The 144179-nt window shown below is 37.2% G+C and overlaps 9 protein-coding genes, 1 long non-coding RNA gene and 1 other non-coding gene across 26 annotated transcripts; 6 read left to right on the forward strand and 5 right to left on the reverse strand.

The window, feature by feature from the left end:
• Nucleotides 1-347: 347 nt before the first annotated feature.
• On the forward strand, nt 348-15068 carry LOC109061862 (tyrosine-protein kinase SRK3-like). The gene is made up of 8 exons (XM_042712923.1): nt 348-1417; nt 2965-3086; nt 4049-4215; nt 6017-6164; nt 12319-12477; nt 13240-13421; nt 13563-13719; nt 14266-15068. The coding sequence occupies exons 1-8, from the start codon at nt 1071-1073 to the stop codon at nt 14463-14465; spliced, it is 1482 nt and encodes a 493-aa protein (XP_042568857.1). The 5' UTR covers nt 348-1070; the 3' UTR covers nt 14466-15068.
• Nucleotides 15069-15205: 137 nt separating this feature from the next.
• Nucleotides 15206-22866, forward strand: LOC109049237 (protein-tyrosine kinase 6-like). Its single transcript, XM_019066955.2, has 8 exons — nt 15206-15729; nt 19746-19870; nt 19973-20133; nt 20450-20618; nt 21055-21213; nt 21365-21546; nt 21998-22151; nt 22288-22866. Exons 1-8 carry the CDS (start codon nt 15341-15343, stop codon nt 22464-22466), a joined length of 1518 nt encoding a protein of 505 aa, XP_018922500.1. The 5' UTR covers nt 15206-15340; the 3' UTR covers nt 22467-22866.
• Nucleotides 22867-30571: 7705 nt separating this feature from the next.
• Nucleotides 30572-31788, forward strand: LOC109049245. The gene is made up of 3 exons (XR_002011072.2): nt 30572-30689; nt 31137-31244; nt 31338-31788. It is a non-coding gene; the product is annotated as an uncharacterized LOC109049245 (long non-coding RNA).
• A 2125-nt stretch (nt 31789-33913) lies between these two features.
• Nucleotides 33914-35781, reverse strand: LOC109049241 (pancreatic progenitor cell differentiation and proliferation factor B-like). Its single transcript, XM_019066969.2, has 5 exons — nt 35563-35781; nt 35084-35176; nt 34906-34983; nt 34492-34591; nt 33914-34312 (listed from the first exon to the last, which is right to left on the reverse strand). The coding sequence occupies exons 2-5, from the start codon at nt 35136-35138 to the stop codon at nt 34189-34191; spliced, it is 357 nt and encodes a 118-aa protein (XP_018922514.1). The 5' UTR covers nt 35139-35176; nt 35563-35781; the 3' UTR covers nt 33914-34188.
• A 438-nt stretch (nt 35782-36219) lies between these two features.
• Nucleotides 36220-36291, forward strand: trnae-cuc. Its single transcript has one exon. It is a non-coding gene; the product is annotated as a tRNA-Glu (tRNA).
• Nucleotides 36292-36974: 683 nt separating this feature from the next.
• tpd52l2b (tpd52 like 2b) lies at nt 36975-48854 on the reverse strand. Of its 11 annotated transcripts, none has more exons than XM_042712924.1 (10): nt 48628-48854; nt 46474-46625; nt 46143-46291; nt 44335-44394; nt 42328-42375; nt 40622-40723; nt 39733-39759; nt 39325-39369; nt 38957-39005; nt 36975-38565 (listed from the first exon to the last, which is right to left on the reverse strand). In XM_042712924.1, the coding sequence occupies exons 1-10, from the start codon at nt 48644-48646 to the stop codon at nt 38479-38481; spliced, it is 738 nt and encodes a 245-aa protein (XP_042568858.1). In that variant the 5' UTR covers nt 48647-48854; the 3' UTR covers nt 36975-38478. The 11 variants fall into 11 exon arrangements, with proteins under 11 accessions (XP_042568858.1, XP_042568859.1, XP_042568860.1 ...); XM_042712925.1 differs by having other exon boundaries at nt 39325-39366; nt 48628-48853; XM_042712926.1 differs by lacking the exon at nt 39733-39759 and having other exon boundaries at nt 39325-39366; nt 48628-48853.
• A 2808-nt stretch (nt 48855-51662) lies between these two features.
• LOC109049238 (tripartite motif-containing protein 54-like) lies at nt 51663-59438 on the reverse strand. Of its 3 annotated transcripts, XM_042712937.1 has the most exons (9): nt 56121-59438; nt 54329-54477; nt 53701-53875; nt 53527-53622; nt 53165-53398; nt 53046-53068; nt 52818-52942; nt 52505-52740; nt 51663-52339 (listed from the first exon to the last, which is right to left on the reverse strand). In XM_042712937.1, exons 1-9 carry the CDS (start codon nt 56283-56285, stop codon nt 52283-52285), a joined length of 1260 nt encoding a protein of 419 aa, XP_042568871.1. In that variant the 5' UTR covers nt 56286-59438; the 3' UTR covers nt 51663-52282. The 3 variants fall into 3 exon arrangements, with proteins under 3 accessions (XP_042568871.1, XP_042568870.1, XP_042568872.1); XM_042712936.1 differs by having other exon boundaries at nt 51663-52740; XM_042712938.1 differs by lacking the exon at nt 51663-52339 and having other exon boundaries at nt 52511-52740; nt 52818-52911.
• A 117-nt stretch (nt 59439-59555) lies between these two features.
• Nucleotides 59556-71182, reverse strand: LOC122135076 (dnaJ homolog subfamily C member 5-like). 2 transcript variants are annotated; one of them, XM_042712942.1, is made up of 6 exons: nt 71043-71182; nt 65004-65155; nt 62524-62737; nt 61924-62095; nt 60668-60676; nt 59556-60407 (listed from the first exon to the last, which is right to left on the reverse strand). In XM_042712942.1, exons 2-6 carry the CDS (start codon nt 65111-65113, stop codon nt 60304-60306), a joined length of 609 nt encoding a protein of 202 aa, XP_042568876.1. In that variant the 5' UTR covers nt 65114-65155; nt 71043-71182; the 3' UTR covers nt 59556-60303. The 2 variants fall into 2 exon arrangements, with proteins under 2 accessions (XP_042568876.1, XP_042568877.1); XM_042712943.1 differs by lacking the exon at nt 60668-60676 and having other exon boundaries at nt 59566-60407.
• A 7-nt stretch (nt 71183-71189) lies between these two features.
• On the forward strand, nt 71190-75322 carry LOC109048707 (glucose-induced degradation protein 8-B homolog). 3 transcript variants are annotated; one of them, XM_042712939.1, is made up of 6 exons: nt 71523-71615; nt 71772-71839; nt 72120-72248; nt 72352-72548; nt 72961-73158; nt 74108-75322. In XM_042712939.1, the coding sequence occupies exons 3-6, from the start codon at nt 72128-72130 to the stop codon at nt 74279-74281; spliced, it is 690 nt and encodes a 229-aa protein (XP_042568873.1). In that variant the 5' UTR covers nt 71523-71615; nt 71772-71839; nt 72120-72127; the 3' UTR covers nt 74282-75322. The 3 variants fall into 3 exon arrangements, with proteins under 3 accessions (XP_042568875.1, XP_018921910.1, XP_042568873.1); XM_042712941.1 differs by lacking the exons at nt 71523-71615; nt 71772-71839 and adding an exon at nt 71190-71326; XM_019066365.2 differs by lacking the exon at nt 71772-71839 and having other exon boundaries at nt 71514-71615.
• A 581-nt stretch (nt 75323-75903) lies between these two features.
• Nucleotides 75904-86316, forward strand: LOC109073397 (solute carrier family 17 member 9-like). Its single transcript, XM_042712944.1, is given in 13 exon segments — nt 75904-76548; nt 77247-77444; nt 78369-78508; nt 79520-79618; nt 79709-79840; nt 80743-80839; nt 82014-82110; nt 82431-82518; nt 82799-82833; nt 83325-83440; nt 83581-83636; nt 84121-84150; nt 84294-86316. Coding segments are annotated over 13 exon segments (1398 nt in total). The 5' UTR covers nt 75904-76417; the 3' UTR covers nt 84473-86316.
• Nucleotides 86317-124926: 38610 nt separating this feature from the next.
• On the reverse strand, nt 124927-126707 carry LOC122135077 (class E basic helix-loop-helix protein 23-like). The gene has a single exon (XM_042712945.1). It carries the CDS (start codon nt 126274-126276, stop codon nt 125593-125595), a length of 684 nt encoding a protein of 227 aa, XP_042568879.1. The 5' UTR covers nt 126277-126707; the 3' UTR covers nt 124927-125592.
• Nucleotides 126708-144179: the final 17472 nt, after the last annotated feature.

A 144179-nucleotide genomic window follows, 5' to 3' on the forward strand; every position in this document is an offset into this window, starting at 1 on the left:
CAGCTAAGGGGGGCTGTTAGGCACGACGCGAAGCAGTTTAATTCACTGTAAAGGCTTCACAGGGTTTATTGCTTTTATAAAACTTTTATTCCATATAAGCAGTTAGGTTTCACAGAATAAAACAGAGCAAATAAAGTGTAATGATATAGATTAAAACAGTATTCTTCCACCAAACAATAGTTCCTCAGAAACAGTTGTGCTTCCAACAAAGTGGTTGCCGAGCAACACACAGCAGTAAACAAAGGTGTGTGTTTATAGTGTAATTTACAACAGCTTCGAACGCGGCTCAACCAATCAGAATCAAGGACCGGAACTATCCGCTTTATAAAACTGGTTTAGTAACTATAATTAGCACAATAATTTAAAATAATAGGGCTACATGAAAACTGGAAGTCTACTTCGTGTTAATAATAATTAACGTGGGCATACATGTGTGCGGCTAGAATAGAGTTTATTATTTTCCAACTACTTCACGTGATATGCACGTAAATTAGCGACCTTAAATTTGAATAGAAGCAAATATTTGCGGAGATGTCAGAATTATACGAGTAGGCGAATCTAAAAATAAACGGATACTGGTTTCCAGCTCCAAGTGTGCGCTCGGTTAGTGAGCAGATGTTCTCGCTACAGGAGAAACGTCTCGGTTCACGTACTGCGAAGCGTCTTGCTCCGGAGCGGAGAGAGGCACCGAATGCTGCGGCGCACCGGTCATTACGAGAGAAGCGGGGCGTCATGGACGAGTAGAGCCTAGATTTAGATGAAAAGAGGATGTTTTTCAAAGTATTTCAACCTCAACATACTCTCCTCGTCTTTATGTTTTATTACTGATCTATAAAAACATGTCTTTTCCGCATACCTTTGTGAGCCATCCCGAGACAGAACCGGTTTCACCTGATCCTCCGCTATGATCGCGGCCAGCGCGTTTGCTCAACAAAGGGGATCCCGGTATAGAATCGCTACGGACGGTCGGTCACCATCGGACCCACGCGCCTCTTTAATTTTCAATTTCAACCGTGGACAGCTTCCAGATATTCTGGCTACCCTGGAGTCCGTAGAAAGCGAGTGCTGGGATGGAGACGTGTTGTCGCAGCTGTATGCCCTGTCTGAAGACGCTGTGGGACTGCATATGGCCCGAGTTTTACTATCCGAGAGTAGCTCGGACGGCAGAGATCCGCACGGTTTCAGGTGATATCCGGGTCCCGGCTCCGAAGAGGAAACCGGTGCAGCTGTACGCGGCGCTCTTCGACTTCGAAGCCCGCAGTGAGGAAGAGCTGACGGTGAAAGAAGGGGACAAACTGTCTGTCATAGAAAAGAGGGGCGATTATGTTCTTGCCAAGAAGCTGACGGGGACCCTGGAGTCCGGACTGGTCCCTGCTAATTATTTGGCCCTAGTACAGGATGAATTCGCTAACTACAGGTAAGTCCCGAGTCGGACAATCTGTAGACTTACTTTGATTCTAGTGATATTTGTATTTGTAATATTCATTATATTTTATGGAAAATGATCACTTTGTAATAGCCAGCCATAAATTGTAGGTACTGCCATTATATATTTAGTCAACTGACTAGTGCCCCCAAAGGTTGCATGAGACGGACTATATCTTGAAAATTACCTTTGCATTTAAATTCAATCATTTTGCAGATGTTGAAAATGTATTAAAAATCTCAATTTTCACAATAAGGTCAATAGGTCGAAACCTGACCTTACTGCTTTGAATTTACAGTAGCAGTGTGCTTAGTTTTGGTTATACATGAGCTCAACCAAGCGGTTCATATATCTGCAGTGTCTCATTTAATTCACAGTGGGATTCATCATTATCCATGTGGACAGTGGGCTGTGCGCTGTTTTCTTTAATTTATGCTATCGTTTACTTCTGTTTGGTTGCTGTAACAACAGCTATAAAGACCTAAATAGTGTTGACAGGTAACGGGTTGTTATGTCAGAGTTGTGTGTGTGTTCGGCCTCTGGTGCACCTGTCACCTGCCGGAGTTTCACTGAAACCGAAGCATCATGGGATTGTGCTAAACCAGCATATGCACCTGCCACACCCATATTTAACATGGCAACCTTTTGCATGACGCCACAGTGTTCACTGTGAGAAGCTGAATGTGGTTAATGAATGCAAATAAAGGAAATAAGAGTATCAATTCACCCAGTATATTAGACAAATTAGTTTAATATTTTCATGGTGTATGGCTAATTTGCATTCCTACACAACTCGTAACATATTAACCATTTATAGATTGTATATTTTGGAGGTGTTTTTTTTTTTAATTATTATTATTATATCACAGTTCATGTGAAATATCTCCGTATATTTGTCATTAAAAACTATTACTGGTAAAATGTGAAGAAAGGAAATGAGAGATATATATTTTTATACAGCAACTTCAAGCATTTTGCAATACAGTACTCATATTACTCACATTGTTAGCTGACAATAGCAACAGGACTAATAAGAATGTGTCAGTTAATAATTACAATGAAACATATGTTGCTTATTCCACACTACTTAGTTATGCAATCCAATTTCTCTAATCCAATTTAATGTAAAAAAAAAAAAAAGACTAATTATGGTATTAAACATGCATTATTAATATTTTTGTTGATAGTTCAAACTTATTAGTTCAGAATTGTACATGCAGTAGACAGTAAATGTGCTGTGTTTGCTTTTATTAATCAACATCAAAATATTCATATTTCAGAATAATATAATAAAGATTAATGGCATTTATGCAAATTTCTACTGGTTTTATTTATATAATATATGCTGATATATTATTAGCATTAATTAAAGCCACAACATTAAATATGTATGTGTGTGTGTGTATATATTATTATGAAATTGTATGATAATAAAATATAATAATGAAAAAAAAAAACATTTTCTTTAGATTTTGCAAGTAAAATATGACCTGGTAGTATTCATTCATTCAGCTGTGCTATGTGCATCTGTTTTACAGATGGTACTATGGGAATATAAACAGACAAAAGGCTGAGAAGCTGCTTCTGAGTCCACAGAACAAAACGGGTTCCTTCCTGGTGAGGATCAGTGAGAGCCACAGCGATGAATATACTATCTCCGGTTCGTTCCCTTATGTCTTCACTCTCAGACACAGTCTCACACTCTCTTTCATTTGAATGCCTGGAAACCTCCAGTACTTCTTGCCTGTATTCTCTTGTCTTTCTCTCATACATCATCTCATTTTTTATCTTTCTTTCTCATCTCCCATTTTTAGTCTGATCTGCATGACAACATATCCTCCATATCTCTTCAATCTCATTACTTTCTGCCCAAGATATCCACTCTCGGCCTAAGATATCTCTCTTTCTCTCTGTCTGTCTCTCTCTCTCTCTCTCTCTCTCTCTCTCACACACACACACACACACACATACACACACAGCTTGTAACACCATATTGGCCTTCCATGTGCAACTGACTAAGCATTTTCTGTCTCCACAGGAGAGTAGCAGGCATTTTTTAAACGCATAATATTCTGTTTAAGGTCTCAAAACCCCCAAGGCCACTCAATAATTTTTGTTAATCTTGTCAAAATTGATTATACAAAGCATTTCCAATTTGATAACATTCTTCTCAAGTCCTCCACTAAAAATGTTTTATTTCTTATATTTAAGGGTCTCAGACATAAACTATTAATATATGTAATGATGATGATTGACTGTTTATTTATTTATTGAATTATTTAAAAAAATAAATTTTCAGTCACATTTCTGAAAAGAGTTTTATGACTGTTTGTCATTAAACAGGATTCAGATTCAGCATCTGAATATCTGCCTACTTGGTTTGATTCGGTCAGAGACACATTTTAAAATCATTTAAAGATAAAATAAGAGATTTATTTATATTATATCACATTTATAAATTATTATCTTTATATGTACATCACTGGCGCTCCTAGGACCAAATAAGTCAATCTCAAAAAAAAAAATAAAAATAAAAATAAAATAAAAAATCATGGTTAAAAAGTCCTAAAAATAAATTTCCAAAAATATTAATGTTGGAAAATGTATTTCTCTCCCTCACAGCCAGAAGTGAAAATAATGTCTTCCATTTCCGTATTCATCGCTCAGTGATTGGTGCTTACTTTGTATCTGACAAGATCTCTTTTGGCACTCTGGATGAGCTCATCAGATACTACCAGCACAACTCCAGAAGTCTGGGATGCCCCTTAGACCAGCCATGTGTACAGCAAGTATGACACTCTTAATATTTACTACACTCCCAAGAGTGATATTTTAGACATTGTTCATTTTAAAAATCACTCTTTGTCTTCATGAAACTAATGCTCGTAAATAGGCGTTTATTTCATGGGTATCAGTTCTGCATTAGAGATTCAATTAGTGATATAGAGAAGAGGCCTGTTTCTGGAGAAGTGGCCCTGGGTGATGGCACCAGTCGGCCTGCAGCGGTTACTTTGCTTTTCTAATCTCCTTCATCTTAATAAGCAGCCCTGCACAGAAATGTCATTTTTGTCTTGCGCTCTGTCTGGTTTGGCCTCATGGTGATTGTCCGCTCTTCTCCGAGGCTGAAAAAACAGAGCAGCGCCACTGAGAGACACTAACACAAGCCCATTCACTCACTTGCTTCCTAAAAAGATAGCACAGTGACCTTTTTCACCTTTAACTTTATGCATTTCATGTTTTCCCTTAGGCAACTTTATCATCTTTGAGATTTTTATTTTGTGGCTAAGAACACTTGATATGAATAATACTTGATGTTTTATTGTTATTTCAGTGAACAGCTGTTAAGGTCTTTGGATCATTTCATGCTGAATATTCCTGGATCAACATGCTTTATTGTATTTGTTTTATTGTATTATATTAGATATTTCTATAGGCATCCCTTAATCAAATCAGGAAAAAACAAGGAAATAGAATAGGTAGGGTAAAGATCTGCCTCCCCCTCACAATTGTGATAGAAAGCCCCAGTGGTACATTGATGCTGGCATTTTTATGATTAAATTTATTAATTATTACTATTTATTAATTAAGTTACTATTTGCACATTTCAATCATCTTCATTTTTCATCATATATAAAGTTCAAGACCAGTTGAATGGAATCATTTAATCTGAATTCCAAGTCTATTTTAAAAAATGTAGGCCTGTTATAGGCGTATAATTTATTGAAATATATTGTGTAGTTCATATCCATCGATTTCATTGTAATTCTATTATTGGATTTGTCATCATTATTCAATTATATAAACTAGATGCCAACCTAAACTGTGAAGACTTTTTAATATTTATATTATTTATTTTTATAAATAAATTCATATTTATAACTAGTATTTGTTCACTACTGACAACTTTTTCAAAAATAATGAAATTTGTGCTATAAGAACTAAATTATCAAATGCTTCCATTTATTTCCTTTAATAATGTATGTACATGCTAAACTATTTTCTAAAAATGTTGAGCAGTAAATGCACTTTGTTACCCTAAATAAGAATGTTCATAAAGTCCTAATCCTAAAATCTGGTTGGTTGGTTGGTTGGTTGAATGTTGTTCCAGAACCAGCAAGGATGTAGATCTAGAAACAGGTCATATTTGTCCAAATCACTGTCACTATCATTTCATACTGTTTCATTGTGTAAATAAAATGAAGAAATCTTTGATTGACAATTACTGGTCCTGGATTTCAAGCTCTACAAGCTGACATGTTTAATGTAGCAACATGTCAATGTAATGTAGTGCATTTTATTTCAACAATAAATTGTCATAATATTCAAAACTTTTCCATTCTAAACACACCAAAACCAAGCCCATCTTCTGATGATTTGTTTTCCCAGTAGACTTTCTTAGAAATGCAAATTGCCTTTCTTTTCTTCTTTTCTACTTAATGTTTATGCTGTTAACAAAAAATAACCACTCTCTAGCCTCTCTGGTTTTATGGTCAATATTGGCACGCTGTGCTTAGAGCAACATGTGATACAGGGGAGAGATTCGTGGAAGAGCTCTCTTGTAACCTTTGTTGCGTGTGTGTCCACGTTCAGAGGGAGTTGTTTGACATGGAGCCATGGGAGCAGCCGAGGGAGGAGTTTCAGCTACTCAAGAAGCTGGGGGAAGGCCATTTTGGGGAAGTCTGGGAAGCTGTCTGGATCACGAAGAAACAGAAAGTAGCCATCAAGATGCTCAAACAAGGTACGACATCAAACAAGATTTAAAGGGGTGGTTGACTGTTTTTTTTTCTAGGCTTGACTGTGTTTATCGGGTGCAGTCTAACATGTGTTCAAGTTTTGTTTTTTTTTAAAAACATTATTTTTAACATAATTTACCTTTATTCCACACCTTCTCTGACAGACGCCACGATTATTTCCTGTTTTTATGAAGCCCCTCCCTCAGAAATACGCGATGGGCTGAGATTGGTCAGCTGGCTCAGTGTGTTGTGATTCGCTAAACCACCTCTAGAGCGCGTCTGAACATCCCGCCCCTCAAGCTCAGAATGTGCTCCGGTTGTATTGTAAACAATGACGTCCTCTTTATTGCTTATCAATTTTAGCCCGATTGAGACATAGAGAATATTAATAAAGAGGATCGCACAGAACCTGTGCAAGCACGGCTCTTAATGGTATGTTTGTTTGTTGTTGTCTCATACTTTTAGGTAAGCTGTTGTTTGTAAATACTACTGCTTCTGTTAGCTTTTAATATACGGTTTTATTCTGATTAAAGCTTTAATACAGCACAGCAACCGAACACGCGTCCATGTATAACGCTTCTCATTGCTATGTGAAAATAAGTGTTTAAATGGAACAGTTTGTTGGAGCTGATCTGACGATCTGAATGAGAGAGAGAGAGAGAGAGAGAGAGAGAGAGAGAGAGATGCAGAGCAGGGCCACATGAGGAACAGTATTAAGAGCCGCTGCTTTAGAACATTGGTTTTGAAGCTTGTGAATCCATTAGATTTGTTAGAAGAACAAAGAAAATATAGAGACTAGGTGTGCTACAGAAGCAAATAGCTTATTGGGAATATAGGTAACTTTTGAATGAAAAAAAAAATAAATAAATACATTGGTTAAGAGTACCAGGACCGAAATACATTGCAGATATGCTCACTGAATATAACCCTAACAGAGCACTCTGATCATTAGGATCGAGTCAGTTAGAAATACCAAGGGTTCACACAAAACAAGGGGAGTCTGCTTTTAGTTGTTGGAATCAGCTTCCAGAAGAGATCAGATGTGCTAAAACATTAGCTGCTTTTAAATCTAGATTCAAAACTTATCTGTTTAGCTGTGCATTTATTGAATGAGCACTGTGCTGTCTGAACTGATTGCACTGTATTTTATCTTAAATTCATTTTAAATAAATTTTTAAATAATATTCAAAGTTTTTAAATTGCTTGTTTTATTTTTGTGATTATTCTTTTATGATTATTTGACTTTCTTTTATGTAAAGCACTTTGAAATACCATTGTGTATGAAATGTGCTATATAAATAAACTTGCCTAAGGAAGGCTTGGTTCCCTATCTGTCGGTCACTACGAGTTATGTCGAACGACATATGGGGTCTCACTTGGGAGGCCAATCATCTCTGAGTTTAAGAGAAAATGCCAATGAAAATTGGCTAGTGGATTTTACATACCTGAGCCATTCCCCGTGCCTACGGGTATAAATAGGCGACAGGTGCATCCACTCATTCAGATTTTTGCTTCGGAGGTGAGTAGTTGATGAGATATCACTACAAAGCCAGTTTATCTTTGTGTTCGGAGAGACTGTTCCTGGTCGGCGTGACGGTGCACTACAGCGGTGTCCCTGCAGCGGTGATTCCCCTGGGAGCTTCGGCTAAAAGAGCAGTTTATAAAAGAGCAAATCACGGACGATTCGCGTCTTTTTCAAGATGCCGTTTCGTCCGTGTCCTTCTGGATGCAGTCGTTCCCTGTCCTCGGTTGACGGTCACGAGCGTTGTCTGCAGTGCCTGGGCGTCCAACACGCTGAGGCAGCACTCGTGGATGACTCATGCGTCTATTGTGGGTGTATGAGCATGGCATCGCTGCGATCGCGTCTCTTACTCCTCAAGGGGAGTGCAGCAGACCCCTCTGTCGCCACCCGTCCCGGTTTCTCTGGCTCGAGCAGGGGACCGCCGGCTGGTGCTCTGGGAGATCTGATGGTGACAGTGAGAGTTTCTCCGCCGGGCCACGCCCCACGGACCTCTCACTCGCTCGTGACCGTCAACCGAGGAGTGAGAGGTCCCGTGCGGCTACCGTTTGAGTCTGCTGGGCTGTCTCACGGCGGCCCCAGCGTGTCTTTTCGGTGGGCTGCCTGAGGATCAGATGTTGATTGCTGCATCGGGGGATGGGCTATCGGCCTCTGAGGATGAGGATTCAGTGGAGCTGCCCCCCACGGGTGTTGCAGCCGCTACCAAATCTCACCAAGAGATCTCTGCCATGCTTGCCCGGGCAGCCGTGAGCATCGGGCTGGAGGTGACTACATCGCCCAGCCCTGAGCGCTCGTGGCTGGATGATTGGTTTCTCGGCGCGGAGCGCGGCTCACAACCACGTTCTGCTCCGGTTCCTTTCTCGATGCTCCCATCTCCCAGGCGGGCCTGTTCAGCGATACTGTCGAGGACTTTGCCCAGCAGTTCTCAGCAGTGCAAAAGCAGACTGAGGCCATTCAACACATCTTGCCCCGACGTGATCCTCCGGTTGCCACCATTCCGTCGCGGGCAGTGCCTCAGCCTGCTCATCGCCGTGGGCCCCCCCCTGCGTCCTCCACACCAGCTCTGCCCCGTGCTGAGAGTTCTTCGAGGCCGGCGCGGTTGTGGCTCCCCCCGTGAGAGCGGCGCCCCCCATGTCACAGCCGGCTGCTAAATCCTCTAAGACGACGAAGTGGCCCTGACATGGGCAACTCAGAGATGTGGGAGACTGCTCTTCAGGAGCTGGCGGAGACAGCGCCACTCCTTCCCCCGGAGGAGGGCCGGGTGGAGAATCCTCAGTTTTCTTTTCTTTCTGTTCCGCCGCTGGTCCAACGGCCGGCGGCACCCACATTTTCAATAAAAGAGCAATTTCCCTTTCCTCCAAGTTGCAAGGCTCATGGGTTGACAATGAGCGACGCACTGCCTCCTCATTCTCACCCACGACGCCCCCTTTCGCCAGTGGTCAAGAGGTCGCGGGTTGGAGACGCAACGCCTCTCCACGCATCTCTGGCCAGTTCCTCCGGGAACACGGGGAGTTTTGCTGTGATGACTCAGAACGCGATGCTTTCTGGGCCATCCAACACAACTCCCCATCGCTGCACCACTGCTGGTATGTCAACTGTCCCTTTGGTGCCACTTGTACGGAGTTTGGGGGCGTGGCTTGCGCTGCCCAATCCGTCGCGCTGGCTCATTCGGACGGTTCGACTCGGTTACGCGATTCAGTTCGCCCGGCGACCTCCCAAGTTCAATGGCGTTCTTGAGACTTCGGTGGCAGCCCAGGATGCCTCTGTCTTGCACGAGGACATTGCTGTCCTGCTGGCGAAGGATGCAATCGAGCCGGTCCCTCCAGCCGAGATGAGGAGCGGGTTTTACAGCCCCTACTTCATCATACCCAAGAAAAACGGTGGCCTTCGACCTATCCTGGATCTGCGAGTCTTGAATCGTGCCCTGCACAAGCTCCCGTTCAAGATGTTGACGCAGAAACGTATTATCAAATGCGTCCAAGCCGAGGATTGGTTTGCAGCGATCGACCTGAAGGACGCATACTTTCATGTCTCGATCCTCCCTCGTCACAGACCGTTTCTGCGGTTTGCATTCGAGGGTCAGGCATGGCAGTACAAGGTCCTCCCCTTCAGGCTCTCCCTGTCCCCCCCCGGGCATCAGGATCCTCAACTATCTCGACGACTGGCTAATTATGGCCCGGTCCCAAGAGGAGTTGTACGATCACAGGGACTTCGTGCTCCGGCACCTCAGTCAATTGGGGCTTCAGGTCAACCGAGAGAAGAGCAAGCTCTCCCCTGCGCAGAGAATCTCTTATCTCGGTATGGAGCTTCTGGACGGGACGCGGCAGACCTAAGTGATCTGCCACCGGCGGTGGTAGACACTATCACTCAGGCTAGAGCCCCCTCTACAAGGCAGGCCTATGCTCTGAAGTGGAGTCTGTTCACGAATTGGTGTTCTTCTCACCAAGAAGACCCCCGGAGATGCTCGGTCAGAGTCGTGCTTTATTTCCTGCAAGAAAGGTTGGAGCGTAGGCTGTCACCCTCCACCTTGAAAGTGTATGTGGCTGCCATTGCAGCCCATCACGATGCAGTGGACGGCCGGGTCCCTGGGGAGGCATGACCTGATCGTTAGGTTCCTGAGGGGTGCCAGAAGGTTAAATCCTCCTAGGACACCCCTGTTTCCCTCCTGGGACCTCTCTATTGTTCTGGCTGGACTTCAGGGGGGTCCCTTTGAGCCGCTAGATTCAGTCGAGCTTAAGTTCCTGTCTCTCAAGACAGCGCTCCTGGTCGCGCTCACTTCCATCAAGAGGGTTGGGGACCTCCAAGCATTTTCGGTAAGTGAAGAGTGCCTTGTGTTCGGGCCGGCCTACTCTCACGTTGTCCTGAGACCCCGGCCTGGATACGTGCTCAAGGTTCCTACCACTCCCTTCCGACCAGGTGGTGAACCTGCAAGCACTGCCCCTGGAGGAGGCAGATCCAGCCTTGGCGTTGCTGTGTCCCGTAAGAGCGCTTTGCATATACGTGGACCACACCCAGAACTTCAGAAGCTCTGAGCAGCTCCTTGTCTGCTTAGGAGGTCAGCAGAAAGGGAAGGCTGACTCCAAGCAGGGGTTAGCCTACTGGATAATGGATGCCATTCGCCTTGGCATACCAATCCCAAGGCAAGCCGTGCCCCCTGGGGGTGAGAGCCCACTCCACTCTGAGTGTTGCCTACTCCTATGCACTGGCGCACGGCGCCTCTCTGGCAGACATCTGTCGAGCTGCGGGCTGGGCGACACCTAACACCTTTGCGAGGTTTTACAACCTTCGTGTAGAGCCAGTTTCTTCCCGTGTGTTGAGTAACAGGTAATTGGCGGGAAGGACTGGCTCGGTGTCACGCTTGCTGCGCCATTCCCCCTAACACGGGGATGCGAGCGTCTTTCTTCTCCCAGTAGAGTTCCCCAGTTGGCGTGCCCTGGTCGAGCATCCTCCAGTACCCTCAGCGGTCAGACTTGGCGGAGCAGTCTGGCGCCAGGCCCAGTACTGGTGTTAGCATGCCCGGAGTTCCGGTCAGCCCCTGTACTGGGCTAGGTGTCCATATGGCTTGATTCCCTACGGGTAATCCCATATGTGTATTCTTCCACGGTAAGGTTTCCCTCTTGGTAAACCCGTGTCTTCCCTTGACAGACCCGCTCTGTCAGTCTCTTCTGGCAGCTGTTCCATCCCTACTCCAAGGTAGGAACTGCCTCAGAGACCCATTCCATATGTAGTACTGCCCCCTGGGCCAGTCCATATCAGTATCTCCACATGTCACCTCCCTACGTGTAGGATGTGGTCTCTGTAGCGACCTTTTTCCCTAAGGCCCGCTTCCCCATCGTTCTGCCAAGCTGAAAGAACAAATAGGAAAGATTTGAAGCAATCTTTCACTGAAGGTTGAAATCCCTTCCAAAAACTTTTGTGGGTCGGAACAGCAGCATGGCCTTCTCCAGCAGCGATGTACTCACCCTTTTGGTCCCCCTTCGGACATAACTACCACAGGTCAGTGAATTTGCGCTGGGGCTTTGGGAAGGTCACGACCTTAAACGTAGCTTTTGTCGGTGACCTTGTCGCGGAGAAGTATGTCCCAATGCCACAACCTAAATTCGCTGTTGCCGGGACCCCACGTTCCGGCTCCTCAGCGTAAACACCTGACGGAGTGGATGCACCTGTCGCCTATTTATTACCCGTAGGCTGGGGGAGTGGCTCAGGTATGTAAAATCCACTAGCCAATTTTCATTGGCGTTTTCTCTTAAACTCAGAGATGATTGGCCTCCCACATGAGACCCCATATGTCGTTCGACATAACGTCTCCGTTCCCTCCATCAGGGAACAAGGGTTACGTATGTAACTGAGACGTTATTTTTAATGACCTAAGCCCAATTTATTAAAATCAATTGGAATATTTCTTAATAAATTTAATTTAATTACAAAATAAATCATAGAACATAAACAAAACAAAAATGAAAACCAAAAATAAATTAAGAACACACAACCACCAAAAAACTACAACATCAAAAAAAAAAAAAAAAAAAAAATAAAAATCAAAAAAATCTAACCTTGATGTGTTTTTAACTTTAAACTGTTATTCTCCCACTCTGCTCTTTAGAGGACTTAAACTGTTATTCTCCCACTCTGCTCTTTAGAGGACACAAAATTGGATGAGTTTGTGAAGGAGGTACATGCACTGAAGAACCTGCACCATCCTAAACTGATTGAGCTGTTGGCTCTCTGCACACGAGGGGAGCCTGTCTACATTATCACTGAGCTCATGACTAAAGGAAGTCTCAAATCATATCTTTCTAGTAAGTGTCACTGTTCACTAATTGCTTGTACACTGCACCTGCATGTTTGAATAGTGTATTATTATAGCGTATATTGCACAATATCACTGTATATATCACTGGTCTGGGTATTTCACACATTGCATTTTTTTCTCTTATCAGACAATCATGTTCACACTGACAAAAATGTATGGCTTTATGTGGTTACAGTTCAAAGGTTCATGAAGTAATCAAACACAAAAGTGTTCATTTCTTTGACACCCACAAGTTATTTCCTCCAGTCTGAAAAGCAATTTCTTAAAATAGATATGGCTTTCATTATGATGTTTCCCACTCAAATATTACCTTCCCCTTTTGCTTTACCGTGAAATCCACAATCCTGATCACCGTGTTCTCCAGTAGGATTTGATCCAAAGATCTTGAGCATCAATGGAAGCAAGAACATCTGACCATCTCTACAAAGAGTCTCATGATCAGTGTCATCCATTTCTTAGTGATACTTATTTGCTTACTGACCTAGAAATAATCCAAAATCCGAATTTGTGAAATCATTTTTAAACTAACTTTTCCTTTACTTTTTTTTTTTTTAAATCACAAAACTTTTTTTCCAGTTTAATTCCAGATTTCAATGAAGATTTGTTTATTTTCAGATTAAAATTATATTTTGAAGCCCACATTTTCAGTGTGCTTTCAAAAATTTGGAGCCATTTGTTTCACTGATGTTCCCAATGAGCAACTCTTCACCTTTCAATCTAACCTCTTTTTTCTCATCACTTCCTGTAGCACCGGAGGGTCAGGTGTTGACCTCTGCTCATCTGATCTACATGGCTGGTCAGATAGCAGAAGGAATGGCATATCTGGAAGATCGACACATTGTCCACAGAGACCTTGCAGCGCGAAACATCCTGGTTGGTGAAGACCTGGTGTGTAAAGTGGCTGACTTTGGTCTGGCTCGCATCATCAAGGTAATAATGGATATATGTCAAAGATGCCCCAGGAAATCTGCAAATAAAATTGATGCTTAGTATGTAATTTTGTGTGTGTGTGTGTGTGTGTGTGTGTGTGTGTGTGTGTGTGTGTGTGTGTGTGTGTGTGTGTGTGTTTAGGATAGTGTGTATACCGCTAGTAAAAGCACCAAGATTCCTGTACGGTGGACGGCTCCAGAAGCTGCTCTCTACCAGCGTTTCTCAGTCAAATCTGACGTCTGGTCCTTTGGAGTGCTGCTGTATGAGATAATGTCACGTGGAAAGATGCCATATGATGGTATGAGTCTCTGTTCATTTTTTCTTTCTTACATACACTACCATTCAAAAGTTTGGGGTCAGTAAGATTTGTAAAAAAAAAAAAAATTGAAGGAAGTCTGTTATGCTCCTTAAGGCTGCATTTAATAATAATTAAAAAAAAAAAGTAAAATAGTATTACTATGAAATATTATTGCAATTTAAAATAACTGTTTTCTATTTTAATATATTTTAAAATGTAATTTATTCCTGTGATGCAAAGTTGAATTTTCAGCATCATTACGCCAGTCTTCAGTGTCACATGATCCTTCAGAAATCACTCTAATATGCTGATTTGCTGATGTGCAAGAAACGTTTCTTATTAATATGAATGTTGAAAACAGTTGTGCTGCTTAAAATTTTTGTGGAACGAACAGCATTTATTTGAAAAAGAAATATTTTGTAATATAAATGTCTTTACTTTATCAATTTAATTGTTGAATAAAAGTATTTCTCAAAATCAGACCCCAAACTTTTGAGCAGTAGAGTATATATTTCATATGCATGTGCCACACTCTATGTCCCACAGGGAAGAATAATAAGGAGGTTTTGGAGATCCTGTCAACGGGGTACAGGTTACCGTGTCCACATCGCTGCCCCCCAAACATCTACCGCATTATGTTGGAATGCTGGCACGCGGAGGCTTCCAAACGGCCCTCGTTCCATGCCCTTCACAGTCAGCTGGATAATATCTACTCCAGAATCTACTTCAAAACCATTGAGGTGTAGAAGAGGTGGACTGAAAAAGAAGGACTACAAAGAGGATAAAAGATTTGATTAGAGAAACAGAAGCTGTTAAAGAGCAAACATGCATCTCCTTAATCTGAAAGGGCCAGATTAGCTTGTCACAGCGAATCTTGATCATGAGTGGATCAAGATGTCAAGCACTGTACTGTCATAATATACGTCTTTTACACTGCACTTATTGTATTTTGTGCTAGTGTTGATCTGGCCCATTCAGTTTCTGTAGTAATAGGAACAGGAGATTATTTGGTGTGATGTTTTCAGGTCAGAGTTTATGTTTACAAAAGATTCACCTGCCAAAGTATGCACAGGTGTCGAAATGGTGAAAACTATGGACATTTTAAATTATAACTGAGAGTGTTTAGCCTATGTGAAGGCGGGCTGCACAAATAACTGTTTTCTAGCAGGTATACGATCTTGAAATGTGTGTTTAACACAGGAGCCTTATGACAAAACTACCTGGGTAGGTGTCCTCATGATCGGTTTCGTAGAAATCACATCCATGTCAGAAGCCAGTTGTCTTCCAATGAATTATACAAGATGAATTCTTGAATGAATAACTCTTGAAAATAAAATATTTTTTCAGTATATATGTTTCTGCAGTTTCTTTTTCATGTGTTTGCTTCTTTATCATAATGTAACTTTAAGTTTGATCAGAAATTTGCAAGCATGCTTCTAGTCTGTAAAGCAATTAACCTCCAATAATAAAGTATGCCTGTTTAGCCTACTGTACTTGTGTCATAATGTCGTCCACAGGCGTGGTTCAAATGCGGAAGGTTTCACTGTAATGTCAGTTCCCTAAAACAGTAGTCTCATATGGGAATCCGCTAGCAGGTGTCTCTCGGGGACAGTTTAATCTCATGGGGGAATGTTTGAGGAAAACTTGCCCATGTCTTAAGACATTATGGGACAGAATATACGGATCCTCAACGACCGATGGGGAAAACAGCGTGAAAGCTGACGGAGACAGCACGGGCGCTGGGCTCGGTAACACGAAATCTGACCCTTACGGACAGCCGGCAAAAGCGCCGCAGCCCCCTCGCAAGACAGCCGCTCTTCACATGGCTCTGTGGGACTTTGAGGCACGCGACGGCCGGGAGCTGTCGTTCAAAGCTGGTGATATGTTAGAGATAGTCACAAGTTCCGGCGACTGGTGGAGTGCGAGGAAAATCGACTCGTACGGCAGCGTGGCCACCGGTTTTGTACCGTTCAATTACCTGGCGCGTGCGGAGTCCGTGGAGTCTCAACCGTGAGTGTCCAAGCTATTTCTGAACAGTAGTCTATTAGTTGCTAAACTCTTTCCTAGTGTGAGCAGGGCTGTTCCACAAACATATGCAAGGTTCAGTCTCTAAATCAGCTTCCCATCAGTGATCTGAGCAATCGTAATTTACATTTCAGAGTTCATATAGCCTAACGTTACGTTTCAGAATCACTATTAGGAGAAGCATTTCCATAATTTATTTATAACAACAATTTGTTTACTTAAGACTGTGGTTTTAATCCTGTTGGATATCCATCACATCATCTAGGATGGAATTAAAAGTCTAACGCACCTTGACATGTGACTTTGTACTGACAAGGGATAGTACACTTTTTTATTGTATTTTATTTATTTATTTATTTATTTATTTATTTATTTATTGCTTTGTGGAACACGAATAGAAAAATGTTTTAAAGTAGTATTTCTAAGCGGACCAAGTTAAAAAATAATGCCATAGCAGGCCCACTAAAAACACAATAACACTGGTTTATCTACACTATACCAGGTCTTCTGAAACTTTGGATAAAGAATAGACCAATATTTTTGTTATTCTCTTATAATGTCCCATTCCAGTGAGCTGATAACAGCTGCGAACATGTTAAGGCCAGTTCACAGTAACACCAATGTGACTATAATAGACAATAGGTAAGAGATAATGTAGATCCAGCTGGTTGTTATCACAAATGTAACACTTACAGGATGATCAGGAACCTGACATGAAGAGGAGGCATAATGTACAGTCGTATCACTAACTACACAGCTTTTCATCACTTAAATAAAGGACATAATATGTTATTTGAGAGACAAGTGTTTTAATATCTTACCTGTTTATTATCTTAAATTCATGACAGTGTACTAAAAACAATATTATCCAGGAACATGTTGTACTTGGTGAAATCACACTCACCTCCCACTAATAGTCCTTTGCTTTTATTTTACAGTAAATACAGTCGACAGCTGAGGTGCAAGTTGATACTAGTTGTATTTGAACGAAACAAGAGAGTGCGGTGGTGTGATATGAGAGACATTAAAGGGATACTCCACCCCAAAATGAAAATTTTGTCATTAATCACTTACCCCCATGTCGTTCCAAACACGTAAAAGCTTTGTTCGTCTTCAGAACACAATTTAAGATATTTTGGATCAAAACCGGGAGGCTTGTGATTGTCCCATTAACTGCCAAGTAAAATACACTGTCAAGGTCCATAAAAGTATGAAAGACATCGTCAGAATAGTCCATCTGCCATCAGTGATTCAACCGTAATGTTATGAAGCGACGGGAACACTTTTTGTAAGTGAAGAAAACAAAAATAACGACTTTATTCAACAATTCGTCTCTTCTGTGTCTCTCCGCATCAACACAAACTGTGTACGCTATTCTGTGTCAGCCACGACACAAGGATACGCTTTCTACGTGTATTTATGCTTTGATTTGAACAAAAATAGTGCATCCGTGCAGCACGGCTGACACAGAAGAGCGTACACAGTTTGTGTTCAGTGGATGTTCACCAAAATGGCACTACGGTGATGTGGGGAGACACAGAGGAGACAACTTGTTGAATAAAGTCATTATTTTTGTTTTCTTTGCATACAGAAGTTATTCTCGTCACTTAATAACATTACAGTTGAACCACTGATGGCAGATGGACTATTCTGATTATGTCTTTCTTACTTTTCTGGACCTTGACAGTGTAACTTACTCGGCAGTCTATGGGACAGTCACAAACCTCCTGGTTTTCATCCAAAATATCTTAAATTGTGCTCTGAAGAGAAAAAAAAAGCACTGGCCTCAAATACCCGGATGAACGGTGTGTTATTCAGCATTGCTAATGGCAGCGGTTGTTATAACACACCTCAGAATGTTGTGACTGACCAATCAGAATCAGGTATTCCAGAAAGCCATTAAATAAAGCTCATTATAATCAGTGATGCTGTCTACTGTGCACTGCTATAGTGTGACACGATGTGGCATGACAAACCCCAGACAGAAAACCGCATACTCTAAGCGCTTGCAATACTTCTGACAGGAAGTACAAATGAATTTGCTGTGGTTACTGTTGCGTCCAGTGTAGGGAGCTTCTAGCTTTAATATTGCAATGCAACCAGTCGTATCCAGTGTGTACACTATAAAAATAGTTATAGTGTAGACACAATAACTATATTAGCATTCACACTAACGGACAGTAACGTTCTGTTTGTAATAAGTGTGTGCTGTTTTGTCATCTACCCATTTAAAAGGATATTTTTCCCAAAAAATATTTTTTTTTAGGGATGCACCGATACCACTTTTTCTAGTACTCGCCCGATACCGATACCTTTATTTTTGGTACTTGCCGATACCGAGTACCGATACCAATATTTTTATTGCATTTCTACATTTTTAAAATATTGGGTACAGAAACCAAAATAATATGTATAATGTTAGCTGGTTAACTTAATTTATTAAATAGAAACAGTCAAAACAAAATTTATTCAGACACGTTCAACATTTCTCACATTATCAGAGTTTATTCTCTATAGTTTAGAAGATGGTAATAAAATATGATAAGTCAGAGTTAAACTGTGTCATAACAAATTCAGCTTGATAATGTTAGCTAACTTTGGTAGAAAGGTATGTAATGGATTACAGTCAACCAAAAATTATTCATACAGCTGTTAGTATGACAGTATTTACACAACAATCAATACTTAGTCGGGCCACCCTTAGCCTCAATGACAGCCTGTAGTCTCCTGGGCATGCTGTCATCCAGGTTCATGCAAACCTTCAATTGAAATGAACTTCATTTTTTTCAGACTCGATTTGAATAATTTTTGGTCCCAAATTTGTGTCAGTTTTACTGGTAGTCCACTGTATTAAGAATTTTTGGACATAATTTGTCACAGTTTACTTTATTTTGGTATCCTCACTTACTCATTAGCATTGTTAGCTCACCCTATATAAGCCTGGTTCTCATTGTCATTCATTGCTAAGTCTTGTATGTGTCTACACTGCAAGTCTTGGTTCCTGGTTCGCCTGTGTCTTGGTTCCTGGTTCGCCTGTGTCTTGGTTCCTGGTTTTGATCACCCTTTGCCTGTGTTTTTGCACTGCTGTTGTTGTTTTGACCGATTGCCCCTGTTATGACCTTTGCCTGTTTTTGGACCTTGATTGTGGAAAAATAAAAACTTTAACAAATACTGTGTCTGGATCCTCAACCTTTGTGTACTTGTGCAGTGTAATGATACTATGTCAATGAGCTGCCAGCAACAGTCTAGCCTTTCAACAATAATGGGCCACAGGCATATTATCCACCACATCCAGCAGTTATTTTGTTTAGCGAACAACAATTTTTTCCCTGTTTAAACGATTAAAATGATTGAAAGATTCATTCACAAATCTGGCATTGCTGGTTCTGATTTGAAACTGCTGACGGAAATCACAAATGACTATTGATGAAATATTATCAGAGAAAATTCTCTGGTCGATGTACATCAGTACCGCTGACACATAAAGATTTAGCAATAATATTTTACTGAGACCCTAGTAAAAAGTTCTAGTGACACCCTTAATCATTCCTCTGAGCTGTTATCATTATAGCTGTGGTGTGGCCTTCCCTATTCTCTCAAATTTACAACCATTTATAGTTCTCATCCTTGGTGTGAACGGCTGTTTAAGTGAACTGAAACAGAGTTGAGCGGAAGAAACAGATTAGTCTGATTCATCAACAAATCATTTTGTGAGTCAATTTGGTGAATGTTTTTTTTTTAACAAATCTGATTTAGCTAAAGGGATGATCTGTTCAAATCAAACAACACTACCGTAAAGCTTAAAAAGTGGTACCTTTCAGAATTTTATCTGTGGTGTATTTACAGTATTTTTGAAGCTTGATTTGTGTCCTTATCTTCACTGCATTGAATAAATGTGTATTAAGTAGTGGAGGATCACCAATTAATGATTCATTATTAAATACCTGTGCTGTTACCCCAAAGGAAATTATACGACCCAGGTGTTTTTTCTGTTCTTTTAGGTGGTTTTTTGGAAAGATGAGCCGTGTTGAAGCATTGAGTCACCTCAAGTCAGCAGAAAATGATAATGGATCCTTTCTTGTGCGAATCAGTGAGACCAGTGATATCATGGGCTTCGTACTCTCAGGTGTGTGTTATTTTCTGACAGCCATTAGGGAGTTTGTTACAGCACAAATTGAAACCCCTAAAGGTACAATTTCAGACTGAAGTTCTGAATCTTGTCTCTTAGTGAAATCACAGGCCAAAGCCAAGCACTTCAAGATCTACCATACTAGTGGTCAGTTCTATGTGGATCCTTCTCCTCAGTTTGCCAGTATATTAGAGGTGGTTGAATATTATCAAACTCACCCACTCTCCACTTCAGACCTACTTAGGCAACCCTGCATTCGGGTAAGACTCTCTTTCTGTTTTCCATTTTGGTTTATTCTCCTCTCCTCTGCTTGTTTTTAAAGTATATCTCCCTTATTCTCCTGTTCTCTTTGAGTTTTGTCAAATTAGGAAGTGCGTGAAAGAGTTTCTTCATTGTTATGATAATGTCAACTTAATTATGTCAACTTAATCAACATGAAGAAACTAATTTTTCACTATCCTTCAGCATATGCTGATATCTGATCGAAAAGCATCTATCCCAGTAAATATGTGAGGATAGTTCTTATTAAATGAGATGTGTCTGTAAACTTCCTTCTACTGACTCATGTTTCTGTAGAAAAGGCCTCAGCTGCAGGATCTGTCGCCCTCCACAGTCGATGAATGGGAGCTGCCTAAAGATCAATTTACCCTTGAGAAGATGCTTGGCGGTGGCCACTTTGCAGATGTTTACAGCGGCAAGTGGAAAAATCAAACTAAAGTGGCCATCAAAATCCTCAAGAACAATGGTGAGCTCACAGCTAATGGTGCCACAGAGAAGAGATTTTTTTTTTTTTTTTTAGAAACTTTGAAACAGCAGTGTTTGCTGGAAAAAGCTTGGATATAACCTTCTGATAACTGTAAATGAGTAATGTGACATTGGGCAAAAAATAAAAAGAAAAAGAAAAAATGTAATACAACATTGTTTTGTTTGTCAATAAAAATCTAAAAGTGTATTATATAATGACTTCCTTCTTACTCCATTTGTAGATTGTTTTTCTTGTTTTAATCTAACAAAATTAAATGAAGTTTGTTTAAAACAAGAAATTTAATTTTGCTGTGTAACTGTAAGAGCTTTCTCTAATAAATACTAAAATATTTTTATATAGAAATAATAAATTAACTACACATATTTTTAATAAATCCATATAATAATATTTTTTTGTCTGTCTCTTTATAACGTAGATGCTGTTGTGCAGAAGGACTTTCAGTTGGAGGTGCAGATCATGAAGCGTTTGCGTCACAGACACCTGATTTCTCTTTTTGCCGTCTGCACTTCCTCCGCCCCATTTTACATCATCACTGAACTAATAGAGAAGGGAGACCTGCTCAATTTCCTCAAAAGTCAGTCACTGTCCCTTGGATGTGTATGATTGAAGTCTTACATTTTAGGGGATTTGCCACTCTATATTAATATTATGTAATTCTGCTGTCCCACTTTCTCTCTCACTTCTTAATTTGATCTGCCTTTTATGTATCACCCTCCATCTCTCAGATCCAGAGGGTAGTGCATTGGACATGGAGTCTCTGATCGACATGGCAGCCCAAGTGGCAGATGGGATGGCATACTTAGAGACACATAACAGTATTCATAGAGACCTTGCAGCAAGAAATGTTCTAGTCGGGGAGGGATATGTCTGCAAAATTGCTGATTTTGGCCTAGCTCGAATCATTAAGGTGAGCTAAAATGATATGCTATATGTTTCTCATTTTTTGTGGTACACATACTACGTAAAAATAAATGTAAATTCTTATTTTAATGCACATTATTTGCTGATGCTGGCTTACATACCAATATGCAAACAAAGTAGAGTAGTACCGGCACCTTATTTCATCAACTTTAAGTACTGCATCCTAAAAATTACTCTGGAGTTACTTGAAATTTCATCCTGGTTTATGGAAATATCAGTAAGGAACTTTGCAACATAGGATGCACCTGATTCTCTTTGCTATATATTATGATACAGTGCATTCATCAGACCTTACCAATCCTATGATTGATTTTTACGTAATTTAAAAGTGCTCTTCATAACCAGAGAGGAAGTTGTCTTTTAACATGATGCTCTGTAAGATGTCTTAGGTAGTCATAAGATTTTTTTTATTAATCTACTTGTTCATTCATATCTAGGAGCCTGTTTATATATCCGATGACAAGAAAATCCCATATAAATGGACTGCGCCGGAGGCTATCGGTCAAGGACGTTACTCAAGCAAATCTGATGTGTGGTCATTTGGGATTCTTCTTTATGAGATTGTCACATATGGAGCAATACCTTATCCAGGTCAGTTTCAAGATGAAACTTTTACTCTGTATAAATGACAAAAATATTTATAGTTCACATTTTTATCTTAAGCCTTATAATATTCTTATCTTTTTTTTTTATAATGGTCAGTTAAGTCTTGTACTGTCTTTTGTAGGTGTCCGTAATTGTGATGTGTATGATCTCGTCACACGAGAGAACTTTAGAATGCCTTCACCATCTAACTGTCCAGAGGTTATTTATAACATCATGCGATCTTGCTGGAGAGCAGAGCCAGAGGACCGTCCAACTTTTAAGATTCTGAGGCATGAACTAGACAAATATCAAGGCAACTGAGGGGACTTGGGTAAATTGGACAGATTCCACTCCTTCTCAACATCCTGAGATCTTAAACTCTTATATAGCGAAACAAGACTGACCTTGAACAATGCTTAAAGACAGATGCATCATACAAACATCTTTGATGGATTAGATGGACTGTAGATTAGTAAGAGGCATGCATGAAGCACTTTTAAAAATTAATTTGTGTTCAAAGCAATCATTGTCTGAATTTAATGACACATATGCTGTTGTTGTTTTGTTTTATGTTTTATTTTTTTGTTTTTATAATAAACGTTCTTAGGTAGAGTATATTGTACTGATTAGAAGTCCAGAAAAAAAAAAATAATAATAACTTTTTAAATCTGTAATTGACAGTTCAGGGGCATTAAAATATAAATTAAAATGTCTGTTTTATTATTAATATGATTTTGAAGAAAAAAAAGTATTGGATGTATAAATTTTAAATGTTTTTTTTTTTTCATCTTGAATCTTTAAATGTGAATATTTATCATACACATGAAATTAAAATATTCAATATAAAGCTATAAATGTCAAAAGAATATATACAAAATGCTATAAATCAACATTTAAGATATGCTGTTTCACGCTGATTTGAATATGTTAAAGATTGTGCTGTACTGACTGAACTATGTACAGGTCCTTCTCAAAAAATTAGCATATTGTGAAAAAGTTCATTATTTTCCATAATGTAATGATAAAAATTAAACTTTCATATATTTTAGATTCATTGCACACCAACTGAAATATTTCAGGTCTTTTATTGTTTTAATACCTGATGATTTTGGCATACAGCTCATGAAAACCCAAAATTCCTATCTCAAAAAATTAGCATATTTCATCCGACCAATAAAAGAAAGTGTTTTTTATACAAAAAAAAGTCAACCTTCAAATTATTATGTTCAGTTATGCACTCAATACTTGGTCAGGAATCCTTTTTGCGGAAATGACTGCTTCAATGCGGCGTGGCATGGAGGCAATCAGCCTGTGGCACTGCTGAGGTGTTATGGAGGCCCAGGATGCTTCGATAGCGGCCTTAAGCTCATCCAGAGTGTTGGGTCTTGCGTCTCTCAACTTTCTCTTCACAATATCCCACAGATTCTCTATGGGGTTCAGGTCAGGAGAGTTGGCAGGCCAATTGAGCACAGTAATACCATGGTCAGTAAAGCATTTACCAGTGGTTTTGGCACTGTGAGCAGGTGCCAGGTCGTGCTGAAAAACTAAATCTTCATCTCCATAAAGCTTTTCAGCAGATGGAAGCATGAAGTGCTCCAAAATCTCCTGATAGCTAGCTGCATTGACCCTGCCCTTGATAAAACACAGTGGACCAACACCAGCAGCTGACATGGCACCCCAGACCATCACTGACTGTGGGTACTTGACACTGGACTTCAGGCATTTTGGCATTTCCTTCTCCCCAGTCTTCCTCCAGACTCTGGCACCTTGATTGCCGAATGACATGCAAAATTTGCTTTCATCCGAAAAAAGTACTTTGGACCACTGAGCAACAGTCCAGTGCTGCTTCTCTGTAGCCCAGGTCAGGCGCTTCTGCCGCTGTTTCTGGTTCAAAAGCACACGCCTGTGCACGGTGGCTCTGGATGTTTCTACTCCAGACTCAGTCCACTGCTTCCGCAGATCCCCCAAGGTCTGGAATCGGTCCTTCTCCACAATCTTCCTCAGGGTCCGGTCACCTCTTCTCGTTGTGCAGCGTTTTTTGCCACACTTTTTCCTTCCCACAGACTTCCCACTGAGGTGCCTTGATACAGCACTCTGGGAACAGCCTATTCGTTCAGAAATTTCTTTCTGTGTCTTACCCTCTCGCTTGAGGGTGTCAATGATGGCCTTCTGGACAGCAGTCAGGTCGGCAGTCTTACCCATGATTGCGGTTTTGAGTAATGAACCAGGCTGGGAGTTTTTAAAAGCCTCAGGAATCTTTTGCAGCTGTTTAGAGTTAATTAGTTGATTCAGATGATTAGGTTAATAGCTCGTTTAGAGAACCTTTTCATGATATGCTAATTTTTTGAGATAGGAATTTTGGGTTTTCATGAGCTGTATGCCAAAATCATCAGTATTAAAACAATTAAAGACCTGAAATATTTCAGTTGGTGTGCAATGAATCTAAAATATATGAAAGTTTAATTTTTATCATTACATTATGGAAAATAATGAACTTTTTCACAATATGCTAATTGTGAGAAGGACCTGTATATGTTTTGATGTGCTACATATGGTCAATGTTTGTTTTCCTCACAACTTACATCTTATATTGCCCAAAAAAAAAAAAAACTTCCAAGAATGAAAATATGCCGAGTCAGAACTACTTTGTTTAAAGATTTTCTTAATTACTTTTTATTTAACATTTTTATCCAGAGTGATGCAGCAATGGCATTACATAAGATAGAGCAGGATTGCAATCATATACGAATTCTTATTGCCATATCTGCAAATTCAAAGGTCTTGGGACTTATGTAATATTCTAAATTGATGCAGCTGATAATGAGCTGATCCATAAACCCAGTTACCTGTCGCAATAGATGAATCAGGCCTGTACAATATCTAATATCACCAGCAGATGGCGACACACCATTATTTCAGTGGTAAGCTGTTGCAGTTTTATTTAGTGGCATGTCATTTACTCATTGCATGGCTATGATAAAGCATGAAACAGTATGAAGTATTTCAGAACATGTTTTTCACATTTATATGCTTATGTCATGTGGGCCAATAATGTACTAGACTCATCCATAAACACTGCCACCCTCAAGCTGTAACTACAACAACAAACACGACATACCTCAATGAAGGCTTTTCAATGTTTCAAATACAAATAAGCTGTTTTCTGACTAATAACAAGACAAGAACTGCTGATGTATGGGATCATGTGCTGTCATCAGAGACAGGGTCATTACTGTTATTCCTTTTAGCATAACATATTTTAGCGTATATTTCTTAAGATATTGTATTTCTTTATGACACTATCAGAATAAAATGTACATTGGGTAGTGTTTAAATATTTTCACTACATTGGTTTGCCAATATATGCAGTAACAATTAACATTAAAAACACAGTTTAAGAAATATTATTAAAGATGTTTCTGTCTCTAATCTTTTGATAGGTTTCACTTTGCACCCTGTTAGTGTTTTGGAATTCACATTTAACTAAAAATCCAGTTCCTCATGATCTCGTCCTCCAGGACGTGATTTATTTTGGTGGGGAAACAACAGCATAGACATCAGTAAGTATTACCAATGGATTAAAAAATATATATATATATATTAGGGCTGTCAAATGATTAATCACAATTAATCACATCCAAAATAAAAGTTTTGTTTACATAATATATGTATGTGTACAGGGTATATTTATTATGTATATATAAATACACACATAAATTATATATTTAGAAAATATTTACATGTATATACATTTATATATATTATATTCTTATATTTTATATTATATATAAATATATTTAATATATAAACATAACATATTCTTCTTAAATATATACATGCATGTGTGTGTATTTATATATACATAATAAATATACACAGTATACACACATATATTATGTAAACAAAACTTTTATTTTGGATGTGATTAATCATGATTAATCATTTGACAGCCCTAATATATATCTATTTTATGTTATCAAAATTGACGTTATGTTGACATGCACATGTAACTAACTGTCCATCACTTTGTAATACACAGCTTTTTTCCATTATATTGGGCACCTTGCCATCGTCTAATAAATAATCTAAAGAAATTATATGTCTGCACGAGCATAAAATATCAAATAGCCTAAAGGCTATTTTGTAAACCTTAACAAACATTTAATGAATGTAACTGAATGTAACAAGTATTCAGCTTTGCTTCAAGTCGCTCAGAGTAGGACAGTGATGAAGGCGTTATGGTGACAGGGAAAGCTCCTCTAGTTCCCCGTGTGTGAGTGATTTATGGTCAGCATGCAGCAGGAGGAGGAGGTTCAGGGAGCTGCTCATGCTGTCAGAGCGTGATCAGCGCTGGATCTGCTCCCGTCACTCATTTCCCCTGGAAAACAGCTGCTTTTCACTTCACTGTACAATCGATACGTTTGCTCTTAGCATGCAAACCGTCTAGCTAGCCTAGTATGAACATTTTCATGTAAGGTGATTGCACTAACCATTAAGGTTAACTAGTTTCAAGTAGGTTAGCTCCAATATGATTAATCCTTTAAACAATTAGTTCTTAGGGCCTGTATTTTAGATTCTGGACCAGACTTGATACTTAAAACTGCACTTTTCTAAAAGTATTTACATTTCTTGAATTCAACCTGGTCAAAGTTCACCTGAGGTAACTTTAAATTACAAAATATGACAACAACAATAGTCAAAAGTAGCCTATTACATGACCTCAGGTTCATATTTTTGGACCACAAGCTTGCATTAAATATTAGCAGGAGCTTCCCATGTCAATTTAGCACTTTATGTATTTATTTTATTAAAAGGAACAAAAATAGCAAAATACTAAGCTTATGTCAACAGATGTTAGTGTACTGTATATCATCATTTTTTATATTTTAATTGTTTCATGCGGTTATTGTTTACATCTATCACTTCTGTGCACTGCTATCAGTTGTGCACTTCAACAACCTGTTGTGGTTTCGGATCTTTAAAAAAAAAAAAATAGGTCAGCCACTCTGTGTGGCTTCCCCAGGCTGCAGCACCCTGTCTGATGTGTTCCAGTGTGCCACATTGTTAACCACATGAGCGAGTATCGACACTTCTGAGGGTAACACCTAACTGGGCACTTTATATGACCTTACCATGTTGTCACCATTCAGTGTGTAACATTACTCTCAAAGATGATGAAGATACCAAAAGCATATAAAATAACACAGTTTCTTAGAGAAAACACCAGAAGGTAATCCAAACAGCAAGCCAAGCTACAAAACAATGTGCATTGCACAAACAACACCAGACCACCAAAAAGGGAAAACAGAGCAACTTAAATACTGGGCAAACAAGGCAAATAATGACAAACACCTGTTCGGATCAGATGAATTACCATGACGACTAAGAAGTGGTGGGAAACTATAAAAGGAAGACAGGAACTAATGAATACAAACTAAAAGTCCATAAAAATGAAACAAAGACCAAAATAATGAACACACTGGATGGAGATAATATTAACAGAGTTGGAAATGTCTGTATTTATGAATATAGCTGCAGCTTTCATGGTGCTATTTTGCAAAATTGGACTGTCAACTGAGGTCAACCACAAATAGACATGCACCCACTAACCTCTGGCACCAAGCCAGTTTTTACAGTGCTGTGGGTGCAGTGTGGGTAACTGCAGCAGCCTTGTTTTGCTTCTTTCAAAAGTGCTATCATATGGGTGTAATTTCAGGTTTAAACCTGTCTGATATAACCTAAATGTTACATTAACCTCCCTCCTCCCCCTCCCCCTAATTACAGGGGACACATTATCTGCTTATTTTAGCCAGCTTATAATGCTTAAAATATTAATAAAAGTGTTTTATTATTATGCATTACTTTGTACCTGTCTCTCTTGTCCCCCATATTATTGTCTTCTCACCATTCACCTTTATACAGAATAAACTTTAATGCAAGGCAGGACTGTCAACAGACGAACTGCATGCTTTACCCCAGTGGCTCGTCCTATTCAAAACTCTTTAGCAGGCGTCACATAACACGGGTCTTCCTGAAGTAGTCCTGTTTTTCTTACCAGGAGAATTTAGGTCAAAGTGGACTGATGGCCTGCAGGTTTTTCTCTAACCTCAAAGGCTTGTGGGTTTAACTTTGCAGAGATTATTATAGAAATAATAAAATACAGAAAGGCAAGAGGAACACAATCTACAGTCAGTATGATTAATAAACAGAGTGTACTTTGTTACAATAAAACTGTAGCATCCATGTGCAAACGTATAAGCTCATATCTTTTGCAAAGAATTGGAAAATATTGAAACCGCACATAAGCATCCCAACCTTTCCTTCATCCCAGTGTTTTTTCAAATGGTCAAGAAAACATAAGGGTGTTCCTGAGGGTGGGACCTTCAGCTTCTTAGCGAATAGCTTGTCAGTCCTTGAGCCTGAAGCAAAGGAGGGGTTTGATATAAAGCTACCTCATCTGTGCTTGGATATGCTCAACAAGTCCAGGCTTTCCCTTCTTCATAATATTTAAAAAGCATTTTTTTTTTCTGGAACATTTTCACTGCCATTGGACTTTAAGGATTTTTACACATGACAGACAGCCTACAAAAAGGCAAGGCCCACTTAAAGCATAATGCATGGACTTTAAAACTATCCAATCATATTTGACGCATTTCTAATCATATATATTTTTGTTGGGAGTATAAACAGCAATGTTCTTGTTTTTATATTTGAAGAAATGTTCACTCCCACTTGTGTGTGTATGTGTATATATAAACTGACCTAGATGTGTATAATGTTGACATGATACTAACCAAACAGGTCACTGAGACAGCAGCATTTGTTGAGTTGTGTTGAGTCGTTTTTCATAAATGTACAGCTTGTTACTGTGTTTTGTTTTACTGTGGATGAAGTTTAGCAGGGGAATATTTACAACTGGAGACTGGTTTTCCTCTTCTTCTTTATTTCTCTTTCTCTTAGTCCAGCTTTCTGTCTCTTACTTTCATTCTTATGTCTCTCATTCTTTCTTCTTTCTCCCTTATACATGTACACCTGCCAACCACATACAGCAGTTCACAGAAAAAACATCTTTTGGTCTATGAAAAACACCTGGAGGACTGACATGGATCTTTATAGAAGAACGACACCATAACCTTTTCTGTTTTCAGTTGTATCTTCAAATCCAGACGAATTTGTTCACGTACGAACCTTTCTCAACCTTTCAAATGAGATCAAACAACATCAAGTTTTTCCTTTAATCCCTTACTGTTTCACTTGTTAACAGCATCGGAATCTGCTGATGAAGCATAGCCTAGTTCTCACTGCTGTTATGTCACTCCAGATTAAACCTCCTTTACACAAAGGCTTTTGTGTTCAAAACCAATTTCATGTTGACTCAGCGAGGGATTAGTGTTCAAGACTAGTCTTGTGCTTAAGGGAGCCTTAACAAAAAATCCTGTTATGTGTCTAAGAAAAGAAAGAGTCATGCAGGAGACTACAGAGCTGTCAAGAATCATTGAATTCTGCATTAAAACAAGAGCACCAGTACAGACAAGATCAAACGATACATTTCATGTCTGGCTATATAGAGCAAAGTTCATTTCCATAAATCCAGCTATATGATCGCCTGCTATCTTCTCTCAAGAGTGTAGTGTGGAGGAAGTGATTTTATTTTTAGAGGTGGAACAGTATTTTGATAGAGATAATCCAACACATCTTGAAGATAAAAGTATGACAAAGATTTGACAGTCAAACAGGAATTATGTCAAATCACAAAGCTATTATTAGCCCCAGTGAATTCCCATCAGGCACACATAACAAACTAACATAACAACTGGAATAAAAGAGTGAGTCGTTGATTTATTCACTCAACTGGTGAGGTAAAGGCCTGATTATGATTCATTCTTTATGATTCTCTATGTGTTTAGCTGAACGTGTAGCCTTTCAAAGTGTGCTACATTTACACTTGACACATACGCACCAGAAAGTTTCATCTTTGTATTTGTGTTATTTCTATTTCACTATTAAAATGTCTTTATACTCATTTAAACTTATTATTCCATCTCTTCCATTACTTTTTGGACTGTGCATACCCTAGCAAAAACGGAAGTCTACTTTTGGCTCCATATTACTGGCTTCCGCAACCCTACAGAGGACAAGTGTATTCTGTTTACAGTTTGAGCAGAACTGGGACAGAAGTCATTTCTTTGACTTTTGACACAATAAACATGTTTGTTTTATGTGGAATCAACATGTTTTGTCTTTTTTAACACATGATAAGAGTTTGAGGTTTTTCCTCATGTAGGACTTTGACCATTTTTCACAGAATTTTTTATATTTTTTTGCTATCATGTTTATGTGGCTCTGATGAGGATATTTGTTACTTGACCATAAAATTAGCTTGTTCAGCACTGACCTTTACTCCTCCTTTGCCATATGTTTCCAGGTTCCAAAGGACACCCCACTTTCCAAGCATTTGGTTCTGTCATATTTACACATAAAAGCTGACCATGACCACCGTAAATGCCCCTGTGTGTCTCCTTGCTCGGAATGAGTTTTATCGGAGTAAGTGCAGTGCTATTTTTAGCTCTTCTCTGTTTAACCAGCTACAGGACACGTGTTATTCTAACTATCTGCGGTTTCCCAAAGTTCTATTTGTTTCTCCTGAATGACCTTGTACCTGAATGAACAGCACACACTATTCCAATTTTAGCCTTATCAACAAACATAGTCATTGACTAATTTGTTGACCAAATAAAAACAATCAGTCCCAATTTTGTAAACTGCCAGAAATAAACCTAATTTCATTACTTAAACTGTACTGAGTACTAAAAAAGTAAAGAAATATATATATATATATACACACACACACACACACACACACATATATATATATATATATAACATGTTAAATATTACACTTCAAGGATCTCTGAATCTTGACTTAAGTTACAGGTCATTAGGAAGTAGTTTTCTTCAGATTCTGTGTATGTGATTGTTTTTTGCTTGCAGGCATCTGCCCAACAGACAAAATAAAGGCAGTCAATAGTCTTTCTGATAACTTAATGGAACCAAAGCAAAGACAAGTGACTTTCTGGGTGACCAAATCCAAGCACCAAGGTATAGTATGAGTTTAACTGAGATCTGTCGATCTAAATAGTTGTACATTTAGCACTACTGACAACAAGACCGTGTCTTTCTATCTCAATACAGATTTAGGGCCAGTGAGTGATGGCTGGACAATAAATGTGGTTTTAAAGAGCCCGGCATCCAGGGGAACCTCTTCCAAACGGCAAAGCCCTGCTGATCGTGAGGTGAAGTAGACACCTGCACAAGAATAGCGTGTAGAGTGCTGAAAAAAATATATGCTTTACTACAGACACAATATGTGAATGTGCTGTTTAAAAGTGAGGCTTCTAGTTTTTATTTTTTAGGGCCTCAAGCACGTAGGATTGTAAGGATTTTTGTTATTATTTTTCTGCTGTAAAACTGATCATGCAGACCAAACAATAGGCCTGGAGACTTGAAACCTGGCCAGAGGGTAGAGCTCAATTTGGGAAGTGACTGGCAAAGACTCACCCCAATGCTAAATAATTGCAAAATAATGTGTGATGTCTTTTTTCATATGTTTTTAAATGCATTAAAGTGCCATGTTTTTTTCTTACTTGGTTACTTGTTGCAGTGTTATTTTGAGATCTAGAGGCTTTTTAATGCTAAAGAAGGACAAATTATTTTTCGTTTACTCTACCATTCAGAGGTTTGGGGTTATCAAGTCTCTTATGTTCACCAAGGCTGCATTTACTTGATTAGAAATATAGTAAAAACAAGAACATTGTAAAATATTGTTACAGTTTAAAAGAAGTTTTGAATATATCTTCAAATATAATTTATTTCCGTGATGTAAAGCTGAATTTTCAGCATCATTACTCCAGTCTTCAGTGTGAAACGATTTTTCAGAAATATTTCTAATATGATGATTTGCTGTTCAAGAAACATTTATTATAATTATAAGTGTTTAAAACAGTTGTGCTGCTTAAAATTTTTGTGGACACCACAATACAATTTTTTGAGATTATTTGATCTGTTTATATAAAGTTCAAAAGAGCAGTGTTTGTTTGAAATGTGATTTCTTGTAACATTACAAATCAATCACTCATCCTTTCTGACATTTTTTCATTAAAAAAAAAAAAAAATTGATCCCAAAATTTTGAACAGTACTGTAAATATACTGCATAATATCCATATAGACAAGTGTTGCATTTATTCTGCCTCACTTTACACAAGGCCAGACCCCACCAACAGTCTGAGACAAAGTACTCCTAAAAGAATGAATTGGAGAAATTGCAGCTAAAAATATGTTGACATACCTTGCCATTAAAAGATCCAAATATTTAAGAGAGCCATCGTTTATTTGCTTTTTACATGTGCATCAGCTGGACCAACCTAAACTGTAATTTGTGTTTTGACATATAATACAGTTAGATTTAATTGTCAAGATTAATTTGACATGGCAATGAATGTCCTTTCAACTACATAAAAAACATTTTCTACTGGCTACATAGGAAATAGCCAATATGACGACTGAGTAAACTGATTAGTCATTTACAGATTTTGACATCCCTCAATTCTGGCCATAAAAATTACATTCAATTTCTTTTCATCTTCAATAAACTACCAATCACCGAACCTGTCAAAGTCTCTTAGCTGGGAGCTGTTGCTGCGAACAAAGGAGAAATGATGTCTGAAAAAGAACAGAGTCAGCATGCCACAAAGAGGCTTTTCCATGTATCTAGCCAACCATCAGAACTTAGTGACCTGGAAAATCCATGTACACATGGGAACAAAGCTGTACAACGTCATCTCTCCTGAGCAATTTTCCATATTTCATTTGCTCTACCACCCACACTGCTTATTTTGAAGTCCACAGGCACTATGTTCTGGCCTTTTTGGTGTACACAAACCATGTCAAAGTATGAAATAGGTGCTGTCTGTTCAGAATGCAATGCACTAGTTTAGCAAAATGATTTATTCCTCTCGAGAGCACTTCAAACCTGTCTTTATTCCTGGACCTGCTGCTCACCCTATTCAAGGGGATGCTACATTTTTTTTTTTTTAATTATACTGACTTTCCTAAAAAAAAACAAAAAACAGTTAACTGTTACCTTTTTTTTTTTTTTAAATCATTTCTGTATGAGGAGAACTTACATTCACTAAAGAGCAGTTGTTATGACATTCTGTCTCCCACAGTTACTGTCCAAGAGTCCTGTTTGTCTCCTTGCCAAAGTCCATTTTGAATGCAGACGCACTGAATTTAGCTTCAGCATGCTTATGTAATCAAATCATTCTTTTATATGAAATGAATATAATGCAGAAGGGGGCACTTTTCCTTCACTGCACACTTGGAACACAGACAAATTAGTGCATGATGATATAGACGTACACAATTCCCCAGAACCATGTCATACATCAAAATAACTATGTGCAGATAAATTGAGAATAGCATCTCTTCTCAAAAATTCATTTTAGAGGAAAAAAAAAAAAAAAAAAAGCAGAATTTGTTGTTTTAGCATTTGATTATTGTTGCACTTTTTCTGAAATGCAGCTTTCTGTAAACTATTATATGCAAGCTATAAAAACTAACTTTTGGAAAAGAGGGTCTTTTCTCTTAACTGTAAAGGTGAGATGGTGGTGTATGACTTCAGAATACAGAAAAAAAAAAAAGTTGAATTTTGAATTGAATTAACATATATACTTATAAAACAAACTGAAAAGAAATTCAGTAGAAGAAGTAGGCTGTTTAAGACCATTTATTGTGCTGAAAAACACAGGATAAGACAAGTAACAAAAACATCATAAGTGTTACAGATGTGTAAAAATGTACAAAATTCATTTTGCAAGATTCAGCTCTTCCATTTATTATGTAATATATATATATAAAACGATGAATACAAAAAAAAGAGAAAAAGTACTAAAACAGCCCATTATATGGATGGGGAATTAAAAGAAAAAGAAAAGAGGAGCCGATTCCGTCCCCTAGCGTTGGTGTCCTGATCTGGTGTCCGATTCAGGAATGAGGAGAACTCCCCGCCTCCGACTTGCCTCCATCACTACTTTCACTCACTTGCTTCATCACCATCTCCCGGGCAATACATGTCACCTGCCCATTGGTCACACTCACCACCCCTGACCTGCAGAGAGCCAATCAGATTAACCGATTTAGAATTAAGGAACTGAGATGTCAAACTAACACCCCTTGTTATCAAATCTAACATTTGCAACTGCATCTGCAGCTAAGAGTGCATCAGCACTTGGCAAGGCCTTCCTGTTACATGCACCAACTTGGGTGAAACTCAATCCAGTGACTCACTTCTGCTGAGCCTCCTCAGTAAGAGTTCCCATCCCAGGCTGGCTCTGCTTCCCAAAGAAGAAACTGGACCACCAGTGACCAGAATCCTGTTTGGGCAGACCTAAAGCACAATTAAATGGCAGGTCAGAACAAGTAAAGCACCACCAGTCTAATCTTCCAATGGATTGCAATTCCGATGCATGCACGCAGTCATGAAAAGGTAACAGTGCAATCCAAGATGACTAAGCAACATGCCTTTTTCAGTGATTTCCTTAACAGCAAATTACTCTGAAGCAATCAGACAAGTATGCAGAGCGGTGATGTAGGTGCAAACTGTGCAAATCGTGTTGTGTGTAAATGTCTTCATGTCAATGTTGCAATGAAGTATTGATTGAGGTGGGGGTTGAAGAGAGACAGAAATGAAATGTAACTCACCTGGGTGATGTGGAATAACCTCCCCACTATACTCTGAACTGCCACACGAGCTGCTACTGGATGTAGAGCCAATGCGCCCTGAAAAGGAACGGTCTTATAAGGCAAATTCTCTTTATAACGTCAACTATTAATAGTTGCATACAGCTATAACAGTTAAACACTTGCAAAGGCAACTTACTTCTGTAGTAGTCGTGAGTAGCAACTAGGGAACCACTGGCTGGGATGGCTGCCATTTTACAGACTTGTGTAAACAGTGACTTAGATGGAAACCCTGTGAGAAGACATCTGGTCAGACATGAGTGCTTCTCTAGCAAATATTACAAACTAGATATTAACTCCTCATCTTAAACCTAAGAATGGATTTGAATGAATACAGACTCAGGGAAAGCATCTCTCACAACATGGTTTTGGTGAAACATAGTTTTGGTGAGATATTGGTATTGTAGATGTTACTCATTACACAGTTTAGGGCCAAACAGCAACATTAACCAAACTGACATAATGCCACTTGAGACCTTCGCTACAAAATAAGCTTCCCACAGCATTTTTCAGAAGGTTAGGTTACACGAGGATGTTACAGTAATCCCACTGAAACTACAGCAACTACGATCACAAAACAAACATTTAGCTCAACCGTGAGAAAAAACACAATCTCACCCTCTTGTGCCGCTCGTGCTGATGTTATTAAAGCACCCTGCTCGATTCAGTCGGAGGCTTTGGGGAGAAAACGCTAGGCGACGGGGCCCATTTGAAAAGGTTTGGATGGATAAGACACTCCACGTCCGGAAATCTCTAACTTTACGTTACCGCAGTTGACGTTTAACGAAAACAACTCGTTCGCTTAAATTTATACAAGGAGGTGACGTCGACGAGAAGCACTGGTGACAGAGGCGTGGCCTTCGCTCCTCTATAAAAAACCATCAGCGAGGAACCGGATCAAACCAGCGAGGGCCAGGACAGGACGGCTGGTGCTTTAAACAGGCGATAGGCTGATGCTACACGGGGCAACTATATGAAACACAGCACCCAACACCCAACCAAATTATACACACTAAACAATACCGATTTAAGGATCCAGGTATAAATTTGTTACCCATTCTCGATGGGAAAGTGGCCAAGCAATATTTATATACAACAAAAGTTGCCCAGTGTAACATCAGCCGTAGGGATTTGAATTTAGTATAGCAACTAATTGCGCGCACAAGACTTCATAACATTATCAATAAATATGCATAACGAATATATATATCATTTCAATCAATAAATAGTTTGGGAGTTACGTCAATAGTGTTGCATGACGCGCATAGACACACTTCCCTGGTGGTCTAGTGGTTAGGATTCGGCGCTCTCACCGCCGCGGCCCGGGTTCGATTCCCGGTCAGGGAACAGACGTTTTCGTGACATTTCTCATTTTCACACTCATCATTCATAACAAAACAACACCGTTACCGTGTAGGTGTAACATTGCGAATTTGCTGTTATTCAGAATATGATCTGCATTTGATGAATAAAAGTCGTTTATTTACAGATGATCATATTATAAAACAAGACAAAACTGAGCACTGATGTTTGCTTTTTAGCCATAAAGGACAATTTGTGGGATACATACAAAAAAAAAAACTAATTTATTTAAAGCATTAAGTTTCTAATTATTAGCTAATTAATATTGTAAAACAAAAATGCCTTACGTAATAGCAATTCATTTAAAAAAGCTATTATAAAGTCTTTACTATAAAATCTAGCTTTTGACACCTAGGCTGGTTGAAACATTGTCTATGAGTCCCATGGTCTGTGAAGCAGAGGCGTTTTACCACGAAGGGCCAAATACCAAACTTGATTGAAGGCCCTGTATCAAAAGTAAATGTTACATTTTATCCAACTGCATGTTTACATTTCTAATCAAATTCATATGCTCCACATATATTTCAATGCAACAATCAAACAGATGCTAAAACAAAGAAAAGTTGAAGATGAAGAAGCACATGGCCTCTCGAGTACGTGCTGTACTGCCACCACCTGGCAGACTTGTCACTAACATTATGAAAGGAAGAGAAAAGAACAAACCAAAAGCCATTTGAACGAATGCTTTATTGATATAGAAACAACTGACAAAAATAAATGAAGAATGACACCACTGTTGTTAAAGAAAACAATCTGCGCTTTTAAATCTGAACAGCTAGGCTGAGAGCTCAAATTTAAAGCTATATGGTGTCTAACTAATCAACCTCCCCAAAATGACTACTCAAAACAATAAAAGTCCTTTCCCTCTGAATGTTCATGATCTTACGTCATCTTTTCACCGTTTGCAGAACTACAGGTGTATCCACATAATTCTATGGCATTTTACACATGGCTTAGTTGGCATCTCATCATCTGCATCAGTCCCTTGCATCTCAAACAATGAGGCATGTAATCATCGTGTTATATACTGAAACAAGGCCACCCACTGACACCCATGTCAGTGAAGGAAATACCAGGATAGAACAGATAAAATTGAAGCAAAATAAGAGATTACATTTACTAATAATGAAATATATTCCAATATCTTCCAGGTAAAAAGTGACTGTGCTACCGTACAGACTACACTAGTGTTCACGTCTGTTGGGAGAAATCAACAAATGCCTCTAACAAAAGAAATTCAACTTACTCTGCAGGACCTACTCGCCGTTTGACATTTTGGGTTAGTGCACATGAGGGTAACTTCATTTTTATTTCTTAAAACTGAACAGTGATGTTTGTGATGTGATAGTTTGTGTGTGATACATTCTGACAGCAAAAGGTGTATGGCATCTGGTACACACAGCATGGCACAAAGCAAAGGCAAGCGATTCCCGACGAACACAGCATAAATAAAACATTCCCATCAGTGAAAAGAAAAAAAAAACTGAACAAGAGCAAGACAGCAAAGGTTACAAAAAGATAAAGCAAAAAACAACTTAGTGTGACATGTTTCTCCAGCAACAGACCTACGCAGCAATAGAGAGTGCGAGTGTAAGGCCGACTGAGAGGGTCAGACATTCACCAGGTGTACAGCAAAGCATCGCTTCACATTGTACTGAGAGTAAAAAACAACTCTCTGAATGCTCAGCAGCATAGAAACCAGCAGCAAGTTTCTTTTCTTTATTGGTCTAAAATCCTCCCCCCTTGAGATTGAAATGTTTCTTCTTCGTGTATTTTGTACCCCTCGGCCGGCTGATGAATGCTGCTAGGCAGTACTGTTTAAATATAGTTATTTGTATTCCATTATAGTCATATATAGATAAAAGTTATGTAAAAACATTATGCAAAGCAGTGTAAAAGTTTCTAATACAAAATGATTAATCATTTTTCTTCTTTTGTACAACTTGTGATGATTTCATGTCACAGAATCTGTACTACGTGTGTGTTTTCAGTGAGATGAGCGAGCACATGCTAGCAGTAGGTGGAGGGGTATCAAAGGAGACAAAGGAAGGAGGAATGAAAGAATTCAGAGAGAACGAGAGAGAGAAAGAGAGAGAGAACGGGAGAACTGAAGTGTGGGTGTAGTCAGGATTCACAAAGAATGAGATGAGTGTTTAAATCAAGAGGGTGGGCTCAGAACGGAGCGTTGTCCTGCACCGGGTTTGACTCGTTCGGAGAGGGGGCACTTTCACCATTGGCTTTCCCTCCAACCACCTTATACTGAGACACACAAACAGAAAAACCATTAAGAGACATTCTTACACATGCTCTACATGCTGGTTTCATATGGTTTTGTAAAACTTTTATATCCTTTTTTTTTAACAAAAGTTTACATTTAATGTTAAAATTCAGCTTTGCCATCACAGGAATAAATTACACTTTAAAATATATTAAAATACAAAAAAGTCAATTTAAATTGTAAAAATTTTTTTTGATCAGCCTTGGTAAGTATATGAGACCTATTTCAAAAATCTTGATAGTGTATGTGATATAATTTCTTGTTTAATGTTTTCTGTTTGATGGACAAATGTCTTTGTTTATTTCTTTGTCAATATTTTAAATATATCAAATGCATCCTGTATTTGACCCAGTTTCAAAAGTGAAGCCTTACCTTGATGTTTCCAACTTTGTCCTCGAATGATTTGAAGGTTGGAGAGTTCCTGTTTAACAAAACACACATTAATCCCAGAGTTCATAGCAGAAGAAACATTACAATTAATTAGACATGAGCAAGTGGACTTAGTAAAGTAACTGGCTGATAAAAAGTTAAAAACCCCAAGCATTTAAAATAAATTCAATCCAGCAGTTTAAACAATTTAGTATTATTTGTTTTAATACAATAAAAAAAAAAAAAAAAAAAAAAAAAAAAACCTTAATTCACATAAATGACTAATAATCATTTGAAAATCTAATTTTTAATTGTCCAATGAATCAGAAACGGTTTGAGTTAAGGGGCAGTGGTTTACCCTAGTACTTTACCTCATAGTTGGCATACTTATTGAATGGCGAATGGAGTAGTTGCTATCGAAAGCATTAAAAGGAGAAAAAGTTGTGTGTGTTAGCAAGCAAGCAAGCAGGACAGCACACAAGGCAGAGAGATCAGCTGGAGTACACCACACACAGACTGCTAGTATGTCTGAGACATTTACCGCTCAAACTTCTGATCTTTAAAAATCACATTTGTTCACATATGATATAGCACTGTAATCATGCATGAGCAGGTACAAATCAAAATGAGCAGGGTTTTGGAGCTAAAATAACATTAAAATCAATATTACATTCAAATTACAATTAAAAACTTATTTTTTTTTTAATTAAATGGGCTTGGTATTACAAACAGAGCTCTATGTTAAGTGTAAATTCTTTGATGACATTGATCAGTCTTACCCAAAGGAGTTAGAGAACGGAAGAGCTCTGTAGACCAAGCAAGGGCAGCGTTTCAAAAGAAAGGGGGAATACAAAAGCATTCAGGTTGGGTGTTAAGCTTGACCAAAGCAAGCAGGAAGAACAAATGATGAGAATTACTGTTTTGATATAGAGGAATACAGGGAACAGCGAAGTGAACCAAAAAAAAATACCATTTTATGGGGGTGAATATGATGGATAGATGTTAATGACTAAAAGTGGCTAATAAATTTGAGTGATGTCATTATCTGTCTGTTGAATGAAGGATGAATATATGACAAATGCAAAAGAGCAGATCCATAACCAAAGAGAGAAGGGACCGAGGGAACGTATGCATGAAGGCTTTGTTCACACTGTATACAAATCCAATTCAGTTTCCAATCCAACCTTTTGTCTGCATTGTGATTTCATCAGATTTCAAATCACGCATGGATGTTGTTTGGATTGTATATTTCTTTCGTTTTTGGGATTCAGAATCAATGATTTTGAGTAGGATTTTTGCCGCCTGTCTAAACAAAGCCAAAGATAGAAGGCATGGGATGGAGATCCAATATAAGTGCATGAAATGCCACATATACACACACATATAAATGCAGTTGAAGATAAACCATGAACAGTTTTGACTGTTCAACAAAACTGAACTGCTAAGTTAGACAAAACACATAGACATTAACCAGGAACAATGTGTTAGTGTTAATTCATATTACCCAAGAAAAATTGTACATTAAATAACAACATATGCAAGTTAAAAGAAAGGATGCAAATCTAAGTGACTGCAGAGTCACATTGTAATGTTATGACTGGAAAAAAAAGAGAGAGTACTACAGATACAGAGGAAGCACAAGGGTGGGAATTTTGACTTGTACATTACCTCATGTCACCCAGTTTCCTGCTGATGGCCGTGCCAACGGTGGAGAGGGCGGCTGAGGTCTTCTGTCCAGCCTGAGACAGCGTTTCCTGAGTCTTTTTATACCTGTAAGAGGAAGAACGCACAGAGAAGAGGATGTAGGGAGAGAGAGAAAAATATTTTAAAAATCACATGGAACACTTTTAAAGGTTTACTCCACCCCAAAATGAAAATTTTGTCATTAATCACTTACCCCCATGTCGTTCCAAACCCATAAAAGCTTTGTTTGTATTCAGAACACAATGCATGCTATTTTGGATGAAAACCGGGAGGCCTGTGACTGTCCCATAGACTGCCAAGTAAATAACAGTGTCAAGGTCCATAAAAGTATGAAAGTCGTCTTCAGAATACTCCATCTGCCATCAGACATGCATTCTGGGTTATATGAAGCGACGGGAACGCTTTTTGTAAGCGAAGAAAGCAAAAATAACGACTTTATTCACTCCTCTGTGTTTCTCCATATCACCGTATGCTGCATATGCTCTACTGTATCATCCGTGCTGTATCATCATCGTTATTTTTGTTTTCTTCGCTTACAAAAAGTGTTCCCGTCACTTCATATAACCCAGATTGCACGTCTGATGGCAGATGGAGTATTCTGACGATGACTTTCATACCTTTTATAGACCTTGACACTGTTATTTACTTTGCAGTCTATGGGACAGTCACAAGCCTCCCGGTTTTCATCCAAAATATCTTAAATTGTGTTCCGAAGATGAACAAAGCTTTTATGTGGAAGTTTGGAAACGACATGGGGGTAAGTGATTAATGACAAAATTTTCATTTTGGGGTGGAGTATCCCTTTAATGTCCATAAACTTCTTCACTTCTCAGGAGTTACTCAACATGACCACAACCTTCAGATAACAAACACCAGTCAGACACCCTTAAAGTCATCAGAAATGTTGTTAGCTGTTTCACTGGATATCAAATGAAAAAGAAATGCTCTTAATATACACTACCATTCAAAAGTTTGGGGTGAGATTCTGTTTTAAAAGAAACTGATACATTTATTCAGAAAGGACACATTACATTAATCAAAAGTGATAAAAAAAATGTTACAAAAGATTTATATATCAAATAGATGCTGCTCTGTTGAACTTTCTATTCAAAGAATCCTAAAAAAAATAAGGAATCCTGAAAAAAAAAATGATCACAGTTTCCATAAACACATTAAGCAAAACTGTTTTCAACATTGATAATAATTTAAAATGTTTCTTAAGCAGCATATTAGAATGACATCTGAAGGATCCTGTGACATTGAAGACTGGAGTAAAGATGCTGCTTTGCCATCACATTAATAAATAACATTTTAAAATATATGAAAATATTAACGTTTTTAAAATTCCAGTTTTAAATTGTAATAATATTTCACAATATAACAGTATTTTGATCAAATAAATGCAGCCTTGGTAAGCATAATAGACAAAAAATCTTACAGATTCCAAACATAAATAATAATGCACATCTACATAGTAAGCTCATTTGCAATTGCAATTCACCATACTTATAACGCAACATAAGATTGCATTATCTAATAACCCGGCGAGAAAAAATCCACAAAGCATAACAAGCCACCCTAAAACAATCTTTTAGCCCTTCATGACCTAAAAATAGCAGAAAACATCCTTTAAAATACACAAAATGAATGTAAATAATGAAGTAACTCACACTTCAGAGCTGGAAATGTCATCCAGAGTGGCAGAAGCTGAAAGATATCTACAGTACAAACGAACAGGGTAATACATTCAAATCTCCACTCTCACAATCATGCAAACGTGCTATAAACACACACATAACGCATTTCATTTTTACATTTATGATTATACAATTATGCTGCCTCACAAACAGAACACAAGCGCTACTAAAATGCACAGCCAGAGAAAAACAACACCAGTTTATCTGACAAACTCCTGGTGTTTAACTTGAGAAACTTGTGTGCTTGAATAAGATGTGTGAGTATACTGGGGCTTTCAAGAACAAAAAATTCACAGTCAGCAAATCTTGAAAGCCAAAAAGACATTACAAACCACCTTAGTTATTGGGAAACAAGTAGCATGTAAGTGCAGAGGATATTGCAAAGTGGATCTTGATGTAATATTCATGATTATAGCAAGGGCACAAAGGAAGCATTAATTGGCCTGCACTGCTGCAGACGTGGCATTCGTTCATCTGAACCTGACAAGACTTTCCTTACACAAACATAAGCCCTCTCTGTAGACGTTTCTGTCTGAATGGGATTCCAACTGTGTGTAAAGAGGGAAGTGACAGATCTCTCACACACTCGTGATAACGAGTAGCCTGTCTGACAGGATAATAAACCCGCAAATACATCAGGACTGCCGCTAAAAGTCATGGGACCCGAGGGAAAACCACAGAGGACCTTAGCAACTTTAGTCTCATCACAGGACACGATTCCAGATTTACCTTCTGACGACAGCCCTGTTTATAAAGCTAAACCCATCAATATTACTGTAACAATTTGTTAACTTTTTAAAACCATGAAAAAATTGTCTCTTGCTTGACCTTTTTGAGATATGGTAAATCAAGCAAAATAGCAGCAGCTTAAACAGTTAGTATAGCTAAGAACCTGTTTGATATGCTGTTTTATTATAGTTAGAGTAACCTAGTGTGCCTTTGTTCAATATTTAGTAAAAGTACATACACTACCATTCAAAAGTTTGGGGTCAGTATGATTATTTTTTAAAAAGAAATTTTATTTAGCAAGGACATATTAAAGTGTTCAAAGTGAGCAATAACTTCTACTCATCAAATAATTCTGAAAATATTATGAACCGACATTAAAATATAGAAATATTAAGCAGCACAACTGTTTTTAATATTAATAATAATAAGAAATGTTTCTTCAGAATCAGATCAGCTTATTAGAATGATTTCTGAAGGCTGTGGAGTAACGATGCTGAAAATTCAGCTTTGAATCACAGCAATAAATGACATTTTAAAATATACGGAAATGTTCACAACATCTTTGATCAATTAAATGCAGACAGGTTGCTTAAGAAACAACTTTAAAATGCATTTTTCAAAAAATGTTAACCCCAAACTTTTGAACGGTAGTATAAAAGAGGTGGATTAATGTAGCGATTTCTATTTGCAGCGCTGCTATAGAAACAAATCATTTCAGAAGCGAAGAGTTGTATGTTCTTGAGTGTTTCAGAGATGGAGGGGTACTACTTGCATGGGTGGACAAAGAGACTGTTAAGTGGAGAAAACAGAAAGAGTCATATATGAGACATGATTCAGTGTTTCAGACGCCCACTTTAACTAAAAAGCAAAAATACCTCTGGCCTTCGTCACATGGCAATTAAGATCCAATTTTCTTCTATAAAAAGCCTTTGTCTTTCAATTTGTAAAGTTTCATTTAGTAAGGTGGAGAATAAATGGGGCTTATAAATATGTACATTGTACAGCAGGTTAGAGTCAATGCTACAGGAGACCAGATTTTAAAACCACATTTTAAAAACCATCAATCTCCGTTTGAGAGAGAGGTTTTAGTTATTTGTGCTAGGCTGTATTTGATATGGATTTGTTATGTGTCCTCCTGAAGCACGCTGGATTCAGGTGTTTGAATGCTCCACTCTCATTGACAGATCGAGAGTAGGTGAGAGGAGTTCATGCATTCACTGCAAATACGTGCCGATACGGTCAAACACTCACATATCACATCCTGCAACCTTCTCATTCCACTGGCCCAGCTTCTCTGACACCGCCACATAGCTAAAAAACACACATGATGACTATGTGCTGCCTAGAGCAGAGCAGAACGCCATAGTGTTACTGATAACTCTTTCTGACTGACTACATCCAATAACTCCAAGTACTGAAGCACTGACAGACTGAAATATTGGCTATTAATAATAATTCTGCTATATTTGGCCATTTTGAGTTGCCAGTGGCTAATTTTAATATATTTGAGTAGATACTGTGCAAAATAAGTACTCACATTTGTGTATACATTTTATGGACATCTTATTCACTGTATAGATACTTTTCACAGTTTTATACTTAATTTTTTTTTTTTCATATTTTAAAAAAAATTTAATGTACATTTATAACATTACACACTGTGTGTTGGCATTAAATCACTCACACACACACACAAAACTATTTCATCCTGTTGCAAGAGAGTTTATAATACAATGGCTGAGGTAGTGATAGTAAATTTGATATCTTTCTCTCTTCTGGCTGCCATAATCATATAAATAAACCATATTCCCATTTACCTATATTAAAACCCACATTTGTTGGACTCCCATTTACCTATATGTTTACCCATCTTTGAATTCCACTTCTGTAAAATCCAGAAATGTTAAAAGGGCCCATTATTGGCCACCCTCTAAAATACTGTTATTGGCAAATGCAAAAAACTAAAAAATAAATAAATAAAATAAAAACACCAATTTAAAGCTTGCAGGCAGATTTGATCTTTGGTTTAACATACATTTGGGCAAACATTTTTGTACTGGTTTGAGGCAACTCGGAAAACATGAGAGCATTATGCTAGTAAATGTAAAAACCAGGACTGGATCCTACAAAAAACAGGCACTTTATCCTAAACTACTGACAGGGAGATTTAACTAACAAAAAAATGAAAATACACATTTTGGTAGGTTAACCTTAGACTACCAAAATAGTAGATGAGTTCACATCAAGCCAGTCTTGGCCCATGCAACCTCAGGCTTTTAAGGGCCCAATGTACTGACCAGGACCATCTCAGTAAAGTCCTGTAAAATACTACACACACTCATAAAAGCTCCAAAGTTTTTCCACCTACAGGATCAAAAACATCAAACATCTGTTGTTTGTATAAAATCTTGAGAGTTACACTCAAACCAATGGCCATGAGCTCCAGCTTGGAACACAATAAATGGTGGTGATTCATGTCTGAGTTGACTACAATCCTCCCACAGAGCCCTTTGAAACCGGACTGCCCTTTTTCAACTGATAAAACAATTACACTGAAGGACTTTCAGCTGACGGCATAGATGCCCGTCTATAATATACACAGAAAACAGCAGTCATCTCCGCTGCCTAAACAGGCACTCAAGAGCTTTTTCTAATGCTATCATTTGGTAATGTACAATCCTGCAAAAAATGCAACTGGACACCTGCGACTCTTTATTTTTAGGTAGACTTCCAGCAGCATGAAGAGAGAGGAATGTGTGTGAGCTGGAGAAGAGCACATTGAAGCTGGATTAGTTAGAAAGGCCTCAGTTCTCCCATGAATTCCTCCGCTGATAGAACCAGCTACCAGCTTGCATCTGCCATCATGCAGAGTCGTTACCCATTTGTCACTTCAACAAACCCTTTTAGTTCGAAATTTTGAATTATGTCAAATCACTGTCATTCCTGCAGGGTCTGTGAAAGAGGTTTAGGGTTCGACTTTGCATATGGCAACCCAGAAGACATTACCTATTACTTCCTGGGTTTGAGTAAGCAGGACATGTAAAGGAAGGCATCCTTACGCGTTTGAGGTCTGGACGTCCTGCCAGCTTTTGGTGATGTTCTGTTTGAACTCAGTCAGGGGGCTCAGGCCCAGTTTACGCTTCAGCTCCGATGCATGGCGCTCTTTAGCCGACAGCACCTGTCTCAAGGTGTGGATCTCCTCCTCAACCTAATAGAAGGATGTCACACTTTATTTTAAAGAAGTAAACAATAACTGTATAACATGAATGTATGAGTTACTTCGATTTATAATGAATAACATGTTAAATTAGAAGCCCTAATCTGAAGACTTATTGGAGAAGATGAGCACATTATCAAACCCCTGGTCATGCAGCGGCTGTAGGTATTTACCTTGGTGAGCTCCAGTCTCAGTTCCTCAGCCTCCTCCTCTGTCAGACCCGGAGGGAGCGTCCCTGGACTCACAGCAGCAGCCCCCGTCTCTTCAGGCATGTCTGAGAGAGAGTCAGAGCCCAGGCCTTTATGTGGAGAGTTCAGATTGATGTCTGTAAGAATGACAATGATAGATGTTAAAGATGAAGTGCATAATTTCTGTGACATTAAACAGAATTGTAAAAAAAAAAAAAAAAAAAAAAAAAAAAATGTGATCACAAAAGTTTATTTTCTTGAAATCGCATGCAAATTAAGTGCATGCAAAAAGTGAAGAGTTTTTGCTTAAAACATTATATGAATAAACAATACAAATAAATGGATCTCTTGAAGTTATTTGAAAAAACAACAACAACATGTATCACGTATTAGCTTTGAGGGCATGCATTGACAAAATTCACTTATAGCAGATATATTAATTTTACATCTGAGTCTATGGAAAATGAAACCAAAATATTGATGACTCATCCTGTACTACAAAGATTTTTGACCAATCAAATACTCTCTGAAATGATAATGTCCCGCCCCTAATACCACCTGCAAGTAGCAATGATTTATCAATGTGACATAACATTTTATCTAACTCACATTCAGACATAAAAGCATAAACAGCAGAAAACAAGGCTGACTCCAGCTTCTTATCCTATTTATTGACGCTATCCGTTCCACCTTAAAAACGTGATGCTTCCACATATATTTTGCTGAAATATCAGCAAAACTGGACATTAAAGATGTAAAGGCACATACAATATGATTGCAGTATTATTTAATTACTGAACGTGTCATCAGCTCCACTTAGGGACCATGTGTTTTAATCTTATTCACGCTTTTTTAGGCACCCGTTACTAATGTGTCTGTTTTAGGAAAAGAATAATGAACTATTCTGAAATGTAAATAACACCAAGATATCAGTAAAAATGACTGTAAGAATATGAAGGCAAATAAAATATAATCACATCATTCTTTAATTATTGCATATGTCTTTCTTTGAGTAATGAATCAACTGAATTAAAAAAAAAAACATTCAAACAATTGTTACAAATCCCAAGGTAACTAGAGATTATGCCAGCTCCAGCTTGGATCCTCTTATGAAGACTTCACATGACCCAACACCTCCGAATAGATGACACCTACCCCTTAAAGGACCCCAGAACATCAATTCTGGATGATTATACAAAATAATCAAGCTGTCATTGCTTTAAAATGCACATTCATTTTGCTTAACTGCATATATGTTATTTGTAAATACTGTCATTTGTAAATTCTTCCAATTGCACTTTCTGGTATCGTCTCATAAAAGACAATTGTGGTGTTGTAACAGAAACATGCATTTTCCTTAAAGCTGCTTTGAAACAACATGTAATGTAAAAAGCAATATATAAATAAATGTGAACTAAACTGAACTGAATTGAAAGAGCCATTGCATTGTTGGTTACAGTACTGTACAGTGAAGTCATGGACACAGACTATACCGTTAGAAGAGCCATTGCAGTATCGGGCCGATTGGAGGCGCTACATCTCAGCTGCCTTTGAGGGTGCGTTAAAAGTTATAGTAGAGCTTTATTGCTATATATAACACACAGTGTATTGTTCTTATATTTAGTGTTTATATATATATATATTTTCAGTCATTCAATACACAAGTGTGTACAATTCAAAGGTTTGATCAAACAGTGCTTAATTTAGGTCTGTGAAGGAGATGTCACGTGGGTCTGACCTATATTAATGAGACGTGTCTTCTGCCCCTTACTGCCTATTTTAATATCATCACATAATATGTCACAGATACAGGAGTGGTGTTGTCTTTAGTAATAGTTTAATAATAATATCCCAAATCCACGTTGAAAATCAAACGTCAAACACCGAGAAAGGGAATAATAATTTCCCTGATATCAGCTATGATTTCGATGTAACGTTAAATCAAATGATTGTAACGGAAACACCTGCACTCAGCCTCGATGTGTTTTTGGTGTGCATTAGTAGTAACCTGATCGCCTGCCCTGCCCTGATCTCCCCCTCACCACCACACATCCAGAGACGAGGCTATAGCTACTCTACATTACGCCATGAACGTTATCGGTTGAATCAATCCAGTGTGTCTGCCTTGTTTTTGTTTACCTTGATTGGCGGAATCCATGTCGTCGGTTTAGATCTTCACAATGTTGTCTTGACAGTTACGTGATTCGGAGGGAAAAAGCTCTGCGGTGTGTAAATGCGTGTCTTCCCTCTTGTTACTATCAAAATACCCAAAGCGCTTGACAAGCCAGCAGAGGATGCCGAGCTATCAGCCAGCTCAGCTTGAAGAGCTGCTCGAATGCGCCTCCTTTCCGGCGCGCTGAGATGACGTCAACAAAACAGCTGAGAAAAACATCTTTGAAATGAAAGATGAATCTTGATGAAAGATTTCTAATAAATGAAGAACTGACTTGAACTGAGAACGAATGCTCTAAATTAAATCAGTATGACACTATGACTCGATAATTACTTTATAAGAACTGTTATTAAACTAAAGAATCCTTGACAAATCATTGCGAAACTAAAATACAAACTCTAAGCCACGGAAGCGCAGAACAATACAGGAGTAGAGAGGATCTACGACAATTGTTTGTTTGGATAAAAACACTTTGTGTAGGCTACACAATCTGCAACCCGAAAATGACCACCACAACCTCGAAGGATCAGTCACCTCACGCAAAACGGTTTCTTAAGGATAATATGACTAATATCTAGAGATTATGACGATATTTTGTATAGCTTGTGTTTTATGATTGTCTTTAGATCCTAAGCTCGTTAATAATCATTAATATCAACGTGACCACATGCTAACGTAGATTTAATAACGTGACCACTGACCCAATGTCAAACAATAATTTGGCTGATTTTTTCGTTTAAAAACTTAGTGCTTAAAACCTTTCACACGTATTTAGTATTTATTAATATTCCAGCGGGGCTGGTTGTGATTTTTTTCCCCGTGGTGACGCTTCAAGCTTGCCATATCTCAAAGTCAAAATATTCATGAACTTTTTTAATATATAATGAACGTCGATCGAGAGTAAAGTAAGCCTTATAGTTACGTGTAATTGACGTGAAAAAAATCCGTTATCATGTTAATAATAATAATTAACTTTATTTTATATAGCGCCTTTAAAAGTAGCAAGTTGTTTGAACAGTTAAAAGACCAGCTTCAGAAGAGCTAGAACATGTGTAGGGGTGTAGGGGGTTAAAAGCTCACACAAATATTGAGGGGCCAAATTATTCAAGGCCTTATAAGTGAGTATGAGTATTTTAAAATCAATATGAAAACTAACAGGAAGCCAGTGTGGTTTTTCCGGGATAGGTGTGATGTGCTCCCTTGCACTGGTCCTAATCAGAATTCTAGCAGCTGAATTTTGTACCAACTGTAATTTACTTAATGTAACTTTAGAAAATCCTGCCAGCAAAGCATTACAATAATCAATAGGTGAAAAAACAAAAGTGTTGATTATATTTTCAGCTACAGAGAAAGTCAACATGGGACGTAATTTGGCAATGTTTCTGAAAAAAAAAAAACATTCACTGACTTATTAATGAACACGTGGATCAAATGTTAAACTGGCGTCAAAAATCACCCCCAGATTTTTTAGTTTAGTTTGGAATTGTAATGCAGAGCCATCCACACTTATTTTCTGTTTGAAGGTTGTTTTCTCTGTTATTGTTATTGATATTCATATGGCATTATAAAACTGATAAAATTTATTTATGCATCACAATTTTACATTTATCATCAGCTGTTTAACATTTGTATCGTTATACAAATTGTTATAATTTAATTAATTATTCTAATTATAATTAAAAATTGTAGTAATTATAAGTATTATAATAAATTTGTTTATTATTATTATTATTGTTATTATTATAAAAAAATGTATATTTAAGAAATTTAATCATCTGTAATGGATAAATAATTAAGTATTTTGTTGTAAATATAACCTCTACTCGATTCTGTTTGGTATCCACCTGCTAAATATGTTTCGGATCTGCACAGGTGGTACCATAATAGCAGGCAATGCACTCTCCTCAACTTATAATCAGAGGGAGAAGTTGTTCACTACCAAAAACCATTTTTGAGGCAGTCAGATAGATAAATTAAAGGGGGGTATTTCAACCAAAAATGTTAATTTTGTCATCATTTACTGACCCCCATGTTATTCCTAACCATTATGATGTTCTTTCTTCCATGAAAAAAAATATTTTTTTTTTCCAATGTAATGACAAGTTAAAACTAGTTAAGATCTACTTTGAAAAAAGAAAGTCATACAAGGTTTGGAACGACATATGTGTCATGGATTCACCAGGATATCCTGTCACACACACACACACAGAGATGATGATGATGATGATGACCAGACTTCTGATGACCATCAACTGCCACTCATCAGCTCATCAATTGGCCCTGCATTAAAGAATTAATGTTGAGTATAAGTTATACTCTATTCATAGACGGATTCTTTTATTTTTTAAGTTGTTATTAACTCGAATTGTATTTGACTGTTCTGATTTACAGCAGTGAATAAATGGCATTAAAATATAATAAGATATCTAAAGCTTATAGTGAACTTTAAATGATTTGGATATCTACAGTTCTACATAAATAAGATCAGCCCCTCTGTATTATTTGGGCCCCCAAGTTGAAAAAATCCCAGAATTGCCCCTGCTATAAAGTCCTCATGAAATCAAAATGGACAATTCTTATTTTTATGAAACATTGCAGTTTATTATAAATTGTTTATCCTTGGACAATATTATTTTTATAGAATATTGCTGTTGTAAATGATTTATCAATGCACAAATTTTTATATTCAACATCTCTTCTTTTGATTCTGAATCCAAACAACAATCGATTAAATCCCGATGGACAAAATCCCATCCTACAATTGTTACTCATTTGAGAAGTGATTCCATTGGGATATACACAATAGGAAAGAAAAGATGTCATGTCAACTTTAAATTAGATGTTTATCATACAGAGCCCTGAGCATGACATGTGGAAGAAAAAATAAATATTGTGCCACAAATTAAAAATTTGTTCCCACAACTTGGCTGTGGCCACATTTTATTCATTTGTTCATTTAATCATAATTTGTTCATAAAAGAAAAAAGAAAGGAAAGGAAAGGAAAAGAAAAACGGTTTTAATTCAAACCAACATTACACACATACAAACAAACTCATTAGTTATAAAACTATTCATCCATTCATCTCATTACAACCAAATCTGAAGTCAATTCAGATTGGTAAACGTGTGTTTAAAATGATATAGCCTTTGAGCACTCGTCTAACACATGGAGAGAACTGTCACTGATTATTACAGCAAAAATAGGCAATGTTATTGGGCAAACCAAAAACAAAACCAAAAATAAGTGTACACTATGTTTTAATTTTTTTGCACAAACACAAAGAAGATTTTGTTGAGAAGCAAAGGGAAGAGATCAATAGCAAGTTGTCATTCTTTCTTTTAGCTTCAGTTTTTTTATTGGAGCATTGAGTCAGGAGAATCAGAGACAAATCATCTCACTGGTGACCACCTTCTAGTGTGAAGCTTGCAGGTGTGCCATTCAGCAGAAAACTTATAGACATGATACTAATCCAATATATCTTAAAACCTTTCTCCATTAAAAAAACTAAACAAAACAAAAAACAACATTATTTATTCAAAATAACACTTGAGCATTATTGGTGCCTGGAGACTATGTTTCTTCACCTCTGCTATATACAAATAAGGCACTGAATGTTTCCCTATATGCTCTGTAGGATGACCAGAAAGCCCAGGAAATAAAGCACTAGAGTGACAATCTAAAGGAAAGACAGGAAAGAAGCAATTGCTGGTATATTTCAATAGCCTCAAAAACCACAGACAATTTTATTTAATAAGTCTCAAGTTAGGTGTTGATACTGAAGTGTCCTGAAGTGAAAACTTTGACTGAGACTGTGGATGCTCACATTAGTAGACGAACGTACCTGTGAAGTGCTTAAACCATTCTTTTCACACACAGCCGCTTTTCTGATGTCTCTACAACTGTCTGCTTGTCCGCAAGTGTCCTCTGTTGTCTCCGGCATGGGATTCGTCATCTCAGAAGCTTCTGATTTTAGACACTGATCTAGTTCAGGGTCAGGTTCTGGGGTCTCCACCGGTTCACAGTCAGACTCAGGTTCTGACTCTGGTTCATCAAATGTTTCCTCCACTTCTTCTTCAACTGTAAAGTTGGCAGCATTGATCAGAAGAGTTGTGAAAATAAATGATAAGTTAATCTACTGGGTCTCTGATGCTCACTCTCCATGAAGTCCAGCTGATACAGAACTCTCTCCTCCGCATCAAAATCCACCCTGTAGTGATCCATCTTCTCATAGTCAGGATCCAGGGACTCCTGCGTGAAGCAGTTAGATGCTTTACCAACCCTTCGGAGAAAGGAAAGATACTGTTTTTGTAACTGATTTAAGCGAGCATTATTTTGATTATGGCTGAGATCAACAGTTTTGCTAAATTTGCTAAAAGACTTACTTCTCAATAAGATCTTGTGAGGTCTATAAAAGAGAGGTAAAAATATATATCAAACATTGCATGCCTTTGACATTCAAAATGTAAGATTACTGAGGAGCCCCAAACAAAAGTTATAGTACCTCCACAAAAGAAGCCATCTCTGGGTCCTCTATGGCATTCTGGGCTGCCTGGATCAGCTTTGAGTTTGTGTCTACATGCTCACTGTATGTTTGCTGTAAAGATTGGGTCCAGCCGGTCTTTTCTTCCTGCTCAGAAGTGATTTGTTGGCTCATTATCTTACGACGTTCTTCCAGAATGGCAGACAAGCGATCAAACTTCTCAGACAATATCTGTTTCTGGATCCTGCTGTTTTCCTGTCAAAGTGACATTGTATGCATTAATAGATCATTTGTTTGAAGACAATGGTTTTTTTAATTTATTTTTTTATTTTTTTATTGCATGACTTAGTAAAAGTAATTTCTTCAGAAAGATTCACACAAACCTCTATGTTCCTGCAGAGTGCCTCTAGTTCATTAACAAATGATTGAACACAGTCATTTGTGGAAACCAAAGCAGCAAGTCTGTCGCTGAGTTCAGCCTATAAAAGGTGAAATTAATTATTTGGTGTAAAATGTGAAGATGTAACATGACAACACAGATATTTTGAAGATCATACCTTCTGCTGCTGGTAAACATCAGGCAGGGGAACTACTTGGCAGTTTTTGTGGGCCCCAAACACCTTACAGAGAGAGCAGGAGGTCACCTGACACGTGATGCAATAAATATTAAGCTTCTCATCTTCATGCTCCGTACAGCTGAATTGTGCAGGAGGCTTTGGTGGAGGCCTAGAGCTGGAGATACATTGAACATAAAATAAGATCAATTAAATTGTTCAATCCTCCAAAAAATGCACCAGATTACCAACAACCATAGGTATCACCAGACCTGGGTGAAAAGTTCAATTTATGGCCACAAACAAGTGACAACTGATATTTACATGCATTTTATGCAAGCATTCTTCTATAATGCTATTAAGATCTGACATAATTAACTGACATTACAAGCTCTCAGAGTTTCATCAAACTTTTTGGTCTTATAAATATCAGCAACTGCAACAGATTAAATTATCTTTTTTTTTGTTTGTTTGTTTTGCTCAGTTTGGGTGCCCAAGAATGGGCTCCATATTCTAATATATCATACCGAACCATAAAAGCCTTATGTATGGACTGCACTTACAAAAAAACTTAAATATTTACTATATCATCTTTGTTGACAGAAGTTATTCGACACACCCCTGATCTTACCTTTCTGACTCCTGTCTGTAAACATCAATAATGCTCTCCACGAGTAAATTGCGCTGCAGTCCATAAACTCCATGACGGTCCAAGACAACTTCACGCCGACAGGAAGGGCAGCGAAAACGTCCTCCGATTCCAACCTGGAAGAGAGATGGCTGCACATCTTACTCAGCATGCTGTTCTTCAGCTGTCAGCAGCATTTGTGATATCGTATATCGACTGACAATTGAAACCACTTTTCATAATTAACTACATATGTCTTTTTAAGGAAGAAAATAAGCAAAGAAACGGCTAGCACAGTTAACTAGACTGAATAACATCATCACCACTTGGTTAGACTAATTGGACTTTCATGTACCTCTCTACATTGTTTGCCATTCTAGGGTAAGATGATCTTACACAGCAGTCTGATTCTGTGCATGTGTGTGTCTATGTTTTGCTCTGTGTGTACTGTCTTAATCAATAGTGACGGGCATGAAATATAGTTTGAGACTGATCTCAACAAGTATCCTAAAATAGCCACTCTACTCTTTAATAGCTCTCAGCTGCTGAGGCTTATGGGTCCAGTGTGAATCCGAGCAGCATCACTTACTCAATTATTATATGATGTTGTAAGGCATGATGGGAATGATTTATTTACTGAATTACTTGCTTTTAATTTACCAGAGATGGAACTGGATGTTCCTCGGGAATCAAGAAGGTGTTCTTGGTTTCAGTTTCAGAGTGACAATTATTATTTTATTGAAAAAAAGGTTTGATTTATATGCTTTACCAGTTTATGGACCAGAGTTGAAGGCTGCATTATCTTTTGAATTTCTTCTAATTGTAATTCAGCAAATGTTGAAACAACTTCTTGAAGTGCATTTTTATATTCATAGACATTAATGACAAATAGGCCAACTTACACATCAGCATAATGTGAAGGATGCTATGTAGAGCTATCTGATAAATGTAATGTGATAGCATCTGGAAACAGTAAGATAAGCATGCAGATAAGAAGGTGCAGTAGAGATGGCATCGTTTTTCTCCCATTGGCCACATGACAGCTGCTTGGCTTTTAACCTTTGCCTATGAGGAGGTGTGAAGGAAAACTGATGAGGTATCAATCCCCAACTGTTAGGTTTCCACATATCAGCATGACAGGGCACTAAAAAATGGTCTGTGTTAGTGGTTACTCTGGTGCTGCAGTCATGACTTTAGAAAAGGCCCGCTCAATCCAAAAAAACAAAAAACAAAAAAACTATAATAATAACTACAACTGTACAACTACAACTACAAATGAAGTTGTAAAAATCATTCTAATTGTATGAGAATATAAAAATTTGTACCACAACAACAACGATAAAGACAGAGAAACTATATCATTGGAATCAGAATGATTTTTTTTCCAGCTGTTCAATGATAAATACATTTACAGCCAACGAGAATCCATCCTGCTTAATGTTTAAAGTGGCAGAAGACAGAATGTTATAATCCATTCGTGTGGACACTAATATAGTTAACGTTATTGGTGTGAATGGGCCTTTACATGTTGTTGACCATCCAACTTAGCAAAAAATAGTTATCACTTAAAACATAGAACATAGACATAGCATATAGAAAACATTTTGATTTATGAAGGAAATTGGCAGCTCATGTACAGATGAACTGTACGTATATCAAGTGCACAGGTGCTATTTTGAGAAATTATCATCTTACCAAAGGCTTGTAAAAATACTTGGAAACATGTTTCAGATGGTTAATACAAAATGTTTTTACATCCACACATAAACATCACCCTCTGTGACTTGGTACACACCTGGTAAAGTTCATTGGCACACTTGCGGCAGAGGTTGTGCAGACAGGGCAGAATGACCACAGGTTTGGTGAAGACCTCCACACAGATGGGACAGATGAGTTGTTTCTCCAGCGTCCCCAATGAAGGGTCTCTGTGGGAAGAGCGTATATCCAGTGGAAGAGACATGGCTCTGTGTCCTCGCTGACCCCACACTCACTGGAAACTAAGTTATGAGAGCGAAAACACAGCTAGGGAGATGAGACACCACCGTCTTCATGTCTCTGTGTTGTGTGGTTGCCTAATCGCTCAAAGCAGCAGCCAGTCACTCTGCCCCTGTGTTGGTTTGCAGCTGGATATATGTGTGTGTTCGTGTGAGAGAGGGGGAAGGTGTCTGGTTTCTTGCTGGCTCACTGGGACACCCCCTACCCTTGATCAGTTGTGCCTATATCAGACAGCCAGAGGAATGCTGGGAAACAGAGATGATGCCTCATCTCCTGTTACTCCAAATCATTCATGTCTTCAGTCTCAAAACAGCCAACAAGTCAATAATGCCAGAACAGCTACAGCATTACAGGAAAGTAAGATGTTTATGAAGTGTACTCGAAACCTTTAGCACAAAAACATCCACAAGTGTGTACGAGTGCATTGGAGGTGGAAAAAGACTGAAGAGTCGTTTTCATATTTCACACAATTACTGTTTTTTCAGTATTTTGTACCAAATAATTGGAAAAAAGTACTGTACTTCTTCTTTAGAAACTACATAAAAGAATAGTTGGGAACAATAAAAAAATCAGTCATTATTTACTCACCCTCACGTTGTATGACTTTATTCTGTAGAACTCTAATCTTGGTGAATGTTTCAACTGTTTTTACCCATACAATGAAAGTCAATGGGGTCCAAAACAACATTAGAAGACATACTTTTTATAATATCCCTGTAAACGTTTGAAAAGCAACATTACCATTGTATTTTGCAGATAATCATTTCCTTTGCACAAATACACACATAAACACAGATACTATTTTTTTTTTAAGTTTCCTTCACATTTATTTTATAGCTGTAAATAATTCAGACCAATTATCCATGTTACTTCTCTGACACATTCATGCTACAACAATTTCAGCTGATTTATCCAGAACACACAAAATAATTCAGCCATTCTGTACAATAGTCATATTCGCTTACACATATTGAACTATGTAATTCATTAAAAACATAGGGAAATAAAAAATAAAATATTGTTTCCCATCACCATGTTTATACTACTCCCTTCATGTTTAACGTGATTCTGTTTAGGTGTTGCATTCACACACAATGCTGCATTCATTCTCTTATTCTTAGATCGGAAGCAATAGGAAGTCAGATCAGTGTTTTTTTTTTTTTATGATCATGAATGAATGAATACAACAAATAAATGGAAAGGAAAACTGGGATAACCAACCAAAAACAGATCAGTAACTGTGTTACAGTGGAGCTTGTGTTGAGAAATAATATTTAGCAAATAAAAAGCGTTACACATCGTGAACAGGTCAGTCTTAGAAACATGATCACTAATAATCTGCCTAATGATTTAGACAAATAAAATAAAACTTACAGACCTATGAAATATTCACAATGTGATCCTAAACAAATAAAACACACACACTTGGGGTAAGTTACACAAGTTTTCCATACATCCTGGTTCGAGTGCATGTAAATGAATGTATGCACAAACAGGGACAGCTATACAGCTAATCCATTTTAAAGCAATGACATATTTAAACACAGAACATACAGTAGAAGATAATACAGTGATTTAATTAAGCTCTCAGTTTCAAACAGCAAACACACACAGAAATCAAGGTTTCCTACACTTAAGTCTGTCTAAGCGTACTCCTATCAAAAAAATAAAAAATAAAATAAAATAAATAAAAAATCTGCATGTATTCTGAGAGATTAAAGAAAAGATCTAAAAAGATAATTAATCAATAAGGATTTGTAGAACATTTTTTTTATTTTTTTTAGATTTTAGCTCATGAAGAGCAATATCCAGTCACTAATATATTTTAGGGCTGAGCAAAGCTAGAAAATGGATAGGAAATGGATATTTTCATAAATTTTTTACTTTTCATTTCCGTGAATGCTCCAGGCTGGAAAGCCACAATTTTTAACTTCTGTGATATTGCCATATATTGTTATCTGGGAACCCTAAATTATGTATATGAGATGATCAAATCCAGTGAGCATGAACCATTTTAGTCTGAAGGATCATTCATATTTTCTGGAGTAATAACAGTAATAATACTGTTAATGTGTATTTACTAATATTATGTTGACCTGATTGCATTAAACCATGGCACTAGGGAACGAGATCAAATTATGGGTACAATTACAGCCAAAACAAAATACCATGTCCACATCTAGAACCATACATTCAAAAATGTGTCACACTTAAAAGGATGCATCAATTAACAATTTTAGGTCAGTGTGAAATTATAAAATCAATTAATGAAAATCACTGATGTTACTGAATTATATGGGAAATATGTCCTACCCACAATCCTCTTGTGCTTGTATTGAACTCAGCTGTCTGGGGATGGGCTTATGCTTTCTGAAACCACAATCCCGAGGAATGCAAACATTCTTTACCTTAGCAAATCCTTGAGAATACAGAAGGAAATACAAAACACCTGTTCAAGATTTAATAACCTGGCACAAAGGTATGTGTTTGTATTTATCTGATAGCCCCAAACTCCTGTTCCAGTAATCAATCACACCCACACACCACTACCACAGTAAGACATGTGGCTGAAATTGAGCACAGCTAAGCACTGCATGATTATATTTGGCAGTACATGCCCACCGGATGCCATTAACACGAGAGACAGCTCACATAAACATACACAACATGACACAGCAATGCGTCCTCAGTGACTACTCTACACTGCCTTACTGTTTAGAAAAATATAAATGTAACAACTGAAAACCATTTCGTGATGATGTAATGAAACACTTTGAACCTTAAGGATTATAACTTACATACAGTGTGATGTAAGGATTATAACTTACTGTATAAAGTGTGATTTCTGCTTAATAAAAATGGCACAGGTCTGTATGTAAAAAAAAATGTGGAAACATGAAAACAACCTAGGACAATGTTTATGATGCGATTGTGAGGTTTGTGCTAGTGAGAGCCAATCATATGCATGGAAAGTTAAATAACTTTGAGTTAGAAAAGTTTGTGGTCAGTAAGTCTTATGCTCACCAAGGCTGCATTTATTTGAACATAACCTCAGTAAAAACAATAACTGTGTGAAATACTGTTAATTAAAACACAATTCAAATAACTGTTTTCTATTTGAATGCATTTTAAAATGTAATTTATTCCTGTGATGTCAAAGCTGAATTTTTCGCATCATTACTCCAGTCTTCAGTGTCACATGATCCTTCAGAAATCGCTCTGAATATGCTGATTTGCTGCTCAGAAAACATTTTTATTATTATCAGTGTTCAAAACAGTTTTGCTGCTTAATATTTATGTATTTTTAAGGACTTTTGATGCACAAAAAGCTCAAAAGAATGGCATTTGAAATATAAATATTTTGTTACAAATGTCTTTACAGTCACTTCCGATTGCATTAGAAATGCATCCTTTTTAAAAATAAATAAATAAATAAAAAATTACTGACCTCAAACTTTTGAATGGTAGTGTCTGTGTGATAACTTCTACAACTATAAAAACTTTTGTGTCAGCAATTCTAACGGCAGCTTCAAAAATCATTACGATAGCTGAATACACTAAAGCATACAAAAATACTTTCTTGTGACCTGCTGTCATGCTTCAAATAAGATTGATAAAATCATTTTCACTGATTAGGTAGACAAATGCAGTGTGATAACCAGTGCAAATTGCACAATAAGAGCCGTCGGCAAGATGAAGCTTGAATCATAGCAGGAAGACTGTATGGACACTGTAAGAAAGTCCTTGTGTGTGTGTGTGTGTGTGTGTGTGTTATATATAACACAGCAGTAGGTTTGGGGATGATAGAGATTAAAGGCAAATAAATATAAACTCGCTTCTTGCCCTGTACAGTGAAGCGTTTCAGGTTTTCCAATGATACTGTAACTAACTAACCGCTCAACCTCTTTCCTTCGGATCACCCATTGCCCACCGTGACCTCTTCTGGCATGGTGGTCCCGTGTGTGTGTGTGAGAGAGGGAGGTTTAATAGCTGGCGTCTGTCCGGTAGCTGGTGTGGTGAGAGTCTGCGGTCAGCTGAGTGGTCTCTGTGGCAGAGGATGGCTGCATCACGATGGGGCTGCTGCCATCTGTGAAAAAACAAACCAGCGTCACGATGCTTTATAATATAAGCAGCTATCATCTCAAACTGAACCATGTTGCTAAGCATTACAGGCACGATAGTGAGTGCCAGGAAGCCACTTCAAATACTGAACAGACCTTTCACTGGCTAAATAAACAACCTGAAGGCATTTGAACTGTGATTCTAAATAAAACTGGCAAAAATATTGGGCAGAACTTGATTTTATTCAATTGGATTTGATTGAAACTAATAATATTATTGACCCACCTGCACGGCCTTAGTTATGTCCGCAGAAAAAGAAAAGTTTTCAGATACAGATAAAATGATGACATTGTGATGAAAGATTATGAAACAATCATTATTCCTTTACAATAACATACACTGAACTGCGCTGTGACATTTATTAAAGACCCAATGAAACAATTTGATTAACGCAGTTTTATTTCCAGATCCATTTCCTATTTAAAAATCAGGAAGTATGGGAAGTAAAATATATTGTAGCCCTTAAAAAACAAAACAAAAAACAAGCAATAAAGCAATAAAACTCTTAACAGCATTTAGTTTAATACATACCACCAAACTAGAAATGAACTAATATTAAAATTCTGTCTGATATGGATAAACCTATAATTATTTTCAAGTTATGATCAGAAACCGATATCATATTAGAATGAATAAAAAATAATAAAAAAAATAATAATAATCAAACACTAGAAACTAAACTCAGTTTTAAATGCTATGATTTTAGGCATCACAACATTTCAATATTAATATTAATTTTGATTACATTTAACAGTGTTACTGTAAAGCAACTGTATAGTTCTTATTTGTCTAAATATTGTTTTTTAATAATTAACATTTAAAAGAAACCTACACTAATTTTTTATTGCTTTTTAATTATAATTTTACATATATTTAAATGTTAATAAAATAAAATAAACAATGTGGATTTAGGTTACATATTTAGCATTTCTTGCAGAACTGCATTCTTCGCTACATTTAGTTATTTATATGACTAAACACTGAAATAATTTTATGATTTAATGAAAAAAATATCGCTAATAAAGAAATTAAGGCATAAAACATTAACATTTTATTTAATCTTTTAAAATGTAAACAAATGAAAATGTAACAATTCCAAATGACCCTTTTAGCAACAAAATGCTGCACGACAACAGAGGTTTACAGTTAAAATTAAACCTGAATACTGCTGAACCCTAAATGGAAGCTCATCAGGTAAGTGTGTAGCACCACAAATAAATGTGCTGTACCCATTTTTTTACTTGTAACTGTTTAAAACATACAGGAATTACATCAGTAATGCTTAACCAGACATTCATTAAATCATAAACAGAAAAAAAAGAAAAAAAAAACTGAAATGAAAATTAACATGACCATATATGAATGGTATTAAAAAGCTAACAGACATGGACCAATAGCCACAAAACTTCCATTTTGGTTTCATGTTAACATTACCATATTTATTTGACTGTTGTGAATGAATGTGTGTCAGTGTGTCTCACCTCTCTCATCAGACTGCAACTGAGCTTCCAAGTCTTCAGGAGACACATAGAAATCCGGCTCGTCTGACTGAGGGGGATGAGGTTTACACTTCCCGCAGCAGCAGTTACAACAGCAGCACAGACAGCAGCAGAAGTAACAGCCTGTGGCCACACCGCAGAATATAAACAAGGCCTGTTCAGAGGGTGAAAAAAAAAAAAAAAAAAAGAGGAATTCAACTTGAATTACAACAAATTTACTACATGCACTACCATCTCAGAAGTCAGAAGTCTCTCATGCTAACCAAGGTTTTCCCTTTTAATATATTATAAAATGTAATTTATTCCTGTGATGTCAAAGCTGAATTTTCAGCATCAGCACTCCAGCCTCCTTAGTGTCACCTGATCCTTCAGAAATCATTCTGATATGCTGATTTGATGAATAGAAAGTTTAAAAGAACAGATTTTTTTTAAATAGAAATATTTTGTAACATTTTAAATGTCTTTACTGTCGCTTCTGATAAATTTAATGCATGCTTTCTGAATAGAAGTATTAATTTCTTAAAATCTAAATCGAAACTTTTGAATGGTAGTGTGTCTATATCTTTTGTGTGTATGACTAACCTTGGCCCACCAGCTGGACAATACAAAGTATGTGTTAACATTCTCCTCTCCAAACTGTTCTGCCACGTAGAGGCCCAGAGATCCGTATTTGTCATAGATGTTGCGTTTGGTAGGGTCTGACAAAATAGCATGAGCGTTGTTGATTTCTTTGAATTTCTCAACTGCTTCTGGGTTGTCAGGATTCTTGTCTGGGTGGAACTTCAGAGCTAGTTTTCTGCAAATCAGAAGAGCAGAAATAACTGAACTTTCTAAAAATAAATGCATCCATGACCTTTGTCTGGTATCCTTGGCCAATCTGCTTTTAGGTTAAACATGTAGTCATGTTAAACTATGACTATGTTAAAAATGGACCTATTCCACAGACTGTGTTGATGTGCTTCCACAGTTATTAACATTCAAATCAAGCAAGGTTTTTTTTCTTTTTTCCAAGTACATTTATAACACTATACTTTGTTTTATTACATTGGAAAAGTGCCGAATGGGTCTCTGACCAACATAAACCAATCTCTTTACAGGTGCATCTCAAATTAGAATGTCATGGAAAAGTTCATTTATTTCAGTAATTCAACTCAAATTGTGAAACTCATATTAAATAAATTCAGTGCACACAGACTGAAGTAGTTTAAGTCTTTGGTTCTTTTAATTGTGATGATTTTGGCTCACATTTAACAAAAACCTACCAATTCAACCAATTAGAATATTTCATATCCCATTTAAAAAAAAAAAAAAAAAAAAAAAAAAAAAAAAAAAACATTTTTAGTCTATTGGTGGCCTTCTGGAAAGTATGTTCATTTACTGTAGATGTACTCAATACTTGATAGGGGCTTCTTTTGCTTTAATTACTGCCTCAATTCGGCGTGGCATGGAGGTGATCAGTTTGTGGCACTGCTGAGGTGGTATGGAAGCCCAGGTTCTTTGACAGTGGTCTTCAGGTCATCTGCATTTTTTGGTCTCTTGTTTCTCATGTTCCTCTTGACAATACACCATAGATTCTCTCTGGGGTTCAGGTCTGGTGAGTTTGCTGTCCAGTCAAGCACATCAACACCATGGTTATTTAACCAACTTTTGGTGATTTTGGCAGTGTGGGCAGGTGCCAAATCCTGCTGAAAAATGAAATCAGCATCTTCAGAAAGCTGGTCAGCAGAAGGAAGCATGAAGTGCTCCAAAATTTCTTGGTAAACGAGTGCAGTGACTTTAGTTTTCAAAAAACACAATGGACCAACACCAGCAGATGACATTGCACCCCAAATCATCACAGACTGTGGAAACTTAACACTGGACTTCAAGCAACTTGGGCTTTGACCTTTTCCACCCTTCCTCCAGACTCTAGGACCTTGGTTTCCAAATGAAATACAAAACTTGCTCTCATCTGAAAAGAGGACTTTGGACCATTGGGCAACAGTCCCATTCTTCTTCTCCTTAGCCCAGGTAAGACACCTCTGATGTTGTCTGTGCTTCAGGAGTGGCTTAACAAGAGGAATACGACAACTGTAGCCAAATTCCTTCAAACGTCTGTGTGTGGTGGCTCTTGATGCCTTGACCCCAGCCTCAGTCCATTTCTTGTGAAGTTCACTCAAATTCTTGAATCGATTTTGCTTGACAATCCTCATAAGGCTGTGGTTCTCTTGGTTGGTCTCTTGGTTTTCTTACACACTTTTTCCTTCCACTTAATTTTTCTTATAACATGCTTGGATACAGCACTCTGTGAACAGCCAGCTTCTTTGGCAATGAATGTTTGTGGCTTACCCTCCTTGTGAAGGGTGTCAATGATTGAACTGTCAGATCAGCAGTCTTCCCCATGATTGTGTAGCCTAGTGAACCAAACTGAGAGACCATTTTGAAGGTTCGGGAAACCTTTGCAGGTGTTTTGAGTTGATTAGCTGATTGGCATGTCACCATATTCTAATTTGTTGAGATTCGGTGGGGTTTTTTTTTTTTTAAATGTGAGCCAAAATCATCACAATAAAAAGAACCAAAAACTACTTCAGTCTGTATGCATTGAATTTATTTAATACACAAGTTTCACAATTTGAGTTGAATTACTGAAATAAATGAACTTTTCCACGACATTCTAATTTATTGAGATGCACCTGCACATGAACATCCAGAGGAAATGAGGAAAAAGTTATGTCGCACCCTAGTGGATTTAATCGGAAATGAATTGTTCACCCAAAAATGCCATCATTTACTCACCCTCACTTTCCAAACTTGTATGACTTACTTTCTTCTGTAGGAATGCATACAGGTTTATGTAAATGATGATAGATTTTTTTATTTTTGGGTGAACTATCCCTTTAAGACATTTTTGAAACTTTATGATTTTTTTGTTTCCACCATAATCGTTAAAGTAAAATAAAAAAATAATAATAATAAAAAAAGAAATAAATGACAGAAGGAAAGAACCCCCACACTGAAAAGATTCTGTGCATTTTCTCCACTATTTTCAATGGCAATGTTAGAACAATCTTTCTATGTTTTACCTGTAGGATTTCTTTATGTCTTCTGGTGCCGTGTTCTTATCAACTCCCAGGACCAGGTACAGTGATTCTCCTGCCGTGGAGAGTGAACGCTGTCTCTGCTGCTCCGCCATTACTCACACACACTCCCCTCACACCAAAAGCACCTCCTCTGTCTGAAAAGAAAAGCAGAGAAACATGTTATACGTTGTATGTACTCCTGCATCATTTTTGTTTTTGTCTTTTTCACACAGCAGCAGAAGATACAAAAAATGGAAGCATACACATACTTGCCATCCCATGACTTTATCATTACACACTATTTCTGTTAATCTAAAACCCATTATCCATACCCTTTAGTGCAGCAAAACACTGAGTACCACTTTTATTACATCAGTGAGAGTCACAGACTCATTGTTTCCCCAAATGTCCCTGTTCTGAGTCAGTGCACTAACAGTGTGTACACTCACGCCGAGGTCACAGCTGAAAGAAGTCATGTGACTTTATCATTCAGAGAGCAGTTGGAGAGGAAGGGAGAGATGATGGTTCCCTTTAGGGTGTGGCATTCTTTACCATGTTTAACCCTTGTTTTTGTATACTATCCATATACTATACCTGCATGACAGTTAGAATTAATGTGCCCTAATCACAGTATATTAACATAGCATGTCAAAGATGCTAGATTTCCAGCCAATACTTCTCATCCACTGGAAGAGTAAAGCAGTTAAATAAAAATGAATAATAATAATAATAATAATAATAATAATAATAATAATAATAATCATCATCATTTAATGAAAAGGAACCAGCAAAACATCTTTTCTTCTGTATTGTGATGTACTTATATGGATTATCAAAAATGAAAAGATGTAGATGTCTGTCATCGTCACCAGAAGATCAAGTGATTGATGACATTTTGGTTTAAACATTAACAGGTTAAAAAAAATATATAAAAATAAAAATGAAACCTATAAATTGATTTGTGGATGGATGCGATATGTACAAAATATAAGATCCATAATTGGCATTTAGAAAATAGATCAGGTATATTTTAATTTCATGCCGACTTTAATGTATAAACTTGAATGTTATGTAATAAAGAGGAAAAATCCTAATGTATCAAACAAGCTATCAAATTTTTAACAGAGCATGTCCTATTACTGGCATACTGTATGTACTTTCCCCATCACCAGTGTCATTCAATATGACTATAAAATAATAAATATTATAATTTTTTTTGTTGTTGATTATGGTTTTGTGGTGGCATTCATGTGCATTCAACTCATAAATACAATCTTTCTGGCATGACTTGAATGCAATCTGATTCAAGTAGCAAAAAAAAAACAATGATGAGCTTTTCAAAATTGCAAGCATAAATCTGATTAAGCACAATTATGCACATTTCCCCTTTTTTAAAGTTCATTAAGCTCACTTTATGCAGACGGATAAAAGACTGGCTCAGCCAGAGTATTATCTACATGATTGTATGTTGTCAGGTATGTGTTCAAGTGAAAACACATAGAAATAGAGAGAGGGAGACACACAGGGACACGTGTCTTCCACACAGGGAGGATCAGAAGTTATGACCTCCAGTATGAATCAAAGACAATTAACCCATTAACCCACAGTAATTCAGGTTAAGACACCTCCACACAAATTGCCGCCATGTTTCCCTGTCAAGAGGCCAATAAAATAACCGATCATTTGCAAAAAACACACTTATGACGATTCTTGATTAAATGAGTACAAACGTCTCTTTTCTTCCTGTGCCGTTGTTAGAGACAGTTTCGCCTCTTTCCAGGCTAATCATGCAGCTTGTCAGCAAGCATTAGCAGATTAGTATTAGCGGAGCATCTGAATAAGTGAAGGGTTATTTCTGTCCCTTCTCAAACCCTGTGTGCTTCTTCAACCGGGACACTCCCATAATTCCTCCAGGTGTGATACTCTAATAGAGTGTGTTTGAGTGAGATTTTGTTGGGCTTCTGAATGAATATCTGAATGTCATTGACAATCAATCAATCAATCAATCAATCAATCAATCACTCACTCAATCACTCACTCACTCACTGAAGAAAGGACCAGAGTCTAGGGACCACAATATCATTAACTGTATCCAAAATCACATGCTGTCAGTATGCACTGCATTTGATGAATTTCTCCACTGTCATTAAATTGCATTCTGTAAGTACACTACAGGTAAAAAGTTACACCACAGTTTAGATTGTGGTGTGTAAGTCTCTTGTGTTCGCCAAGGCTGCATTTATTTGATTTAATTTATTCCTGTGATGCAAAGCTGAATATTCAGCATCATTCCTCCAGTCTTCAGTGTCACATGATCCTTCAGAAATCATTCTAAAATGTTGATTTGCTGCTCAAGAAACCTTTATTATTATTATACATGTTGTAAACAGTTATGCTGCTTAACATTTTTGCTGAAACCCTGCATAAATATTTGTCAGGATTCTTTGACAAATGCATAAAAGACTTCTGTAACATTATAAATGTCTTTACTGTCACTTTTGATCAATTTAATGTATCCTTGCTGAATAATAGTATTACTTTCTTTAAAAAAAATGAATATAAATTCAAGCAACATTTGGTTAAAAGCCTCTTTTGCAACCTCATCGCAACGTACTAAAAACTACTCGAAACACCTTAGCAACCACATATCATCAATGCCAGAGCAACCTCCCACAACAACTTGGCATCATGGCAGTTTTTTTTTACACAGAGAAACACCACCTTCATTTACTGCAAAAAAAATCTATGTAAAAATTTGTTGCTACAATTTGTATCGAATTTAGATTTTTAATGAAATATTTGAATCAGAAATGAGTATGTGTCTGGCCTGCTGGCAGACGGACTTCCTGCTTCAGTGGTTCATTAAATCTGATTACTAATAGAGTTTTCATCAGGAGCAGGGCTCTGCAATGCAGCCTTACACCAAAACACTACATCCATCTCTCCTGCTCTCTCACACACTCCCTCCCCCCTCCCGTCTCTGCATCACCATATGGTCCGGCTAAATCTTTAGTGGCCATCTCAGTCTGTGGACTAGAGACGGCTGCCAAAGTCTCCTCAGCTTAATGAACATCGCTGTCCACGTCTTTCCTGTATTTATTCATCATATCAAGTTCTCTGTCTGGTCCCTCTGTTTGTGTTCTAACATCCACCCACGTCACTGTTTGCATCCTCTTTTCTCTGTCTATCCGAGCAGGTGAAGTGATGTGGCTTTTTTGTTGTGTGCTGCAGGTTTTAAAAGGTCTGTTTGTAGAAGGATGTTTGATGAGAGTCCGTTCACAATGAACAAACACACACACACATACAGTAATAGTGCGCACATACTGTCAACCACATCTTAAAACTTTCATTAAATGCATAAAAAGACATTACTTGACATAAAATAAAATCATCACATGAAATTAGCACATTAGAATAATTGGGTTCACGAAAGATCATGTGACACTGAAACTGGACATTTACATTTTAAAATATATTTTATAAATTAAACTTACCAGCCCCAAACTTTTGAATGGTAGTTTACTTTTTTTTACTGCGCTATTGTGATTAAGCAATGTTAAGCAAAGAGGGGACTTTTACTTCTCATTTCAGAAGTCTGTGACGTGTCACTGTTCGAACCGTATGAGAGGAAGTCTCTGTAAGATGCCTAACATTCTAGTTAGCCTGTGTTACTGGAATACTGACTAAACAAAAACCTTAACGAATCCTGGCACAGCGGTGGGGGAAACAACTTTTAAAGAAAGTGCAGTTAATTAGCTAATGGAGTGCAGTGGTGCTTTCAGCAGGTCTTCTGAATGAGATGGACCACTCAGTTATGCAGCAAATCTAGAAACAAGTAGCAAAATGGATAGCTGAGCCACAGTGGCATCCAAAACTGAGATTTGGCAGATGAAATACATGCTAATGACAACAGAACGAAGTGGAAGACTGAGAAAAGAATTCCTTCTTGGTTCATGACTTTGAAACACACAGCGAGCAAGACGCTGAACATTAAAGGGTAAATTAACCAAAAAATACAAATTCTGTCATCATTTACTAACCCTCATGTTCCAAACCAGTATCACATTCTTCTGTGAAATTTAAAGGATTAGTTCACTTCCAGAATAAAAATTTCCTGATAATTTACTCACCCCTACATTGTCAGAAAAAAAAAGGTACAAAAGCTGTCACTGGGGCGGTACCTTATCAAAAGACACACCTTTGTACCTAAAGAAGGATTTTTCTCCATATAATGGACTTCAATGGTAACCAACGGGTTGAAGGTCCAAATTGTAGTTTCAATGCAGCCTCAGAGGGCTCTACACGATCCCAGCTGATGAAAAGGGGTCTTTTGTAGCAAAACGTTCGGTCATTTTCTTAAAAAAATTAAAATATATATACTATTTATCCACAAACGCTCGTCTTGAACTAGCTCGACTTCACACATTATGCTGTCACATTGGAAAGGTCACGCGTGATGTAGGTGGAGGTACCGACCCAGTGTTTACAAAGTGAACGTGCAAAGAAAATCAAATGGCCTTTACAAAAAAAAAAAAAAAAAAAATAGTTGAGTTTTTCACCCTACCCTCCCTTTTTGAACTGGAGTACACAGACGAAGAGCTAACCATGTGTGATCTTTCCAGCATGACTACGTAATGTGTGAGGTTGTGGACACGCATCATGGAGCTATTGCAAGACTTGCATTTGTGGTTAAAAAGTATATACATTTTTATTTTATTTTTAGAAAATGACCAATCGTTTCGCTAGATAAGACGCCTATTCCTTGGCTGGGATCGTGTAGAGTCCTTTGAGGCTGCACTGAAACTTGGACCTTCAACCCACTGGCCACCATTGAAGTCTGTTATATGGAGAAAAATCATGGAATTTTTTCCTCAAAAACCATAATTTATTTCCGACTGAAGAAAGAAAGACATAAACATCTTGGATCACATGGGGGTGGGTAAATATCAGGAAATTTTTATTCTGGAAGTGAACCAGTCCTTTAGAAAATGCTTTGAAGAACCTCACTGGCACCTTTCTGATGAAGGGGAGTAAATTATGACAGAATTTTCATTCTTGGGGGAACTATCCCTTTAAATGGCTCGACACAACTTCTATACTGCAAGATCAATTCATTGCAAAATATACATTCAAGAAAATTTGCAGCAGTTGATGTACATTGAGCTCTAGGTGAAAGAGAAAGTAGTTCTTATGAGTCACAATGCAGAACTCATGTGATCACACACACATACACACATATATATTAACCATCTGTTAAAGCTACTAGAATGGGTTGATATGGGTAGATAATTACATCTCAAAGACTTGATAGCAACACAGAGTAAAGGACCTATCACTTCTCTATATGTCGAGATAGAGGAAAGCCATTGACAACTGGACAACTGGCAGTATCTTGTCCATGAGGATTAGCAAGCAGGCCATTGTTTGAGATTGAGCAGCAAAGCAAATATAACGAATAACCTCAAATACTGATGACATCCCGGTGGGAAGAATTTCAATACTGATACAGGCCAAACAGTACCTTGTTGACTGACGGGCTGGAGATTTAGAGCCTTTAATCTCCCTGTTCTGCGCTCAGCATCCATATTGGTTTGTTGGGTAAAGGAACAGTTCACCACACATAGAAATCACATCATCATTTACTTGTTTCAAATCTGTAACGTTAACACTTCCGAAACAAACACGGATGTGCAGAATAATAACACCCGCTCTGATTAACTGTATGGAAGATAAAATGCAATGACAATGCACGGTGACTGAATCTGTCAGTCTTTAACATTTGGATTTGTGTTCCAAGAAGAAGTCAGTCACGCGACATGAGGGTGAGAAAATTATAACACACTTCTCACTAATGGTGGACTATCCCTTTAATGCTGCTTCACCGGTCAGCACCGGACTGCATTAAGCGTTCTCGCTCAAAAATGTACTACTATATCATTAGGCTACTAATCCATGAGCAAGGGCAGCATGCGCGCGCGCGTGTGTGTGTGTAGTAGGACTGAAACGCATTGATTTTCCTCTGGCTGCGTTCTCATTTCTTACCGTCTAGGAGAGAAAGGAAGGTAGAAGTGCAGGTCGTCAGTTCTTCGTAAATTATTTCCTATATCTATAAAGGCCTTCAAACGGGAGTAAGTCAGCCTACGGTGATCGGATCCGGCGTCCGAGTCTTATGATCGTGGGCAGCGTCCCCGGCCGCTCAATGGGAGTCGTGCGCTGACGTCACGCTCGGTAAAGAGGGAAGCAAATCAAACGGACACATTTCTGGATCTACTGAAAGACTGCTGTGTTTTTAGCGACAATTCATAATATAGTAAGATAATGCCAAGGTAAGTGCTGGCTGATGAAAACATTCAAACGTAAATAAATAAATAAAGTAAAAAAGAAGTTACAACGAACGTAATATTTTAGTTATTTTTACAATCATTTTATTATATAAATATTTAATTCATTTTTTTAAAAATGTAAGCAGTACGCTACATCGATGCTAATAAAATACATCTGATCGATGGCCAATCCAAACAAGGTATAGCTGAAATCTCGTTTTCCCTAAAAATCGCGAGAGGTTAGTACGGCCTTTCTCCCCGAGGTGCTGGCGAGGAAAGTGTACACAATCAGGTAAAATTCAACCTTTTTTTGCATAATCAAGTGGTTATTTTAAGTGTCGACAACGAATGGTAATATATAAGTGCCTGGAGATTGTCTGTGCTTATTAACGTCTATATGTGTCTGTTGTAACGGACAGTTTTAAATCAGTTGTGTTCTCCTCTCCAGCGGTACAGGCTTCAATGTTATGATACAGGCCTTTATAATTGGAGCTTCCGGTCATCACAAGCGAAAATGTAACTTAATCTTGCTTAATTTCCATAACATTGTTGAATTATATATTCTCATAGTATATGAGCTGATTCGTTATCGTTTTTTAGAGCTTGTTGTGTCAGTGCCCTACTCCTTCGCTAACTAAAATCTTTAAAAAGTAAATATAATGTTGTTTAAATATATGTTTAAATATATATATATATATATATATAAAATATATAATATAATATAATATAAATATGCGCGCTCGCATGTCTATTTTTTATTATGTATAAATTTTATGTATATTTTTTGCTAATGTAGAACACTTCATGATGAGTTATGCTGAAAAGCCAGAGGACATAACACGAGAGGAGTGGATGGAAAAGCTTAATAACGTTCATATTCAGCGGGCAGACATGAATCGTCTCATTATGAATTATCTGGTGACAGGTAGGAGATCAACTGACCACTTTTATTTTTTCACCTTCCATTGCAGCTTTAATACAAGTGTCAGAAGACGTGTTTCATACTTTGCTTGTTTTTATTTACATAGAGGGGTTTAAAGAGGCAGCTGAGAAGTTCAGGATGGAGTCAGGCATTGAACCAAGTGTTGATCTGGACTCTCTGGATGAAAGGATAAAAATTAGGGAGATGGTGCTGAAGGGACAAATTCAAGAGGCCATTGCACTGATAAACAGTCTGCATCCTGAGCTGCTGGACACTAACCGATATCTGTACTTTCATCTTCAGGTAAAGAAGGTTAATGACAATTGGCTTAATATGTTTAAGACATTTAGGGCTGTATTTTGACATCGAAGCCACTTTACAAATGTATGAATGTCATTGTATAGATAACAATGTATCAAACACATGAAAAAGCATTGCTTTATCATTAGAAACCAACTAAAAGATTTAATCTGATGCAACAACTTGTATACATTTATTGTGGCTTAATTGTCCAAATACTTTTTGGGGCCACTCTAAGTTGTTCACTGTTGGACTTTTATTTTGCAAACTGGTTATTAACCTCAATATTAAATGTGTGTTGTGAAAGATGTTGTACTTTTTCACGGTGACTGAAACTGTCAGCTGTCTGATGTTAAATCATAAGGTAATGAATCCAAAGTTACAAGAAGTAAAATGATCCGCTTTCCTCCTTCAGCAACAACACCTGATAGAGTTGATTCGCCTGCGGGAAACTGAGGCTGCATTGGAGTTTGCACAGACACAGCTGGCTGAACAGGGAGAGGAAAGCCGAGAGTGTCTGACAGAGATGGAGCGCACCCTCGCACTCCTGGCGTTTGATAACCCAGAAGAGTCGCCCTTCGGTGACCTGCTTAACATGATGCAGAGACAGAAGGTAACACTGGTTGTTCTATCTTATCTTAGATTTTTAATATATTATTAAACAGGGTATAACATTAGCACCTGCCACCAGCCAGTTGGTACTTTTTACACATTGGCATTGTCATTCTGATCCCATTTTGGATTGACATTTAATTAAAAAAAAGTTTTTATGGTGATTCCAGCCCTGCAGGACATCAAAGGTTCAAGGCCAGTACAGTGTGAGTGCAGAAAACCATTTGGTTTACTTAAAGAGGTCATGTTTATTAAATATATAGAAAGATATTCAAAATTACAAAGCTATCAATTTTAACATTTATTAGACTACTTAAAATAACTGCTGTGCTGCTCCAGGACAGTTTGGAAAACCACTGCATTTTAGAGACTGTTCTTAAATGTGACTCATATAACAAATACATACATACATGCACAGTTTTAATGCAGCTTTAATAGCTTTCTTTGGTAACTTCATGACTTAACTGATGACATAACTGTGACATTGCATGCTCATAGTTTCTTTCGTTATTTTGATATGAAAAGATACAGGCTACAAGCTGACACTACAAGCACAGTAAGTTACAGTTTCCACGCTTGTTTGACTCTGAGGTAAAGTTGGAGTGCGTATCTGAAAAGTCTCCGGGTTGTTGTGGTCATAAAGACGTTCTGCGTTTAAATAAACGATGGTCCTTGTCACGAAAAAAGAGACAAAAAAAGCAGTTGTGAGTGGGGTGGCCAACCGTAGCCCTTCCCCTGCTTTATGAATCGCCTGCGTTAACGCACTAATTTTGACAGCACTAATATATATATAATATTTGTCTTTTCCACCGATGTCACTTTTCTCCCCATTGAGCAATATTTGCAAATCAGATTTAATTTGATGTAAATGATGGTATTTGTAGAGGGTAATGAAGGGCATGATTCTTTCAGTCTGCCAGTAATTGACAGCATGTGGTCTTCTATAACAGGTGTGGAGCGAGGTAAACCAGGCGGTGCTGGACTATGAAAACAGGGAGTCGACACCGAAACTTGCCAAACTCCTCAAACTGCTGCTGTGGGCTCAGAACGAGTTGGACCAGAAGAAAGTCAAGTACCCCAAAATGACAGATCTTAGCAAAGGCACCATCGAGGACCCCAAGTGAAAACGAACCGGCATCTCTATGTTTGCATTCTGCGGGGAACAAAATGGACGCTTTCCCTTTCCTTAATTATTTATACTCAGTGACTGACACTCAAACATCCTTTTATCAACATTTTGTTTTGTTTACTTGTTGCTTATCAGAGACTTTGCTTTAAATGGGCTGTGGAATTGAGATTAAGATTTAAGGGTGACTCCTAGCCAAAATGGAAACACTTTTTATCACAGATGGATTTCTGTGATTTTTGTTACCACAATGTTTGACTTGCTGAGCTGAATTGATTGCATTTTAGCTTCTTCTTTTTTTTTGCAGAGGATTATTATGTTTCTATTTTGTTGGTGAATGTTCAGAAAGTCTACGAATATAGTTGAGGACTGAACCATACTATTTAGATTTACCTTCTATCTGACCGTGTCCACTGATGTGAGGTACAAGGACAGTGGATTGATTGTACCAATACAGAGAACGAGTTCCGTGTGCTTTCTCAACTTTTATTTTACACAGGTATACATTTTGTATGCACGTTAAAGGGCCCCGTCAAAGAAAATCTGCCCTTTTTTCGAGTACTAATGTTTATTGCATTATAATGTTATAAAGTCATGTGACATTGTTTTCTAATGTACATTGTCATAGTATTCTTGCTTACATTGACATTCAGTTGTGATTTATAGATATTACAGAGATCAAATTGCAAGCTTCTGAAGTCAGATGCTTTAAATTGGTATTAATTTATTTATTTTTTTTATCCCCAAACTCTATTTGATTTTCAAAATTGCTGCTGTTGTTGAATGCTATGGCCAAATACTTATGCTGTGATGCCTAATTAAATGTTGCAGACAGTGTTTTTTAACAAATCAATATGGCAAATGAAAGCCCCACCTGTTTATTATAATTGTTTGCGACTGGCAGGTAAAGATACAAATAAGAAATTACACTTCAAATGAGTTAAAATAAGAATATGGTATGGCAACTTGGACTTTGCCCTATGAAAGTCTATTTCTTTGGCAATGCAATCTTGTCCAGGTAATAAATTATTAACCTAGACTTGACTATTCTTTTCTAGTATATAATGTAGCAAAATTCGATTAATGGACAAATTGTTCTTTTGAGTCGGATCTTTTCAGTGAATCGGAAGAACCGGTTCACAAAGCGAGTCTGAAAGATTCATTCTCTATTTTCACTATTTATCTTTTAACTCTTAATAATGACAGTTGTCTCTATCAGACATGTGTAATTTGACAGTAAGAACAGGCTGGAGAGAAACCGAAGAGTTTACTGATGGACTGAAAAATACATTTAATAGAAATCTTGCTTGATTTGTTTATGACTGACATTTGATCAACAATTCAAAAATGTTAGTGTTGTTTAAATAACATAAATAAATAGGTTTGTTTTCTGAGCTGAACCATGTCTGCAGCAAACAGAACTGGTACGCGCATAATAAACACCATTAATAACATAAAGCTGGACTAAACATTATTTGAACGTTTAGAATGTTTAACATGTCACGCCGGACTGCCCACATAATGATGCAACTGACGTAAAAAAAAAAAAAATAATAATTCGCGGACATTACTCGTTTTTAAGCGAATTGTTCAAAAGAATCGATTCGCGGACATGAGTCGGACTTCACATCACTGCATCGGAGTGTCTGTAATAACTTCGCCACCATTAGTGGTGTTGCGTCTACTAAACCTGTCCTTTAAAATAAGGTGCTCAGTTTCACATGCAGGTATTTAGCCGAAGAGAAACCATGCCTGAAGTGCCATTGTTATGAGTGGAGGGGGCTGAGTCACGTTACTTCCTGGTTTGAAGAGCCAGTGGCTGGAGGAACTGCGTGGCTGAAAAAAGAAACTGACACGTGGATCATCATCAACACTTCAGGAATCAGGAAAAAGCTGAATTTCCTCCCGCTGCGTAATAGCAGCAGTGAAAGCCGAAAGTCTATGTTTATGCCAGTCGCCGGAGCGCAATGGACGCGGCAGAGGTCTTATAAAGAGATGCTTCCGCGAAGAAACTGGAATAAAAACATATTTTTTTCATTGCTTTGAAACCTATTTTTTTTGCCTGTCACGCTCGCACAGACTGACCGAGAGGATAACAGAGCGGATAGGCACAAACGGATATATTTGGCGTTGAATGGCAATTCTACAAAAACATGGAAAGAACTCTTGTCCAGATTTGGCCAGTATTAAGGAGAACCCCGCAGATAATATCGGACAAGCCGGACCACAGAAGAAGTGGGCAGAGTCGAGTCAGAACTGGACAAGGTGAGACCACCTCACCAAACTTTCCTCTAAATAATCATTATTAATTTAATACAAACAAGTACAGTACTATGATAATAAAGTATAGTAAATAAAGTATATTAATACATTATAAAACAAAAGTATATCGATATCATGCACATAAATTCACTTTATTCTAAGACACTTTCTAGGACATGTTGGCAGCAAATTATGAATGGTTAAAATGACAGTACTTATATATATATTTATAATATATATATAGATATACTTATTTTTCCAGTTATTTAGTTTTTAAACATTTTATAAAAACTTTGTGAAGTTTCATTCAAAATGCGAAAATGAACAAGCATGCATTTGTATTAAATAAGTTGGAACTCATTGTTGGAATAAGTTTATTATACATTTATTATTATTAAGCACAGTCTATGAGTGCTCAGTCACCATTTGTTCTAAAGCAGAGGATTAAAATAAACTTTGTGAAACTTTGTACTATTTAGGTCATCTTTTTTTGTAAAAAGGTTGATGAACTAAGTGCATCAGCATTAGTCAATGCATCTGAAGCAAGTGGACCTAGATATGTACCTTCCAGTTAGAAATTTAATTTGTGTGATTTGGCCTGTAATAACTTCTCATAGGAATCTTGTTTGTTGTAAAGAAAAAAAAGAGAGAGAGAGAAAAAGCCCCCCTTGTTTCATATGGTTGCATCTGTCTGTCTGCAGGCCAGTATTGAGGATATGGACGGTGGTGCTGTTGCTGGGGACCTGCCTGCTGTACTGTGCCCGTGTGGCAATGCCTATCTGTGCAGTGAGCATGGCAGAGCGCTTCAGCTGGTCCAAGAGAGAGACGGGCATGGTGCTGGGCAGCTTCTTCTGGGGCTACTGCTTCACTCAGGTGCTTGGAGGCTATGTCAGTGACAGGTTAGTGAAACAAGAAATGAAATCAGATTTCTTCGGTTCACTCCAGCTGTTCTTACTATCAAATTAGACATGTCTGATGGAGACAATTGTCATTATTAATAGTTAAAAACTAAATAGTGAAAATAATTATTATATATATGGGGGGGGGGGCTCTTAAATCAGTAATGAGTTAATATTTTATAGAAGGTATATAATTGTAAGTATAGTTGGGCAACAGTTAGTAGGTCGCATGAATTAGTGTTGAATGAAACTGACTTTCTCGTTATTAATAGTAAAACAGCATTTATATTCACTGATTCACAACACATGATGCATAAATGTAAACTATTTTAAGGTCTGAAAGGAAGGGTGGCTGAACAGTGAAGTCATTTCTATTCAAATATTGTGTTAATGTGACAGCAGTCTTTGTTTTACAGGTGTGGCTCTATTTTAAAACTGTCACAGTTGCAAGATGTCAGAAATGCTTTAAATATTTGTTGAACAGGTTGTGGGTGACATGGCACCTGCTTTATCACAGTGGTTACATTGCCAAACAGCTAGCAGTGGATGTCTGTCCCAGATTAGATCTAGTTTAGCTTTTTGTAATTTTTACTAGTTTATATTTAAATAATATTAAAGAAATGACTGCAGGTGAGTTCATAATATGATGCACATGTGAGCTAAAACACAGTCTAGAGGCCACCAGAGAGCCACAACCTGCTCAGAAATAGGACCTAACATGATAAAGTAGGTGATGCAAATGAAGCTTACAATGAATCGCTTCTCTGCATTGGTCCCATGCTGCAGCTCTAAAGACTTAAGCATCACTATAACGTTTTTAATGTTGCAAGCCCTGCAGAATGTCTGGTTTGCCTGAGAAATGCTTAGAAATATATTCTGTTTGGATTTAATGTAGTGTTCATAAATGCTTGTTGATTTGTTTAGGGTGGGAGGAGAGAAAGTGATGCTGTTGTCAGCGGCAGCATGGGGAGCAATGACCGCCTTCACGCCAATCTTAGCCCATTTCTGCTCCCAGCCCATCGTCTCCATGACCGTCTCCCGCTTCCTCATGGGCCTGCTGCAGGGTGAGTGATTGCACCCTCACAAAACCAGCAGTACTTCACATAACTGTGCTTATATGCTTTCATGCTGTACTGACTCTTTACTTTATAAGATCTAATGATACTGAATTGCAATAGTAGTTTAAGCTTTGAGAAAACAGTATTCAGCTGTTCTCAGTGTTTTTCTAAATGAGGCTGTAGTTTGCTGAAAACTGCAGAAGAGCTGTGCACTTTGGGGAAACTTGTTTAGTAAATCATTGCTTCCAGATTGCTGGCAAATTGCTAAATGTTCCCTCCTGCAAACTGTGATCCTTTTTTATGAGAACAGGTCATTTGCTGTGGAGCAGAGCATAATTGTTTTGTGGTTTGCAAAGTGTTGAAATCTAACCACTATGATGCTCTGCCTTGCAAGTATAATTGTCGTTTTACAGCCTCCTTGTTTTAGTGAAAGAGGTCTGTAAAAAGACAATGGACTGCTATGAAATATGTCATTTCTATAAAGGTTATGACTTTGATTCCTTTGTCAGCATAGATGGTGCCACCGTTTGATGTTGTTACAGAAATATTAAAATTTGTTAAAAGTAATAAACAAAATCCAATACAACAATAAGAAATCAGTAAAAACTGAAATAAAACAATCAGAATTATGAGATGGGTACAAAATGTAATATTACAATACAATAGTACTTACGCATTACAATACACAATCTACAGTACAGGATAAAATAGAAAGTGAGTATTTGTAATGTGCGAAGAAGCCCAAAATATCATTCATATATATATATATATATATATATATATATATATATATATATATATATATATATATATATATATATTATATATATAAATATTTAAGAAAATAAATGTATAAATATTTATTTATTTTTAATTGTTATTTATTTGTTAGTTACCACAAACTAATACATTTTTACATTTTAAACAAGGTATATTATAGTTATAATATTGACCTTTATTTGGTTATTAGGCATAATATAAGTGTTTGTTTTCTTGCTGTTATCGTGTGATGCTCAGGTGTTCACTACCCATCTCTGGCCAGTCTGTGCTCTCAGAAGGTTGTGGAGAGTGAGAGGCTCATACCCATGATCACCGTATGAACTCTCTCTTACCCTGCTTTACTCTTCTAAACTCAGAAAGTTAACGCATGCACGGTTACATCTAGAGATGTCTTTCAGATTGATTCACTGTGTGTATATGTGTGTAGGACTCTGGTGATAGGAGGCATAGGCTCTCTGATGCTGGACTTGTATGGCTGGGAGAGTGTGTTCTACATCTCTGGGCTTCTGTCTGTGTTGTGGGCGTACAGCATGTGGAAGTATCTGCTTAAAGGGGAAGGTATGTACAGAATATAGAAGCACAAACATTCGTGAACATTGGGAATCTCTTGGCACCTCATAATTGGATTTTGATTCTGAGCATCATGGTACAATAAAAAAATCACAATCAATTTTTTTCACATGTAGTAGATGCATATTTTTGGCAGCTTAATGTGCTTTGTGGCCATATACACTGCTATTCAAAAGTTTGGGGGGTTTTGTTCTCTCTATTTTTTTTTATTGCAAAAGTAGTCTCTTATACACACCGGGGCCGCATTTATATGATAAAAAATACAGTAAAAACAGTAATATTGTGAAATCTGATTACAATTTAGAAAAACTGTTTTCTGTTTTATTTTATAAATGTATATATGTGTGTGTGTTCAAAAGAACAGCATTTATTTGAAAAAAAAAAAAATCAAATGGATGATGGTGTGTGTCAAAGCATTTTATTTGAAAAAAAAAAAACACATTGTAAATGTCTTTACTGTCATTTTTGATCAGTTGAATATATCCTTACTGAATAAAAGTAATAATTTCTTTAAAAAAATCTTACTGACCCCTAACTTTTGATGGTATTGTCCCTTGTAAAAATCGTAGCCATTCTAAAATATGCAAAATATTTCTTGACATGATTGCCTAATCAAAATCAAGCATTCTAGAGATCTGTGTAATAAACTAATGTCATAATTTATGGTTTAACTGTGTAAGCCATTTGTGGTAGCTTGGTTAAAATGTGGGTAAATGTATGCATGCATGCATGTGTGTGTGTGTGTGTGTGTGTGTGTGTTTATTAACAAGTACGTGAGAAGCAGTAGGTCTGTATTTATACACTCCATGCAGAACAGAGACTGTAGCTGTGTTGTTATTCCTTCCTTAACAGGTGTTTGTTTAAAGACTGATTGTGCTTGTGTTTGTCAGGTCCCATTATCACACTGGAGTCTCTGGGCAGCGCTGGGACACAGTCCAAACTGTCCAAGAGAAACTGGCTGCGTCTCTTCAGACAGCCAGCTGTGTGGTGAGATTAGCTCCTGAATACTGAGTATGTTTGTGTGTGTGTAAGAGAGAGAGAGAGAGAGAGAGAGAGAGTGCAAGGATGCTGAACAAAGGGTCTTTACTAAGCTCCCATAAAGGCCTGATTCACATCTGTTCCACGTCTGTCTATATATAGAGCGCCCAGAAACAGTAACACAGTACTCCGGCCTGCCAGCTAAACATGGCTGAGGGTTTCTGACTGCACACACGATGTGGATGTTTTTTGTAATATTTTAGTTTAACGTACATTAATGTGTAAGGAAAAAAATACTACAATAATAAAACAATTTAAAAATGCTTGAGAGGGTGTGTTCTAGCAGTAACTGTTGTTATCAATGTTATTATTGTAGAGCAGAGAATCACTCTATAGGATTTTTCCATTGGTTTTTGGATGATGAAGTCTAAATACAATCACCAGGATTTTTCCATTGGTTTTTGGATACTGCTGATATTTTAGATGTTTATACATTTTGTTCATCGTGATAGTCTTTACAAATTAACACAACTTGTATGAATTTTGAAGTCTAAATACAATAAAAACAAACAAATTACTGATGTATTCTATATTGTAGAATGAAACATGAAAATGACCACAGACCTTATTTCAAGCATTTATTCAAAAACCCATTGACTTGAGGATGATGGAACATGTTTTAACATACAATTCTAAAAAAAAAATCAAACAAAAACAACATAATAAAAAAACATGTAAATTTACACTCAAAACTTTATCCAGTATAATTTTATAATAATTCTATAATATAAAATCCTGTACATTGACACTGGACACTGGATCCAGTATCATGCAAATAATGCAAGCATTTAGATTTCTGATGCCATTGTAGAAATGTGCTATTAGCCATGATTGATTTATTCAACAAGCAACAAGCATTTTCCCATTTTCCCCAAATTTTATTAATAGATCAAAAAAAAAAAAAATAACCACATTTATTTTACAACTTATATAAAAACATAAGAGATGTAAAATAAAACCACTTTTATTTGCCAACTTATATCACTGGAGTCTTTATCTACATCATTATAAACATATTTGTCTAAACTACAATATATTTATCAGTGAGCAAATTTTGTCTTGTAAGGCTGTGTTGGTGACATTCATTTCAAATGCATCCTAAACGCTGCTGTCTGTTTTTCAGCGCCGTCATTATTACACACTTGTGCAACGCTAGCACCTTCTTCACATTGCTGTCATGGCTGCCAACGTTTTTCAAGGACACCTTCCCTGATGCCAAGGTAAACTGAACTACGCTCCTTCAAATACAGCGTGTGAGAAGACTATCCGTGTCATATATCAGTGTGTATACTGAGATTTCTCTCCTTCTATGTGAGAAAAACAATCTCCAGTAATGAATTTCTGAGCAAGAGAGAGAGCTGGTCATGTTAGCATGATGCTGTTGTGATTGAACTCCAGGAGAGGGCTCCAGTGCATCAGAATGTGTGTTTGATTCCTGTTCGCAAAAGTGTGTATCCACCTGCAGTGGGCCTATTGTCTGTGTGTGTTCTGATTGTGTGTGTGTGTGTTTGATTGTATGTCTGCATGTGTGTTTCCTCAGGGTTGGGTGTTTAACGTGATCCCATGGTTTGTGGCCATCCCTTCTTCCCTGTTTAGTGGCTACCTTTCAGACCATCTAATCAGTCAGGGTATGAAACCATACATGCTACACAAACACACTCACCATTTCTTCTTTAAAGATTTAAGTTTGTTTGTTCCTCATGCTCATGTCTTTTTGGTAGACAGTAGAAAGGCAATGATCCTTAGCGTCGACGGCTGCACTCTGTAATCATTGTTCTGTCATGACTTGGCTCTTTCCCACCAATGTTACGAGTCTGTTGTAAATGTCAAGTCTAGATGATTTTAATTGACTTATAAAACTGTTAAATGTTCCTCAGCTGGCACACTAATCCTCTTCGTCTTTTAAAGGTTTTGATACTGCATCAGTGAGAAAACTCATGCAGGTATGTTTGAAATATACACTCTCTTATGCTCACCAAGGCTAAATTAATTTGATTAAAAAAATACAGTAAAAAAAAACAGTAGTACTGTGAAATATTGCAATTAAAATAGCCGTATTTTAATATATTTTAAAATGTAATTTATTCCTGTGATGCAATGCTAAATTTTCAGCATCATTACGCCAGTCTTCAGTGTCACATGATCCTTTAGAAATCATTCTAATATGCTGATTTGCTGCTCAAGAAACATTTCTTATATTATAAGTGTTGAAAACAGTTGTGCTGCTTAAAATGTTTGTAGAAACCATGATATATTTTCATGGTTCTTTGAAAAATAGAAAGTCCAAAACAGCAGCATTTATTTGAAATGGAAATCTTTTGTAACAATAAATGTCTTTACCTTCACTTTTGATCTATTTAATGCATCCTTGCTGAATAAAAGTATTAATTTCTTTCAAAAACTGTGAATATAATATGTATTATTGTGTTTTCAGTTCTTCTCTATGGGTGTCTCCAGTGTGTTTACTCTGTTTCTGTGTGGGACCACTACCTTCCCCACAGCTGTGGCTTTCGTGTCCGCTATTATGGGCCTCACCACATTCAACCACTGGTAATGCCACTCACTGCTTACATGTGCATTGAAAATGTTCATAGCTTTATTTCTGTTAATTCAAGCTCCAATAAATTGTTTGCAAAAGTGTCTGCCAAATGCATGGAAGTAAATGTAAAAATGTGACTGTGTCTCTCTAGTGGGGTTTCAGTGAATGTTCAGGATCTCGCTCCATCCTGTGCAGGGGCTCTGTTTGGTTTGTAGCATTCTCTCTATGTTAATCCACACTATTATCGCACACTTAACGCTAACTATATATATAGTAGAAAGGGTTTTGTGTTCATTTTAATTTCAGTAAAATTTTTACATTAGATTTAGTCATTTTTATGTGTTTGATTTTTATTAGTTTTTGTTTTTATATACATGTATTTATTTTATTTATTTTTTTATTTTTATTTCAGTACTTAAACTTACTTTAATTCGGTTAGTTGCCAAGTCAACATTTTCTAATTTTCAGTAGGCTAAGTTTTCTTCATAATTTATTTTCTGTTAAAGTTGATTTTATTTCAAGTATAATTTTAATTGTTTTTTAATACTTTTAGTCAATTCCTCTTTGTCATTATCATCATAGTTGCAGTGTGAACAATTTTTTTAAGCTTTGTAGTTATTGTTAGAGTTATCATTCTTGGTATGCATGTATTTATTGTAATTTTACAATAAGCTATTTTTTTTTCTTTCAGGAGTGATGAATACCTGTGGAGCATTTACAGGTAAGAACAGTATAAAAACATTGATTCATTGTGTAATAATTGTGATATTAATCACTTGAAATAACAAAGTCTCGAGCTCAGTTTTTAGGTGGATTGTTAGTGTGCTGTACGTGTTAATGCTGTTGTGTGTGTGTGTTTGTTAGGGGTCATCATGGTGTATTTCTCGGGGTATCTGATCGAGGCCACTGGTTCCTGGGCATCCGTTTTTGGCCTCATCACGGTCCTGAACCTGCTGGGTTTAGGAACATTTTTATGCTTCGCAGAAGCTCGCAGAGTTGACATAGATCTAGCGAAGGGCCGTTACCACAACATCCACATCTGAGAGCACAGGACGGGAGCAGAGCAGCAGAAATGACACGCTCTGACAGAAACCTTTCTGAAGAAGGACGTCCCAAACAGTCGCTGGTTTCTTCATTATGGTTCTTCTATTTTCTGTTCGGCTTTTCTTTGGCTGAAGAGAATCTAGGAGAAGCTGTAGGAGATACTTAACAGATATGGATCTGTTATAGATCACTAGGAGCCACAGTATGAAGTGTGTTAATGAATATTTTGTTAAGGTCCTGCGTTCATTCATTTCTATTTTATCCTGTAGCACTTGTGTTGGTTTATGTTAGCAGTTTCTTTAATATCATCATTATTGTGACCAAAGCAGTTCAAACCATCCATTAATCAGATGAAGGCCAAAAGCTAGAGCTTGAGTGTCTGAGTACTGACAATGTTTATTAAATTATTGTTAATACCATTTTTCCTTTTTGGCATTGCATGACAATTTAAAATATATCGTCTCAGCTGTTTTTCACACTCAGAGTGTGATGGAGATTACAGTTTGTTACAGCAGAATTGGAGTTTGTCCCAGTTTGAAGAGCATTACTGTCATCAGATGAAACATGTGCTAGGTCATCTTGTCATTGGCTGATCCTTTAAAGCTTTTTTTTATTATTGTCTCAACTGTTGAAAGAGTTTCTGATCTTTAAAGGACGTCTTTGTTTCAAACTGCTAGTTTGCTTTTTGTCTTTGATTGATTCAGTCATTAGAGACCTTCTCTCGTGGGTCATTTGCTTGGACCAAGATGTTGCACAATGAAATGAATGTATTATGGTGATAAGCTTTATTATGTAGAGACAACATCCTGAACGTTATATCTAACTGGGAATTATTTGACCAAAAATATGTCAGTTCAATTCATGCAACATTAATATTTAGCCTACAAGTGTATAATGTACCATAAAACAAAAACTAAAGCATATTTTTGGTCACAAAAGTCATAAATTGTGCTGTGAATCTCCCAAGTGTCACAGCTTTAAGGAGTAAAATAAAGTGTTACAGTTTAGTTCCTTTAAAGAACGGAAGGAGAAGCAAGGACTAGGAAGGCACTTTAATGGTTCACAGCAGATTTGCGAAGAAACCGGAAAAAAATACTTGAATTATTATATAACACTGTTCTTTGCATGAGATTCAAGGAATTTTTTTTTTTCCAGTACATAAAATCATAAGAAATGTTCACAAAGGTTATTTGTTATTAAAATGTTATTTTATACATAGATTAGATATCACTGTTTGTAATAAATACAGTAGACAATATTTCAGAAAACTTTTATATTTATATCTGATTTAGAGGTTAGATTGAAAATGCTTATATGATCTTTGCTTTATACATATTGTATGTTTTTTTTCTGGATTCTGTTCTGTCTTGTGTTCCAGTTTTGACTGATGCAGCTTTATAGAAATGCCATCTCACATAAATAATGTTCCATTCTATTTAATGCTGTTTAATTTGATCTTTATAGTGTTATTGTTTTACAATAGACTGTTTTGCATAACTGGATTATGACTGTGGGGTTTGTTCCATCATCACAACTGACAATGACTTGCATTAGAGTAGCGATGACAAAATGTTGCATATTTATTATGCTTGCATCATTCTTATTAAACTTATTTGACTCAAGACTAGGAAATACAAAGATGATCTGTGAATTAATGCAGTGTCAAACCATCCTGAGTTGAAGATGAAAGATACGTTTCACAGAAAACTGAATTAGCCAATATTGTGTTCTTATATTCGAGACATATGTCATATGAAAAAGAAATGTAAACAATGTAAATGAAGTATTTTTTATTTGTAAGCATATTTTGCTGAAATATAAAAGTATATTTTATCAAGGGTAATATGTTTTGTGTTTTAATTTACACCTCCAACAGAACCAAGACACTGAAGTTGTATTGTAATCCACCACAACACCAAGAGAGTCTAGAATATGTGGTTTTGTGCAGAATTGTTTGCAATGTTACAAGATCCTGCCATTTTATTATTATTATTTTTCCCAGATTTTTTATTTTCATTTTAATTTTTCACCTTTGTCCCAAACTGGGAGAAATGTTTTAAAATATGAAAACCCATAGCAAATCATTTCAATCTTGTCTCAAATGTTTTTATAATATATTTTTAGGTAATTTATGACTCTTATTTACTCATGCTTAATTTTCACAATGACTAACTAAACTAGTAATAAAAAATATATATCATAATGTAATCATTTACCAGGAAGATAACTGTGTCAGTTAAGAACTTGAGATAAAATCTGTGATATGATGACATACACAAAGAAAAAGTAAATAATGCGACATCCATTTCAGCCACATAAGAAAATATCATGCTTTACTAAATCAAAATTATGACATAAAAATAGAAATTATAAGGTAAAAGTCATAATTATGACACAAGTCAAAACTGAATCAATCTATATTACTTTCTTATTTTAGATACTGTCAGGTGGAAAAGAATGTAAATTAGGTATTCTGTATTTGTAAGTGCATTTTGATGAAACATAAAAGTTTCTTTTCAAGGTACATGTTCTGTTTTAATTTAATTTACCTTCATCAGAGTGATCCAGATTAATTAACGTTGTATTGAGAGCCACACCAACAGGGGGCAGCAGAGTCCATAAAAATAGTGTGGTGAAGCGGGCCTACCTCACTTAAAGGTTTACAATCCTCTAACTGAGTCTGGCACAAACATTCAAATACTGAAAAGAGGCCTTTATGCGTGTAATTGAAAGTGCGTGGGTGGGCATATGTGCGTGTTTAACTGGAGTGTCATGGCTAGCACCTCCCGACTGTTTGTAGCATCATTACACCTCAGTTTCCAGTCTGGAAACTTCACCAACTTCGTCCAACCGTCAACTTCCACACAACCTCTTTAGTATACTTCAGTTCTGATCATCTACATATATTAACAGACACTTTCACGGAGCTCATTATTCTGAGCAGCCGAAATATATGCCTGCAAGTAGCCTGTGTTGGAAAGGCCAGCACGCTAATGAATCTTGAAGAGCCATGTTGCAGCAACTAGTCGTTCACACTGTTGTCGTAATTCCAGAGCAATATCAGCACGGATGGACGTGCAGGTCTTCCTCTGCTTCTGTCACAGATATATGGGGTGGCACCATATGGCAGGTCGCTGCGTGCCGTGCTGGTGAGTTGGCAATATGTGCGTGTGCCAGGCATCCGTCACCCCTCTCACGGGACTCTCTCAGGTTACCATAGAGACAGATGGCGATGCCTCTTACCGAAGGGGGGTGAGATCAGGGGCCTGGGGCAAAGTGGGCGACACTGTGTCACACCTGAAGATGAAAGGTGCTCCATGCAGCTCCATGAATTGAGGAAGAGAACAGATACATATCAACAAATTATAAAATCAACATTTTGTAATTATCCCATCTTATACATCTTATAGTTCTCAGTACAAAATACTGTATTTGTGGAATGTGCCATTCAGTAGTTCAGGCCACCTAATTGATTATAGCTACATATAGTTACTGTCCCACCTGTATTCATTTGAAATTTCCTCATTTTGATGCATGTATTTGTGTAAAATACTAACATCCCCTGGCTCTCAGAGTCTGATATGGTTCATGTCCAGACTGTTTGAGTGACAATATCCAGATCTCTGCTTGTGTGTGGATGCATTACACAGATTACAGTGTTGCATTCTCCTGCCATTTTACAGATGCAATTTTTTTAAGCTTGTCCCAAATTGGGACTAATGTTTTAAAATAATAAAAATGGGGGGAAAAAAGAAAAAGGAACTTTAGATGGCATTTTGACACGATGTGTGACAAAAATAAATATTCGGAAAATAAAAGAAAAAAGGGTAAATATATGCAAGCTTATTTCATCCACATAAGAAAAAAAAATCATGCTTGGGTAAATCATAATTATGAGATAAAAAAGTCATGATTATGATATAAATAAAAATGTAAAGTATGAAATAGTCATAATTGTGACATTACAAATTAAATTATGACACAAAAATCCAAAATTATGGGATCCAAAGTTTTCTTTTTGACATAAAATGTAAACAATATGACAAAAATTTACAAAAAGTCATAATTCTGACTTAATTATTACAACTAGCTATTTATAAAAAAAATGACTTGTAATTTAGTGTAATGACTTAGTATTTCATAATTTTTCTCGCTGAATTATGACTTATCACAGATGCACAAAACATAGGATTTGGACATTTCTTTTACCAATGTTATTTTCATTGCGTCATTTCCTCCACATAATGCTTTTAAACACAATACATCATTTGAGATGTGTTGGAAACGATCATAAGTTTCAGAAAAAAAATGAAAAAATGAAAGAATCCTCCAATAGGCTATACAGGTAGGCTATAGGAAGGTCCTATGCATTTATAGTTGAACTGGAGAGAAATAAGACTGTATGTGGGTTTTATTTTACACTTTATTAACACATCCATCAGCTTTCAATGCACATGCCATAACAGTCCATTCTACTAAAAAAAATTACAAGCCACATGAAAATGACATGATGAGGGATTCTGATGATGTTTAGGCATTTAACAGTAATTAAAATCTATTGTCAATCCAATCTTAAAAACATAAATGATTCTAAAATAAAATCTTGATATGTCCCATTACTAATCTTTTTAGTTACTTTGGTTTAGTGAATTTGAACAAAATCTGTATGTAGGGCACTGTATGTTTTCTGGATATTATTGAATTTAACACATGCTGGTTGTGACATGCCATAATATCACATCTTTTACATATCTTAGGGATCGCGGCAAATCCCTTAATTAACTCACGCGGGAAGTGACAGAGGAACAGCCCCCTGCGCTCATTATTGTTTTTCGTCGCAATGAAGGAGTAAAGAGCCTGTCAGAGGAGCGGGAGATGAGTGAAATAGCGCTGTTAATTACTAATTAACTTCAAGCTAATGACAATGTCACTGTGTCGTCGTCTCAATGAATGTCCCCCCCAAACTCAGACCTGATCTGCATGTTAATTAGTTTAACACATGCACTATTTACTCTCCTTGATAAATATGATTTATATTATAGATATCAATTTTATTGCACAATTTTTTGGGAACACAATTCCGGTCCCACAACAACAATAAAGACTACTTTAATAATTTAATAGAGTATTTAGTGAACAAATTCATATTTTTAGATGCTGCTGAGCACAAAAAAGGAGAAAGATTTATATAGTCAATAAATAAATAAATAAACAACAACAAAGATATGACCACAAGAAAGCTCCAAGCTCCTATTCTCTCTTTCTCTTCTGTTAAAGGCTGAGCCCTGTGGCTATAAACTCTCCTTCCACTAACTAAATTACCACTCACTTTGTTTTGTGTTCCCTGCGGAGCGACTCCAGTGTTGCTGATCGCCAATCATTTCCTTCTGCTCATATCATGTGCGTGTCCAGATATGTTGATTTTTGTCAGTTATCTCAGTCAGCTGTTGGCCTCCTGGTCAGCATATGGCCGGCATTACACACACTGTCCTGCAGCTCGGAGTCGTCACAGAGAGGGACACTATTTTAATGGAGCCCTCCGGGACAGGACCCCACACCTGTGCTCATGCCACGCTAAGGAAGTGCTGGTGAAACACCCATATAAAATAACAAGAGATGTTGCAAGAACTCAGAAGATTCTCATTGTCTCAATAAAGCCTGTCCAAGATATTCATGAATGCCACCTCTGTAGATGCGCTAGTACTGTTTGGCAATGCAAACAGCAAAAATTAGACAATGAAACTCATATTATCCTGCTTTACCTACAGATAAAAGGAGAATTAATACATGTACAGTACAACCGAAGAAGCAGAAAGCTTCTGAAGCCAGTAGACAAACAAGAGTAAACGTCAATTTGAAGTGATGCCCAAGTTGCTTCTTTTTTTGTTTGACAGTTAATATAATTTATTATTGTGTAGACCGCTACTAAAACTCTGATTTCAGTGTAATTTACATAAAATCACATGGGGTATCAGTACTTTAAGTACACCAACGCTAGCTAAAGAACTATAAATGCCCCTTAAAATAGGGTGCAAAAACCTAATAAATCCTCCATACAGATAAAAAAATACCACAATCCATATTTGGATGAGAAAGAGAACAAAATTTAAATCAGCATTCACTGATAAAGTACCGATAAAGTACCTATTGAAGGAATGGTTCACCCAAAAATGAAAATTTGCTGAAAATCTATTCACCCTCAGGCCATTAAAAATGTAGATGAGTTTGTTTCTACAACTGAACAGATTTGGATAAATTTAGCAGTATTTCACTTGTTTCCCAATGGATCCTCTGCGGTGAATGGGTGCCGTCAGAATGAGAGTCCAAACAGCTGATAAAAACATCACAATAATCCAAAGGTAATGCACATGCCTTCAGTCCATTAGTAATTTAATAGCATTCACTGATAATTTATCCTCCAGAGAGAGGATAAAGTACCACAATCCATAATTACACTTCCTCCAGTGAAGAAGTCCATTCTATATACCACAATCCATAATTACACTTCCTCCAGTGAAGAAGTCCATTCTCTGTTGTCCTCTCACATCAAAATCCACCAACATATATGTTTAGAACTGTTTTCACTTGTAATCGGCACTTTGTGATTCAGATGATTCACTGAAAAGATTCAACCAAAAATGAATTATTTGTTTACAAATGTGAACTAACACACATACTGCAACAAATGCCAAATGTATGTTTACAGAGCAATTTGACGCATTGCGTATGCTGGCCTCTTCAGAAAATAACTCCCTCCATCTTTCCTTCCAGACTGAATGTCTCAAATGATCACACACAATGTGTTCAATACTCACTTAATTCTCGCTGTGCTCATTGAGGAGTGGTTTCATAATTGTAGAAGGGATAGTGTTGTATGTTCTTAAGACCTGGACAAGAAGACTTCCTAACAAAGGATCTTTATTAGCTCAGAGCTTTGGTGGACCGCTTCAATCTTCTGACAGCCTCCCCTTTGTTGATTATCAGCTCAATACGCAAGGAAATTTCATTCTCTTGTTTCAAACTGAGCAGTCTCTGAAAGTCATTAGCTCAAAATGTGTCATCGCTTATCAGCAAAGCTTTGCAGCACTAAAACAGCTGAGCTTCTTTTAGTCTGGTAAAGATAACAGGATGGGCTCAGAAAAAATCGAAACTTGTCATCATTTATTCACCCTCATGTTGTTCCAAGCTCATATTCTTTCTTCAGTGAAATCAGAGTTTCTTCAAAAGAAATTTCAGAAGAATTTCCAATTGTCTGTTTTTCATACAATAAAAGCATATATTAAACAGGTGCTGTCAAGCTCACCAAAAATGACTTGTGTTTTATTTAAAGTTCTCTGAATTCAGTTCAGAATGTTCAGTGACATTTTACCTCTTAAAAATAAAGGTTCTAAAAGGGTGTTTTCGCAAAACAAAGCCATAGAAGAACAATTTTGGGTTCCTTAAAGAACATTTCAGCAAGTTTGTTCAATAGCCCTTTTCCACTATAAAGAACCTTTTGTGGATGGATGTCAAAGGTTCTTCATGGAACCATCAATGCTAATAAGAACCTTATATTTTGAGCTGTGAGGTCACGTAATATGAAATAAACATTGTGTGTCTGAATTAAAATATTGACATATATAAACATTAAGATGACATTTCATTTTGTTCAACAGAAGAAATATGTGATATGTGGGTGAATAAATAACAACAACGTGTTCATTTAGGGGTGAACCGTTCCTTTATAGTTAAACAGTGTTTTTCAGGAAGCAGTTTGTTTTGCATTCAAAACAGCATTTTTACACCTGATATCTTGTGCCACAAAAGCACAAGTGCAAGGCTCAGTCTCTCTCAGTGCTTCTGTCCATGCCCTGTGTCTGTTCCCCCTTCACCAGTTCTCTGTCTTTCACTAAAGTTTGGCTGTCAATCAGATCTAGCCTCCGGCTATGTGCACTGATTAAAAACCCCCAGAGATAAGGAGACCTAAATTAGATTCAATAAGGCCATTGAATATTCATAACAGGAAAACATCTAAAGGTAAATGCTTTTTGATCTCGGCTTACAAATACCACTTGTGTGCATTCCCAGGTCCTTTCACTCCGGCTCCAAGTGTCGCTGTGCCACGGTGAGCCGGTCTGGCTGCAGCAGCGGTTCAGTGCATGCTCCTCCGGGGGATGCGGATGAATACTGATAACAGCCTCCATAAAAGAGGCCGGGCATTAATTATGTTTATACTAAAGGGACTCAATAGAAAGGGCACCCACACTAAGCATTCATTAATTAGTACAGTGGGAGAAGTTGACTTGGTGAAAAAGATGGAAAAGAAACTGACTCGCACACATACGGAGGACTCCATTAAAGCAGCGGGATACTATTGATGAAGTTTAGAGGGTGTGCGCGAGCGTGAGCTCCGGCCGGACCATAAAGCATTCACCAGACAGCTTATTTGTGTCGTTTTCTACAACTTCTGGTTTTATGTCTTTAATGAACATGCCAGCAGAGTGTGTGGTGCGAGTAGCTAATATCCTTGTTTCTAATGATGTTAAAGCCATAAACCCAAAGGCTAATTAGAGTTCTTTATTTGTAATATATGCTCTTGTATCTCGTTGTTTTTAATTAATTTACATTTAATCAATGTACTTCTATAGGTGAAACTAGGGTCAAGGACTTCAGATTTGGGTTTGTCATTCATTTGACTGCAGGAGTGCATAAATACTATGCAACACACTTCTGTACTACATAACCCTTACCAAAAAGTAGTATACTTCAAGTTTATTTTATTAAGTATACTTAAGTAAAGTTTTAAGTATAAAATGCATTCTTTTTAAACACTTTAATGTGTGTAAGTTTCATAAAAAAAATAAAAAAAATAAAATAACATTTTGAACAAAAAGCTGAAAAAAGACTTTGGATTCGATTCAGAATGATAATCAAAACGTAGATGGAGACGATCAACACCCCAAAGCTTGACAGTCATTATTTCCTCTTCATCGTTCGACATTTTATTCCATAACGTTACAGTTTTGATGCTGTTTCATGTCAGATGATGGTGTTAGATTACATGTGTTAGTATCTGTTGTTTCTTTTTCTTCTTCACTTGTGTTTTTTTGAAAATTCTTTACAGAAGACGTGTACTAGCGCCCTCTACCATATAACAATGAAAACACGGATTCTAGGAGCACAAGTATAGTTTAAATATATTTAGACTTTTTGTAAGTATGTCATGTATACTTAAATGTCATTTTAAGTATATTTCTGAGGAGTACATAAAGCCCATTTCTGAGAAGAACATAAAAAGTAAACTAAAAGCATACTTTCCTATTTTTAGTTTAAAAGAAGTTTACTAATAGCACACTTGAATAAACTTCTTTTTCGTAAGGGAAAAAGCCTATGCAAATGGCTACATCTGCAAAATATTTCTGTTGAAATTCTGAAGTGTGCATACAATGGACACTTTATTATGAAATTGTCACATGACAATGCCAACCTGGTGGATGCAACGTTGCCAGGTTTCGCTAGAGAACTAAGTGGCTTGGTTAAAAAAAAAAAAAAAAAAAAATTCCAAATTAGGTGACCCTGCCTGGAATAATTAGCTCAGAATAAGCGATTTCTATTTTTAACAGTAAGGCTATGTGAAACAGAACAGATTAAGCATTGTTTCAGACAGTAGTGCACTACATTACTGCCACATGATGTCATAATGTTGCATATTTATTGTGCATTTTTTTATCTAATATTGTGTAAAATGGTCTTAATTTTTGGCAGGCCATGCAAGTAATGAATGAATAAAGAACTGGTAAAAATCTTGGTTTATATTACTTCCAGTTCACAGGAAATGTAAGTTCAAATTGAGTGCACTGCATTGTGGGATAGAGTGTGCTTCGTTTTATGATAAAATATTAAATATAAAATATAGATTAGGAATAAAAAACATAATTTGGCATAATATAGGCTGGTCTCCCCCTCCTCCTGCATGTTTGAAGCGAGTGTGTGCTGTGTGTGAAGAGAGAGGACTGGTGTAGTTTGTGCCTGAGGCTGTGCTGTGACAGTCAGCCCAGAACGTTTGGCTAAAAGTCTCAACCAGACATCAGGAAACCAAAATGTCATGCACTGATGGGGCCAGTGGGAATCTCCATAATAATACTGCATCGGTAAATGAAGATTTGACCCTTGACACTGCTCTCATAGTGTCATATTCACATAGAGGAGAAGTTTTCTGTTTCAGCATCATTATCATCTTAAATATTTCTGATGTATGTAAATGTCATTAACGTAACGAACTCTCAGTTTCTGTAAATATAACATGCACATCTAAAGATAATTAATTCAGTCAAAATGATTTGGTTTTGGCATAGTGGTCACTAAAACTGCCACCATATTTTCTCCTTTTTTATGTTCAATCCCTCTTTCTTTTTCGCTCTCACTCTTTCTCTTGCACCAGATGATGGTCATTCTGTTGCCAAGCAATCTGGTCTGTCAGATTCACACTTGCTATTACCCCCAGATTTCTCTTTCTTTACTCGCTCTTTCTCCAGCTATCTCTCTCTCTTTTTTCTTTCTTAAGTCAGGACTGTAATCTCTCATATACCATTAGATGAAGAAGAATAAAAAAAAACACCTTACGGTTGTGTTATCTATAAAGCATCATATGACAGTGAAGAGGAAAACGGCTTAATAAACACACTAAATAATGTCTTAATTAAGATCTTAAAATGCAAGGTTTGTTTGATGATTAGTTTTAGGTAGAGGATAGAAAATATTCTCATTATCTCCTTACATAAAAGAAAGTAGTAACTGTGATAGAAAAACACATATGTGTATGTGTTTCTATTTATTTGTGTTGCACCTGAAGGAATGAGTGAACTGAGTGAGGGTCACTGGGACCATATAGGGTCATAGCCTGCAGTGTACAGCGAGGGCCGTAGGCAGTAAGCATGTATATAATCGAACAGTAATCATACAAATATGTATATTTGTGTAGGCATGTCAACTCACTTGAGCATAGGAAGCTAAAGCTGGTATGTCAGTTGAAGTTTTATGAAAAGGAAAAACACAGGAAAAGAGACAATTTGTGTGGTTTTGCACAGACGAGTGCATGGAGGCAGGTGGTGGTCTGGAGGCCTGGAGCAGCGGTGTGTGTGTGTGTGTGTGTGTGTGTGTGTGTGTGTGTGTGTGTGTGTGTGTGTTTATCTTTTCAGTCCTCAGGCCCTGTTCAGAGATGTGAGGTGTCATGCTAGGTGCGCTCCTGCAGTCTGAGAGGCAGCTGTGAAGGAGACAGGTACGTCTGCCACACACAGACACACACAGACACACACATACACACACACACAGACATAGGGGATGTTTCTTGCTTACATTCTCACATGTTCAAAGAGCCAGAACAAAAAATTTCCTACATAAATAAAAAAAAAACAAAAAAAATTTATCACTGTTTTATCACTATTTTTTTATCATAAATATATAGTATATATATGTGTGTGTGTGCATTTTCTTCAAATTTAAAAAAAGCATTTAATACTTCTTCCCATGATGAGTATGTTTTTAGTTTCTAAATGTATTAATATTGATATGTTTTTGGGACATATTATTTCTAAGAAATAATATCAAATAGAATATTTTTCTATAATTGTATCTATAATTTTTTTATATTATATATTTTAATTTAATATTTAATATAATATTTTAACTAAATATTTTAATTAAATATGTTTTACTACACCATATTAATTCATCTTCCAGGTCATGTGGTGCAACTAAATCAACACTGACCTCACTTGAGCTGATTAACGACAATATTGCCTTCTGTAGAGCTGCTTGTAGCTGAAATGTAGCTCAATTCATAATTAATTAACTTTCAAACATTGACATGGTTATTAAACTGTTATTAAACATTTAGCTAGATTGTGCTGAAAATAATGACAATATTATTTTCTGTAGAGACTAAAAAAACTAAAATAAGCTCGGAAAAAAACCCCAAATCAAAACAAAACAAAACAAAACATAAAACAGGAAGTGATATCACAAAGAGGACATCTGGAAACTCTCACGGCAATTTGGCAATTTTATGATATGGCAAAGTTCAGTTTGTAAAAATGTCATGCAGTGCAACACACAACTCTTCATGAAATTTATGAATTAGTAATTCATCATATTTAATAAATGAATAAAAAAATTACCTCCAGTTTTTTATAATGATAATTAAGAAGTGTGCACTGACTACAACCATATGAAACAAATGTGAATACAAAGAGTATCTAAGAACTTGGATTTTTCCTTGTTTTTATCTTGTTTAATGTTATTGGCCTAGATATTAGTAGACTCGAGTGAATACTCACATATCCAGTTAGACAAAGCATTTATCAAACATGCTCTTGTTCCTCTCAGACATCAGTCAGTTCTAGTTAACCGGCTGGTTTATCAGTTCATCAGTTAGTGGGTGTTGTAACACGGAAATGTGAAGTTTTCACGCATCATCGGTTCAATGTTTTAATTGAGCCAGTAATTGAATAAGGAGTGTCCATGTGCTTGTGTTATGGTGCGCTGCTCGCCACTGAGATGCCAGGTGTCTCCAGGTGTCTGCGTCATTTGTCACATCAGAAAGCAATCAGTCAAATGTGACAGCCCCCAGTATCACTCATTGCCTTTGAAAACACGAAAGTAAGCGGCAGGGAAAGAAGGACTGGGAAAGAAAACGATAGAGAAACAGAAAAAACAGAGAGAGCGCCTCAGCAACATGTTCACCTCCCAGGCAAACGTAAGCCTCCCGGGCCCGAATCTCCACCGAGGCGGCAGAGTGAAGTAAGAGGGTTAGAGAGCTTTTATTCAGAAGCTCCAATACAATCCCACACAGTCCTTTACTCATCTTTCCATATCCCAAACCCATCTCCAAATGTTTCAGGCCAGCCAGATCTTCTCTCCCACACTCGCTCGCCTGTCTCGCTCTCCCTCTGGTTTCGTGGTGGGGCCAGATGTCCAGGTTGACACAGCGCTTACGGCGTTTGACTTGATAAAAAACCGGGCTGGCTGTGGGTAAAGGGTCGGAGACAGAAGACCACAGGTAAGGTGGTATTTATTGACATAAGCAGAGATCGGATGAGAAACAGTGGTAAATCGGTGATTGCAGAGAGTGAGTAAACTGAATACTGTCCTTGTTAAGACGTAGGGTGAAGGTCCTGGAAGTAGCAGAGAAGAGTGGAGACGTTGAGGGCTGAAGACACCACACTCACTCACGAAAGACACAGGAGGTAACTGGGAATCACTGGAGACAGGTAGGTATAGCAATGGAAGTCCTTGAAGTCGGCAGATAGGTATTCAGTACCCCCCCCACGGCCCGCTCCTGAGGGCCCGAGGACCCCGGAGTCGTGGTGGTCAACCTCTGCCTCAAGGGGCAGGTCTGTCAGGATAGGTTGCATGGAAGGTGTCCAGTAAATTCGGGTCGAGTATGTCATTGCGTGGAATTCATCATATTTAATAAATGAATAAAAAAATTACCTCCAGTTTTTTATAATGATAATTAAGAAGTGTGCACTGACTACAACCATATGAAACAAATGTGAATACAAAGAGTATCTAAGAACTTGGATTTTTCCTTGTTTTTATCTTGTTTAATGTTATTGGCCTAGATATTAGTAGACTCGAGTGAATACTCACATATCCAGTTAGACAAAGCATTTATCAAACATGCTCTTGTTCCTCTCAGACATCAGTCAGTTCTAGTTAAACCGGCTGGTTTATCAGTTCATCAGTTAGTGGGTGTTGTAACACGGAAAATGTGAAGTTTTCACGCATCATCGGTTCAATGTTTTTAATTGAGCCAGTAATTGAATAAGGAGTGTCCATGTGCTTGTGTTATGGTGCGCTGCTCGCCACTGAGATGCCAGGTGTCTCCAGGTGTCTGCGTCATTTGTCACATCAGAAAGCAATCAGTCAAATGTGACAGCCCCCAGTATCACTCATTGCCTTTGAAAACACGAAAGTAAGCGGCAGGGAAAGAAGGACTGGGAAAGAAAACGATAGAGAAACAGAAAAAACAGAGAGAGCGCCTCAGCAACATGTTCACCTCTCCCAGGCAAACGTAAGCCTCCCGGGCCCGAATCTCCACCGAGGCGGCAGAGTGAAGTAAGAGGGTTAGAGAGCTTTTATTCAGAAGCTCCAATACAATCCCACACAGTCCTTTACTCATCTCTCAGAGTCTTTCCATATCCCAAACCCATCTCCAAATGTTTCAGGCCAGCCAGATCTTCTCTCCCACACTCGCTCGCCTGTCTCGCTCTCCCTCTGGTTTCGTGGTGGGGCCAGATGTCCAGGTTGACACAGCGCTTACGGCGTTTGACTTGATAAAAAAAAAAAAAACCGGGCTGGCTGTGGGTAAAGGGGGATTAAAACAGGGCCTGAGGTGCTGGTGTTAGATTGAAAACATCCTGGGCTGCTTTGTATGGAGATTTGCATACATCCAACCCATGCGGGGCTTGTCCATCTGCTAGAGTGCATTGTCCCCGCACAACAAAGTGTGTTTAAATTATTTCACATCTCCATTTACCATGAGGGAGAGAGAGGGTGAGAGAGGGTGAGGGTGAGAGGCACAAAGAGACGGAGGGGGAACGAAGAAGAAAAGAGAGAATGATTTGGCATGTCTTTGAATTTGAACAGTTCCCAAATGTGCTTCCATCACTGAGTAAACAGCTCTGGCCAGGTTTTGGCAGAGAGTGGGCCATTCAGATTTCTCATTTTGAATTCCACTGTGACAGGTGAGAGCAAAGCTGGAAACAAGTAGCAGAAAAAAAAAAAAAAGAGTCCTTCATAAAAAGCGCTTGAAAACAAACCTGATTGGGGACCAACAGCAAACTTAATTGAACCCCCTGTGCCTAAGCTCATGATTTTTGGCAAGTCACCTCACATTTATTTCTATGGCACATTTAAAAAAACAACAAATAGTGACCAAAACACCGCACAATAAATGTGATTTTACATACATTTTAGGTTACCTGTCAAAATATATATTTTTTACAGTGCAAAGACTATGGAGAAAATATATTATTAAATTAAAATTTAAAAACATCTACAGTGGGAGAAGCTCTAAAGTGGAGAAACGAACTATTCCAAAGCTATGAGGCCACAAATGAGAACTATCATCCTAAAACATTAATGGGACATGGGAACTCACTATTTAATGACCTTTGTCCTACTGCCTTAAAAATTAAGATTCCAAAAGGGGATTTTCCCAACAATGCTATAGATGAGGTATTTTCTTGAAAAGAATCTTAGTGTGAAGAACATTTTAAAAATATGAAGAGCCCTTTTCCACTATAGAGAACATTTTATGCAGTGGAAAGGTTCCATGAATGTCAACGGTTCTTTATGGAACCATCAATATCAATAAAAAAAACTTTATTTTTAGAAGGAGTCTGACACTAAGACACATGTATGTAAATGTAATATGAATTTAAGCCTATGTATGTTACAGTACAGATGGGTCGGAGACAGAAGACCACAGGTAAGGTGGTATTTATTGACATAAGCAGAGATCGGATGAGAAACAGTGGTAAATCGGTGATTGCAGAGAGTGAGTAAACTGAATACTGTCCTTGTTGAGACGTAGGGTGAAGGTCCTGGAAGTAGCAGAAGAGTGGAGACGTTGAGGGCTGAAGACACACACACACTCACGAAAGACACAGGAGGTAACTGGGAATCACTGGAGACAGGTAGGTATAGCAATGGAAGTCCTTGAAGTCGGCAGATAGGTATTCAGTAACCCCCCCCACGGCCCGCTCCTGAGGGCCGAGGACCCCGGTGTTGTGGTGGTCAACCTCTGCCTCAAGGGGCAGGGTCTGTCAGGATAGGTTGCATGGAAGGTGTCCAGTAAATTCGGGTCGAGTATGTCGTTGCGTGGAACCCAGGAACGTTCCTCGGGACCATAACCTTCCCAGTCCACTAGGTACTCGAGTTGGCCACCACGGCGCGGGCTGAAAATATGACATAGTATTTCTGTAGAGACTAAAAAAAAAAAACTAAATATAAGCTCGGAAAAAAACCCCCCAAATCAAAACAAAAACAAAACATAAAACAGGCGGATAAGTGACATCACAAAGAGGACATCTGGAAATCTCACGGCCAATTTGGCAAATTTTATGATATGGCAAAGTTCAGTTTGTAAAAATATGTCATGCAGTGCAAACACACAACTTCTTCATGAAATTTATGAATAGTAATTCCATCTATTTAATAAATGAATAAAAAAAATTACCTCCAGTTTTTATAAATGATAAATTAAGAAGTGTGCACTGACTACATGTTTTCAAACCATATGAAACAAATGTGAATACAAGAGAGTATCTAAGAACTTGGATTTTTCCTTGTTTTTATCTTGTTTTATGTTATTGGCCTAGATATTAGTAGACTCGAGTGAATACTCACATATCAGTTAGACAAAAGCATTATCAAACATGCTCTTGTTCCTCTCAGACATCAGTCAGTTCTAGTTAACCGGCTGGTTTATCAGTTCATCAGTTAGTGGGTGTTTGTTGTAACATGGAAATGTGAAGTTTTCACGCATCATCGGTTCAATGTTTTAAATTGAGCCAGTAATTGAATAAGGAGTTGTCCATGTGCTTGTGTTATGGTGCGCTGCTCGCCACTGAGATGCCAGGGTCTCCAGGTGTCTGCGTCATTTGTCACATCAGAAAGCAATCAGTCAAATGTGACAGCCCCCAGTATCACTCATTGCCTTTGAAAACACGAAAGTAAGTGGCAGGGAAAGAAGGGACTGGGAAAGAAAACGATAGAGAAACAGAAAAAAAAACAGAGAGAGAGCACCTCAGCAACATGTTCACCTCCCAGGCAAACGTAAGCTCCCGGGCCCGAATCTCCACCGAGGCGGCAAAGTGAAGTAAGAGGGTTAGAGAGCTTTTATTCAGAAGCTCCAATACAATCCCACACAGTCCTTTACTCATCTCTCTCAGAGTCTTTCCATATCCCAAAACCCATCTCCAAATGTTTTCAGGCCATCCAGATCTTCTCTCCCACACTCGCTCGCCTGTCTCGCTCTCCCTCTGGTTTCGTGGTGGGGCCAGATGTCCAGGTTGACACAGCGCTTACGGCGTTTGACTTGATAAAAAACCGGGCTGGCTGTGGGTAAAGGGGGATTAAAACAGGGCCTGAGGCGCTGGTGTTAGATTGAAAACATCCTGGGCTGCTTTGTATGGAGATTTGCATACATCCAACCCATGCGGGGCTTGTCCATCTGCTAGAGTGCATTGTCCCCGCACAACAAAGTGTGTTTAAATATTTCACATCTCCATTTACCATGAGGGAGAGAGAGGGTGAGAGAGGGTGAGGGTGAGAGGCACAAAGAGACGGAGGGGGAACGAAGAAGAAAGAGAGAATGATTTGGCATGTCTTTGAATTTGAACAGTTCCCAAATGTGCTTCCATCACTGAGTAAACAGCTCTGGCCAGGTTTTGGCAGAGAGTGGGCCATTCAGATTTCTCATTTTGAATTCCACTGTGACAGGTGAGAGCAAAGCTGGAAACAAGTAGCAGAAAAAAAAAAAAAAAAGAGTCCTTCATAAAAACGCGCTTGAAAACAAACCTGATTGGGGACCAACAGCAAACTTAATTGAACCCCCTGTGCCTAAGCTCATGATTTTTGGCAAGTCACCTCACATTTATTTCTATGGCACATTTAAAAAAACAACAAATAGTGACCAAAACACCGCACAATAAATGTGATTTTACATCCTACATTTTAGGTTACCTGTCAAAATATATTTTTTTTTACAGTGCAAAGACTATGGAGAAAATATATTATTAAATTAAAATTTAAAAAATATCTACAGTGGGAGAAGCTCTAAAGTGGAAGAATGAAAAGAAACGAACTATTCCAAAGCTATGAGGCCACAAATGAGAACTATCATCCTAAAACATTAATGGGACGTGGGAACTCACTATTTTAATGACCTTTGTCCTACTGCCTTAAAAATTAAGATTCCAAAAGGGGATTTTCCCAACAATGCTATAGATCAGGTATTTTCTTAAAAATAATCTTTTTTTTTTCTTAGGTGTGAAGAACATTTTTAAAATATGAAGAGCCCTTTTCCACTATAGAGAACATTTTATGCAATGGAAAGGTTCCATGAATGTCAACGGTTCTTTATGGAACCATCAATATCAATAAAAAAACTTTATTTTTAGAAGGAGTCTGACACTAAGACATTTGTATGGCTATAAACTGAATCCTAAAGTGATGTAGGCTCTTAAAAACAATTTGTATGGCTATAAACTGAATCCTAAAGTGAACTGGAAGCTATGAGACACCTCAAAAGGACAAATCTCGATTCATGGTTACACAACAGGAACCAGAACCTGAAGACCTCATTATGTGTTAGCGCCTCATAAATGAGTGTTTGATGCTAATAGCATGTATATAGATGTACCAGAAGTGGAAATTTAAAATGGCCCAAACACATTAGTCATTAGGAAATAAATAACTGAACTGCAGGCTGCTGACATTTCTGGGTTTTGTGATTCATCCTAGCAGCTCCACTGACACTTGTCATTTATTTATATCTGGATACAAAAAAAAAAACTTACCACTTTTCACAAGCATTTATAATGTATTTATTTTTGTTTAAATTTACAAATTTATAATGTATTTACTTTTCCGTTTATATTATATATGTATTTATTTTTATATATATATTATATATATATATATTATATGTATATATATATATATGCACACACACACACATATATGCAAAGTTTACATGTATAGAAAACAATAAAAAACATGCACAAAGTAAATGGAAACCGACTTCACTGAAATTATAATTTTATGGAGTCATCCTTGTGCCTCAACCCTCTTTGTAATATTAAGTCCATAACTCTGACTACATGTGACATTTAAAGGCGCTATAAAGTTAGATAATTATGGCAATATATCTGTAATAATCTGCAATCTGAGAACTGGAAAGAGTGTGTGTGAGAAAGAGAGAGAGAAAGTGAGAGCGAGAACAGGGGACATGTAAACATTCAGAAAGTGCAGTTAGAAAGTTCCTGCATGCATGCATGTAATCCATCTTTGTCTAAGGTAACAGACAGTGACAGTGTAGCTACAGTATATACAGAATGGTAGTACCACATTTCTACACTTAATTTATTCTCTATCTCTCTATAGACATTTACACTTTCTGAAGAATATGTGAACGCTTAACCATGCAAAACTCACTATGATGCTAGAATATTGTGGGTGGTTACCAGGGTGTTGCTATGTGGTTGCTAAGATGTTTTATGTGTTTGCAAACTGGCCCAAGTCAAAAGAGCCCCCTCAAGATATGTGATCTTGTCGGTGTATGACTAGGACATGCATTTGCTGAAGCAACCATGCCATTTTAGCTTGCTTCTACAAGTCTTCGAGCTCTTCTATTGTGGGACTATTGTGTTTCATGGGACTCAGGTACCAGGTGAACTAACGAGCAAGTTTACCATGTCAGAAAAGTAATACATATGAAGTAAAAGTGTTTTGAGGTTATAATATAGTATTGTACAAGGAACTGTGTAAAAAGTTCTTCTTAATCAAAAATCTGCCCCTGTAATCATAATTTGTGTGGTGTTTTACTGCAAACTGCAGTGAATTTTATGCATTGGTCATTTTGGAGCTTTGCAAAAATGTAGGTAGAGGCACGTTTTTTCAATAATATGTTGGATAAATAGTTTAAAAATGAAAAATGTACACAAAAGGTGATATTTTGAAAAAATGTCTCACTGTTTTTCTGTCCATACAAGTCAGCGGGTTCCAGTGTTGTATGGACCCCATTGACTTTCATTGTATAGACAACAGTTCTTTAAAATATGTCTTATTGTGTTCAGCAAAAGAAAGAAACTCATGCAGGTTCAGAACAATATGACAGTGAGTCAAGTTTTATTTTTGGGTGAACTATCCCTCCAAGTTTTAAATAACAGGCTGCAGGAGTGGATCAGGGAGAAGGCAGTTAAGGTAAAAGTCAACGGCGAAGAAGTGGGCCGAGGCACCTGGCAATACATCCACGCCGATCTCACACCTCTAACACCACCACGCCAAACACACACACGCATCAGAGATGGACGTGAGGGAAGTGTGGACTGAACGGGGGAGGATTTTGGAACACGGTGCCTGGTCAAGCTGTCTTCTCGCTCACATGTCCAAGAACACGGTAAAATACATCCACAGACATTTCATCAAAAATAAAACAAGATGTCCAGGCCTGTGATTAGGTGTACGTCCTGTCACTGCCGTCCCAAAGACACAAAACAGTTTAATATATGAATGTCGGTGCAGGTCGGGAGAACAGCTGTATCACCGTCACTATGGGATTTGGATCATTAATAGAAATTGTGCCAAAAAGTCAGTAGACAGATTCCGTTTTAGCCACATAACGGAGACACAGCATATCCTCTGTTAATCTGGATTAACTGCAACAATGAACCATTATTTAAAAGCCATTACACCCCTCTCTTCTGAAATAGAGTGCAAAATGTACACGGCTCAAGAGTACAAGACAACATAATCAGACTAATGGTTCGCATTAGTTATGTGCCAAACGCTTGGCTTTTTACTTTAGATCCCACTAAATAAATATGGCGCACAGATCACAGTAATTAAACCAATCCCTTTAAATCACTGCAGATTCTCTTCTAGTCGCCATCCCCAGTGGTTAAGTCATCTGGGACAGTGGGCAGACTCACTGTGTGGGTGAAAAGTGCTCGTAATTTCCTTGAGACAAGGACGCCTCTTGAAAGTTTTCTGACCCTGACCCACAGAAATCAATGGGTTATGCACGAATGCAAATAGATGCAGTATTGTGCAGGAGCAAACACACAAACACACGGAGCGAGCGGACCACTGCGGCGCTGTCAGCAGGAGGCCAGAGCTGATGGACATTCTGGTTACGCAACTCAGCAGATCACAGCCATTAGAGACAGGTGGCCTACCACGCTGTGTGTAGGTGTGTGTGTGTGTGTTAATGAGAGAGAGAGTGGGGGGTGATAGAGACATGGATGGATGGTTGGATGGATGGATAGATAAAGTACATTATGACCATATGAACATCTATGACAACCTAAAGGCCCTGATATACTCACAACAATGTTCTTTTTTCAGTCTTTGCTTGGGGGAAAAAAAGAAGTTCGAAATACTTTTGCAGGGGTTTACTGTTAGTGAGCATCCAGATGCTGCCCGCACTGCTGGTAGCAGTGTTCAGATGAATATACAAATATGTGCTGTGCATTTCCCCTTTAATAACAAAGTAAACACACAAGAAACTGATAGCGGTGAGAAAACAGCAGTTAAGAAAGTGTTGATCAGGTAACAATTTAGGTTATAAAAAGGTTGTGGGAACCTTGTTTTGAAAGGTTTCTATTCATCTTATTTTTCCCGTAAGTGTGTGTGCAGCCATTTGTAATAAACAGTTTTACCGTTTACGGCATTTTGTTATTCTTATCATTATATAGCAGCTAATGAACCGGAAGTCCCGCACATTCACAGAGAACGGCTTACTTACGCACTGAAAAATAAGGTGGATGACGTTGAAATGTCCAGTTTTCTTGTTGTTATATAACATTATTTAAATGTTGCAAAAACGTTTCTCACAATATTTAACTAACTTTATTTTTACGCAAAATATAACGCTATGTGAATGTTTATTTTTAATATTCTAAGAACGTTAAAATGTCTAGATTGCTTGTTGTGATTATAATGTTATTCAAAGGTTACAAACACATTTTTTGAATGTTCATCAAGTACAAAGAACTTCATAAGGATGTCTCGTGAAATTTGTTCTAAAACTTTTTTCCTCAATGTTATGACAACATACTAAATATTAATACGGTTATAAGAACGTTCCATGAACATTACTATAGGGAAAGTTTTGTCCTAACATTTAAATAACTTATTTAAAAAATATTAGTGAAATTTGTGAGAATGTTTCCTGTTTGTTGGGGATATATTTGCATGAGCTTTTGTCCAAAATGTCATCACACAAGTTTTTTATTTATTTATATATGCGTTAATTGCGTTAAAATATTTTAACTAATTAATTAGGTTAACGTGTTAAACTGACAGCCCTAAAATGAAATGAAATAAAATAACTTTTAAATTATTAATATATAAGACTAGCTACATCAATGATTATTTTAATGGCTTTACAGTGTAAGCATCATAACAAAGCATGTAAATACATTAATATTGTATGCATGGTTTTATAGGCCAGGCTTAAAATGCAAAACCAATTTTACAAAATATGTAAAGGGGGTTCCTACTTCACCTCTCCATTCTCTCTGTAATAGGTAAAGACTATCTGTGCTGAAATATTTTAACATTTAACATTTCTCATCAAATTCTCACAAGACCAAATTCATATATATTTATAAGCATTAAAAATATATATATATCATATATTTAATATGTATTTTAAAGGTGATACTGGGCTCAACACACCCTGCTTAATGCATGAGCAAAAGCATGCTCAGCCAACACACACTCAGTCTTCTTAATCGGGCTTTTGGCAGATGGTGTCCTATTGCACAGATGATTCATACAAAAATCAGACCCAGCACTGATCTGGTCTAGCACCTTGGGGACCTAGACGTGAAATAAAGACCATTTAATGCCTATGACCAATAATATGCACCGTACAGTCAGTATCTAAATAGACACTGTATAAATAGACAATTTCTGTTACAACTGAATCACAGTGCAAATGCAGTTATCCTTGTAATAGAATACCAGTATGTGCACTGCGGGGCTGTAGCAGAAGTTCCTGCATAAGATTTTTTCCATAAGTGTCTTGTTTTCCTTATTTCAGCCTCTATTATCAGTGATCATCAACACCTACACAAAGCCATGCCAGTGCCTTTAAGCTTTGACCTTGCTGAGTAATCTTGAGAGAAATGCATGAGCAAAATCATACATTGCCGCATATGTATGTCTCGGATGGACCATGAGCCTACTCAGTTTTTCCAAAAAAGCACTGTGTATTGCAAATACGTTATACAACATGCACCCCATTATATACATATATACTGTAGTTTCTTTCCCACTTCTTCTTCTCTCTCTTACCTATGTACTGTATACATGGCATGTGAAGGACAGTATAAAATATAAGTGGTAGCTAAACATTTTGTATGGACAGATGTGGATTAGTGTTCATCTTTGCCTCATGCAGGAGATTAAAGCTTATTCACCGCTAACAGGGTTTATCTTTCTCTGTAATTCTGATTACAGCAAAAGAGAAGAGCGAGAGAGAAAGAGAAAGTGAGAGCGAGAGAGAAAGAGATGAGAAGTTGTTAAAAGATGTACATTATATGTAAGAGGAGGAAATGACACTTAAAACTAGCAAAAGAAAGTTTGTCAAGACAGTTATGAAGTTGATTTGACAAAGTATGGAAGTTTAAAAAAAAAAGTTGAAAAAGCCGTGAAGTGTGAAGTTTATATAGGTCTTAGACAGACAGAAGCTCTGTGGCATGTTTGGTAGCTTGAAAGCTCTTTTCAGTAGTAGTCTTTGCATATTTATACACTTGAACTTTCTTTTTTGTCCAAAAAAAATTAGCACAACTGTTTTAACATTGATTAAATAATAAGAAATGTTTCTGAATTTCTGAAGGATCATGTGACACTGAGGACTGGAGTAATGATGCTGAAAATTCAGATTTGCATTCAGGAATAAATTACATTTTAAAATATATTAAAATAGAAAAGAGTTAAATTAACTGTAATAATATTTCACAATGTTACTGTACTTTTTGATCAAATAAATGCAGCCTTATTATAATTGTATTGTAATGTCTAATATAAAAACTAGTACCAAGATTGGCTGTTAACAACTGAAGAAAGATAATGTATCTAACTTGTTTTATTACATGACAAAGCGAGATAATGTGTGTGTGTGTGTGTGTGTGTGTGTGTGTGTGTGTGTGTGTGTGTGTGTGTGTGTGTGTGTGTGTCCCTACTTAACCATATCTTGGGGAAAAATTTGTACAAAAACCCAAAACCTGACAAAATCGCCAAAAACCTCCATTTGGGGACGTCCTCATTTGTATAACCAGTACAAAAATAAAGTCAACAGTTTTTTTGAAGTTGTAAAAATGCAGAAAGTTTTCTGTGAGGGGTAGGTGAGGGTTTAGGGTTAAAAAGTGTATAACTATCTGTATATAAAAACAATAGAAGTTTATGTAATGTCCCCATTTAGATAGATAAGTAAACGTGTGTGTGTGTGTGCTTGTGTGTGCTTGTGTGTGTGTGTGTGTGTGTGTGTGTGTGTGTGTGTGTGTGTGTGTATGTGTGTGTGTGTGTGTGGAGGGGGTACGTTTATGGTGGTTGAGGGGGGTGATGGTGGTAGAAGAAGAGCTTGGCTGCGTTTGTGGTCGATAACGAACGTTTAATGCAAGTCTGGAAAACTGAATACGGTCACCATCTGCTCTATACCCGACTGTGTTCTGAGAATGAATCAACAGCCAAGCACACTTACTGAAGACAGACAGAGACGGAAAGACAGTGTATGTGTGTGCATGTGTGAGGGAAAGAGAAAGAGAATGAGGAAGAGAGAGAGAGCAAGCCAGGAGCACACAGTGAGAGATTTGCTCAGGTGCGAGCGATCCATCACGTATGTTTAGAGAAAGAACAGACACAGATGAAGGTGAGCACAAGTAGGACGGTCATAAATCACACACTCAGAGGTATCACAAAAAAAAAAACACACACACACACACACGCAGCCCTGGGGTAGAAAACACAACACATGTGACTCACAGATGTAAGGTAAGGTAACCACGCAGATCAAGATAAAGTGTGTGAATTCTTGCAAAGAAAAAAATCCTTGACTGGAATTGAAAAAAAAAAAAACATCTTTTCTTTCAATTTTTACAAAGACAATTGTATTTCAGTCTAAAAATATGCATGTTTTTATTTGATTATGTGAGTATTAATTAATTTATTCATATCACTAATTTTGCCTTTATTTTTATGGGACAGAAGAGTGCAGTCAGGGAAGTTGGGGTGAGAGAGGAGGAATGAGATTGGGACACAATTCACTTTCATTGTATGGAAAAGAGCAGCTTGAACACTCTGCTAAATAGCTCCTATTGTGTTCTTCTGAATAAAGTAAGTCACACATGTTCGGAATGACAGATGATGTGAAGACAGATAGAAAACACAGAATGTGATGTTAAACGATTTCCAGTAAAATAATGGCAGCTGTGGTTTCCAGAACTTTACCACAGAAATACAGTAGCAACATTTTATGTTTTATGCATTAAACTTAAATTTACAGTAAAAAAATAAAGTATATTTCAGTAACTGATAATGTTAATATACCAACCTACTGAAGTAATACATTTTGTTTTGTACTTGTATAATATACTGACAACCACTATAAAAACACAGGAAATAATAGGAAAGTTCATCACAAGCCGAGGTAAATACTAATGTATAGAAGGTGCATAATGCCATGCACACAAATGTAACACACCATTATGGTAACAAACATGACACTAAAATAATGCTATAAACATTCAGAATTCAGAATTAGTGGAATGACAGTTTACTTGTTCTTTTACCGTTAAAATGAAAGCACACATCAACAGTAAATAAACACAGTTATCCTTGTTCACAATGCTGGTACATTGCTCAGACACACACTTCACCACCAGCAGGTTGTGATTAAATTCACCATCGCTCATGATCCCTGGCTAAATCTTTGCAATTTTCATTTTAGAGAGATTTAATATGGATCATGATTTGGTTGAGCACAACACCCCCCCCCCCCCACCCCCTCCTAATCTACAATCTCTAGCACAGGAGAGTGAGTGGTTTAGACCAGAGACCGAGAGAGACTCCTGTAAGAGACTAAACAGCTGGTCACCATTACAGTTATTGGTGTTAATCTGAGCCTGTGTGACCTGATATCAGTCATAATCACTCACAAACACACATTAAATATGAACACACAAATCAGCGGCTATGATACTTCACAGGGGAGGGAAGAGGCCCACCCATGACCCAGAGAGGAGCTATCTTTCTTGGGGAGGGGAAAGAGGCAGATGGGGGTCTGTGTCTCCTGTCTGAAAGAGATTGTCTGATCCAAATGGCACATGATGATAACAGATGCACTTTGAGAGCTGATATACCTTAATATGTGTAGCTATGATATTTACATCATGTTACTGGTATTAACATCAATGACCGTAAAACCTGAAATATGCATTAGAAATTATTTATTGTCTAGTATTCATGTTTGTTATAACTTTATAATGTTTCAATAACAAAAAAGACCATGGTAATCATTTAATGTCCTGCAGTGTTACATATTCTATTCAAAATGTTTTAAAATTTTCTTATAATTATTATACATTCTATTTTCATGAAACATTGTACTTTTTATTCATTTATTTTTTTTTTTAATTTGACTCATGGCTATTTTAGCAAACTGCAAAAATGTTAAAAGATCAAAAAAAAAAAAAAAAAAAAAATTAAATGGGGACCAGTAATATTACATATATACAGACATACATTTAAAAAAAAAAAAAAAAGACATAATCTATCTGCTGAAATAATGCTGACATATTAAAATCATCATTTCAAATTTTTGGCAAAAATGAAAGTGGTCAATACAGTGAGGTCCAAAGACAGTGATATTTTTTTTTATTTTCCTAAATCATCACTGAAACTGCATGATAACTTGCATAAAATGTTGCTTTAATGACAGCAGCACTCAAGCTACATGATCTGATAATCATGTTCTCCAGCATGATCTGAGAATCGTATAATATCACAAATATATTTATTTGATCAGTGATCTAGAAATACTGCCAAAAAAATTCTGAATTCTGATTTTTTATTTTTTTTATTTATTTCCAGGTTTAAATTAGATTGTTAGTCCCAGTGTTGAATGTGGCCTCAGACATTTGGACCCAAATGCAAAGGTTGTGAAGAGCTGAACGAGATGAATGAAACAGAATGTTTCTGTGTTGGGGTGTGTGTGTGTGTGTGAGTGTGTGAGAGGGTTGGGAGGGAAATTGGCCCTGCTCAGTCTGAGACAGTCTCGAGCTCTCAGCTGGATTACAGCAGAGCATTAGAGCAGAGACCACAGAAAACCCTTCAGCTCTAATGTAAATAATGACTATTAGCACAGGCCCATACACAAATACACACACATGCGTGCTAATGCACACTAACACATACCAACAATCATCCAGTCATATAGATTATACACAAGTAATGATTGGATCTGGCACTGTCAGATGGTCATTTCTGAACTAAGATGGTAACTGATTAAGCAATGTTCATGCACACACAGACACAAACAGAAATGTTGTCATTGTAAACCAGAGTCAAACAGTCTGCCGGTCTACAGAAACAACACAGCGCCATTCAGACATGCTAAAATGTCATGCATTTATGTGTATGTGTATGTGTGTGTGTGTGTGTGTGTGTGTGTGTGTGTGTGTGTGAGCAGACTCTTTCTCCTTCAATTGAGGGGATTAATGGAGGAGTGAGTATATCTCCCCCTAATCCCCACACACTTCATGCTGCCCTGTATGTGTGTGTGTGTGTGTGTGTGTGTTTTCTGTCTCACACTACCTTCTACTATCTCAGCCGGACTGCAACTTTCACTGATGGAGACAGCAATTAGAAATATAACAAAATTGCAAGCATATACTTTTTATGTATTGTATGTATTGTCAGTTTTATAATATTGCTGTGTGTGTTTATACTCTCTTATACACACACACACACACACACACACACACACACACACACACACACACACACACACACACACACACAATATAGTTTATATTACATACTGTGTATTTACATTTACATTTAAAACTTTAGCCAATGTTTTTATCAAAAGCGACTTAGAAGCAAAATAGAAGGACAATAGAAGCAATCAAAACAACAAAAGAGCAACAATATTTAAGTGCTGTGACGAGTCCTGGTTAGTCTAACATAGTACATGCAACTATTTTTTTATAATATAATATAATATAATATAATATAATATAATATAATATAATATAATATAATATAATATAATATAATATAATATAATATAATATAATATAATATAATGTAAATAGTGTTAGAGGGTTAAGTTATTATTATTTTGTATAATATTTTAAAAATTACAAATAATTACATTTGTTAATAAATAGAAAGAACTGATCTAACTAAACTTTACAGTCAATGATTACAAAGCATTTTCATTTTTTTGGAAAACAATAATTTACATTGGACAGATGATTAGTTAAATATATATTTATGTTAGTTATATATTTATGAAATTTCTGCGAATTGATACACTCCCACAATGTTTCATTCTGTAAAATTTATAAGCTATAAGCTTATGATTTCTAAAAAAAAAAAAAAAAAAAAAAACATGTCCCCACAAGGTCAAAAATGACTGGTATTACTATACTTTTGGTCCCCATAATGTAGGAAATAACAGGATCACACACACACACACAATACTTGTATACTATTAAGTTATATTATATACTATAGTTAAATAAATAAACAAACAGTATTTTAATAAGTATGATAAATTATTCTATATACTGATAAAATGCATTTTCAGTTTAAAGCAATTAATCTGCATAAGGTCAATTAGAGTCAATTTGACTGAACATACATTTTAGACATTTTTTTTCTCTCAACAAGAACTATGTCACTTAATTATCAAAGATACAACTGTATATTTTTTTGAGAGCTGCATTCAAGAATACATTTAAGAATCTGAGGGGACATGTGCCCTGCATGATGCTCGAATGGGTATGTGCTCATGAATGGACAGAAAATTTTGTCTCATTTTTAAGTCAGTTCAGGTGGAAATAGCTCCTTAAGGTAATAACTGCACATATTGACGTTTTACAGCATAGTTGATGTTTAGCTCCAAATAACCACCGATCAGACCATTGAGTATTAAACCAACTCCTTCACTGCCTCAAACTACTGTCATGTTCTGTTTTAACCCCCTCCAAGCATGTAAGTGCTGCTTTACCTCTGCAAACATGATTAAATCAGACGATGTACTGTGTTAAATCCTCTTACAGCTCCATATTACATATCTGCCCAACAAAAGAGACTCAATCAGAACAATCAAAACCCGCTCTCTAGCCCGGATTATCTGATCCCATTGTCATGATTAAAATGAAATGATGGAAAATCCCATGTTCTGAATATAAGAGATATCAGAAGGGTGGAGGAACGCAAATGTATCTGCCCTAAGTCTTTGATACAGATCAGCCAGTGTTTGCTGTTATGTGATAATAATACATGAGCCACAGATGATTGGTTGACAGGGACAGAGTATCAACCATTGGCTGGAAAGCTTCAGAATGTGTATGTGGAAATCTGTTAATGTAAATGTTATTGGCTTTTCATTTTTAAAGGACAGTTGTCCAGGAACAATGTAAGGCTGTTGTGTAAGGCTTAATATACATTTAGATACATTTAAACAGATGTAGACTCAGAGAATATATCTTGAATAGTTCACGCAAAATTTAAAATTCCCTGATTATTTACTCAACCTCAAGCCATCCGAGATGTATTGTAGGTGAGTTTGTTTCTTCTTCAGAACAGATTTGGAGAAATTTAGCATTACATCACTTTCTTACCAATGGATGCTCTGCTGTCAGAATAAGAGTCCAAACATCTGATAAAAACATCACAATAATCCGTGATTATGAAACATGACTCCAGTCAATCAATAAATGTCTTGTAATGTGAAAAGCTGTGTGTTTGTAAGAAACAAATCCATCATTTTAACTTTAAACTGTCACTTCTAAATCTACATCTTGAATGTCCTCAGGGTGAGAAAATCTTCTAAAAATCTAGTTGTTCCTTTTAAAATATTGGTTATTTTAGATTTTTTTTTTAAACAAACCTCAGTAAATTTTAAATTATAAGTTTAATTTAAAACATGAAAAATAAGTTTAATTTAAATAAATTTGACAAAGTGATATGTATTTCATTATATAACAAATATATTTAGAGATTTAGTACACTGTAAAAAGGATTTTCATAAAAGTGAAAAATGTAAATAAAACAGATTATTGGAATATGTTTATTTCACATTCAATGTTACTTGCCATTTCTTTGTAATTATTTGTGAAATTTGCTTGCAATACTGAGTGAAAATTGTTTTCCAGTAATCCTACAATTTTTTTTTAATTCCAAAGGAAACTGTTGTAAAGAGAGCAAAATTAATTTTTCAAGAATTTTTTAATAATGGCTCCTATTGAGCTGACATACAGAACATGAGTGTTTGTTTGTGTGTGTGTGTGTGTGTGTGTGTGTGTGTGTGTGTGTGTGTGTGTGTGTGTGTGTGTGTGTGTGTGTGTGTGTGTGTGTGTGTGTTTCTGCCAGTTCTCCTGTAGTCTCTGCAGGGTGTGGGGATTATCTGAGGAAGTGCAGGGGAGTGGCAGTAATGAAGAGACCTCCTTGAAAGCGTATGAACACACACACACACACACACACACACACACACACACACACACACAAACGACAGGCTCAAGAAGCTATACATTATAACCAAACTATACATCCATATCCTCACATAAAACATAAATGCTGAGTTTAGAAAAGTCACTTACAATAACCTCCGCCGTTTTTGACTACATTATTAATTTAGATCACACACACACACACACACACACACACACACACACAATGGACTAAGGATGTTTATCAAGCTTTTGAGGGCAATATGTGTTGCATCATGCCGAATCTGAGAGCAATTTTACCCAGTATCAGTTTCTGTGTTGTGTTCTGTCCTGTTCCTCCTCAAAGTCATCTGGGCCATTACCCTTCCAGGGTAATTAAGAGGGAGAATATTACCTCAGATACACCCCCTCACCCCTCTTATGGATCGGCCCCTCTCAGCATGATGGATGGAGGGCTGTCACATCAACCTGAGCAGCAGAGGGGTGCAGGACCGGCCATAACACACCTCTAATCACATAAAACCAAACACTTGTCGTTACACACTCTAATTGTCAAAATGCAGATGGCAGGGCTGAGTGATAACAGCATCTTGAATGACGGGGTCAGCACTGTGATAGAAAAACCAGCCTCTTTGAGTACTGCAATGAGATTTGCTGACTTTCTTTTCTGGCTTACTTTGAATTGTAAAGAAAGTATAATTCATGTATTTCATTTTAAAAACATGCTAATTTGTTTCTCATTTGTAAGTCTCTTTGGGTAACTCTTTTGGTGTCTGCTAAATGAATAAACGTGAATGTAATTTACCTTGTGTCTTTTAATGGTGGGCTTTATAACGGATTGAGGCGATAAAGAGTCACTCTAAACATACTTACGCCACAAGCCTGCAGATTCAAAACACGTGGGCTGTTGTGTTGTAAAGGAACAAAACAAACACAAACCAATAAAGATAAAGAGAAAAAACACCATAGATTACTGTCTTTCAGTGGTATTGCGTGTGTGAATAAGTTATTCATGAAAGGGCTTATCTTGAATATTAGTATTAGCTGAGGAGGCTTTTGGGCACATCTCTTCTCTCGCTATTCAACTCTAAAGCTTCCACCTCAGGGGCAGAAGAACTGAAAAACAACTGGATCCCTTTAATGTCAAAGCATGTTAAGAAGGCCTTCTGCCACCCCCCATATCCTGGAGAAACCTAAGTCAGAAAGAAATTACATAAATCAAATCCATTTTCATTATTACAATATTTCAGAGGCATTATCCCTCAGACAAAACGCAGTAAAACCCCATTTATTCTTTTTAATCCTTCAAAGAGTGGCTGATATTACCTGATAGTGATTGGGTTTGCATGGGATAAGAGTGTGAATGACATCAACAAGTCTGAAAAGCTGGAATCATGCCGGTGGATCCCATTGAGATGATTAAAATCAGCCTGTGTGTGCACCTATCTATCATAACTTTATTATCTATCTTTTGTCTCTATCCATCTATCTTTCTTTTCTTTTGTATCTATCTATCGTACTTTTTTTATCTGTTTTGTATCTATCCATCTGTTTTGTATCTATGATCTATCTATCTATCTATCTATCTATCTATCTATCTATCAATCAAAAGAGATCAGTAATTAGAGTTCAGAATTCTTCAAAAGTGAGGGGTAATTAACAGAACATAAAAGCGGTTTAAAAAGAGAAAAGTGGCACAGGCACATGAGTGTTAGTGATTGACTGGGCTTTAAGTGGGAGTCCCCGGAGTGAAGCACTTTCCCGTGATAAAGATCCTGAACTGCAGAACCAGCCATAAGCAGATTAGTACAATGGGATGAGGAGGCTTTGAGAGTCTTTAGCCCAATTCACTGCAGCAGAGATCAACTGCGGCTAGTCTAGCTAAATCTCAACACCCCCCTCCTTCTCCTTCTCCTTCTCTGCCTGCCTGCACTTAGCCCTTCAGGCCAAACATCCCTCTCGAACCGCGATTCCCTCATCTGGACCTGATACAGCGTGGTGGGCCATGTCCAGAAACCAATGACATGCTGAGAACGAGTACATAACTTACTAGTGCTCAGACTGGGTTTGCCTAAATGCTAATCGCGAATTAATGGCTGTGCTTTGTCCTGTTGTTTTATCACCTGGTGATCTCGATAACAGGGGTGTGTGGTAAACTCTGAATGGGACATTGGGGGGGGGGTCATGTCTGACTCTACACAGCTCTCCTCTCATGTCAGGGCTTGTCGAGTGACAGTACGTCACCTCCCAGTCTGCACTGTACAGCACAGGGGCCAGGAATTCAAATGACACAAAGAGTTATTCGGTTAGTAATGAAGCCGCTTAATGAAACCATTGTCCTTGAAAGTTCTTCATCAAATTCAACCCTCCCTCCCTCGCTTTCACTTTCTCTACCACTCTCGCTCCGTCTTGTCAGCACAGCCACGTGGCAGCTCTATATTAATTAAAGTCACTGTTTCCTGAAGTACTTAAGAGAGGTGCCCTCATTGATAATGAGCAGGTTCAAAAGAGTGCCATCCCTCCAAAATGACTTTTTAAACCAGCCTTATTAAGCAGAAAATTATGCCCAAATCAGCCTACAAGCTCCTCATTAAAAGCCACTGATCCTTGTCCGCGCACTTGTTCGTCCGATTTTAATTAGGAACGCATGAGTCTCACTGCCGTGCTAAACGTCATTAATCTTCCCTTTCATTCCGTCTCAGACGCGCAGGAATGCAGAGAGCCAGCTCCGCTCGCGCTCACAGCCTCCGCCTCCTGTCTGCTTGCCAGCCTGAGGAAATCTGAGCACCGGCTTGAGCTGGGGGCGGCATATGAGTATGTCCAAGTTAGGAGGAGTTTCTTTCATCCGTGTGAAAACCCAAACACATTTCACAACACTTAATAAATGCAATATTCAAGTGCATTAAGTAAAAGTATGTCATAAACTGCATAAAAATAAAGAAATGCTCTATATGAGGCTACTCAAGTATTAATGAAAAACATTTGCTATTGTTGGATTAGAGGTTTCATTAAAGGAATATTAAAATTTAAAGTTTGTTGACAGCATCTGTAGCACAACCAAAATTAATTTAACTAGTTCTTTGTTTTTCTTTAGAAGCAAGATCAGCATAAGATGATGCACTGGCAATGGACATAAATAGACCCAATTTATGGAATAAAATACGAAACTTAATTTTACAAAAGCACTCACATTAATTATTCTGTAAAACCTTTTGTATTATTTGAGTAGTAAAGTTGTGATTGTCATTTTTACGGTTTTAAATTGTAAAATTTTGTCAAATTATTGTTAAATTAAAGCTTAATTTTATAAACACATTCAAATAAACTATTATGTTAAAACTTGTGATTTATTAGAGTAGTAAAGTTGTGCTTGTCACTTTTACAGTTTTAAATGGTAACATTTGGTAAAGTTATTGTAAAATTATTGTACAATTGAAGCTGAATTTTACAAATGCACTCACATTAATGTTTCTGTTAAAACTTTATTAGAGACGTAAAGTTGTTGCTTATCCCTTTTACTGTTTTAAAAAGTCAAGTTTGATAAAAAACTATTGTACAGTTTTTATAAAATGTTAACATTTTTGTGAAATTATTGTAAAATTCTATTCCAATTACTGTAAAATTGCATATAACTTTACAGAGTAAATATTAGTGATTAAAAATAATGAATAAAAGTGATTTTTCACACTAAGTCCCCAAAAAACACATTGTTTAAATCTTGTGGCTATACTTTTGAAGTGAGTATTTTAACATCTAAAAAAGAGACTTTATTCACTATCACTGTAAATGCTTCATCCAGATTTTGAAGTGAAGTGACATGAAGTGAAGTGACATGAAGTGAATTTGAGCTCTGCATTCAACCCAAGTTCACACACACAGTAGTGAACACGCACCAGGAGCAGTAGGCAGCCACTTTTTGCTGTGGCGCCCGGGGAGCAGTTGGGGGTTCGGTGCCTTGCTCAAGGGTCTCACCTCAGTCATGGTATTGAAGGTGGAGAGAGCACTGGTCATTCACTCCCTTACCTAAGACTCGAACCTGTGACCTTTGGGTTACTAGTCCGACTCTCTATCCATTAGGACACAACTGCCCCCCCCCCCCTTTCCAGCTTTTGCTTTTTGTTAAACTGAAATCTGAAACTATTTTAGTATTATTATTTTGCTATTAAACTTAATTTGAACTGAAGCCAGCATACTCTAAAAAGTTAAAACTATGATTTTTCCCCTCAAAAAAAACAAGCACATAAATGTGCATGATGCATTATGATTTAATCTGCTGTGTTTATTAGCCTTTGCAGTGCAGCACACCTTTGCCTGCCTGCCTGTCAGAATTCTGCATGCATGGAAGATTATGGATGGCCAATTACATAGTTTCTGGCATTAATTAATGATGTTAACCATCTCCCCCTGCTCCTTACAAAACAGAGTCTCTCCTAAGCTGCCTCTAGGAGGCAGACCGGGTGAATGTGTGTGTGTGTAGGCGTATTGTCTGTAGGGTTGCATCTAAATAAAATAATGTACAACATTATGTCCATATGCTAGGTAATGTCTTGTAATTCTATTACTACATCTTTAAAATCAATTCATGTTTTTTTCAAAGAGACCTTATTAGCGTGCACGTGTCTGCAGTGTGCAAGCATGTCATGTGCTACAGTAGCACAAATGCTCAGATTGTGTATTCATGATTTTAATGGCCCTGACAGTGGAGGGGAAATGTGGTTGAACTGGTGCATCTTTTTTCAGTGTTTCTATTCTCTTGTCATCTCCCCAAATTTCCCTCCACCAGTTTGGCGTCTGAGGGCCATTACAGAGATTAATCTGAGGAAGTGGACTGGCTGCCCTGTGTGTCACCTCACATACACTGACACACTGGGAGACGACCACTTATTCTCTCTTCCTTTCACTGTCGTTCTGTTACGCAGTTTTTAAAGACACTGCAAGACTACATGCCTGAAGGCCTATAGCAAAACTTTCTCTGTATTTTTATTTCAGTGATTCAGAAGTAATATTCTGGCTTCAGTACATGTTTAGCTCAATCTTCAACATTTGTGGCATAATGCTGATGGTTAACACTAGTTAATAACATTACTTAATATGAATTAACAAAAAAAAAAATCTAAAGCATTTATTAAATCACAGTTAATGTTAATTCCAACATTAACTAATACATGATTAAAATCCAAAGTTGTGTCTGTTAATATTATTTAATGGACCAATGATATTATACATTAATAGTTATTGTTAACAAAGGGTTATAGGTTAACAAAAATGTAAAAATTATTGTAACAAATGTATTGCTCATTGTCAATGTTAGTCAATGCATTAAATGTTACCTAATAATGTACCTTATTGTAAATGTTTATTACCACAAAAATTAATTAGCATCTGTCGCTCTTTTTCTTTGAAGGATTTCAAACCAGAAATGTTAGGCTAATAATTTTTTACAAGTACTTACATTAAGTTTTCTGTTAAAACTTGTGTATTATTAGAGCTGTAAAGCTGCTTAAATCATAATATTTACAGTTGTTTTAGGGCTTTTGGCATTCTGTTGTCACAGTAAAAGTGGATGTACCTTTAAACTTCAAAATCATATCAGATAAGCATGTTTGTTTGTTTTTTCACACTAAAATTGTGTTGTTGTTTGTTGTCTTTTTTTTTTTTTTTTTGGTGATCAACATTATAGCCCAAATGCTGCTGACTGAATTGAACCTGGAATAGTCTGTGGAATTAAATAGATCCAAAACAAAGATGCTGATTTTGGATACTGCAGCTTGTTCAGTTAGATTACACCAACACATCTGTATGAACCTATAGCTTTTCCTCCTTGGGACCATTCTTTTCTTCTCCTCTGTGCTCCTAATTCTCATCCAGCCATAATTCTACAGTTTAAATGCATGGTGTCAGGTGCCTTGTGGCGATGGGTGAGGGTTCTGGTCTGCGTGCCATGTTAAGAGCGTTAGTGAGCATAAAGACGGGCATTGCCGCCCTCCCGCATCCAAAACTGATTAGAGTAACGAACGGAGGGCTGGTCCGTCATGCCGCATTGTCCCTCATGTCGGCCTAAATCACATGGCTCCTCTGAACCAAATGACTTATTCAGTCATCACATACAACAAACTGGGCCACAAGCAGGGGGGTTGCGCTGATGTCATAGACCCACCAAAGGGGATCCCCTCTTAAATGTGCATGTCTCCACCTGCATAAATGGAGAGACAGTACAAGATATGAAAAGAAAAAAAAAACAGCACCAAAGGGACATAAAAACAAGCTAATTATCTTTACTCTTTAAATTAGCGTTTAAGCTCATGGACACACAGGTCTATTGAGGGTCACCATGTACAGATGTACTGCTTTATACACTTTTGTATTTCCTTCCAAACTACCTCTTCTGATTCCAGAGGCCTCTGACATTCTGCCTGAGTGCCTTCTAGTGTCTGCGTGTATGCTGTGCATAAACAAGCACCAACCTGAATGCCGTTTCCAGCAGTCCGCCCCCATCTCCCCTTAGTTGCTCTCGGCCTGTTTGCATCGCCGAAGCTCGCAGTCCCAAACATGTGTGTGCAGCTATATACGTATGTACAGAGCTGTGATGTGCTTCCTCAAGAGCTTAATGACTCTCAGCAGTGCTGTCAGAAACACTCGGCAGAGTCTGGCACTTAAGGGCATATGTTTTTCCCTCTCCTCAGCTGCCTGCAAAGAGCGACAAACGCACACAAACAGAAGCTCCCAGCTACGGTAATGAAATCATTCTGCAGTGAACCCACAGAAAAGAAGGGCAAATACTGTGAGACGTAAGAAATAACTGTATCCCTATAACAAAGTACTTTTGTTTAGAGGCAGATGCAGAATGTGCACTCATAAAAAAGGTATTTGCAATTAATAGGTTTGCAAGGTTTGTCTGATTACTTACCTGAATCAAATGTTTGAGCAAAAAAATTTTGAAATTTCAAGTAATAAGTTTCTCATATAACTCTAAGAAAAAGCTCACAAACAAATAGTTGGCTGAAATAGTTACTGCACAACCTACTGAGTTAACAAATCACAGATTCAATTGATAAAAATAGTTGTTCAAAAACGCTTCATCTTATTAAATGCATAGCTAATAAATACTAAGTTAGCCTATATATCACAGTTCTTGTTTCATTTTAATTCAGACACCACCGAGTCAAATTATCTGTTTCAACGAGTCAGTTGACTCAGTACCAGCTCTGAACGATTCACCGAGTGAGTGAGTGCGTGAGTGAGTGAGTGAGTCTCACTACTCAGAAGCAAATTTGAGTCTGTTTCATGAATCTTTTGACTGACTCATTTGTATTGCGAATCAAACATCATGACTGCAGGAAACACCGTAGCGCATCTAATTACACAGTATCTGACAAACATTTTCGAGAAGTGACAATATCTCCTGCATAGGCTGTGGAGTTTTACATAACTTATTGATTGTTTACGTCTTGTCAGCTACTCATGTATTGTTTTTGTACTTTGTTAATAATGTTATTATGTGTTAAAAGAATATAGCCTTTAAGAACATTAAATAATATAGTTCTATGTAGAAATATTTCATTTTTTCCCATCTCAAAGTCTTTTAAATCCATTCATTGATCATTTCTTATTTTTTATATTTGTATGTTATATATTATATATATTTATCTTTCCTTCGATATCTCTCTTTATTTCTCTCTTAATTAAAGCTCTTGAATTATCTATTTTAAATAGGCTACATTACATGTTTAAATCCCGTAAATATCCGACAATCATTCCAGTAAAGCTTTGATTTCGTGAATCTCTATATAGTTTTAGGCCAGTAGGTGGCGGTAAACAAACGTCTTTTATGAGCTATTATGAGTCAACTGATTCGCTAAAAACACCAAATCATTCACAGCTTAAAAAATTGATCTAAACGAAACGATTAGTTCACTTAAACGATCAAAACACCATTAATTATATCTTCTTAAGTTCCACGTAAAATAAAACCTATTTCATCTCATGTGAGTAAACATCATTTTAATGATATTTTCTCAAAGGTGCTGTAGGTCTATAGCATTTTTAATTATCATTTTATGAGACTCCTCTTAAAAACCAGCAGTCGAACAAGAATCCAAGACAATAATCAGAATCTCATCTTAAAGTTCGAAAAAGCAATAAGCAAACAAAAAAGTGATTACAGCGGTCACATTTCTAATGGCCCCATCCACACCAATGAGATGAAATCAAGAGTGATTATAAAAATTGGAACAGCAGCGCGCTTGTCTCTCTTGTCAGAAGAGTTCAGGGGTAAGTCATATGTCAGGTATAGCGCCGGTTCTGCATGCCAGCGGTGTAATGCTGTTACGACACGACACTGTAGTGTCGCACCCACTGGGAGTGATGACTATTCATTTAACGCAGCGTGAGTTTAAGATTACTTTCTCTCCAGTGCACACTTAGTGGACAGGTACAGAGACTGAAGCTCATCAGAAGTGATGGCATAATGCGAGGGGAACCTCTTCTTTAAAAGAAAATTAAACACTAAAAACTAAACTTTAAGAACTGTACATAATAATTAGTACACGTTAAAATAACAGAAATTCAAAATATCATTGTGCATAAGGTTATGGTCCTTTGTTTTCCATTCTGAAAAGGTGATTAAAGTTTTTTTTTTTTCAAACGTTTGTTCCAAGAAAAGGTGATTAAAGTTTTTTTTTTTTCAAACGTCCCTCAGACAAATAATCTGTTCATTACAATTCATTATGCAATTCAACAAATGTTAATAAATTGCATTGTGCCATATTAAGCTAAACATAAATATTTTAATGTTGGAATATAGCAATTCCTTTAAAAAGCAACGGAACTGAGTCATTGCTAGCCTTGTCCAATGTGTTTTTCTAAAGAAAATGTGTACATTTGCTAATACAGCATAGAGAGTACATATGGATATATGTCTAAAATCTATCCGAATAGAAAACAAAGTTAGACTTTTGATTTGTCCTAAAAAAAAAAAATACCTTCAATAACACAAAGTCAGCTTTGCTTTGTTAACGTCATTGTTCATGTTTATTGGGGGCCTACAGGCCTGCAAATTAAAATGTATTATCTCAAATGTATTAAGGATAAAATGTAATTCTTAAAATTCTTTTAAACGCGTTATGGTGTGTAGACTATATTTAGGCCTATCTCCTCTGTTGGCACAATACGTGTGTAAAACGATAAAAAAAATAAAATAATAATAATTCTCAGAGGCTAAATAAACATCAAGAAGAACAGTCTAAAACTAAATGAAATATCGATTTTGTGTTAGATCACTGACAAAGGTCTGGTTTAGTGTAAGAGCAGTGTGTATGAAACTGCCTTTGCTGCGCTCATGCATTAGCAGGCTGTGGACGACAGGCGCTGAAATCGTGTTAATAAGTGGAAGGGGTAGGTTACAGAACACTGCCGATTCACGATCACGCAAATACTCGAGGACAGGTCCCTTCGGCCTCGGGGCGCATCCGGCCCTATGCATAACAGCAGCAGGACGCATCTTACCAGTGAAGACCAGAGACCAGTCTCATTTAAGAGATTATAACTCCAACACACGTTTGAATCGTGACACAACCCTTCAATACACAGAAGTGTGGCAGAGAAACTCGTGTTGGCATGTGCACGTGCTAGGCCTTGTTTACTAACAGTAATAGCAACCGCACTGAGGTTTTTGTTTTGGACCATCAATACTGCGCTCTCATTTTAAATCCTTTAATGGTTATTAAATGATTTACAAAAGGACATTGCATGTGATATCTGAAACAAAAGCAGTAAAAACTTACCTCTGCAGTACACATTTGGTGTATGAATAAACCAGACCAGAACCCAAAGTTTGTTCACGTCAAAGGCCTTTTTGCCGCATTATTTGTAAAAACCATAAAAACTTTCAAACACTACACTTTTTCCGCAAGCAAAGATTCTTAATTTCTTTAAAACAGTTTGAAAATAAATTGAAAGAGTAATGTGAGCATATGTTTGGCGGAAAAAAACCCCTGAGATGGTCATAGATATATGTTTTAATTATAAAGACATATAAACAATATACAGTATGAAATTCATGTCGCAACATGATCAAATGCGGCTTGATCAAGTATATTCTTCACAGTTGTACAATACAATCAAGTGAATTGTGCAATAACAAAAACAAAATCTTTGTAGGCCAAACATTTGAGAATGTTACACCATTTCTTCCGAATACACTGACGGAGGAGAGACAATCCATCTTACGTTTATTCATTTCTGGCAAACAGGTTTTTAAGAAATTATCATCTGTGGTCATTTGCAGTAAATTGCATAGATCACCAATAACGCTGAAACCGATAGAGAGAAGGTTTGACTTAAGAAATAATCCTCCGCAAGCTGTGAACCAGAAACATAGAATTTCTTTTATGCTTGTTTGTTTTCACACAAATAATCATTTTTAATCCTTTATTTAGGATAAAAGGGGAAATGCTTTAAAATTTGAGGGGTTTAAAAGCTTATTCCAGTAATACTGTGTCCCTCAGTTATTTATTTACCATTATGTGTTATATTAACTAATAAACCATCGTAGTTATTTAGACACGTAGCAGGGTTTTTGAATCAGACCTAAGCCCATTCCCAACAAAACAATGCGAATTCAGACCAACAAAAGGATGAAGCAGGAAGAGTTCAGCTCGTGGAAGTCAATGCTTGTCGTTGCAGTGTTTGAACAGGTTGGACGGGGTCCCGGAGAACGAGCTGCATTTCTCCGCGCAGGTGGCCAGTGCCGTGCTGGAAAACGGATACACGGCCGCCTGTCCGAAAGGCGCGAGCGCAGTGGGAATCGGCGAAGTTATAGTCTGTCCTTGGTTTAAATAAGCCACCAACCGGCGCATTTCCTCCAGCGCCTGCGCCTGCATTAGGATGTAGTTTTTTGCAAGAAGCAAAGTTGCGATTTTAGAGAGTTTTCTCACTGACGGACTGTGCGCGTAGGGAATCACAGACCTCAGGCCGTCCAGCGCGTCATTGAGGTCGTGCATGCGTCTCCGCTCGCGCGCATTGATGCTCAGCCGAAGAGATCTCTGCTCCTTCGGCTTCTTGGAGAGCGCGCTCGGATGCTTCTCTTCGTCGAACCCCGCGCCTCTCTTACGAGACTCGAGGTGGTCAAAGCCGTCGTCTTCATCGCTGGTCTGCTCTCCGCCGCTTTCGTTCGACTTTCCCGTTTGACCGGAGAGGAAATCCGCGGCAGGTGTGAGGGAGAAGCGGCCGGGACCTCCAGCACCATGGCCAGCGCCGAAGCCGAAGGCGGACTGTCCGTAGCGCTGCGTCAGGTCCAGCAGGGTGTCGTTGCTGATCGATTTCAGCAAGTTTTCGTCGCCGATATTCATTTTGGTGAAAGGAAATAAAACTAAAACAAAAACGGACCGGGTAGGAAACTTTCGCGCGCGTTCTTGAAAGCTTCCTCGCGCAGTCTTCTTTCTTTTCTTTCGCCGGTGTTTTCCAAAGGGCTGCTGAAATGAAGTCACTTTTTTGATAGAGATCTTTCTTCCCCTATCACGTCGAGCACTCGTATAAGGCTCTTCCGCGCAAACAGTGATGTTGCGTGCACTTTAGACGCCTCGTCTGAACTTGCGCGCGTTCTTGCAGTGCGTCTTGCCCTCGCCCTGGGCAGATTGAGACTCGCGCGCAGTCCTACTTGCTAGTGAGTAAGAGCGCGAGGCCCAGCGGGATTATCACTGTCCAATCAGGAGGGCGTTTTAATTAAGATTAGAAACTGGCATGCTTCTAAATTCAACTATGGCACTGATAACTGCTAAACAAATGATGGCATAATGACCGGCACGCTGTAGTGAACAGCCTTTGTATCTAATATTCTGCAATACTGCAATCAGTTACACTAAATTAACGCAGTATTGTCGTAACGAAATGTTTCTTTTTGGTTAGCCCAAATAATGATCAAAACAACTTTTTGTATAGCGGCCTTGTGAACTAATTGGGTAATAAACAGGATATCTCTTCAGTAATATAATTATTAAAGACGACCACTGAATTCATTTATCGTTATTGAACCGTGCATAAAAAGGTGTGCATTAAAAACTACACCGAGTTTCAGTTTGTAGTCCTAAAACTGGAGCAAAATTAGCAAAAAATAAATAAATAAAAATCCAACATTTTCCAGCAATGGTTCCCTCAGATAGTATTTTCTATAAAATGGTGGTTTGGTCTTAAGAGCAAAGAAAATAGATAAGCTATGATCTGTGGTTAACATTACTAGAGGAGACACAATAACATGGAAGTCAAACCATGTGTGAATTCAAAGAAAGTAAGTTGCAGCACAAGTACTACACGTTCTTGGGAAATCTTCACTGTCAGTACTTAATTGTACTGTAGAACAGATCCGTAAGTCTCCTTCTATCATTTTAATCACAGACCTCATTTTACTCATAAACTGTTAAAAACCTATAGGAAATTCCCAAGGGAACCAATGGAAGTTCTGGTTGGCCAAAAATTGAATCCATGACTAAATTTGGCAACATTTTCTCAAAATTGAGACATCAGTATTTTTCTGTTTACCATGCAGACTAAACTCTGTTTCGTGTTGGACAAGGAGGAAGGGAATCGGGGGAGCACGTGCTGCGAGGGATTAATCGCATCGTCTGGATGAGGCCCAAAAGTGAGCTTCGACACTTACAGCCAAAGTCCAAGGCCGCTCTACATACAACATATGTGAAGATGGGGACATTTTCCTGGGGTTTTGATGACTGGTAAAAACGCAACGATGATTGATTAAGGACGATAGTTTATAACACAGAACTATACAATTCAGTCGTCCTGCAAAGCAGTTATTACTATGTTACAGAAACAAAAACATATATTTAAAGCTATTAAACAAGTTGCAATTATTAGTTGTGTAAACTCGTTCAGATGGGGAAAAAATGAGTTGGGGCAATCAGTCAACAAACGAAGAAATTTATCGCTCAGTAACACAGACCCAATGCAAAGATGATGCACCGCCATCTAGTGTTCATTCAAGAAAAGTACAATTCCAAAACCAGAAAAAATTAACACATTTAACACCAATAACATATTTAATGCTGATTATAATCTGAAGTGTTATTAAGAACGCTTCAAATCGTAAGTAACCTCCTGTAAATCCTATTTAAAGAATTATCCTTCAATATTTGTTAAAATGTGTTAATTCAGTAATGTTGAAGATTATATAAAGAATTTAAAGTGGTTACATAACTCAGTTTTTATTATAATTCAGTGTTACTTTAGGATCACTGAGAGGTTATTATAGTTTTTAGTAATATTTTGAGTTAGTTTTTATTTAGGTTTAAAAAAATTCAAAGATTTAGAAATATTTTTTTATTAGATCTTAAAAATATGTCTATATAGTTTGTAGTAATTTTATTTCAGTTTTAGTTTTATTTATTTTAATACATCAAGTTAAGCTAAATAAAAATGTTGCCTTGGCAACTTGATAAAATAATATGCTATTTCAGTTAACAAAATAAATAAAACCTAAGGTTTTGACCCTGATTGAGTCCAACTGAACCAAATGAACAGTTTTGTAAATTTCTCTGCATTACTCAAACATGAGCTACTACTGCTGATGGAGGTAGAAGATTTTCTCTGCTGATCTATTTCAGGTTTGCTGTTTCTCTGAAAGCACAGTACTTAAATCATAAACTGAATGCCAAACAACTACAAAGTATATAGAAGACAATCTGTGCTTTCTCTTATAATACACAAGGGGGCGGTGCTGCAAAACAATTCCGGATTGTGTTGTGAATACACTACAGCTATGCAAAATGCAAATACTGCATTCCCACACTACAAAGAACAGCATCTTTAAAATACAAATATTAATTGTAACAAATTCCCTACATGCACGGATCATATACATGTGCACACTGCACCGGAAATGTGGAATATACAAGAATGCAAAAGTATGCCTAGCAGGAAAGGTTCTGTGTGTAAATAAACATGATTTCATATAGAAAATAAGATTGTTTGATGTTTCTGCATAGCACACACAGTAGTTGTGCTTAGTGCTTTGAAAAGACTGATAAACAGATGGATGGATGGATGGCTGGACAAACAAAGAGACTGACCTCTTTTATCTCTCTTGTTTCAGGCTATTCCCTTTACCAGGGTGGCAGCAGCGTGTGATCAGTGGGAGAATTTTTTTTTTTTTTTTTGGAGCTAAGGCGAGCAGTTCTCTGAGAGTTATCATTCAGTGTGTGATATCAGGCTCCGAGGCCCTCCAGCCAAACACCCACCAGAGACGTCTCCTGTCTCTGTCCTAACATGCCATGAAATTATAGGACTCCTTGGCTATTGTGAGAGAGGTGGCACATTTCAGAGCATTCCCATTTTTGTCTGTGTTCAAATCATTTTCCACATCAGAAAGTGGTCATCATGTGTAGTCATTTTGGGTATGATGGTATATCTAAGTGTGATTCCAAAGGGCCAGAAGAGATAACAAAAGCACTTTGAACATCACAACCACAGAGCATGATATAGACTGTGTAGTAAAAAGCAAATGGAACATAATCTTTCAGCTATATAATAGCCACTGACCTTTCATACGCATTTCACACGCTTATGTGCGTGAGAGGACGTTTCAGCTCAGTAATGCAAGAAACCACACATGGCACAGACAACAGAATGCTCACGCTTTTATTTGGTTGTTGCTAGGTGACTACTGGTGCACAGACGAACAAGTCTGACAAAAGGATCTTATAATTTAGATCAGTTTTTAACAGCTTTAATTCCATCATTCATACATGGCAAGTGCCAGCACAAAGAACAGAAGCAATAAAGCAAACTTTTGGCTATGATGGAGTATAAGACTGTTAAAAATAAAGGTTCCCAAAAAAGGGGTTTTCATAGTGATGCCAAATAGAAAAATCACTTGGGGTTTGTTATAAAACCTGTGTAGTGAACAGTTTAAAAAAAAAAAAAAAAAACGAGAAAAATTCTTAGTGTGAAGAACATTTGAATAACCTGAAGAATTTCATTTTGTGCAATGGATGTTAAAAGAATAGTTCACCAAAATGAAAATGTGCAGAAAATGTACTCACCCTCACGCAATCCTTGATGTAGATGTAGAAATTTAGAAAGCATTACACCACTTGCTCACCAATGAATGCTCTGCAGTGAATGGGTGCCGTCATAATGAGTCCAAAACAGCTGATAAAAACGTCACAATAATCCACAAGTAATCAACATGACTTCAGTCCATCAATTAATGTCTTGTGAAGTGAAAAGCTGTGTATTTGTAATAAACAAATTCATCATTAAGGTGTTTTAACTAAACCATCAGATCTGGCCAAAATATAAGTCCAAATATAGAAATTTTGTAGCTTATTCTGTAGACATTGTTTTACGTAACATGTCGGAGGAATTATACAGGTGCATCTCAATAAATTAGAATGTTGTGTAAAAGTTTATTTATTTCAGTAATTCAACTCAAATTGTGAAACTTGTGTATTAAATAAATTCAATGCACACAGACTGAAGTAATTTAAGTCTTTGGTTCTTTTAATTGTGATGATTTTGGCTCACATTTAACAAAAACCCACCAATTAATCTCAACAAATTAGAATATGGTGACATGCCAATCAGCTAATCAACACCTGCAAAGGTTTCCTGAACCTTCAAAATGGTCTCTCAGTTTGGTTCACTAGGCTACACAATCATGGGGAAGACTGCTGATCTGACAGTGGTCCAGAAGACAATCATTGACATCCTTCACAAGGAGGGTAAGCCACAAACATTCATTGCCAAAGAAGCTGGCTGTTCACAGAGTGCTGTATCCAAGCATGTTAACAGAAAGTTGAGTGGAAGGAAAAAATGTGGAAGAAAAATAAAAAATTAAAGCAAAAGGAGCCCCTACCAAGTATTGAGTACATGAACATACTCTCCAGAAGGCCTACAATTCACTAAAAATGTTTTATTTTTTATTTTTTTATTGGTCTTATGAAGTATTCTAATTTGTTGAGAGAGTGAATTGGTGGGTTTTTGTTAAATGTGAGCCAAAATCATCACAATTAAAAGAACCAAAGACTTAAAACTACTTCAGTCTGTGTGCACTGAATTTATTTAATACACGAATTTCACAATTTGAGTTGAATTACTGAAATAAATTAACTTTTCCATGACATTCTAATTTAATTTGAGATGCACCTGTATATGTGCATATTAAAATAGATATATGTAGAATTACATATCATTCACACTCTTACCCCATGCCAACCCAATTACTTTTAAAAATGTCTTTACAAGACATCAATTGACTGGAGTGGTGTGGATTATTGTGATGTTTTTCTCAGCTGTTCAGACTCTCATTCTGAAGGCACCCATTCACTGCAGAGGATCTTTTGGTAAACAAGTGAAATAATGCTACATTTCTTCAGATCTGTTCTGATGAAGGAACATTTACATCACATTTATATCTTGGATGGCTTGAAGGTGAGCAAATCTTAATTTTTGGGTAATCTTTTCCTTTAAAGGTTCTTCATGGAACCATCCATGCCAATAAAGAACCTTTAGTTTTAAGCGTGTATGATGATTTGTAGACAACATAATTCATCCAAATGGACAATCTGAAAGTGCTGGTCACATGACCAAATTGCCAAGTCACAGTTATAGAGTCTAAAACTAAATAATCTTTTGCTCTTCCACTGTGAACATAAAGAGATGAAGATGCCGTTTGTCTTGAAAATGAGTGGCCTGAGCAAAAGTAAAAGCGTTTTTACAGAGGTTGTAAAGACAATGTTAACACTTGACCTCCGTAGAGGAAAATATATTAAGCAGTACAAAACGAAGCATGACTCTGTTGTGTATTGGCACGCTTGCAGTGCAATTGATCTGCTGCTCCCTGTTGCCACAGCAACCGCAGGCTAGACTACTCCAAGGTAACATGCTACTTGAGGATGTGAATCCCACCGAGATCCCGCAGTGCTGTCCAGAGACCTCAAGGGGGCAGCAGCTGCCAAGAGCTGCATTAGGAAATAAGTCAGTGGAGGCATTGTTAGATCTCAAATTATCTTTGTGCCACTATACTGAGACTGTTTAATTGGTTTCAGTATAAGTAGTTGAGTTTTTAAAGGACCCAAGGTGCACTGCTGGATTGAGGTGCAGGTGACCAGAGGAGCGGGAGGGTAACAGAAGTTTGGATTAAATGTGTGACTAAATTACTACACAGATAATCGCCATCTGTTAAACAGATCGACCAGACAGGTGTAGACTGAAGGAGGCAAGAGATGCTTAAGAAAGTGTGGGAATGCTTCAAGGATGCAAAACATCAAATTCAATAAAATCGAATGAGTTGATTGTGTGCGCTTGTTATTCATCTCTCTTTGAGACTCTCGGATCATTATAAGGCCTCCATTAGCAATCCAATCTCCCTCAAGTGAATTCTCATCGGAATTATAATTTTGGTCATTAGAGTGAAGCTTCTCACTGCAGTTTGCAATTTCACATAAACACGAAAATACAATAAGCTGCATAATGTGATTATGTCTCTAATGTGGAACTGCAACAGTGAGCCAGGGTCAGAAATGAACCAGGGCTCAGGGCAAAAATGGCAACAAAAGACACAAAAACAAATGAGGGGGCAAATATGCCTATATGGGGTGTTTATATTCTTTGTTATATTGTTTTTATGTTAACAGTTGTCATGTTATTTACACTGTATTTCATGGTATTCTAGGTCTTTCTTGTTATGAGCGTCTTCACTTAGTGACCTGTAGATGTTAAATATCTGTCTCAGAGGCATGCAAAATGTTGTTGAATGTGTAGCTCATATGAAGTTTTGTTTATTTATTTATTTATTTATTTATTTATTTATTTATTTGGTGAAAACACTGAGCGTGAAAAAATCCTCAGAATCTGACACGGTGATTACAGCAAAATTACCTAACACAAGGATCAGCCATTTAAAAAAAAATAAATAATAATATTCTAACAAAACATTTATCTTGTACATCATTTACAGGTTTTCTTTTTCTTATTGATTTGATTTTATAATTAACAGTCTTCTTTTTCAAGTTTTTGATTTTTTTTTTTATCAATTGAATATATTGAATTTATTTAGCTTTATTTTAGTATGCAATATTCAAAATTCAAAATAAAAAAAAAAAAAAAAAAAAAAAAAAAAAAAAAACACAGTTCTTGACACTTCAGTAATCATGAAATTAATATGGTTAATTAATTTACACACACACACACACACACACACACACACACACACACACACACCATACACATATATATATATATTACCAACATAATATTCAGGTCCCCTATAAAATATAATATTAAATAATATAACTTTTATTATTTTGCTCTATCAATTGCATTTGTGTATTTATCTGAATACAGTAATGTACAATAAGACCAACAGAAGTATCATGCTGTATTTAGGGCAGATGTAGCGGACAGTTTCAGATAACAGTATGAGCTACTAAAGTATTTAATGACTGAAATCATAACAAAGCGAACCAAGTAATTAGTGAATTCCAAGGAGTAAAATCTGTGCAAGTGAATGACAAGAATGAACATGAACACACACACGTGATCAAAAAGAAACTCTCTCACCTCTCAGAAACACACTCATGAGATTTCACTCATTTCCATACCAGCACACCATCACATCTCATCCCTTCTCTCTCGCTCTCTTTCCCTCTCACGCACACACAAACACACACACACTCTCACTCACAGGAGAGGGAGGAGGAAGTTCAAAGCCTTCCTCTCGATGAAGATGGCGAGGGCTGCTTTGATCTCCCTCTGACTAATTTGAAGATGTTCAGTTTAAACCTACAGGGAGCAGAGAGACAGACTCCCATATGCTGCAGTGCTGTACCATTCACTCCTGCACTAATCACATGCTTAGCCGCTCTCTCGAAACGCACTGAGCATGCTCCATGCCATCCACCTGAACGTGTCACAAACAAAGTACACAATTGGCTGAGGGGCATGTCCACGTTGCGCCCAGTATGGACAGAACACACTATTACCATCTCAGCAGCAAAACAGTCAATAATAAAAACAACAACTGCAAGCACAGAAGGCGGGACGTGGGCAAGATGGTAATCTCAGGCTGAGTGCAGACGTTTACTGCAAAAGAAACAGTTTGTTACAGCAACATTTCATCAGATCCGCCTGTGACAAAACAAAAGAGTCATCTCTCCTGCTCCTCAATTCCAGCACTGCAGCACCATGCAGATTTTAGAGAGGAGCAGAGGAGGTATAGAAAGAGAGGGAGGGCTGCATGAATAATTGTTGAAGATATTTTTAATGTGACCCACTTTAAAGTCAAATTCAAACATCTTAAAGGAGCAGTGCTCTGCTCCTCTCCCATCCCGAGACTGCAGAAAATCACACCGGGTCGGGAACAGCCCTGAGATTCCTGATGAAATTCACAATTTGTTTGAAAACAAAAAGAATTAGTCACTTGTGCGAAGTGTGACTCTTTTATTTAGCGTTTTTTTGATGTCTGAAAGACTGGAAATAAACAAAGCCGAAGTAAAATGGATTTGTGAGTAATGTCAGAGCTGTAATTTAAATGTTTGTTAAATGTGAGGGTTTCATTCGAAGCAGGCGGCTGTGCAATTTCTGCCCATATAAATTGTAGGTGTACAGTTTTTCATCTTGCTAAACCATAATCAGTGAACCTGCGTGGCATTTGTGATCGAAACGCACAAATAACCTGAATATGGAAAACCTAAATTGAGCCCTTGAACACCATTACGACCGTGTCAACTCCTCTTCCTCAATGTACAGAGCGGCTCCATTGATCGAGGAGCCATTTCTCCTGTCACACAAACATCTGGCTGGAGGCCCTGGTGTGTGCGGTGCAGGGGGCAGATGAGCTGTCACTGGTCTGATTGATGAGGCTGGTCGCTAGAGGACGGTCACCATGGCGATAATAGGTCAGAGAGGCCAGAGAGGTCACAGAATTCATTCCAAAATCTACTGGAGCAAAAACAAACATATTCGGAGAGTGAACAAGCACTTCGGGTAATGACGAGGAAAGGGTAAACAGACATTTTGTACCTTATTCTCTAGATATGCATTATTTTCATAACATAACCATAATATATTTCCTCAGGTATGTTATGCATATTAAAATAGATATACTATAGATTATATAAATTAATGCTAATAGTTTTAAAACTAGCAACATTTCTAATTCTGAAATTAATCAGATTATTACTAGAATGTGTTTAACATGAATGTATCTTTTCATTTAGTTTTTTTTTGTCTGTTTTACCAAAATTATATCGCTACAAAACTGTTGTCAGACTTCAACATTTAATAAGTTTTCCTATATAAAAATGTAAATTAAATATAGAAAAACAGAAATATAAATACATATTTTTAAAGAAACATTACTACTGTCCTGACAAAAAGATCTCATCATTTTGTGTTTATTTAAAGTGTCATGATATTTTGCTAACATTTTCACATATTTAGAAAAATTTAATTAAAAATGAAAAAGTGTTCCTGCAGGGAGTTTTAAGACAGGAGGACAATATTTAATGAAGTAACCCTCTTGTTAAAAAGCTTTTAGTGCTCCTGTTCAGCACTAGAGGGTGGTTATGGCATTTATTTTTTCATTTAGGATTCTCACTCTCCTTCACTCACTCCCTTCCTTCTCTCTAGCTATAGTTCTCGCAGCTATTATAAAATAATTTCAGTATAAAACCAAAAAAAAAAAAAAAAAAAACCCTTGATTATTATTCAAAAAAAAAACCCTTTCACAAATGTTCTCTAGCAGATGAGAGACGAGGGATTGTTTTGTGTTTGAAGTTGCACTAAGGCCTTGATTATTATTCTACAACAGACAAGTTGTGTATGTGCGCATGTCTGTGAGATCGGAGAGCATATTTAAAGCATTCCTGCTAATCAGCAAAGTCTCCAAAACACCCAGCACATCAATATTATCAGAAACTAAAAACCTAAGGGCCAGCTCTGGGAGGAAAAATCTCTATTTGAAACATCACTTACATCTAAAGGGTTTTCATCAAATATTTATGCTGGGAATGTTGAAGCATGCAGAAAAGAATGTGTTAAATGTGCCATAAAACCACAAGAAACTGGTGTGTGAGCGCATACTAACATATACGAGAGATAACATAAGAGCGTAATTTAAAAGGACAGTTTCTCTTCGGTGTACGCATGTGTATCTGTGCCTGTGTGTGTATCTGATCTGAATATGTAGGTCAAACAACCATATATGGAAAGCCTGAAAATTGCCAACTAGCGTACGCTTGAGTAGACACACTCATACACAGCGGCGCTAAACCCATTCAACTAACGGATTGGAGCTTTAAGTGTGGAAGTGTACGGGTTTTGTACTGCATTAAAACTTTGGCTGTTAGACTCCATAATGTTTTGCACTTGAAGAAAGCTTTGAAACAATCTTTAAATCTTCAAGACTGTAAGAACTACGGATGATCTTGTCAACTGCTTGCTTCATTTAAAAAAAAAATATATATATATATATCTTCCCCTCTCTCATACTTCTCTCTCAGTTATCACTGAAATATTTAAATGAAATTCCTTTTTTTCCTGCTGGTTTTGGGAGCATCAAATGAAGTTTTAATTGGATTTTTTCTGCCATGGTTCGTGTTTAGAGATTTTATTCATCAGTTTTTTTTTTTCATTTGTTAAATCTCAACCTCTGCTGATGAACCGCACACATTTGTCCTCACAAGTCAGCGTTATCAGACAAAGGGGATGGTGGGATTTGGAGACAGAAAAAAAAAAGAGAACGGACTGAGCCAAATACAGTCAAATAGAACATCTTGGAGTAGTGTATTGAAGACTAAATGTGTTTGAGCTGTTTGAAACACACATAAACACTTGAGACGAACCCAGCATGCTCCAATCGAACTGCAAAAATAAAAAAATAAAAAAATGCTCATTAGCATAGAGACAGGTTTAATCAAATCAGCTGTGGGTACAAATTAGTCAGTGAGAGCATAATGAGTTAGGAATTAATTAGGAACATAATGAGAATACAAAAATATGGGAATCCTGGCATCTGCGCATGATCTTCCGGTCACTAAACTCTTTCTTTATTTCAGTCCTTTGCCAGGGAGAGCAGGATTTGGGTCGAGGAGTATTGGAACAGAATGAAGTTAGATACTGTTGGAATGTGAATGTCTCACTACAATATTTCAGTAAAATATTCCCAATGGACCCTTACCAATGTTATAATTACATCTCAATAAAAAAAAAATAAAGTAAGTCATTAATGTGACAATACCCATTTTACAGTGTAAGGTCATGACTCATGACACAGCGGTTTGCTTTTTACACTGTTACAGAACATTCTTGCCAGAAACTCCTCTACATCTCCTGTGTATCAGCAGAAACTTTTGCATGTGTCAAGACACCTCTTTCTCTCACCCATCACAACACGCCTCATTTGAGGTGTAACCAGGCTCTTACTTCTACTGACAAATTCTTGCTAGGATCTGCAAAAAAAATGATGAAATAGGGATTAAAAATAATGCACCTATAGTCTTTATTTCGAATCACAGTATAGATCACATCACTCCTTATATTTTATTGCCATACCCTTCACATCATCACATTGTTTCTCACAATTTATCACAGTAATCATCACATCATCATATTAATCCTCATAATTTATCACAGTACTCATCACACTACTTCTCACATTTTATCACAGTGCTCAACAACAAATTGATACTCACATTTTATCACAGTACTCATCACACTGCTCCTTACATTTTATTCCAGTATCCATTACATCACACTGCTAGTCACATTTTATCACAATACTCATACTCATTACGTTTTATAATGGTACTCATTGCATTACACCATACATTTTATCACAGTACTCATCACATCATTGTATTACTCCTTACAATTTATCACCACACTTGTCACATCACATCGTCCCTCACATTTAATACAATACTTATAATGAAGCGTCTGTGGAACAGTCTACAATCGAAGACTATCACTGTGTTTAGTGCGTACTCATTCATTGATTATATTTAATAACTTATTTGGCGGCCCTTGTTTAATATTTCCCGTTTTAGCTGAGTGGATATGACCTTTGAGGCAGCTTTTTCAGGAAACTCTAATGTGCTTTGTTTTACCATCCAATTTATTGCAAAATTTTTGTTTTAACTTTGATTTTAAACCATTTTCCTTTATTTATTAATGTTATTATAGAAGACACATTTAAAGAAGCCGTCACTAGATGGAGTTAGGGTTGTAGTGGACAGATTGTGTTTGTGAGCGAGTTAAACTAGGTTACTGCTAGCACTGCTATAGCTATTAATATGTCAGCCTCTGATGTTACGGAAGGGAGTTGGTGCTTCTATTCGTAGTACCTGCAGTTTTAGGGGGGTTTTGTTTCCCATGCCCTTAAAACACTTATTATTTGCATATTTTGCTCTTTTTTTTTTTACTAACTTTATTTACATTGATTAGTGACTACCTAGGAAATCATAATGCTTCTCACATCAGTCTTTGTATTTTATTCACACTACTCATTATATCGTTTCATTACTCTTTACATCTCATCAAATACTCTTTAAATATAAAATCACAATTTTCTTCACAACTCATACTCCTCACACCCATTTACCATATTCTTTACATTATCACATTACTCCTTAAATCCTATCACAGTACTCATCACATTCCTTTGCATGTATTATCTCAGTACTGATTGTATTGACTCATCACATCACATCTGATTACAATACACTTCATATCACAATGTTCTTCATATCACAACACTATTTACCTACCACACTACTCCTCACGTCTGATCACAATACTCTTTACATTATCACAGTACTCTTCCATGCTCTACTCAATTCTATCGTTTTGCTCCTCACACCACATTCCTTCTTAAATCTCACACAGTAGGGATAAAATCAGACACCAAACAAGACTAATTAATTAAACCTCAATTGTAAATGTAAATGAGCTGTGCTGAAGAATAGGCTGTGATTGTCACCGAGCTTTGGTCTCTCAAACAGGAGCGGGTGATCAGGCAGGTGGCTCAGCTGTGGCACAAACGAGCTACTAACGCTTCAACAAGGCTGCTGCCCTCATTTGTTTATGCTAATGATATAAAATAATATTTGTTCTTTTCTCAGTATCAGTGAACAAATGCGCCAGTTCCCCTCCTTCCCCCTTGTGTTTTGAATCATGGCACAACAAAGGACCAGGGGTTCAGAGGGGAGGCTTTTGTTTTCTAATTGAGCTAATTAGTTTAATAAGGTCAACTGGTTTGATATCAAGTTGTAGAGGAATCTGTAGCCTTTTGATATTTTTATAGTAGCAGCGATTGTTCTTGAATCGGCGCAGTGTGCTGAAAAAAAAAAAAAACTCTGGCTGTGTGAGCTGGCCAACTAGACGAGGCAACTTCACAATTAAGAGCGTTTTAGAATTCCTTATAATTGGAATTCCAGCCCGTTATGAGAAATAATCGCCCTTCTGGGTTTAAAGCTGCATGTGTGTGTGTGAGAGACTTCAATCTCGTACAAGAGGTTATTTCTTTATTCAGACAGACTGGTCCTGGCTATGCTGTATGTTCACCATTGAGTGAGCATTCAGTGATGTGAAACCGGCTTGTGCCTGCTCCGCGCTGATAACTTCACAGCAAAGAGATGGCAGCCGACTCAGACTTCTTCTTTTCAGCATTGCTATTATTAATAAAGGAGGGAGTGCTCTTTAATTGGATGCACTGTCCCTCAAAGAAAAATCTGTAACAATAATTTCCTGCAATATTCCACTGCAAGCAGAATTAATAATAATATAATTATGCATATAGACACAAGCCAGATTCACATGCAAACAAACGCAGAACTCAGTGATGTGCTACAATGGACTCCAAACACTGAGTGAAGGAGTTTAATGTGTCTCGTTTTTGAAACAGAGAGAACGTGACTCACTGTCCACAGGCTTTGGAGAGAGCTGGGTCCCTTGAGAGAGGGGGAGTTCAAGTTTCTGAGGTGTGTAAGGACTATTAAAGTAAAAGGAACAAAATTACGCTTGACCAGTGAAGACCTGCAAATGCTGCACTGTAAAAGAAAAAAAAATGAAATAAAAATCGAAAGCTTAATAAAATGAAAAACGTGCACTGTCCTGCGCTGAAAATTTCAATGAATTTTTTTCAAACATTTCAAATGAAGGAACTGGAGTTCTGTCTAAAAAAAAGTCTAAAAACTTTTTTTTAGACATTGTACCTTATAGTCATCAGTGTTGACAAGATGTATTTTACAGCAGTCCCGCTTATCAATTCTGGGCTGTGTAGATGTAAATTGTGCATGAGCTAGTTTGTGATATTTGGGTGAGAATGTTAATATATGGATGTGTGTGAGTGGTGGGTAATCTGTGGGGTGGGGTGGCGGGGGGTTGTTGTCACACTTGTCCTGTGTGAAGAGCCGTTGTAGGGTGCAGCACTGCAGCGATAGGCCAAGCTCATTAAAATACAGACAGTCAGAAACAAAAGCATGCATACACTCACTGTGGCGTGTTCCTGTGTGATAACCGGCACGGTCCTCATCTGAATTAGCCAGCCTTTGTAGTTTCACACACACACACAAATGTATACATGCACACACTTTGACACATTATAGACAGTAATATACTTTAACAAGGAAAGGGATATGAAATGCAAAAATCTGCTTCAAAATGTTACAGAAAAAAATAGACTGAACATTTACTGTGTTCATTAACATCACTTGCCAAATGTAAAAAATAAATATTTATAAATTTATAAATTTATAAATTTTGTCTCATTTTCTAATAAAAATCTTTAAAACAAAAATACATTTTTAAAAAGCAAAACATCAAAAAAAAAAAAGAATAAAAAAAAAGATAATATATCTTATAATTATATTTTTTACCCTAAAGGCCAACAGTTTTTCCCCTTATTTATAGCTAAAACCTCATTATATTTGTTGGATTTATACTTTAACTATTTCTGGTTTTATAGTGTAAAAAAACTCTCCTCAATAACATCAATAAAATAAAAAAATAATACTCCACAAAAAAATCAACAATTTTGTCATTAACCACTTACCCCCATGTCGTTCCAAACCAGTAAAAGCACCGTTCGTCTTCGGAACTGAGACTGTCCCATTGACTGCCAAGTAAATAACAGTGTCAAGGTCCAGAAACGGTATGAAAGTTATCGTCAGTCAGAATACTCCATCTGCCATCAAACGTGCAATCTGGGTTATATGAAGTGACGGGAACATTTTTTGTAAGCGAAGAAAACAACGACTTTACTCAACAATTCTTTTGTCAACAGTCTCCTCTGTGTCTCTCCATATCACCGTATTCTGCATATGCTCTTCTGTATCCTCCGTGCCACAAGGATGCGCTGTTTCTACGTGTATTTAGCTTTGATTTGAAAGAAAACAGGGCATCCTTGTGGCGTGGATGATACAAAAGAGCATATGCAGCATTTGTAATGTGAAGTAATATGTAGTTTTTACGCAAAATAAATATTAATGTCACAAACAACTTGGAGCCATTTCTAGTTGTCTAGTTTGCAACTAACCTAAGCTTCTCACTTGCACCCACATTTTGCAACTGCAAGCTTCGCCACTGTACGTATATGTGCTTTGTATTATTTAACAGAATATAGCGAGCCCCTTTGCTTCTGCTCATAAATGTTCCATCAAAATAGAAACATAAATAGTACAAAAATAAAATAGTACATTTCTTCCGGTCTTTTACTAGCAGGTTAACACAGAAAACCACAATCCTAAATTAATCTGCAAATATGCAACTGCTTTACAACATTGCAACAAAAAACCTGTTCATACTACTGTGTGACCAGTATATCTTATATGACCACTGAGAGTGCGAGAGAGAGAGAGAGAGAGAGTGAGAAGGCTTGTCTTCGGCACAATAAATATAAGAGGGTGAGGTGGGATGGGGGGAACGTGGCCCCCCTCATCCGTCCCCCTACCCAAGGCTGGGCCCCAAGGACACCGCTGTGTGATTGGCCACCTTCGGGACAGGAAATCGAAGAAGAGCGAAGAGACAGAAAAGGTGTGATTTCACTAGCTAAATTACCCACGGGACTGATGAGAGAAACAAATCAGCGAGTGAGAGTCCTGCATCAAGAAGCCAATATCACAGCACATCTCTTAGACTGAAATATGAGCCTATCATGGAACAAAATACAGTGTTTCTGTACATTGTCATAACTTACACCACCAAAAAAACAAAAACAAAGCATCACTGAACAGACATAAAATAACTATGAAAGGTTTTTTCATCCTGTCGCCATGAGCAAATCGTGAGTGCTCATGCTATCAGAGATAAACACTGGTGCGCCCTGCAACATGCCCCAATGTCAAACATCCAACCGAGATTTGAAGCAAGGTCACTCCAGCTCTCCTTTCACCTCTCTCGCTCTCTTTCACACTCTCCTTCACTCTGTCACTCACATGTTTTGCAGTCATTTCACTGTATCAGAGCATCTGTCTGTAAACAGATAAATGATAGCCTATCTGGCTCTGTTCAGAGAGATAAGACTTTCATCTCTCTCCTGCTCTGTCTCTTTAACTCTCACCCACCTTGCTTTTTTTTTTTTTTGACAGATTCAGATGTTAAAGGAATGGTTTCCTCAAAAATTGAAATTCTGTCATCTCACCATCACGCTGCTTCAAATCCTGAAAGACTGAAAGTCAAGGCATCGTCTAGTCGTCTAACAACGTCCACCGGTGAATATACATACAGCACTGGAGAAATAGGAAATGTTTTCTTCCCTCTGAAAGTCATAAAAATTCCCAGCAAAGTGTTATTTCTCAAATTATGACATTATGTGGTGGTAATGACATTTTTGGAATTAAATGGCTGACTATGACTTGCTAAGGTTAATTTCATAGTATTTTTGTATCTTAAATAGGCAATTAAATACTACTGGCACACTTTTTGCATTATTTGACAAAATTATAGCTTGAATGAGACATGAAGCTGAGAAAATGATGGCAGAATTTCTATTTTTGGGTTAACTATCCCTTTAAGGGTGCTGTATCAGAAATATTGAGGCAATTGCACTCTCCGCAAAGCTCCTTTTCTTAGAAAAGCAGCTTTGCAGAGTTGTTGATGGAAGCAGTGCGCATCTGCAGCACAACTCGGTTCAAATCTGATTCAAACCAGCAAAGGTCTCACTATAGTTTGCAACGATGAAACAATACAGCTTAAATTTCACTCAACCTCCCTCTATTCTTCTCTATTGTTCTTAACAATTGCTCTCAAACTTGATCTCCATTTCTCTATGTTCACCCCACTCTCTCTCCTACCCTCTCTCTATCACAGACGCACACAAACACACTCACACACATGCTTTTCATATGTAAATCTCATCGTCAAGCATCCAGTCTGTTGCTAGCGTGCTAAATCATTAGCTCCACAGCGACAGAGAGTGCCTCATATCATTACATCTAATTAGAGTCTTTCTGTTTCCTATCAATTAACAGAGCAATTAAAACCACTGTGGCATGATTACCAACTAACTGCTGACTCAGGAACAGATATAAAACAATGGAATCTGAGGATACACATGCAAAACAAACACACACACACACACACACATACACACACAGTTGATGTTAGCATGATTAATAGCCGAACGTACCTACTCAAATGCAGCAGTACATTAAGAAAGCCATTTGTATTATTAATAAACTCTGATTCCACAGTCTGTGCGGATGATGCGCAGGTTGAGCATAAGAGCTCAGTACGACTGTGGAGGGAAAAATAAGGATGGAAAAGTGGAGTTAACACATTTGAAGAGAATCCTTTTCGCTCATTCACACCAATAAGAACGAGAACAAATTTACGTGTGTCTGTGTGTTTGTGTGTGTGTGTGTGTGTTCGTGTTTGAGAGAGAGAGAGTGAGAGAGAGAGAGAGAGTGAGAGAGAGTGAGAGAGATTGTGTGTGTAGAAACTTGTTTTAAAAATCTATATATATGAAAACATTATGTATAATATGTAAATTTGAATATATGTAAAAACAATGTAATATATTCTCTATACAAAATAAAAATTATATGAAATTGATTTCACTTATTAACAAAAAAAAATTGCAAAGTATTTGCAAATGGGCAAATTCTATTGATCAAATTTAAACATCCTCAATTATAGAATTGCTTTTTGTTTATATAAATGTATAAATGCACAAATTTTTTGTACTCCATGTATAGAAGTATTAAAAATTTGTATATTTGTATTTTTTACATATACTGTATAG

This window comes from Cyprinus carpio, chromosome A23, assembly GCF_018340385.1.
Source record: "Cyprinus carpio isolate SPL01 chromosome A23, ASM1834038v1, whole genome shotgun sequence".
NCBI lineage: Eukaryota > Metazoa > Chordata > Actinopteri > Cypriniformes > Cyprinidae > Cyprinus > Cyprinus carpio.

What these genes read in the sequence shown, in the direction of transcription:
- LOC109049238 (XM_042712936.1), bottom strand. Translation starts at nt 56,285, where the DNA reads ATGTCTCTTCCACTGGATATACGCTCTTCCCACAGAGACCCTTCATTG. An exon ending in TCACAAGATCTTATTGAGAA is followed by an intron (nt 52,943 to 53,045) that starts GTAAGTCTTTTA and finishes CTTTCTCCGAAG; the next exon opens with GGTTGGTAAAGCATCTAACT. An exon ending in TCAGCTGGACTTCATGGAGA is followed by an intron (nt 52,741 to 52,817) that starts GTGAGCATCAGA and finishes CCAACTTTACAG; the next exon opens with TTGAAGAAGAAGTGGAGGAA.
- tpd52l2b (XM_042712924.1), bottom strand. An exon ending in CCGTTCTCTAACTCCTTTGG is followed by an intron (nt 39,370 to 39,732) that starts GTAAGACTGATC and finishes TAATGCTTTCGA; the next exon opens with TAGCAACTACTCCATTCGCC. An exon ending in ACAAAGTTGGAAACATCAAG is followed by an intron (nt 38,566 to 38,956) that starts GTAAGGCTTCAC and finishes TGTGTGTCTCAG; the next exon opens with TATAAGGTGGTTGGAGGGAA.
- LOC109061862 (XM_042712923.1), top strand. Translation starts at nt 1,071, where the DNA reads ATGGAGACGTGTTGTCGCAGCTGTATGCCCTGTCTGAAGACGCTGTGG. An exon ending in GATGAATTCGCTAACTACAG is followed by an intron (nt 1,418 to 2,964) that starts GTAAGTCCCGAG and finishes TCTGTTTTACAG; the next exon opens with ATGGTACTATGGGAATATAA. An exon ending in CATCAAGATGCTCAAACAAG is followed by an intron (nt 6,165 to 12,318) that starts GTACGACATCAA and finishes TCTGCTCTTTAG; the next exon opens with AGGACACAAAATTGGATGAG.
- LOC122135076 (XM_042712942.1), bottom strand. Translation starts at nt 65,113, where the DNA reads ATGGCGGAGCAGCAGAGACAGCGTTCACTCTCCACGGCAGGAGAATCA. An exon ending in GACATAAAGAAATCCTACAG is followed by an intron (nt 62,738 to 65,003) that starts GTAAAACATAGA and finishes TCTGATTTGCAG; the next exon opens with AAAACTAGCTCTGAAGTTCC. An exon ending in TGTCCAGCTGGTGGGCCAAG is followed by an intron (nt 62,096 to 62,523) that starts GTTAGTCATACA and finishes CCCTCTGAACAG; the next exon opens with GCCTTGTTTATATTCTGCGG.
- LOC109049241 (XM_019066969.2), bottom strand. Translation starts at nt 35,138, where the DNA reads ATGGCAGCCATCCCAGCCAGTGGTTCCCTAGTTGCTACTCACGACTAC. An exon ending in GGTTATTCCACATCACCCAG is followed by an intron (nt 34,592 to 34,905) that starts GTGAGTTACATT and finishes ATTGTGCTTTAG; the next exon opens with GTCTGCCCAAACAGGATTCT. An exon ending in ACTGAGGAGGCTCAGCAGAA is followed by an intron (nt 34,313 to 34,491) that starts GTGAGTCACTGG and finishes GGCTCTCTGCAG; the next exon opens with GTCAGGGGTGGTGAGTGTGA.
- LOC109049237 (XM_019066955.2), top strand. Translation starts at nt 15,341, where the DNA reads ATGGGGGAATGTTTGAGGAAAACTTGCCCATGTCTTAAGACATTATGG. An exon ending in GAGTCCGTGGAGTCTCAACC is followed by an intron (nt 15,730 to 19,745) that starts GTGAGTGTCCAA and finishes CTGTTCTTTTAG; the next exon opens with GTGGTTTTTTGGAAAGATGA. An exon ending in CATGGGCTTCGTACTCTCAG is followed by an intron (nt 19,871 to 19,972) that starts GTGTGTGTTATT and finishes CTTGTCTCTTAG; the next exon opens with TGAAATCACAGGCCAAAGCC.
- LOC122135077 (XM_042712945.1), bottom strand. Translation starts at nt 126,276, where the DNA reads ATGAATATCGGCGACGAAAACTTGCTGAAATCGATCAGCAACGACACC.
- LOC109048707 (XM_042712941.1), top strand. Translation starts at nt 72,128, where the DNA reads ATGATGAGTTATGCTGAAAAGCCAGAGGACATAACACGAGAGGAGTGG. An exon ending in ATCTGTACTTTCATCTTCAG is followed by an intron (nt 72,549 to 72,960) that starts GTAAAGAAGGTT and finishes TTCCTCCTTCAG; the next exon opens with CAACAACACCTGATAGAGTT. An exon ending in ACATGATGCAGAGACAGAAG is followed by an intron (nt 73,159 to 74,107) that starts GTAACACTGGTT and finishes CTTCTATAACAG; the next exon opens with GTGTGGAGCGAGGTAAACCA.